Consider the following 143230-nt stretch of genomic DNA (forward strand, 5'->3'; position numbering starts at 1 on the left):
ACTGCAGCTCATAAAAGGGGAAAAAAAAGGGAAAAAAAAATAATAGAAAGTAGCATTTTCTGCTCCTGCCTGTTGAAATCCTGCTTGTGTCGAGCTGAAACTCCCAGAATGCCTCATAAAGAGATTTGATTTCAGTGTCATGGTTTTCTGTGAAGAACCAAGTTTTCCTCCACCTCACACATCCTCACTGCTTTCACCCCACTTCTCCTTCACTGCAACTTTCTCTATCTCCCTTTCTTCAGTCACCACTTTCTTCAGCCTTCTCTACGTTCCTGCAGCCATTTTTCCAGTCATGGAACAACCTTTCTTTGCTTGGCCACAGATGTTTTCTCCTGCTCTTTTTCCAAATCCACCTCTGAAAGTCCCTGTCATAGACTTCTTACATTACTCCACTTGTGCTGGGGACTTGAAAGACACATTCGTTTGGTGGTCGTTTGGTGAGTGGTTGGTTTCAGTTAGACCCTGAACCTGCAGTAGGCTACACAACATTGGAGAGGCCTCCTCATGCCAGGCAGCAGACATGGCATGCACCAAGCTTTGTACATCCTTTAATGCAGAGAGCGAAAATGTTTGTGGCACAGTTCATAAAGGCATTTGCTCCATACAGCTTATCAGAAATATCAGACTGGAAAATTCTGTGCCTTTGGTTACCCAGAAAACATCTCTTAAGCCTTTCTTCTTTTGGTATTCTTCCATTTCATGGCTAATGCACCTTTCCAGAGTCTCAGCATCACCCATATGTAACACTTATTGTGTTCTCACAGTGGCATTAGTATTCTTTTTTCCCTTTGAAATCAGGGATGTAACCATGGGCCAAATTCACAACAGATATGACATATATAAAGTCTTAACATGAGAGTTTTCCTTTAAAAGACAGAGAACTTCAGTATTTTTGAAGAACTACATACTGTATTCTGAATCAAAACCGGAGCTAGTGAGGCAGTTGAACAAATAAAGTTAAAGATTAGCAATATTGCCATCATGTGGCTACTATAAGCAAATGCTCAGGCACGATCCTGAATTTATTAAGTATCAGAAAGCAGAATGCATCCTCTGAATCCTGCTGTTAAAATTAAAAAAGCGATGTTTAATGTTGATATTTATTATTATAGATTACCAGTAGCTACTTTCCTACAAGGTAACTACCCTAGGGGGTACAATAGACAGTTACATTACTCCTTTCACTATCATCCCTATCCTCATGGATTTATAGCTAACACTTAAGAATTCACTCCAAAATCAATCTTGAGCTATTCTGCAAGAAATTAGAAAACTGAGAATCACCTCTTCCTGCAGAAAGCAGTAAGGAAGATCAAATAGTCATTTTACATCGTGGTTTTACATACCTTTCATATCTGTAATGATTTATAAGTGTTAAAGTTCAAATGCCATAATTAGTTTCTCTGACTACTGTTAGGAAGATCTGTTCTTTTCAATAATGTTATTTTCTCTCTTTTCCCATGCTGTTCTCTGCATAATCACAACAAGCAATTCTACACTGACCAAAAAAATGGACAAAAGATGTCCACATCACAACATGACCTGGGTTTTTGCAAATTTTGCATAAAGTAGAACGCGTGCATACGCATGATTTATAAGTTGTTGCAAACTTCCACTCCATTCTGAAAACTGCTTCCTTATTTCCAGGAATCTGATGAACAAAATAGAAAGAAAAGTGTATTTACTCACAGCAATTCTACAAAGAACTAATCCATACAGGCACTTGCAAGACACTCCAGTTTTCCTGGTTGAAGAACAGTCTAGGTATGCATACACACACTGTACCCACTACAGACCATTCTATGAGACACATTCCAATAACCAGTTGTTCGTCTTTGTTACTGTACTGTCTGCTCTCAAGCACACACACTTGAATCCAGACAAAATATTGCAGCAAGACTGGTTGTGTTATCACCGTATATGCATGTGAGACACACTGATTTAGCTTGTTGCTGGCTGCAGACATTGCCTTCTTGTAATAAATTATCATACAGCCAGAGATGCAGCTTTTTTGTAGAGTCAAAATACAAGTTTAAAATGCTGGAGCACAGAGCCAACATATTGTCTCTCTTCTGCTTGCAGACTAAATCCATACCTTATTTTATCCCCACTATGCATAAGTACATCCAGCTGGTGCAACCTTGCTGGTGCCAGGACAGGCAAAATAAAAACATCCAGAAAGGTCCCACAGTGCCCAGTATGTAGTAGGTGGCATTCATTTAGCCCAAAGTATGGTTTTAAACCAGTTCAATTAAACAGGCTAATATATACAAGTATCCATTTCCATTTCAATCTGGCCTGTTTCCCTTAGCAAACAAAATTTAAGAATGCCTATTTTAAGTTATTTCAAATAAATATGCCTGCATAGCTTATTTATTTATTTTTGCTGGTTAAGTGCACAGGAAAATTTTATACCTAGACAAAATCTGACATTATTTATAATCATTGCTGGTGTGCCTAAGAATCATACCATGCAAGTGTCAGAGAAATAAGGCCCTACAAAATGAGGGTTTTCTGGTTAATATAAGTCGTAGCAAGAAAAATGTTTGGAAATGTAAAATATGAAGGGAAAAAAAAAAGGATATAAACTTAGGCTAGAGTGCATGCAAGCACTTAAGCGCATAATGAATCTAACATCTCTGTAACTGCATGGCACAAGGAAACTTTTAGCACCAAAGCTTTGGAGATCTCAGACATTCATCAGGCCATGCTAAAAAGATACAAAAAGATCTTCTGCTTTCATGAGAACCAGGATCAGGTTTTCACAGTCCCTGGACAAGCCCAGATTTAAGAACAGTTTCCAGACAGAAAGAAATTTGTGAACCTTTTTAATTATTCATGCTCCCAGAAGCAAACCCTCTCAAGTTGCAGGCCAGGAGGCCTCCAGGCCGTGGTTTTTTGGGGTTTCAATAGAGGGAGTAAGCAGCCGCATTCTCAGCTTGGATGAAAGTGGCTGCCAGGCTCAAGAAAAACACTGTTGTATGTTTGGCACACATGAAAGGGAACTGGCAGGGGAAAAGCTTAGCTGCTCTCTGTTTGCAAATTCCAGTTCTTCTGCTGGTGCTAGAGCACCTGCAGCCCAGGACACTAAGTCAGAAAGGCAAGGTCAGGCCATACTGGTGGAAGGGAGGGCTCAGCACAGAGCCCTCAGAAATGAACAGAAATGAACTCATTTGTCCACAGCAGAGTACTTATTCCTTCTCTCGTGCCTCCTTTGAAAAGAGGACTAGAGAGAGTAGTGAATATGCAAAGGTCACACTCAGAGAAGGCTGGAGCTTAAAATTCAGGGGAACCTTGGCATCCATAGGTTGTTCTGCCAACTCTCTGAAAAAAAAAAAAAAAAAAAAAAAAAAAAAAAAAAAAAAAACAGCATAAAGAAAATGGCAGTGCCCCCAAAACCTCATGGGACGAAGAATAGACCTGCGTTATGGAGTTCCGAGCTGGTCAGAGAGAATAATAGGCACTAAATCTGGGGATTTTGCATTAGAACTACTGGCAGTGCTGCCAAAGAAGGCCCAATAGATCTCTAGATCTCCTATTCGTATCTGGAATGTGGTGGAAAAGGGACAGAAATACCTTGCACATTTAGTACTGTCTTGCATCCTGAGCGCTCTGTGCCTGGTAGGCTTCCCTCAGCATCCAAATTCACAATAGAGTTTCCATTAAAACTATCAGAACGTTTGGCTGACCGCTCCCCAGACCAGAAGCACGGCTGGATGTGTGAGCACCCAGCCTTCCACACTGCTGTAGCTTTGGCTGTCTGTTACCCCAACCCAGGATAGTGACTCATCAGAGGTCAACTGACTGGAAGATCTGCAGTGTCAGCTCCTGCTGGAGAAGCCTTCACATCTGCCTGAGACTGTTGATGAGTGGATTAGGAGAGGCTGTGCTCTGTTTCACAGCTGGCAGCATGGAGGAGACATTTTGATTGATGTCAATCTGTTGCATTTTCCTCCTGAGTGTATCTCTACGCTCCGCTCAAAAATCTTAATCCACACCACTGACTTTTACAGCCACCTCCGTTTTTACCTACATTCTTCTCAATAACTATGGGCCCTTCCTACTCCTTACACAGCAAAGAGAAAATCCAGAGGTATCACTAGGAAGGGATACTGTCTCACATTTGTCTGACTGAGATTTCCCATTTGGACTCAAGAGAGCACCGTGAGCACCTAAGAGATTTGGGCCTTTCTGCCTACTGCTGTAAGAGCTGTCCTCTTTGCAAGTAAATATAGAGGGATGAAAGTTCATGTGACAGCCTCAGCACCCCATGGTTATTTCCTGCTTGTGAGGCAGGAGCTTAAGCTACACAATACAAAGATTCCAATTTGAATCCATAAGGAAATACTAACCAAGTTTTGATAAAAAGCGATTAAATAAGGGGATGTATTTAATATAGGTAGCCAGATAGAGGAAAAAATAAAACTAGCACTGATAGCACAGAAAGCATTATGTCCAGCTGTCTAAAAATTAACTATTATTACACACCAAAAAGTCCTTCCAGCAGTAAAACAGCAGTGAAACCACTCAATCTAAAATGTTGCAAAGCCTGTTTGAAAACACTAGTGCAAGTTGCTATATTCCTGTATGAAACAAGGTATCAATAGTTCAGTGACTCACTGAATTATTTATTTTTAAGGAAGTAAATCTATACGTTTTTGTTGAGGAACAAGTATTCCTTGTGATGGTAACGACTAATAACTCAGCAGAGGAAAAGACCCTGACTGGGCAGCACCAGTTGACACAAGTTGGAAGCAGCAGAAAGTACATTTCCAGGCAAAAATAAATAAAAATGACACTAATTAAGGAGTTGTCCTTTTGCTCTTGCAGAGAGAACACAGTTTACATGAGAGGATTGCTTGCATACTGCCCTCACACCCTCCGTGGCCACTCTCTCGTGGATACACAGCTACTTGTGACTGCCCTCATCTTCTGCATTTCCTTTTAATAGGCTAGAAGATAAATAAAAAGGCAGTGCAACTTTTTAAGACAGATCAGAACAGACAAGCTGGTACTGTAATACGGACACACACAATTAACTTTTGACATAGGGGTGGGACATGAAAACATGCAGCAATATATGTATCACAATCTGGGAACTCCTGGAAAGACAATCCAAAACTGGTCCTGGAGTACACACCAACCAGATGGCCCATACGCATTTCAGATCCTTCCTATACCCTCTTCAAATAGCTTTGTGACAGAAATGATGCTTAAGAGATTCCTGGCAAGTTTAGGGCTGCATGTGGTATTTCAGGTCTCGCAACAAAGAAGGGATGTGGTGCTCAGGGACATGATTTAGCAGAGGGCTGTTGGAGTTAGGGTAGGATGGTTAGGTCGGGGTTGGACTGATGATCTTTAAGGTCTTTTCCAACGTGAGTGATTCTATGACTCTAAGGGATACGGTGATACGGACATAATAAACAAAAACCAAACACATCCTTTTAAAAGGAAGCTTGTCAAAATAATAAAATCAATTTATTTGTTGATAATTTATATTTGTTATATAGATTCAATTACAACATGTTACTAAAAACTGTTTTCTTGCTGCCTGGATCACTCTCCGCCATAACCGCAAGAGGAGGAATCCTGTTAGAACAGCGGCATCTAGTGGGCACTCTGCGCTTTGTTTTTACATCTCACTTCGAGCTGCAGCTAGGGCTTTTTAGAGCCAAGGGCTGAACTTCGTACAACTAAACAATAACTCATCAACAAAAGAAAAAAGGGCACATAGATCAAAATAGATCAAAAGAACAAAGAACTTTTTTTTTTCTTCTGACATTGGTAAACGATTACATAGACACATTTAAAATAAAATAACATGCAGAATTGAGACATAAATACGACCTTTTAAAAGGTCAGTGAAGTAAGGTACATGTAACTGAAAAAGGAAAACTTTGTTCCAGCTTGTGCCCCTTGTCTCTTACCCTTCACTGGCACCACTGAAGATTCTGGCTCCATCTTCTTAACAACCTCCTTCCAGGTATTTATAGGCACTGATGAGATCCCCACAACCCATCTCTTCTGTAGGTTGAACAGTCCTAGCTCTCTCAACTTTTCCTCATAGGGAGATGCTCCAGACTCCTTCATCATCTTAGTGGCCTTTCATGAGGGTTCCTCCAAGAGCTCCATATTTCTGGAGAGGCCAGAACTGGATGCAGCACTCCACTGTGGTCTCCACGGTGTCAAACAGGCTGAAAAATGTATGTGGTTAAATTTACTTGGAGAGAGAAGCTCTGAATCCTTCACATGGAAAGCAACTGTGGCACTGCTTCTACCGAGAATGGCAACAATTCTCATGCCTTTCCTGTAACGTAACATTTAAGAAATCTCTATGTGGTTGCTTGAGTAGCATCCAAAGGAAGATTACATTTCATCAGAAAAAAAAACTCCACTCAACACAGTTTTTGCTCCATCAGAAGTGGCTTCATCTTGGAAGTTTCAGGACATATTCTGTCAAGAGTTCATAACCTGCCTTTATAGCCTCTGAAGAAAGACGACCATTCCATTTGACATCAAGACCCAACACAGTTTGAAGGCTCTTATTATGGCCTTCCTCATTCTCAAAATGCATGGGATAGCTTAAGCCCCAGGGGTTAATGGGCAATTCCTCCATAGTGTGAAGGAGTTAATGATTGTACTGAAATGTGCATGCTAACAGTCCTAGTAAACTCTCATGGAGGGAACCCCCAGGAAGCACAAGCTGAAAGGACTGCAAGGCATCACAAACGACTGAGCCACCCAGAGTCCAAAAGCCTTATGTGACTAAATAGGAAGACCAGGGCCTGAGAGATGTCAGCCTTTACAGCAAGAAAAGCAGGAGAGGCAACAACAGAACTATATGGTTCATGATTGCTCCTACAGGGGTTTTGTCTGAAGAATATCTGAGGTGATTCCAAGGTTTGAAGGTTCTTTTTATCCACAGAATCTCTGCGCTCTCGGTAAGCAATCTGTCTGATAGAAGCCTGGGTGCCCAGTCCTTTCATTAAATAGATCAAAGTGTCTGCTAAGATTTCCTATGGTCTCAAGTGACCCTGAAGTCACAACATAAACAGAACGTGCATCTCCTGTAAGGTAGATATTTGCTATGGAAAAGTCCCTGACTGAGCTGGCAGAAGTTGGTGCTCCTGCTGCTGCCCACATGGTGTGGAGACTGGGCTTTGGAAAAAGAGCCATAACTTTTTGCTAGGAGTCCACAGAGAAACAGGCAAAAATTTGCTCTCTTGATGGATGATGACAATCTTGCAAGTAGCAGTAAAAAAAAAGATGATGGTTTCTTTCCTTGTGACAAGCAGCTCCTTGGAACGCCTCTGGAAGCTCATCACCCGACTGAAGCAGAAACAGTCTTACAGTAAAAAGGCAGATGAATCGGCGCCAAGAGATGGGGATGGTCATGAAGCAGGCACAGCAGCAACACCATTTCGAGTTGGAAGAGACCTTTCAAGGCTATCTGGTCCAACATCCCTGCAGTGAACAGGGACGCCTACATCTCCATCAGATTGTTCAGAGCCCCATCCAGCCCTACAGCGATTGTCTCCAGAGACAGGAAGACTCAGTAATCCCTGTGCATCGTGGCCCAACAGGTACAGAAGATGGTGCTACTTTCACCTCAGAGAACACAAATTGGTATCAAAATCCTGTTTATTTGGTCTTTCAGGGGATTTGCTGCGAGGATACTGATACATACAACTACAAAATATTTTTGACTGGGTGCAGGTTCTGGACACCCAGTGAAGAGTTCTGCAGTTCCCAAGTTTAAAACTGATTTGCTGCCTCTTAACAACAAAGTAGAACATAACTAATAGAGAATGAATAGAAAAGGGAAGTACGAAATTATAGTAGCAGAAGAAAAACTAAAACTAATGAAAGAAGTCCTTGTTAGGAAAGAAAAAATACCAGGTAACATTATGACAGAGATGATGATGTGGAAATAATCTCCAAATGGAAGCAGTGAAAGTGTCAATAAATCTACCAATCCAATTGCATTGCAAAGCAGTGAGAAAATAGGCTAGCAACTATATAAATAAATGTGGATGTTACCAGAACGTGTGTGGCATGAAATGAAGACTAATACTCTGGTAAGTAATTACATTCAAAGAGCACAAAGGCCTGTTATGTCATTAACACTAAAATAACATATTCAATCTTACAGCTTTCAACAGAAAGAAGCTCATGACAAAATGCATTTTGTAAGAAAACAAAAAGAAAAGAAAAGAAAAGAAAAGAAAAGAAAAGAAAAGAAAAGAAAAGAAAAGAAAAGAAAAGAAAAGAAAAGAAAAGAAAAGAAAAGAAAAGAAAAGAAAAGAAAAGAAAAGAAAAAGCAACCAATAGGATAGCTTTGCAATCAGCATTTAGAAATGTAAGTTTGAACTCAAAGGACCCTTTGCAGTGCACAAAATGAATCTCTGAAGTATTAAGTGGGTCGCTGTCCCACAGAAACATGAAATACTGCTGTTCTTATAACTCAAGCAAAAAAAAACCAAACCCAAACCACACACTGTTGTGTTAGCAACAGATATACAAACAAACAAACAAACAAAAAAACCTTCCACAAATGCATTACTGTATTAGTTACAAATATTTGCTTTTTAGCTAACAATTCAGATCTCTACGAATTTTATTTCTACAGATTTCAGGGAAAAAAACTGTTTCAGATGTAGCTTCACTTGGTAATAGACTTTTCACTCCTGTCTGTAAGAAATCCCAGGTTTGGCTAGGTCCAGTAAAGTTCTACCCTCATCTCAGTGGTTTAAAGAAAAATACAGTTAGTTCCTATTAACTCCTGTTGAAGTTTGATTGTAGTTAACATATTTCTATTTGCCTGAAACTTTCTGGGGGATAGGTATCTGTAAGCATTTCTTTGTGGAATTTTTATGAAACACTTTTGAAACATTTCTATTTCTGCATGTCTGATGCATTTATATACTTCGAGAATGACAGAAAACAAACACTAACTAGACACCTTAAAAACAATCAAATCCAGGGAAATTGAAGAGATTTAATACCCATTCTCGCTTTCCCCTCCCATGCATCTCAGAACTTCATGACAGAAAAGTATGGACTAAATCACAAGAGAATTTTTTGTCTACATGGTATCGTTAACTAGATATAACTATTTACTAGAATAACTATTTACATTTTAAGTATTATCTTCTCAAAAATAAATACCTGATATTAAACAAAACTAATGAAATGGATAGGCTTGGAATGCTGTGGCTGAGCACTCTACTTCTGGAGTCTTCACACACCAGATGAAATTCAGTGCAGTGGTTTCCAATTGTAGGTCATAGTTTAATTATAGGAAATATTAAATAAATCAGATTTTAAAAGTGTAACATACATTGGATTCAGGTTTTATTTTGTTGGCCAAAACAATTTGAGTTATAAAAAAAGAACTGGGGAAAGCTTTTTGTGCACTTTTAATGTACGAATTCAAATCTTGGTGCCTCAGGAAAATCTCATGTCTTCATTTTTGTCAATATAGACACTTCCTTGTTCAGTGAAGAAGCTTCTTCCACTGCTTAATGCTTATAACAGGTCTTCAGAAAATGTCTTCCTTCTGCTTTCTGTTTTTTTGCTGTTCTAGCTTCTGATTTCTATTTCAGTATCAGCCACACTGCATGCTGCACATTCAGAGCGTAAGAAGGTTTGCTTCCATTCCACAGGTACAGGAGAGCACCAATTATTCAGCACATTGCTACAATGTATAAGCCAACTGCCCCAGTGAAACAGCTTCAGGTATTTTGTTTCTTCCATTTTCCTTAAGCAACATCAAATCAGAATGAACCCAATTCCTGAGAAATTCTATTTACTTGCCAGACAGGTTGCTGGAGGACACGATACATTATAAACACCAACTCAGGAAATTCAGATGGAAACACTTAGGTTAGGGTATGGCTTTTTGATAGCCAAATTTGCATGATTTCCTTGAACTGCAGCATCGAAGAACGCAGTCTTCAAGAAATAGATCCACACTTTGAAGACACTTCAGAGTTATTTCCTCTCCCGTAAAGCTACGTTCCTGAAAACTGTCTACTGCTGCCAGACTACTCACAGCACTACGTCAAATACTCATACAGTACTTTAATCAGGAATTGAGGATTTATCATCTGCAGAAAGATACGGCCGCACTGTGTTCAGATTGAAGAATCTTCTAAGAAACCAGCTGTTATTTGTTTGGTTTGCAGCCGATCTGATCTTCAGCAGACACAGAAAGAGGCATTTCCTCAGTTCTAGGACGTTTAGATGCTGGGGAATTTTGAAGACTGTCATCAGATGGTAATGGCCTCTCTGAAACAAGCAAATGAAAGTCATTGGTCTGTTGATTCATGAACAAGTAAATACTCGAGAAACTGGTTTGGGAGTCCAGCACCTGAAACAAGCTTCAGGTGTCTTTAAAACCTACCTGTGTGACCTGCAGAACAAGTAAGTTTATTCTGCAGCATTTCAAATGTCAGTTAATGGCACCATTATTATTGAACTGCAGTAACATACTGTCACATGAGCAACTGAGACAACTGCAGTGAAAACAACACACTTCATGTAGTCAAAAGCACCTTTCAAACACACCTACATAATGAAGAAGCTTTACAATCTGCAACTACTTTTACATCTGTGCTTGATTTGAGATCTTTATGGCTTGTAATAGAAGTTTATAATGGAAAAAAAGACTGGCAAAAAATTTTGCTGGATATTAAGATGCAGCACAAAAACTTACCATGTTCCTGTTCTGAGGAAGGAGGCACAGGAACCGTGTCTGTATATACTGAGGCTGGTGTTTCTGGTTTCAGTGATACCAAGTTTATTCTCCTTTGAAAGAGAAGAAACAGTTCAATTACTTCATTTGAAGATTTATTTGACACACAGTAATTTAAATTTAGGTCTTGTTTGGAAATAAGTTACTAAACATTATCTTCTTTGATATGCCAAGTAGGACGTTTTCAGAAGTTCTTTGAATACAACTACACATCTTTTTATTTATCTTTTTCCACAACAAAATACTTTTTCATATGTTATATTTGAAATAATCCTACAGAGTATGTTATTTTGGTCAAATATTTTAAAGCAAAGACTGGCTGAAAAGGCAAAGAATTTAACCTGTTTCTTGACACTTGCTAAGGCTTCCAATTCCACTGCAACAGGTTACTATTCCTGGTCTAGCCCCATCCACAACATTAACACTTCTGACTGATAGAACTCTAGAGGATTCTTTTGATCATTGAAGTGTGTTTTTAAAAATAAACAAACCAAGCCAGAACAACAACAACAAAATAAAATATTTCTTTACATCACATCTTGTGGATGACACAAAATAAGAAAAGTGGCAGAGGATTAACTGATCTACTAAAAACCAGATCTTACAGGCAGCACCATGCACGCTACTACACGAAGACACTGTATAATTAGCTGATATGATAAAATACAGCTTATTTCTCAAGATTAACTAGCTCCTTCAGTCAGCTTGCCCTCCAGACAACAGTCACTTTCGACTCTCCAGTTAGCCCTTCATTTGTTAGAATCATAGAATCATAGAATCACCAAGGTTGGAAAAGACCTAAAAGATCATCCAGTCCAACCGTTCACCTATTCCCAATAGCTCCTACTAAACCATGTCCCTCAACACAACATCCAGTCTTTCCTTGAACACCCCCAGGGTCGGTGACTCCACCACCTCCCTGGGCATCCATTCCAGTGCCTGACCACCCTTTCCGAAAAGTCCTCGTGTACGTGTACTCGTGTACGATTTAGTCCTCGTACACGTGATCATTGATGTACAGAAAGCCATCATGCTGCAATCACCTTCTCTAAGAGAGAAGCTGCTCTTTGCAGCTGATGATGAAACCCAGAACCTGCTTTCTCAATGACCACCTTTTCTCTAGCTACCTAGTAATCGATTTATTCCTTCGAGAAATACCAATAGGCTCCTAAATCATAAATTCAGCCTTTCTTTGCTGACAATGTCTAGACTTCTAATTGTGTGTGTATCAGCTCAGGATCTTACACTGCAGGCTCTGTGACTATATTGCAGAACGTGTGACAGTCAATACTTGAATCACAGGCAATTTCTGAAAACATCTAAATCTTCACCCTATGGAATATCTTCATGCAGTGCTTTAAGACCCATTCATCTGGTTCTTTACTTCTCGAAATACTTCTTGTCAGAAGGGTTTCATAATATTCCCTGTCAGCTGAAGGCACCATCTTTCTAGAAAGTGGGACATAAAAACAGACAACTCTGTCTGCCATTTCAACAAGGCTTAAGAGCCAGGTTAACTTTGCTACTGCCTCACGTTTTAGACAGAAATATGAGAGTTACATTTAGGATTTTAAAGACATTTTGACCGTATAGTTGCAGTACAACTAGAACAAAAAGTTCCAGGTCAAGACCAGGAATTTATATCTAAACCTCAAACCTTTAAATGTAGTACAAGCACAGCTTGTCTTGGCCTTCATATTTATGACTGCAAATGGCAATATAAATCTCACCTTGGCGTCTTGCTCCACGCTTGTAAAGTGTTGAGAGTAATCCTCCTGGGCTGGTTTCCTTTAGTACTCTGGCTGGCTGGCTGGCTGATTTTCCTCTCCTCTGAAGATGAGACTGGAACATTTTTTGTGCCAACAGGTGTGAAAGGCAAGTCCTTAGCAGCAGCTACAGGCGTTTTAGGTTGGAGAGTGGGAGCGCTCAGAGGAGTTCCCTCTGTCAGCCTTGAGCCTGGGGAAATGACTTTGTGTGGTTGACTCTTCTTCACTTTCTTCTCTGTTGCACCAGAAGTCCTGACATTTATTTGAGGCTTTTCCTTCAGTGGTATTCCCAGTTCATCCTTCTCAAAGGTAACAAACGAACAGTATCCATCCGTAGAAGAAATAGCAAGAAAGGCTCCATCACTGGACCTATTTGGAAGTTTTTTTCCATTAAGGGGAAAGGTGAAAACTTCTTTCTTCAATCCCAACTCACCTCCATATATAACATACACTGTACTCATCCGTACTTCTTCCCCTCCCCCAGTACACACATACATCTAAGTAAAACTGCAGTCAAGTGAAAAAACATCCAATTCAAAAGAACAAAAGATCTTCACATTTTGCCTTTACACCTGATTTAATCTCTCTGGCCATGCCAATGATTAGTGGCAGTGTGCTGCTACCAGAAACTATGTACATCTGAGCTGGGACACAATATGGTCCATATCTTCAGCCACAGTTTCAGAAATATTGCTGAACTCTGCACATCCAGACCAGAAGAGCAATTTAAGCTCTCTAGTTATGACCCTCAGGCTAAGTAGAAGCCATGTTCAGAATCACTGTGGTGTTCACAAGGACAGGGGCTTGGTGCCCATTTTAATCAGTGATGTTGTGCTTGTACTTTCTTCCATCCCCCTTCTCGTCTTACACAATGATTTTCAGTTTCTGAGCATCAATTATAAATTCTAAAAAAAGAAGTGTCCACATGCTCTTCAGTTTAGAAATACGGGTCAGAAAAGCCTAACAAGCCCAATCCAGCAGAGGGATTATTCTGACTGCAGAGACTTGACTTCAGTTTCCAGCTCCGGTTCTGACTTCCTACATCAAGCCAGATTAGCTACTATGCATGAAGAGCCACCATGAAGAATTATACAGATAAAGCATTATTTGGCCACAATACAGACACCTAAACTCAAAGATGACCTTGGTAATCTCAAATAACATCATTGTTACCACTTACACCCCCTGGACAATGGGCTCTTTATTGTGCATATATCTGTACAAATGCCACCTGCTTGTCCTTTGGCTGCTGGCACCTTGGTTCCCAGCTGATCAAAGAACTGTAATTCTCCACTTTACAGAGCAAACAAGATGACCTACTGTCCAGATATTGCAATGACAGTGACCAAAGACACATCATGAATGAAACTCAAAAATCAAGCAGGACACCAGATGCAGTGCAAAGCTTCAACACAAAAACAGGACGTTCTCCCCAACACAACAAATCTTAAGAATCTAACAATGACCTACCATGAAATGTCACTGAGGGTGTGATAATGTATGTTAGAAACATAACCAAAAGGGAAAGACTGCTCAGTGTCATAAAAAAGCACAGAATCTTCTGAAGCAACAGCAAACACCAATCGATAGGGTAGATTCAATAGAGCGGGCGATGATTTCTGACTGATTTCATCTATAATGCAAACAAATGAAAACACTGAGAATTCTCTCTTGTATTCAGTGCAGGGTAGTAACTGCACTAGTTACTAGTGAACCAAACAGAGATTTAACTGTTCATCAAATAATGACTGAGAAAATAGCAAGGCTATAAAATGTAAAGTTTAATGGCAAGCATTAACATTTCCATTGTCCATAGGTTCTACCGTCTCAGAGAGAAGACAGAAGTTCAGTTCATTCAGGTTGCTCATATTTTGTTTTGTAAAGTCTGTTTTTTCCCAGTTTATGTTTTGCAACATAATTACACACCAAAGTTTAAAGAAACAACTCCTAGGATATACATTAAATCAAAGTCACCCCAAATTTATGCCTGCACATTACATTCTGTATGTCTCGTACAAAATATATCTTGGTTTCCAGCTTCTAGCTAGCCTTTTGCTTCCAGCATTGTCTCACTCTAAGGACAGATTATTCCGCTTTCCACTGGACTGCTAGCTAGCTACTTTCCAAAATTCCTAGAATATGGGTCTCCTGTTCACTTCTGTGATTATGGAAGCAATGCAGTGTAAGAGGCAGGCCATTAACATGTACTTGCACTTACAGATTTCTGGACTACCACATTTTCACTTCTCTAGGAGGGTGCTGCAGAAACTCACCACTGCATTTAGTGCTACAGAGCGTGACAGCTGACACTCACCTCCTTGCCACAGATTAGCACTGGATCTAAATATTATGATGGAAATGCAGAACACAACAGATTATCTCTAAGCCCTCTAAGGAATACTGCACACTAATCCTCTAAAGAAAGAGGTTTTATTTCACTCCTGCTTGAAATGAGCAAAACTCTGCCTTTTCAGCAGAACACAACTAGTCTGGTTAAAATATAAACACTCCTGCCCCACAGGGCTCATAAGAAGGCTAAAATTCAATCTCCAGGTAAGTTCTCATGCAACTTCATACCACTCTTCCCCTGCTCAGAATTCCCATTCTGATCAGAGATCAGCATTCCTTCAGGTTTGGCTTCCTTGAATAAACATCAAAGGGTGTTGCAAACTACACTCACTCTGTGGTGCTTCTGTGATGTGCATAGTTGAGACTAAAAGAAAATATTTCATTGCATTGCCCCTTTAGTGCGAAGCCAAGTTATTTACATTTCCCCCCCCCCCCCCAAGCAGAATGGTTAAAAGTTAAAGGAAAGTACTAAGAATTATTTTTGTAGCCTACGGTGCCAAGTAAGGCATTCATCTACTATTTCAAAAGCTACTCACAAGGTACTTGAGGTAAATTCAGGGTCTTAGAATCAGGAAACAACTTCTAAGATGCGGTACAACACTATCTTAATGGAATGTTAAAAGGTTGGGGCATAAAATTGTATGGCCTGAAAATAAACAGTCACATAGGCCTTTTCACATATTTGCTGTAAAAATCATACTCCCTGAAGGATTTGCAGTACCTTTATTAAGTGCTCGTCTCAACTCAAAGTAGACTGGGCAGCAGCGAACAGCAAGAGTTGCCTTTCCTGGACAGGGCAGATGACCCATGGGCCTTTAAGAATAAGTATTTCAGAAAACAGCATTTCATTAGTATTATTTTGTTTTTTAATAAAATAATATTGACACCTTATTGAACTCTACCTTTTAAGATTATTTCTGGAGAAAACATATGTGGTGTTTGTCACATTTTCTCCTGATTCAACACAGCCAGCTGCAAAAATAAAGGCAAAAGCATTACTCATCAAATCAAAAGGTACTGACTGTACACTTTATGTCTATAAACATTTTACTTCTCGAGAATTAAACTTGTCATTTAGTTGGGCAAGGGCTGTGCAACTTGAATACAACTTAAAAAGGCATCCTAAATATTTATTTAACGCTGTTTGTGTTCCCCTTATATAATTCCCACTCAAAGCTTCTTTTTTATGTTGCCAGACATCTATAAATGCTGTGCTTAACTGCAGGGCAAACTGATTCTCTCCCTGCAATGTTATTTTTACTATAACTGCATAATGTTTTTAAGAAAGAATACAAACAAAGCGAGACCTGACAGTCAAAAGAAAATAATAACCCCTCATTTCTATTTTAACAGAAAACGTTGCAATTTCCACGTTTCAGTTAAGAAAAATGCCATAAATATCATTTTTATCACAGAGAAAATTGAAGTTCTGAGCCACTAATGAAAACGTATTGTGGAGCCTCTACTTCCTTCAAGGGGAAGATGATAAATGAGGAATGGCATCATTGAGATAAATAACCCCCCCCACTAGACTGAAAAGCAATCTGTATGCACGCTTCAAGTATAAACAATGCACTTCATAGCATATGTTCTTCTCACATACCTGGAGTGAGCAGTAAGGAACCATCAGGAGTAAAACTGAGTCTGCGGAAAAATGATTTCATGCTGTCATCATGAAACATCCGATAGCTCCTAGCCTGTAACATTGAAATCTTGACTGTTACATGTGCCACGAACATGTCAGCAGGAATTCAAGTGAGAAAAAAATCACCTGGTTGTACAACCCATCCTCATGGAACTTTTAAAATAAAAGACAAATATTTTAAAAAAACACAGCTCCTTCAAACTCATTTTCTCTCTTTGCTATTAACTCTTTACAGCTAAGAAAAATAGGCCCTAATCCCTCTTCAACTAATCAAAACACTCTAAGAGTAGTCACATTAGACCAGTAATCAAGGACTCATAACCTGCAGAGCAACATTATGTACCAGTCAATGTAAAAGCTTGTTCCACAGGCATTTAATTTTAACTCTTTAAGTAGAGGTTTAAGTAGAACTTTTATAATGGCAAAGAGCCCTCTCTCAAACCTCTCCTTCTGTCACTATAGCAGTTGTTACAAATGTTTAAAAAAATATAAATAAAAGAAATTGAAAAACCAGCTTGGAATTGTTATTTTAGTATCACTTTGAACTAACTTGGGGAAAGAAAAAAAAACTTTTTGGGTTCTCTTCAACAAATCAGTAAAAATGTAGGAAATTCTAATCCCATTTTTCCTAAGAATTGGTTGAAAATTTCAGACTGCTGCACTGCAAGTATTAATGCCCTGTTGTATCCATCAATAAACGTACAGCCACTATCTGACAGACAAGTTTTCAGTCTGTTAAAATTCACATGCATACAACTTTTTTCCACACTACTTCTAACATTTACCAAATGTTAGTGTTATTACTGTGCACAAAATGCACAGTGTTATGACTTTACTCAGCTGAACTTGCTGAAAGATCAACAGCAGCAAGCAATGTTTTGTTAATTGCTTCTAAAATGGCACAGGAAAAAATATATAAACCACAAAGGTGAGACAGAGACAGAAATAGGTGACGTGTGGATTATCTGAATGGCAAATACTTGCTCCTCTGCAACAGAGGAACAGAGTAACTGATATAGAATAGCACCCAGCATGTTCTCCAGTACCATTAATAACAGAAACAACATACCTCTCCTTCAGCTCCTGACTCAGATGGCATCTTGGTAACATTGAATGCCACACGCTTGGTTTGTGTGTTGTATACCCGCAGAACCCTACATAGTAGAGCATACAATTAACTTTCAGTGTCCTTTCACCCCAGGTTTCACACAGTGTTACAACACTTCACTTTTTGGTCAGGACTACCAAATATAAGAAATCTAAGTGACAAACACAAAAGTTTTAACTCCATTCATGAGAGACCACTAGAAAAGTTATATTTTTTATGGCTATGCAACCAATTAGTCGCTGACAACTATTTGACTCAATCATGTTTCCAAAGTACCAGCACACGTGTTCATTAAGCAATTTAATGGATAGCAAACAGCCATGCCATTCCTACCTGTGCTGCAGTGGCCACTATGCTCCTGTGATGTGGGAACTCATCTCACCATTAGCTACATTTTGGGGCCTTCATTGAGTTTTCTTAGGAATAAATGAAAACTGGAGTGTAACACCACAGAGAATGTTGGAGCTCTGCTGATTTCATCTCCCTAAAACAGCAGGTAGCCAAAGCAAATCTAAGGGCTGGTCTAAAAGTCCTGTCTTTTCTGCCAGCTCTTACATCCACTGAAACCTCTGCTTGGTTACACTGGTTTGTTAGGCTAGTAGAGAACTAACCTAACAAAAGATCAATTTGATTTGCTGAGACAGCTCCATAGAGTTCTGACAGAGTAAGGAGGAGAAAATAGGTGATGTTGTGGCATCCAGCAGTCGGTTTGAGGCAGCTGTGGAACTACAAGCTTTGGGTGCCACACAGCTAAGCTGGCCTGGCAAAAGTGGAGGAAATCTCCTTACTCCAGGCTGCTGAACATCCAGTCCAAGCACCAGCTCTGGCTCCTGTTGGACTCTTGCTGAGCTAGATATTTGCCAACCTTGCAGAAGTGTCTGAAACCTGAGGATGTAGGAGACTTCCTCTATTCAGATTAGTTCATGCTCTAGCTTGTGACCTGACTCCAAGAAAAACTTGTGCATCACTCTATTACTCACATTTTGCTGCTGTTCGTTTTAGTAAAAGCAGACAAATTTCTCATAAGTGGTTATCAGAAGAGGCTCATAATGAACCAGTAGTCATTAACTCATCATTTCTCAGAGCCTATTGCAAATCTTAAATCAAAACTACTTCTGCACTATCACACCAATTTTCTCTGCAACGGGTGCCAGATGACACGCATTTATTAGCCAGCTGCAATCCCTTCAGAGCAGCACACATGCCCTCAACAGTTTAAGCTGAACTGCAAAGTTCTGACAAGCCCCAGCTTTTATGAAGTGTGCATTTGCTTTCCCAATGACTTCACTTACAAAACTCCTGGAGATGGGGAGGGAGCAAGAGGGCACAAGAAAGGTATCAGTGGAAAAACATTTTAACTGATTACTTAACCTGTTCATATCTTTCTGTAAACTGTATTGATAAGGATGGACTTACTAGATCACTGACAATCAGAGAATGCAGCAGTCTCTTTAAGATGCATCTGGTATCTCTAATGACTAATGGCATGAAAACTTATTGCCTAAAGACAATTTTCTTTGAAAGGTTACATAAGCTTATTTGCCACTTAGAAAAGACACTCATACCTCAGGAATCACTTACCACAGCCATAAAGCTAACTAACTTAGCACGTTGCTTCATCTCAGCTTTCTTACAGAACAATCTGAGCCCACGTAAAAGTCACATTTATAACATATCTGAGCATGAGTTAAAAGTATGTTTAAGAAAAAAACATCAAGGCAAAACACTTAGAGCAACAGCTCACCTATCACAACTCAGAGTTGCAATGTACTGGCCTAGAGGATCCCAGGTTATTCCTTGGACATAACTCTTGTGTTCATTTAATATTGAAACCTTCTGTCCTGAAATTACAAACAGTTCCCAAATTCTGAATTCAAATGTGCTTTAAAAACATTTCTTCATTTCAGAAATAAAGCAAAGTAGAATGTTTTAAAATGTAAACAAATAATCTTTTGAACATGCATATCTATCCTGGTGGTACCTGACAAGAATGCTGGAAACAGGTACATTCTAGAAATAAAACAGCTAGTTGCAGCCAATTGGCAATGCCAATTCAAGAGCTGTTCCCTGTGAACTAACTCAGATAAGCAGCTTGGTTCAGGCATCAAATGAGCACATCTCAAAACTAAAAAGCATATCAAAATTTTTCTGATGTAGACAAAAAACTTCTAACGGAATTCTAAAATACTTTTCAATAGTTAACTGATTTTGGGTGTATGAGAAGTCAGAAATTCCAGCATTAAAATGTAACATTCAGGTGGGGCTAGAGATAGCTAGGTTCCAGGCCTGTAGAAACTCACTTCCTCCACCAAGCAGGCACTGAAAAAAGGCACTGCACACTCACTGACTGATCATTTACTCACACAGCTTTCAGAAACGCTTCCACAGCAGTGCTAACTCATTCTTTCACAACTCACAACTCCATCATGAAAGCGTGAACTCTCCAACCCTTCTACAGTGGAGTGGCAGAAATCCAAAGTGCTAGGATGAGGTAAAGTTACTTGTAATTCTCATAAAATATTTCATTTTAACTGTCGGATACGGATTTCTAATAGCACGGTCTTGTTTTGTTTCAAAGACACAGCTCTTTGAAAAGATAACACAGGGTTGAGGCCAGGCTGCAAATTCCAGAAGTCCTTCTGGTCTGAAAGTCCCTGTTTTCGGTGCCCAACAACAGATGCCTAAGAGCATAAGAAGAAAGTGAGCACCTAACTGTACTTCTCCAGGATGTTCTGTGAGTTTCCAAGTTTGTACTTACACAATAAGCCAGTGACGTTGTCTTTGTTCTAAACAGCCCTGTGGGTTTTTAAATTAATTTTCATTCAGTCAGGTTTTTTTTTTGTTTGTTTTTTGTTTTTTCCTAAACTATGCAATCTTTTAGCCGGGGTCAAGCACTCCTTGAAACTCTTTACTTTTGCGTACCTACAACCTCAACCAGAAGTCCTACATTTTCCAGTACTGGCTTCTTACTTCTCACTTACTAGTTCTGACACTGCCTAGAAGACACAAATTCCCTCCACAGCAGTAATTTCATGCTAAAAGCAAGCAGTAAGAATGGAAGGACATTCAGCATTTTTATCAAAAATTAAGGTGGCATCTGGTAACAATACCCATGCATGAACTTGCCCTCTGAGCACACACACATCTAATTGAACATCCATTTAAGTTATACTTAAGGAAAGCCAACTATTTCCAGATGAAATCAGAAGTGAAACCAATGATCACATTGCTAATCAGAAAATATTAAACTCCTGTCAAGGAACCTAACCTAGCTGGTTATTGGCAGCTATATACACACAGCTGGGAACTGCAGTGTCCAAAATATTCTGCACTGGTCCAACCTCCAAAGGGCTTTTCTCGGAGAATATGAGCAATCCCACAGCAGTGGGATGAGCATGAACAAAAGTGTTTTGCTGAACAAAGCATAAAAAAGTGTCACACCTGGAAAAAAAGAAGCCTTCTGCATTCTTCTGTGTTTAGCTGAGGTAGTTACTTGATACCAGTCAAGTTTTGTTTGCTTGCTGGGAAGCGTGGGGTGAGTACAAGCTTGAGGGAGGTGGGAAGAAAGGATAACATTTGCTTTCCAAGTAATCTGAAGTGATTACTTGTGTGCAAACTTTGCTGACCTGAAGGTATCTTTATATGCTGGAGTATATGCCTCACAATTCCAGAAATCTACCAACTAAGTTGATTGCTCTCTCACTGAATAAAGATGTGCTTAATTACTTCGGTAAATACTTGGGGATACTTCCATCAAGGGTGGAGCCACAATGGCTAAAACACAGCACTTACCTTTAATGACATCCCACATGATAGCTGTGTTATCTACAGAGGCAGACGCCATGTAATTCCCATCTGAAGTCCAACAGATATCATACACATCTTCTAAGTGGCCTCTAGAAGCCAGCAAAGGAACTGATTATTAAGGCAAACAGGTACACGTAAATGTAACAGCTGTACATGTTTCGGGGTTAAAAAAAAATAACCAAAGAGAGAAATAAAGAGCTGTTGAAGAAAAGGAACAGCACTATTTTCAGCTTCTACAGAATTTCCATACTCAGAGGCATTAAAATGTTTTATAAAGCACATCCTCCTTCTACCCAAAGTAGGTTTCTTTAACATTTCTTTTTTCACATGCAATAAATGTCACTTTTCATGAAGACTTTCCTGCATACTTAGGGGTTTCAGAAAAACAGTAAACAAAGATGCATATGCAGTAGAAATACAGAAAACTAGGTTTGATTCGATGTAGTTGAACAAATGCTTAAAAATATTGAGAACCACCCAGAAAGGTTTCATCAAAAGCTATGCATATTGCTTGTAGTTTGAATGTTTATTATACAGGGTGGGAGCTTCGGTAATGAATATTTGCAACACTAAATTTAGGGGAGGGGGATTGGCTCTGTTTGCTTTAAGAAGTTAATGTTACTAAGGATCATGCTGGTGTTTTATGCAACCTCATGAGCACATGTGAAACTGTTCTCACAGAAATCTCAATAGTTGCAAGGAATGTATTGGTTATGGATAGCAATAGTTACTTATGGTTCGTAAACAAGTGTAAATTCTGAATGATTTTGGCAGTATAGACAGAAAGTAAAACTTTTAACAGATGCTACACAGAAAGCAAAACAAATATACATCTCATAAAAAACTACTGCAGATTGCAGATTTCTTGCAATCTTCTGCTGGGAGTGAGAACAGAACACCACAGGCAGTACTGCAACTGCAAACCAGCAGTGGTTTCATGCCTTAGCCACTGTCAGCAATACTTACACGGTCTCTGCAGGCAAAGTGTGTCCATCTTATTAGTTACAACATGGTTTGAAACAAAAGCTGTCCAGTGTAGAAGATTTTCAACTATTTAAAAGAACTAGTTGGAAAAGACTCCTCCAGCCTCACAGCTTCTATCTGGCAAATCTGCCCAAACTACTGATGAAAAGCTACTGACGTTTTTTATTTTAATAATGATCAAAATCTGCACTACGAAACTAACAAATAAAACTTTACATTTACTTATATACAGGCATTACAGTTCAAGTGATTGCAAATCTTAGGAACCAATTTCAGAGCACATCAGCTATGTCCTGCAAATTCTTTATGTCTCATAAATACTGTAACAGAAGATGCAGGTTGGCCCTGTATCAAAACAAAGAAATTAAAGACAATAAAAAGATGAACTCACAGTAAGCAAATTTTAGAGAGTGTTGGAAGTCCTAAAATCACTGAACAAAAGACTGTACTAAATGATAAAATTCACTGTGGAATCAAAAACACTGAAGAGAAAAATATCTCAAAAATATTAAAATACCTTAAAGTTTTAACAACTGTCCAGTTCTCCTTGTTAAGCTGCGCTTCATCTTCATCCTGAAAAGCCAGTGGTTCCAATTCTTTGCTATCATTCAGCTTCCATAATAAAATAACAGCATCTGGACAAGAAATAATACGAAGCTTCTTTTCCACTTGTTTGCTAACACATTATATTTAGTTCAATGTTACAATCATCTCACATATGATATATGAAGAACAGACCTTAACTTGCACTGGGGAAGAGATGTTCCTACACTGCCTTACCCTTTTACTTTTTTGCATAATACTTTAATTAAAAAAAGTAGATTCCCAAGAGTAAAATGAGAGTACAGTGCATAATCACAGAATGGCCTGGGTTGGAAGGAACCTCAAGGATCATGAATCTCCAGCCCATGCAGGGCTGCCAACATGCAGGGCCACCAACCTCCCCATTTAATACCAGACCAGGCTTCCCAGGGTCCCATCCAACCTGGCCTTGAACACTTCCAGGGATGTGGCATCCAGTGGCAGCCTCTCTGGCAGCCTGTTCCAGTACCTCACCACTCTCTCTGTAAAGAACTTCCCCCTGACATCCAACCTAAATCTTCCCTCCCTCAACTTAGAACCATTTCCCCTTGTCCTGCAATTATCAATTTAACTTTCAGTTTGCTTTGGATTAGAGCTGGCTATGGTTCTGTATGTCATGCTTCTTGAAAATCTTCTAGTGCAGAAGGTAACACTCAGCTCTGTCTCACAGGACATACGCCCACCTATTGCTGTCCTTACTGGGACTGAAGAAACTACATCACCCTGGAGAGACAGGAAGAAACGTAGAGATTCAGCCGCAGCTTCCCTGCGACTCTAGGCAATCCATTCAATCTCCCCTCCTTCTCAGACTCACAGCCAGCAGTAAATTACGTAAAAACTAACCGCATGACAGGCATTTACTGCTTACAGCCAGAGGGCACATAGGAATCCGAAACTGAAATCATGAGAAGGTATGAACAAGTCCATACGTTCACGTTTTCCCCTTCACTCACCAAACGCACAAACAGAGCTTCTTTTCATCAGCACCGCTGAGCACTGTTACTCACCATCTCCACCAGATGCAAGGACTTCACCACTGGGAGAGAAGCGCACGACATTTACTGCTTTGGTATGGCGGGCGAGATTGGACAAGAATTCCACAATAGCTTTTCCATCCGGTCCTTTTTCCACCTTCCAGATCTAGTTACAAAAGCACTGCGGGTAGTTTTTGGAAACAAGGTATAATCTACATGTCTCACAAGAATTCACAGTTTACTCCTTGGACCATCTTTCTGAACTTAACATCTGAAACTTCCGCAGGTAAAGCTGCAGCAGTACCACAAATTTTCCCTCTTTGAGCTACAGCTGCAACTGCACTGAAGCACAGAATCACAGAATCATAGAATCACAAGGTTGGAAAGGACCTACAAGACCATCCGGTCCAACCACCCTCCCATTACCACTGCTACCACAAGCTCTAAACCACATCTCGCAGCTCCTCATCCAGACGCCTCTTGAACACTGCCAGGGACGGCGACTCCACCACCTCCCTGGGCAGCCATTCCAGTGCCTGACCACTCTGAGAGAAAAAATTCTTCTTTATGTCCAACCTAAACCTCAATTTGCCTCTGAGGAAAAGTTTTGTTTGGACTACTGGAATTAACTCCTAATTTTTCATGACATGAATCCCACTTAGTACTTCCAAAAGAAAGAGGCAGTCCAGCCAGATACATATCATGAATTGTAACTGTGATAATTCGTTACAAAACACATAGGAAAGTACAATATTTCACAAAATATCACATTGAGGATCCTACAGAACATGCATGGATCCAATCAAAATGCACCCCACTGTAAAGACAGATTGGATCTTTGCACTGCAGATCCTCTGCTAAAACAGAACATTTACCTATTCAGAAGCAAACGCAGGAATAATAAAAAAAGAAAACCTTATCATTTCTGTTTTCCTGCTTATCACACATATAACAAGACTCTCTTGCAACATTCCTGATTTATTCACACATATCAAATGACAGAAGAATGACAGAATATAAACAGACCCAAAAGATAATTAAAATGTAAAATTAACACCAAAGATAGAGAAATAGACAGAAAGATACACACACATCGCAGAAAACCTGCATGAATTCATTGCCCTCCAGTCCATTCCCAAGGAGAACATGAAGACTCTTGGCTTGGAATCTGTCATCATACCAGAATGAGTTTGAGAGAAGAATTTTGATTAAACAAGCCTTCTGTTTTACTGCACATCACCAGGATGAAGAGACATAGAGGAACTCAAACATGAACTGAACAGCCCAGCACTGATGGGAAACCTAACTATATTGCAGTTTTGGATCCAATAAAAAGGGAGGCAAGCATTTCAGAAGTGCTCAAGCAGTACTCAGAAAAACTCTGAGCGCTGTACCTACCTTCCGTACTGAGAAGCTGTTAGAAAAGCAACAACACATTTGAGTCAATTATATTTGTCTGCAATGAAAACTCTGCCTTGCCAGCCATTAACTTTATTTAAGGAGTTGACTAACATGCAATAAAAAAATAATATGGCTCATTCAGTGCTCTTGATTTCCCACAGTTTTCCAATGAGCGCTAAGGCTATTAGAAAAAACATGTGATACTGAATGACTGGGACAGTCCTCATGTCCAATAAGAATTTATAAGAAAGAAAACAACTGCTTGATTTTGCAGGGGTGAATCTGATAGCCACTTATTTTGTGGCTCAGGCTACACAATCAATCATTAATTTCAGAAATGATTCTCAAAAAAGAACAGCTGATTAACACAGCTTGCTAACACCAATGGAAAACCATTTCTGAGAGCTGTACATGGAGAAGACTGAAAAGGCGTGTGGAAAGATCCCACAGTGCTGACAGCTTACAAAACAGGCAGATGAAGATCAACTGTGATGAACACAAAGGAACAAAAACCAGTTGTTTCTCATTAACCCATAAGATGATGCCATAAATTTGGGGTTACTACTCAATTGCAGAATCACAGGGCTTGGAAGGGAACTTTGAAGATCACCTAGCCCAACTTCTAAATAAACACAGATCATCTTCTAAAAGATTCAGTTTGACACTCGGCATTAGCCAAGAGCAGTAAGCATAGATACAGCCATTCTGTCTACAAGTGAACAACCTCATGCTTTTGCCCTCAACATCTATTCCACTCATAGAACCATTAAGGTTGAAAAAGACCTCTAAGATCACCTAGTCCAACTGTCAGCATAATAACCACGTCCCTCAGTGCCACATCCACACGGCTGCTGAACACCTCCAGGGATGGTGACTTCACTACTTCTCTGTGCAGCCTGTGCCTCTGCCTCACTGCTCTTGCTGAGAAGAAATTGCTCCTGACATCCAATCTGAACCTCCCTTGGTGCAACTTCAGGCCATTAGCTCTCATCCTATCACTTCTACCTGGGAGAAGAGGCCAACCCCATCTCACCACAACCTCCTCTCAGGTGGTTGTAGAGAGCGATGAGGTCTCTCCTGAGCCTCCTCTTCTCCAGACTGAACAACCCCAGCTCCCTCAGTTGCTCCCCGTCAGACTCATGCCCCAAACCCTCCATAACTCCAATATCCTTTTCTGGACACTGCCCATGGCCTCGATGTCCACATCAGTTCCTAAAATACCTCAGATAAGAGTACGTGTCATGCTTTACGCTATTTATGCCAGAAAGCAGAACAGAAGAGGTGTGAGACATACCCGGACAGCTGTGTCCACACCTGCGGAGGCCAGTCGGTTGATCTTCCCATCAGTTCCGTGCTGGAAGTCCAAGCTGTACACAGGCTCCTTGTTGTGCCACGCTATCTCGCAAGTGATGACCTTCATGTCTGCTAAGGAAAACAAAGCAAAACCCTGGCTAAATTCCTGCTCCCTATAACCACGATCCAAGTTAACGTGGACCTCACAAGCACTACAGGAACTGACAGGACGGTAGTTTCAGGAAGATCACTGTAGGTCGCCGCGATTACAGCGGCAGAGGTTGCTGTCCGACCGCTGCAGCACGCAGCACACTTCGGGCAGGAACTGCAGCTCTTCCCTCCTGGAGGAGACCGACCCGACCCCGCACCGCCAACAGAGGCCGCTCCCGCCCGCCGGCGGTGGGAACTGGCAGTTTAACCGCGTGGAAGAACATAAGCCGCCCGACCCCGCCGCTCCTCACCGCACGCCCACAGAGAGCATCTGGACCCCTGCCCCAGCCGCACCGCGCGCCTCTCCCCTCAGTCCCAACCACCGTAAAAGCCGCCCGCGACCCCAGCCTCTACCTGCGACCCGGCCCGGCCCAGCTCCAGCGCGGGAGCGCGTTTCCCGCCCCGCGCATGCGTGTGGGCTCTGGGCGGGCTCGAGCGGGGCGACAGCGGCCCCTGGTGGCACTGCTGAGGGCACGGGGCGGGGAATGGAAAGCGAGAGGCGTGGGGCACGGCCGTACCGCGCGGCTGGGCAGCGGCGTGCCCGGCTGCGCGGAAGCGCGGGAGGTTTCCACAGCTTCTCAAACCCACAACGAGGCGGCTTTCCCCTCGGCTTGAATCATAGAATCACAGAATGGCCTGGGTTGAAAAGGACCACAATGATCATCCAGTTTCAACCCCCTGCTGTGTGCAGGGTCACCAACCAGCAGACCAGGCTGCCCAGAGCCACATCCAGCCTGGCCTTGAATGCCTGCAGGGATGGGGCATCCACAGCCTCCTTGGGCAACCTGTTCCAGTGCCTCACCACCTCTGTGTGAAAAACTTCCTCCTAACATCTAACCTAAACCTCCTCTGTCTCAGTTTAAAGCCACTCCCCCTTGTCCCATCATTATCAACCCTCATAAGCGGTTGTTCCCCGTCCTTATCTGCTCCCTTCAAGCACTGGAAGGCCTCAAGGAGGTCTCCCCAGAGCCTTTTCTTTTACAAGCTAAACAAGCCCACATGCATCATACATAAGGAAAGCCGGTAACAGTCTTACTTGCTTATAAGGGAAACACAGCACCTGATGACAAGTTTTGATCCAGCAAATTCAGATTTATTTTTTCATTTTCATTTTTTACAAAAAATACATTTTGACAAATAAAAAGCATTTCCATTAGTCCACTGTTCTTCAAAGTGTAAACGTACACTGTAATTTTTCCATTTTTAATATAGACTTACGCTATATTTTATGTCATCTACAATAAACTCAACTACAGAATCTGATGAAACATAATAAATAATGATGAAGGAACGGAAAACTACACAGCAAAAAAAAAAAAAAAGAAAAACTTTTTAAAAGTTACATTACAGCCACCTCTCCAAAAATCAAACATTCAATTTAGCCATCATGAAGCAAAGCAGTATTGCATTATCCTTATTGGCATACTGGAACAGAAAGCATCCTGAAATCAAAGTACTGCCCACTGGAAAAAACTGAGCTACAACTAAACGGAACATAATCCAATTAAATATGGACAGCTAACAGTGCAAAAGCCACAATTCTTGGCTTTACAAAATCGACAATTCCTAGGAACAAACACTGAATGCAGTTTCGTGATTTTATTTTTTTAAAAGCAAAAACTGTTTTTTTTTGATCGCTGTTTGGATGATGAATGCCACCAGAGATAACAGGTAGATGGGCTCTTTGCCCACCCCTTATTCCTGATGACCTCAATGGAAAAAGCATGCAGTTGGCTGAAGAGAAGAATACTGTCACCACTGTAATAATAAAACTAGTGGCTTAATAATTACTGTGACTATATAAGAGGGAAAAAAGAGGAGTCACCTATCTTACCTGTAATAAAAGATGCCTAAACATTAAGATAGCATAAACAAATCGCATTTGAACATCTTCAGCTTTAGCTTACTCTGTCATTTGACACCACAGATAAGAAAACATGCCTCTCTTTCTCAAAATATTTCTACTTTGACTAGTTAAACAAGGATTGAGTAGCCTGACATTTATGTGCAGCATGGCCCATTGTGATTGAAAGGTAAGCCTCATACTGAGAGACTCAAGGGCAGACTGCTCGCTTAATGCTACAACACTTTTTCTTCAGAGATAAAATATGCAAATATTTGTATACATTACAGACCTCCAGGTCAATTATTTTCTGCATTGGGCTGCTCTAAAGTAAGGCTTTAAAGTCTCAAGAGGTGGTATTACAGCAGAGGTCCTCCAGGAATCCTACTCTAGTTTTGTTTACGTTCTCTCCAACAGATCACCAATTGCTTTTGACTTGGAAAATAGGCAGGCAAGAGCTGCATGTGAAAACTGACCACTTGAACTCACATACTGGAACATACTGGACTTATAAACTAGTACTGCTGTGTTTAACTGGGAACCATGGGGTAGAACCAATCATCAATCTGACTGCACTCCAATACAATCTGGTTCTTGGAACGAGGAAGTAACAATCAAGTAATACGGGCAGGACACAAACAGGCATGTGGTCTCCAAGACTGGTAAGGCTGAAATATCCCATGGATTTGTTTATGCTGCAAGATTATGTACAGAAAATGTCTTCTAGCAACACCAGAAAATCCAAAAGGCTGTCAAAGATCATCCATATTCAGGATAAAACCCCTAAGGAATTTTTCTTCTTTTGGTAGTAAGACAATAAATACTGCCAATATGGCCAAAATTTCCATCTATTAGTTAAATTTCTAAACCATTAATGCAACACACAACATTGTTGATAGCAATGAAAATACTGTAGTTTACAATAAAGTTACTGAGGTTTGTTCTGGGAAGAAAATCAACAAGGTTCCTTTTTTGCATTTTTAATATATTCCACTGCTAGGATTTTGGATGAGGAAAAAAATTGCAAGTATCAATGCATATATAAGACCAAAAATCAACCAAAACTTTTGTAGAAAAGTATTAACATTCTTAATCATAAAAATATTTGCAAATTTAATTACAAATACATTTTAAAAGCAAAATCTTTAAGTACATCGAGGTTGGTCGATATTGACAGTGTTCATTTAAGAGGACGTTAAGATACTACCCACTGCATCTGTGGTAACACCTGAACGTACAGAGTATATACATTTATTGATCAAACTGTGAAATATATAAAGCGAAGAAGAAGTATTTACACTTCAGAACTTATATAAAGGTTATACTGGAAGATCAAGTAGGGCTCTGTGAAAATTTTAGTATCTTAAGTGCTGCTGATTTCATGCATTTGTTCTACAACTTGTCCTAAAATCTCGTCCACTACGTCAATGTCGTAATTTACTTGTTGCAAGTCTAGATCAGGCATGATTGTAGCCAAAAGCTGTCCAACATTCACTCGAAGGGAGCGCAGTTTCAGGCTGTGAAGAAATAATTGGAGATGTTTAGAAGTGGATGAAGCTTCACATCCAAATACACAGAATGTTAATTAACAAAGTTTCAAATAACATTCAATAATAGAAAGGGTCGGTATGCGACTTCCGTAAACCAACAGAGAGCTTATGCAATTGAAACTGCAACAAGATAATTTCAAGATCTATCATTTTTTCAAAGCTTACTGTCTCGAGTTTTAACTTTGAAGGTGTGTATTTCCTTCATTTCAAACAAATACTAAGATTTCTGCCTTTCCCAGAATGGATGAAAGGTATTTTTGGATACTCCTACTGAAGTTAGCAAATAAACATTGGCATAACCCTTTATACTACAATAATTTTTTATTTCTCAAACCAGTATTTAAAAATATTTAATACATCTAGAATTGCCAACTACCACCATATATGGGAGCAAAGGAAGAGAAAACAAAGAGGAAAGAAAAAAAGAGAAGGTATGAAAAAGTGGTTTGTCCAAAGGTTTGAAAACATAAAGACAAAGTAGCAATTTTAATAATGGGAAAATACTATTTCTCCTCTTTTTGCTTTCTTTCACGATTCCACTGCCCTATCCTCTTCCTGGTCAAACTGCTTCTAAGTCATTCATCCCTTCTCTTGAGCATTTCCTTTACCATTATTTTCTTTATTATCTCCAGTAGCCATTCTTCATAGAGTCATTACATCCCAAAGGACCTGTAAGTACACCACAAGTAATGCATGCAATTTCTAATTCTTCTATGTAGAAGTAGTCAGATGCAGTAAACAGAAAGTAAAATGCTGCAGATGCAGGGGAGGCTGAATCCCAGAACAAAAACAAACAAAACCCAAACAAATTTAGCTTGAAAGGGGTCTCCAGAGGTCATCCATTCCCTTCCCCCCAACCCCTAACATTCAAAAAATGGTTATTTCAGATAAGGTTGCTTACAACCTTCTTGTGTTTTCAAAATCTCCACAGATGGAGATCCCACCACCTTCCCCGGACCCTTTATCCTGGGCCCTCACTATGAACATTATTTTTTTCCTCTGTCTCATCAGAATTTCCCTTCTTGCAGCTTGTTTCTATTGCCTCTCATGCCACCACTGTGCTAGTGAGGAGTCAGGCTTCACCTTTTTTACACCTTCATTCAGCTGCAGAAAGCATTAGGATATCAGATCTTAAGGCAGCCTTCTCTTGTTGCAGCTCCTTCCCTCAGCATCTTACAAGATGCCCCTAACCATCTGGGCAGCCTTCAGTGGATTTACTCATATATGCTAATGTCCTTCATATAGTGGGGAACCCCAAAGCAGACACAGTACTCTGCATTTGCCCAGCACAGGGAAAGAACCTCTGCCATACAACTGCTGGCAGAACACTGGGCACTCCTGCCACAAGAGGCACTGTTGATTTGCATTCATCTTCTAATCCACCCCCACCACAGCCCAGGACTTCGGCTTGTCCAGCTGCAGAGATGATTCCTAGCAAAAGTGTAGAACATCACTGCTGCCTCTACTGAGCTTCCACAACATTTCTCTCGGTCATTTTTTCCTACTTCTCAAGGTCCCACTATATTACTGCTACCATCCAGGGTATCAGTGATTCCCTCCAACTCAGCTCCGCTGTGAGTTCACCAAACTTAACTGCACTCTGTCACGTAGGCCATTAATGAAGGCATTAACAATTATTGGCCTTCATATTGATGCCCAGGCTTAGCAGATTGGCAGTCTGCTAAGCGGTTTTACAACCCACCAGCTACTCCACTAATCTAAATCATATCTCATAAAATTTGATTATGATATTATGGCAGTCTATTTTGAAAGCTTTCCTAAAATGAAGGCCCAATCTCCCATTATCCACCGAGCTGGTCATCTCAATGGAAAGGTTACCAAGTTGGAAAGGCAATCTTTGCCCTCAATAAATCTACGCTGATCGTTTCTAATCACCTTGACTATCATGAGCTTGCACGCAGCTTCCAGGCAGATTTGCTTCAGGGTCTTCCCAGGAACCGAGCTTGTACTGGCCAGTCTGTAATTCAGATCCTCATTTTTGCCTGCCCTAAATATGGGCATGACAACTTTCTTTTTTTTTTTTTTAATTATTATTTTTTATTTAAACCAGTTATCAGGGACCTGCCACAGACTTTTGGATATCATCACAAAGCCAACTCTCCATCATCTGGCCAGCTCTCTCTGACACATTTCATCTGATTCTATGGACTTGTGTGTGCCGTGCTTGCTTGCTTCCATCTTGTATGCGTACTTCTTTTATGTGTTTATTATTTTTTATTAACAGAGAGCAGCAAGATCCCTCCTTAGAGGTGTAAACTTCTGTTTAGTTCAAAGATACACCCTGGACACTGGCACAGTTCCAGAGGATTGGTCTGCAGCAAGTTCTTACATGAAAGGTCAAATCAGTTCCAAAACTGAAAACAAACTCTTTGCGGTATGGTACTACTGAGTCAAGAAATAAAAATAGCATGTAAAAGCAAAGATCATCTGCACAGCATAAACTAATGATCACCCCTCCCTCTTTCCTGCCTCTCCTTTCTTCTTCCGCCTGTTTTACAAGCTAGAATCTAGAAACTCTTCTAACATTTTCAGCATTTAAAGTGACAGTATGACATTCTATTGAGCAGTGGTCAAGTATTTGTTTAAGCAGCAATAAGTCAAAACTAAAACAAAATCAGCGGATGAAAAGGTGAAGTATAAGTGTTATCAACTTAGAAGTCACAAGAGGCAGCAAAAATAATTCCAAGAACCACTTTTTATTATATGATTGTCAGACATGATCTTTGTCAAGGTTTTTTTTTAGGTACAATCAGCCAACCAAAATCTTACTCGAAGTAGTCTAGGAAGAAGAAAATTGATACCTTTCTCCATCAGAAAAATTAACAGTGTCTTCTACATTACTGGCTGTAGAATCATTTGCACGCGCTACTGCTTGTGGGATTGAAGCTTTCAACTCTGCAATTTCTGATTTAAGTTCTTCGCATTGACAGGCAATTTTATTTTTCTCCGCTTCCAGTAGCTCCACCTGCAAATAAATAAATAATTTTATACATCAACGTGTTGTGTTTGTTTAAAATAAACATTCGTGGACTGCTTTTAATCAGCTTTTTGGTGACATGTTAATATCTGGTGACATTTTATGATGCTGCAACTACAGTATCATACAGACTGTTTCAAAGTAGCCAGTTGAACACACTGCACTCTTAGCCTGCAGTCAGACTCTCTGAATTTTGCTTACTGCTGTCAATGGAATCCAATAAAACAAAAGTTTCTAGGCTAGATTGTATGTATTCCCCACCCTCCTAAGTGGTTTGATTAATGAATGGACTGAATTTAACTATACAATACATTGTGAACTGGAATTCATCTAAGAAAATGGAAAGTTAAATTCTTTGCTTGAAATATGCCTCTGTTTTAACTAACATACCTGACTTTTGTATTCGTCTCTCTCAATGGTGCATTTGTCCAGTTGCCTGAAAACATCATCCAGCTGCACAGCAATTTCATCTACCTCACTCTTACTTTCACCGTCAGCACACCTGCTGCATTCAGTTTTTAAGTTCTGCAGAGTACTGCATTGCTCTTTCAGTTTTGCTATTTCTTCTAAGGCCTGTTCATAGAGAAGGGTTTTTTCCGCCAAACTTCTTTCATGAACGTTTTCTTCTGCAACTGAAGAAATTGTCTCAGTTGACTGATGGCACATTTCTTTTTTCACATACTTATTGTTCATTTCTAGTATCCTCTGTTCCAGTGTTTCTACTTGCTTAGTTAATGCTTCACATTTGCTTTGGTACATCTCCTTCTCTTTGTTTGCTAATTGCAGCTGATTTCTCAGTTCGTTTCCAAGATCTGCAGATGTCTCAGGAAGATTATTTACACTGTGCCGGTTAGTTTCCGTTTCCGCGTTGGGAACTGGAATATCGATGTCATCTTCCACCTCTTCCTTTTTAACAACCAAATTTGGGACCTCCGTCTGCGTTGCAGAGGTCAGCTGTTCACTTCTTGATTCTGAAGTACTTGCACTGCAGGGTTCTCTTACATCACTGTTTTTTTTCTGCTCCTCCTTGTCGACATTTATACATTCAGTTTTTACCACTGGAACATCAGAATCTGCTGAAGGCTTTGGAGTGCTGCTCTCCTCTAAAATAATGACATCGTCATCATCATCACGGCTTTTGAATGGCCTGTTATTTAAACGAGGTGTCTTTATAGTTAAAGGTGTCACACTGATGAGTATCTTCCGTTTCAGACTGAAGAAGAACGCATTAATCTGATTACTGTATTGCTCAAAGCAAAGGCATTTGTTTCAAACAATGTTTAAATGTGTCTAGACATGCAATTCAAAATTGCTACTCAATAACTAGAAAGGGATGTCTCCCTGAAGAGCATCTTAAGATTATTAGTCACAGTAAATACCTTTTCTGTAAAAACAATGGCTGAAATCCACACACTAGATTATTACTTTCATATACTATTTTGAGACAGACACAACATTTTTGAAGTGGGGAAGACCTGTAAGAGAGGTTAAGGAAAACATCCTGTAGAATGAGGTTAACACAATACAGTATTTTCCTACATTAAGGCAAGTCACTAAGCAATTTTCCTTGACATACAGTATTTTCTTTTTGTTGCTCTCTCTTTTGTTCTTCATGAGGTTTCTAGGCATCATTAATTAACATGGTTCTTCCTGTATTACCAAAAAGTGACACATGAACTTTGGCAGCTGTGAGCCAAAGATGGGATTACACCTGACAACATTCTTTCATTTAAAAATTACTAATTTTAGAAATAAATCTATTTTGTACAGGCTCACTAACCTGTTATCAGAATCAGAATGAGGTGAAGATACTGATCTATTTGAAACAAGCAGAGGTCTTTTGACAGAAGCATTTGATGTTTCTGGTAAAAGTGCTCTTGGAACAGCTTCCCTTCCACTCACAGGTGTGAACGTTCTAAAGTCTTTACTTGAGGAAACGGGTGTTTTTAAAAGCATTTCATTACTGATCTATAAGATAACGTTAAGAATGAAAAGCAATAGATGTTAGTAGAGTCTTCAGAATAAGTTTCAAGTAGTCCCACTAACTATCTGAAAACACTTGAAATTACGATAGACATTTCTTCTGTATTCTGCAAGGATTCTCCACAGAGCAATCTCTCCTTGAGCCCCAACTCAATATTTTGCAGTAAGGAAAGCGGACTATAACCCTTGTTAAAAACAAACAAACAAAAAGTTATCAGCTTAATGATCACATTCACAGAAAACAAACAAGACAGAACAGAAAACACAACTAAACTCTACTGATGTTAACTGTTTCCTTCATGTCTTTCCCATGCTGGTTTCAAGTCATGTATTAAAAAAAATAATAATCATAGCACAGTTGAGAGTAGCAAGGTTTCTTGGTTCTTTGTTTGTTTTTGTTTTGTTTTGTTTTCTTTTGTTCAATTTGCTTTTTAAGTCTGGATTACAGACTTCTGGTGGATTTCTCAGAAGACTACAGCTGCAAACTCCTTCCCATGCAGAGATTTGTTGTCTGATCTTAAAGCGTTTCCCAAGAAATACCTATTATAGGTACCGTGTAGAATCCTGGGGAGTACTTTTTTCCAGCCTGTTCTGTACCCATGTCTGAAGTCTGACCATCATACACAAAATATGGGACAGAAATTTTAGAATTTAAAAATCTAAAATTTTAAATAAAAATTAAAATAAAAATTTTAAATCTAAAATTTTCTTTACAAGGAGAGTGGTTAGGCCCTGGAACGGGCTGCCCAGGGAGGTTGTGGATGCCCCGTCCTTGGACGTGTTCAAGGCCAGGTTGGACGGGGTCCTGGGCAACCTGATCTGAATGTGTACGTTTGGTGGCCCTGCTAGGCAGGGGGGTTGGAACTACATGATCCTTGAGGTCCCTTCCAACCCGGGTGATTCTGTGTGATTCTGTGAAATCTCTCTTACAGCTGCCAATAATAAGTTCTGTTCGTAAAATATTTAAGTATTTTGTTCATTTTGGACTTTTAGAAATAACTTTTTTACTTGGATTAACCTAATTGCAGGAAAATTGATACAATCAAGTAGATAGGTTAGAACAGCATGTGGAAAATCTTTTATCCAAAAATTGATTGGTCTGAAGTTCAGTTACTTTGAAAGCTACGTCTCACTTCAGAGACCTGATTCTGAGTCCCAATCTGTATACTCCTGTCACTAAGCCATTTTTTATTTGCATCTCCATTTGAATTTGAGTGTCTCCTAGCAAAACAAACTCTCAAAAACACAGCTATTACAAATTCTACCCCTCCCCCACTCCTTTTTAAGGGCATCTTTACTTTTATATCCTTATCACATATCCCTCTACAAGAAAATCCATTTCCAACAATTAGATACTGTGCTATAAAAACAAGTAGCAGCAACTGACATTATTTTCTAGTACTGTTTTGTGAAGCAGCTTCATCCCCTTCAAACTCTTTCTTCAGTACAACATATAAAATGCACCGCTGACTTCTATCATTGGACAGAAGAGACGGGGGATTTCTGGTTTACCAAGAGTAAGCACAGCCTATACAGCTATCAAAAAGGTTGTTGACCTAATCAGCTGGCCACTATTTAAAGCAAACTAACTCAAAGCCTAGCCCACTGGATCAAACTGCATAGAAGTGGTGCCAGAAAGAATAACGGCTACCAAAGTTGGTTTGCCATCAAGTTCAAGGAGAGTTACCTGGTACTCCAGGCGCTTCTTCAATTTTTCCCTGTCTCTGCACAGGAGCAAGGGGGAAGAAAAAAAAAAAAAAAAAAAAGAGCTTAGATTCAAAATGTTAATTAATGGTGAAACCAAAGCAACCTCACTTAAATCTGAAACTAAACATCTTATTTTGAGCTATACACAGTGAATTTCAACATTCTACTTCACTGAATGAAAATTTTCTGCATGACCTTAGAAGCTACTAGTTGAGCTAAATCTAAGCTGAATTTAAACTTCAAACATCCCTCTCAGATTAAAATAAAAAAAAAAAGTTTGAAAAACAGTGAAGGCCCTTTTCAGAATGTAAACCAATAATTCATTAAGATTGCTCAAGTCATTTTTTCCCCCACGCATCTTAGCTAAGAACCCTCAAATTCTTTAAACAAATATTACTGAGGTTTTCAGCTGCTTGAAAATAGTAGTCACCCAGGCAAGGGCTCTTAACAACCATAATGACTTGTTTCTCTAATATACTGTACCTGAACACCAACTTTTTGCTTTATTCTCCTTGTTACTAAATGATAGAGGCCTCTTTACCTTCAATATCATGTCAACATGCCAATAACAGAGAAAAGAAAAACACTATTTATCTATTCACTGCTGTGATTAGGTTTTGACCTTAGGGTACTATTTTTTGAAAGGATGAATTCTTAGAAAGGCTGCATTTATACCACAGGTGAGAGAAAAGTGTGTTTAGCTTTTATGCTCCTTTTCTAGGAGCTTGAAAGTCTCCAGTACTCACTTTTTCTTATAAGTTTTCTCATATGTGGGATGTATTAAGTCATCATCTTCTGGTTCTTCTGGCACATGACAATCCCTGAGTTAAGGAAAAATAAAGAGCTTAACATATGTGCTTACATTAAGCAATAAAATAAAAAGTAAAAGCAGTGCTTAGATACTGGGCTCAATATAATTTTACCGGAACTGTGGGTCAGGGTTCAGTGAGCAGTACCACTTCTCTGGCAAATGCTCTATTCCATCTGGTAGCTTCCGCCACTTCAGACACGCATCACACTGCACCCATGTCTGATCAGGCTGCTTTCTGTAATGGAAAAAACATATCAGAACTTTCACGTGAACAATTTATTTGCGTGATCAAGAATAAAGCTGTAATAACAGTATGCAATATTCTTCTATTTGAAAGTGATACTCACTGTATCTCCTCAACTGGTAAAGCTAATGGATACTCCTCATTTTTCTTTGCTTTCATTTCATTCCAGTAGTCATTAAGCTTTTCTCCTAGCGCTGCTATTGTAAGCCTGAAAACAAAATTTCAGACAATACCTGAAATAGTAAAATCTTAGCACACAAAGAGTGCTTATAAAGAACAGTGAAATAGCAAGTATATGAACCACCCTAATACTTACATTTTCACAATAGTAAGCTTCTCACTTTTTGTAAACCCCAGAAGTTTGCAATTGTGGGAACAAATGTTTGTAGGATATGAAATTACAAGAAATTTGACTTGGGATGCAGACAGTTTTTAAACTGAAATAAAATGCTTGATTCAGAAGCACAGTGAAGTACAACGCAAAACCTGAAACCAATCCATTAACTTAATTTCAATCATAAAAAAGTACAAAATTGCCTCTCCTCTGTCAGTCCAGCACTGGGCTACGTATATCTGTTAACTGCAGGCTCACAATCATTCTAGGCTGGCATAAAGCAATACTTAACTGACATTGCAAATATACATTCATTTCAGTGTAGTACACAGTCTACATGGTGCTGAAAGAAGCAGGGTGGTTTTTTTTCCCATATTAATTTTCAGCTGGATTAGTTTTCTGATCAGGAATCCAACCATTTCGCAACTGTTATTAGAGCTGGCACACAGGAAAAAGTGATGTGGAAGAAGAATAAGGAACCTAGTCCATCCCAGAAAGTTTCCATCTAGAACACCTCTGAATTCAAGTCACGAATTTTGGTGCCTGAAGAAGGAATTAGCAAAGGGGCAGAAATGAACAGCAACACATGGATTGAATCACGTCTCTTCTGGTGAAGGGAGAGTGGCAAGTCAGCTCATGCTGATCACAACATTACAGCACCAGTACTACGTTTCTGTTTTGGGATGGAAATCTACATTTTAAAAATATGTAGAAGCAATCTTTTGTAAAGCAAAGAAATAATCAAAAAACCTTCACAATACATGGTACAAGTGCCAAACAACAACAAAAAAACCCCACAATCAGTGCTCACTGTGTCAACTTGCAGAAACCCAGTGTAGAATCAGCGTAAAACCTGATTAATAGCAGTGCCTATGCTGTGGCACATCCATTGCCAAAGGAACTTTTAGTGCTACCACAGAAGAAATGGTTCAAGGAACATCTGTACTGAAACAACAAGCACGAGAATGATTCCCTGGTCTATTTTAACTTTCGTTCTCATTAACAGCTCTGCTAGTTCAATAGTTGCAGCCACAGGAACTGCTTGAAGCTGGCATCACCACTGCAAAGAATACAGCGAGCTATTTAAAAATACAGGCAGAATGAACTGTAGTGGCTGCAGCAGTTACACTGCCAGCTACCGATCATGCTCCTCCTCCACTGAAAGTTGTGGTTTCAATGGCAGGAATGACCGGAGTTTTCCTGCCACAACTCCTCAACTACTACAATAAACAGTTTAGTTTATTACAGTACTCTGATACTGTTTCTGGGTTACTTGTATATGCAGAGCTGCATACAATCAGGCAATTAAGGAAAGGCTTTGTGAATTTTTCAGCTGTCCTTCTCAAGGGAACACCAATAACTGACTGAAGGGCAAAATGCACAGCCTGAAAAAGGTTATGATGTCTCCTGCCAAAGTCTACTACCACTTATGTTTGTGAGTCTACATCTCAAAATTTTTAAGTCCACAGTGAAACTAAGTCTGAGGATATAGAGGAAGAGATGTGCTCTTTTAAGCACATCCAATCAAAGGAGACTGGTCATAGACAAGTACAGAGACAAACCGGACTGACACATGATAAGGGAGACAGTGCCAAGAACAATCCTGGTCAGTCACGCTAAATGGTAAGGATACATAGAGTGTGAGAATGTTTATTTTTTCAGTTGGGAGGATAAGGAAAAGGAAGGAGACAAACACAGAGTCATAAAACCTGATTAACTAGTATTAACAAAGACAATGATCAGAAACAAAACTGGGTGTTATCAAGAAACAGATAAAGATGCAATTCTGAAGGCCCAAGATGTTGAAGAGAGGTCAGTGGAATCATGCTAACATGCAGGGCAAGAAGGATGAGACAGAAACAGTGCCAGGGGAGTGCTAGACAGAAAAGAGTATAAAAAAGTGCAAGTTGCATATAAAACATGGCAGGGCAGTATACTTGACCAACCATTCACTGTGCTTGATCCCTGCAGCCTACCCTATCTGCTTACTGAATTTTAACTCTCTCCATAATCTCACTCTATCACATGTATAAGCATTGCAAATACTAAGTGCCAGCTACTGGTAAGACGTGTGCGTATGAGTGGAAACAGGTGCCAGCTACTAGAGACAGACTAGGTCTGTCTGTGCTCATTTGTCCAGAAGCACCTACAAGTGTGCCTTGTGGGGACAGTATTTTATATTAGAAAGAGCAAACTCAGAAGAAATAGTCCTCACAGCAAGACTAAAGAGGCATTCCTCTCTCTGTACTCAGTACTGGTGAGGCCGCACCTCAAGTGCTGTGTTAAATCTTGGGCCCCTTGCTCCAGGTGAGGCCCAGGAGAGCATCCAGAGAAGGGCAACAAGCTGTGAGGGGTCTGGAGCACAAGTCTTATAAGGAACAGCTGAGGGAGCTGGGATTGTTCAGTCTGGAGAAGAAGAGGCTCAGAGGAGACCTCACTGCTCTCACCTGAAGGAGGCTGTGGCGAGGTGGGGGTTAGACTTTTCTAGGCAGCTAGCAATAGGATGAGAGGGAATTAAAAAGCTGTGCTAGAGGGAGGTTCAGGTTGTGTATTAAGATAAATTTATTCTCAGTAAGAGTGATGAGACAGTAGCACAGGCTGCCCAGGGAGGTGGTGCAGTCACCGTCCCTGGAGGTGTTCAGGAGCCATGTGGATGTGGCACTGAAGGACATGGGCATGGTGGGGGTGGGCTGGTGGTTGGACTGGGGGATCTTTGAGGCCTTTGCCAACCTTAATGATTCTATGCTTCTTTAAGAGTGCATGTTGCCTTGATTTGTACTGAGCAATAAGGTGGACCAGCCAGCACACAGTGAATCTTTGGACTGCGTTAGAAGACCCTAAAATTGGGCCAGGGGTATCAAGTGATCAGAGGGGCCGTGATGGTACTCAATATGCTTACAGATATAAAGTGTGTACTTTCACTAGTGACCTTCAATCTCTTATCTGTTGAGGAAAAAGAAGGGTACGTGACTGTCTACATCCATACTTTATGCACATCCCATACACAGGTGCTGCTGAAGGGAACACGCCAGCCACATCAGTGTTCTGTGTGTCTGCATCTCTGAGACACGTGCTCAACTTCACTGCTAGTTAAGCCTGCAAATGGGAAAGTGGCAGGGAAGACAGAGACTCTGGGCCCCAGAAACTCTGGGCCAGGGGGCATCCGGGACACAACTGCTGGGGGAGGGAGCTGCTCCTAACACTCCTTAGCAACAAGCAGCACCGAAGATAGAAAATAGCCTCATCATCTTGAAAGGAAAGAAAACACAGTGGAGTAATTCCCAATGTTTGCATCTTGGAGATTTTCCCTAGACATCTTTTCTGCTGAGGTAACTCACCCTCCCTAACCTTTCCTTCCATAATGGCAGTGCAGTCAATTCACAGAAGAACATTGTAAACACACCAGACAATTCATCTGGCTTAATTTATTTTTTTTTTTTTCCCCAAATCAGATTAGATTCTCAATGAGGTTTACAGTGCAGCTATAACAAGTAACACACTGGATATTGATTGATGGGATGTAGCTTCATTGCAGCTTCACTCCAATTCACAGCTGCCTTCAGGGTGTCCTGTATTTTCTAAATGCTCTGTCAGGTAGACTTAAGGACATTAAAGTCTACTTTTAAGAAAGAAACTACAAACAATAAATGAAAAACGTCCAAAAACAAAGACAAAAACAAACAACCCCTAGGAAATCGTGATGAATCTCCATGAATCATCAATCATGTGGGATTCATATCTCACACTTTTAGCCATCTGCTACAGAATATCCAAATCTAAGCTAGTTATTCTGGGCTCATCCCACAATAATTGAAGGGCAGAGTTGCAACCAACCGCTTTTAGGGCATTTGCTTAATAATGGTGAGCACTGTACCCTTGATTTCACTGATGGCAATGAACACGCTATGATCAGCATATATGCTCACATCCTACCCCTACTGTTTAAAACAGTCATGCAGTTTAATGATGGAACACAAGTATCCTTACCACTTAAAAGGGACAAAATCTTTTATGGTAAGTATCTCCCAGAGAACAACACTATGAGACAAGAAGTCTGTAAGAATACACATTTACCTGTATTCATTTGTGTAGTCAAAATCTTGTTTGTTGTGAGTTGGTTTTAGGAAGTTGCACTCGATAATCCCAACTACACCAACACCCATGTTGTTTGCCTGTAAAAAATTATGATCCATCAGGGAAAACAAAACAAATCCTACACTAAAACTCCAAGATCTTGACAGAAGTAATTATAATTTATATATCCACCAGGTCAAAATAACCTCCTGCTTTATGAATAGTCTCCAATAGAACTCTTGACACAAATCCACCAGACAAAAAGAACAAATGCCCTACAATCCATCTGTCTTTCTGTTCTGAAAGGCACACCAAATTCTATGTCTCACACATTAAGCTTAGTTTCAAAAATTAAAGAACTGTGTGCAACACAATGCAATTATTAACTGCTATGCCAAATGAAAAAGGTGTATTTACAAAAGCACACTAGTTTTCACCCGTATTCTTTTTTAAAAAGCATTTGAGTGACAGTGATTTCTAACAACATTGTTTTTCCGCTTAAATTCCTACCTTTAACTGACAGCCAACTCTTTCATAAGCTTTGATGAGTCTGTTTTTATGATACATCATTATTCCATAGTGATCTTTGTTTCTACAGTTAAATCCAAATGTAATTCTTACTGTTTTAGCCTTTTATTGGATATTAAGGAAAAGTCTGGTTAATGTCATGTGATAAAATATATATATACTTTGAGGGCTCATTCTTAACTGGGTCCTGGTATTTTCTTTTTTCTTTTTTTTCCCCTCTCCATCATTTAAGTATTGAGATCGTTCCTTTGGTACATCTTCACAGAAAAGATTTACAAAATAATTAAAGAACAGCCGTAAAGACAGCTGCAACATTCCCAGCAGAATCTACACAGCTTACGTACAAAAACTCATCATTAAATTTAGCATGCAATCATCACATTAACAAAGGATACATTCAAAAATTTTGGCCTATATATATCACGTTCAATGAAAGCAAGGCTCTTGGAAACCAGCTGTGTTTTCACTTTTTGTCCTCGCAGAATGATCTGCATTCTTGGCTTCAGATACAAAATACTGCAGTAAGCCTACAAAACATACAATAATTCCCATTATTCAAAACAACAGCAATGAGATCCTCGCTGCCACCACCTAAAAAAAACCCCACACACCTAAATAACCTCAAGAAATGGGTACTGTAAAAATTTACCATGCTTGGAAAGACAAATCCAGATTTTAATTGAGATGTTACGAAGAAATTTTTTAGCTCCTCCAACCTGACTCCACAAAATACAGGAAACTCAGATGCACATACATAATACAAATCACATTAAAAGTAACTGAAAGAGAACTTCTGTAAACAAGGCAGGTGTCTGAGGATACAGTTTTACTACTATAAGAGCTTTTAATCGTGTTCAGATATACAAGCCTATATTCTTATTCCCTATTTAGAACTCAAAAATTATATCACAGACTTAAAAAAAAAAAATAAAAAGCAGCTGTTAACTTTATTCCAAATGACTTACAGATTTATGACTTCAGTGAGCCTTAGACTAATTGAATGTTGTATTTGAGCTGGAACAGTACTTACAACACTATTCAGAAGCACTCAGAACACCCAGTAATTCCAGGTGCACTTTCTTATAAGAAACATATTCAGAGACTATGGGTCAGTAGTGTAACGGCTGCAATAGGCCTGCACTCAGGGCTAGGGCTTTTCTATACGTAGGTCTTGAAACAGCTGCTTTATAGTTCCTTGATCTCTTTTGGAACCTAAAGAGGACACTGCCAGCTGAAAACTAGCTACACCATATCTGCAGGACTATGTAAACAAACAGAAATTTTCTTCTGAAAGAAAAACAACACAAAAACAAAAAAGCAGATGTTTATAGAAGTCCACAAACACATTCTATGTTTTCCAAATATTGTTGGCTCATTGCCCTAACGTTTAAATTCTGACTTTGTCTTTTTTTCAATCAACACCTGCACAGTATGGCATATTGCATTAAAACAAAAGCATACATCACCTTGCTTCCACAGAACAATAAATGAGAAAAAAAAAAGTATACATACTCTTAGCGAGTAATCACTTTCTGGAACTATCTGGTCCAGTCTCTCTTGTTTTTTATATCCTCTTTTCCCTGTTTCATCTAAGTCTTCTGGAATCCTGATGTCATATTTATCTTTGTCAAAGTCAAATTCTGTTTTATCATTTTTATCTCTAAGAAATAAGAAAAGAAATCTAATTATGAGAGGAAAAAAAAGATTGAGGTGAAGCTGATATCTCATAACTAAATACCTGTCACTTCTGCCTAATTAATGTGTTTGCTCATGTGTTTATAGTTCCGCTCTACCTTCCGAATGGACTGCTTATCGATGATAAATATCCCTTCTGACCACACACCTTCTATCATAAGAGCAGCGTCCCTGAAATAGGAGCGCAAATCCAAAACAGCAGTCAGTCAGTAGAGACCAGATGAAAACTAGGTGTCCTCAGAAAACCTGGGCCCAAGCATGGACAAATTGAGCAGGGAGACACCTCCCCAGGCAACCACTGAAGGCTCCCACAGAAGTGCAGAAGACTCAATTACGTTTGCGTAGCCTTGTACTACCATCATCTTGTGAACACGCAGTAGGTTGGTGTGGCTTATTAGATAGGTGCATATTAAAAATTTTCAACTATAAATAGGAGAAAATGTGAAACCTAGGGTTGCATGATTTGTGGAGATGACCCATCTTGTACCCTGTGCAGAGAGACATGCCTGCCCTCTCAACACTTGTTTTTTCCCCCCAGAGTGTTTCAGGTTTTAAAAATGGACAACAGACCCAGGGGATATCACAGAGATACAAGAGGAAAGACACAAAAGAAACACAATTCCTCTGCATCATAATAACTTTCCTTGCAGACTTGCTAGAAATCAAAAACATTCAATAGCTTCTTTTAGAAACCCAAGGAATATAAGAGAAATGTTAGCAAAGAAAACTTGCATAAATTCTAACTTTATTCTAATTGCACTTCACTAATAAAAGCACTCAGTGTTACTGAGAACAATTGCCTAAGATTCCTACTGCTGTGAGAATGACAAACAACAACTCCCTAACTCAGTAATTTTTCATCACAATTTCTTACTGCTCACCAGAGGGTTTCTTTTATTTAATTGCACTAGCAGTAGTTTTGCACAACATTTAGATATAGATTTTGTTACCTCCAGCTTTCTTGCATAAAAATCTGCTAAGCTAAAAGTGATGCAAGTTCCTAAAATATAGAAGAAATTAATGAAATAGGAAAAGAAGAAAGCCTTTCATCAGCTTTGATTGAGGTTTTGTTTTGTTCTGTAACATTTAATCCATTGTATCCCAGAATGAGTTTTCTCTCCATCCTTTTTTTTTTTTCTGACAGACAAGAATAAACTATTTTCCTGCCAAATTTACTGGCCCATAAAACCACTTGAAATTGCTTCTTACAGATACCTTGCTATTTCAGGTTTTCAAAACTGCAGTAAACAAAGCACTCAGGAGCAGAAAACAAGGTAACATATTCCCAAACAACTAGCTCCATCACTGTTAAAAGCAAGCTAAATTATTCCAATGGATCATCATATGGGCTCCCTCTAAGTAAGGGAGCAGCAACCACATAAGAGGAGGAAAGGGAAAGGAGATGAGAAACGATAACATCCAGCTGCCACTGCTACAGCAGCTGTTTAAAGAAAGAAAACAGCAACTCCAAGCTACCAAGTCTGAAAATCCATTCTTCTGTGAATAATCCCGCATATATATATGTAGATAAATGTAATGAACTGCATCTATTTACTTGGACTTCTGTTTTTACTATGAAAAACATTTAAGAAGTTTAGAAAGGTTCAAGTCTTTCCCAATTGGTTTGAGATACCAGATTTATAAATACTCTATTTCAGTTTTTCTTCTGGAATAGTAAAAGATTGTATCAAAATGAAATATGGAATCCTTTATGTTCTCCTTTGGCCAAACAATTTGAGTCTAATTTCACCAACTGCAGCTAACTTTCCATCCAGTCTTCTAGAGTTACTCTGCAAAAAAATCCTTGTGTACTTGCAGACGCTGAAGAGATAATGCAAATGAAAGATATGAGAAACTGGGCCTCATCTTACCTTCTGAGATTCCAAATTATGATTCTTGTTCCTTTTTTCCCCATTATAGCATCTAGTTCGGCCACTAATTTCTCCTCAGTAGAAAATAAAGAATGTGTTAAGATGGCCTTCAAACTGTTTTTGGATTCTGCTGGATCACTTATCTGTCGTAAGCAAAACATTAAGGAAAGTAACCTTAAGTATTACTTAAAAAATAATAATTCAGAAGATTAGTAAACTTCTGCAATAGGATCCTGCACCACTCAGAGGCTCTCATTCCACATCTCAAATACAGAGCTCCAAAAAAATGTAAAAGTTCTTAAACACATTATAGCTTCAACAATCTTCTGCCCATCTTAGAATGCATCTCTAAAACACGACAAGGAGATTCCCTTTAATGATGTTACCAACCACATTTGACACACACACACAACTTTTTGTTAGGAAATTGTCAAAAGGATATGTTGGTTGTTGAATGTCACTATAGGAACCATGACATGTTCTGCTTTTGTGACTTCAAGGTAAGTCTGAGATAAGAGACCAACACTCATGGTTTCTCCATTCTTGGTGAAGACTATTGCATCTTTCCCCAGGCGCATCGACCCTGATTTAAACCCGTTTCCATACAGTCCCACTGGAACACGGCCATTCATCACAGATTTCTCACTGAAGCCGAAGCTGATACGAAAAAAACAGATATTAGAAGAATGTAAAAAGCCCCCCAGACAACTGAAAACCCAGAAGATGCATGCAAGGTGCATCACATTTGACTTAACCACATTGAGTCCATCTCTTGTTCTAGAGATCAGGGACTACCATGCAATTAAACAGCGCACAGCAACACAAACTGTGAGAACACCTGTATAATATTCCTAAAATCACGACACAAGAATTTGGAGAAAGTTAGATTCATCTTTTAATTATCTAAAAGACACCATGTGCCTGTAATCATACAAAGGTACATTCCCATATGTTTCTAATATTTATCCACTGGCTTTGCAATGAATACTGGAAAAAGTCCCTTATGTTATTTTCCTCTTTAGTCACTCCCCCCGTTTGCTTAAATATACACAATCCACATATATTCTACAGGTGAACTACACATTACACTTGAAGACAAATGTGTAACTGTATACAGAGCATGGAATTTGACAAATAAGCTATTAATTATGGTATATTGCAGAAAAACAGTCATTTGAATTCAAGGTTCCGCCAATTTATATCCAGAGGCTTATCTGGAATCAGACAAATATCTTTCATAACAGAAGAGAACCTGAACAGCAATCTGTTTGCTAACTGCAGAAAGTACACTTCAAATACTATAGGATATTAGAAGGTAAAAATTATAACAGCATCAATTTAATTCCCTTTAACATTTCCATAGTACATTTTCAACACTTCAAAGAATTGGACTGAACTGAACTTCCCTTGTCTCTCATTTACTAACTTAGTCTAAAGCATGCTCAAATGTGGAAAACATTCTCCTTCCACTGAAAGGCACTACAGAGTTTACACTGCACATGCCCTGCACAGAAAAGTAAATGGGAATGCTGATGGAAAGGATAAAAGGAAACTAGGAGATAAAACAAACAGCCAAAGCTATATGAAAGCTGTACTAGCATCTCTGTTCTAGAGCCTCACTTGGGTAATCACTCACCCTCAAAAGCGCTAAACAGAAAAATGAGCATAGATTACATGTGAGAAAAAGGAGTTAAGCTTAACAGTAACAAAAACAGAAATTGGAATTGTGACAAGAAAAAAATACACAAAAGAGGTTATCCACCTTAGCATTTTGTGCAGCTTCTCTGAGTTCATACCATTTCCATTATCAGTGAACGTCAAGCATATATTGTTGTTTATCACTGTTTTGTCTATCCATATCTGTTTAGCACTCACATCTGGATCATAAGCGTTATCTGAAGTGGGAGAAAAGTAAACAAGAACAGGATACTAAGAAAAAAAGGAATCATAGAAAAGTAAACACTTAAAACACGCTTGCACTGAAAGTGCTTAATTCCAGTGAACATGCCAAAAAGCAACTCTCAAAGTAATTTAAACGCTTATGTGACACATAACACAGCCTTATCTGGTAGTCATACATACACACACTATCTATCTGCCAAACATTAGTCTTGCAATGCTTTAACTATATGGAATTGCTGTCTCTAACTTTATTATGGTGCTGTGCTTCATCAAAAAATGTTTGTGCAATATGGCATTGTGGGCTCTCAATTTTGCACTTGTGGTAATCCAACGACCCTGCGGAGGTGCAGTGAACTAAAGGAGCTCTCCAATTGCAGCGGCTTTTCATCTCTGCAGTCAGATATGTGATCACAGAATCATAGAATAACAAGGTTGGAAAGGAGCTACAAAATCATCTAATCCAACCATCCTCCCATTACCACTGCTACCACAAGCACTAAACCATACCTCGCAGCTCCTCATCCAGATGCCTCTTGAACACTGCTAGGGATGGCAACTCCACCACCTCCCTGGGCAGCCATTCCAGTGCCTGACCACTCTGAGACAGAGAAAATTCTTCCTTATGTCTAACCTAAACCTCCTCTGGCACAACTTGTGGCCATTTCCTAGGGTCCTGTTTGCTGCCTGGGAGAAGAGGCCAAACCCCTCCTCATCACGACCTCCCTTCAGGAAGTTGCAGGATTTATGTGCTCACTCAGACTCCTCAGGAAAGTCATGGAAAGTTTCACTGAAATAAAAATCTTTTTTTATTAGAAGTTTTTAATAAAGGAAACTTGTGCTAAAAATGAAGTCTCCTACAATACTATCCTCTTTATAACTATAGTTATAAACAGTAGTGATTTGCAGAATCAAACTCTCTAAACGACATAAGGTTATAAGAGCAGATACATTTTTATTTCGTGCTGCGCCACACGCAGGGTACAAGGTGGATCACTCCTCCTAGCTTGCACACCAGAGGGTTGGGTCTCGATACATTTATAAGCCAAGCCCATACATATTCAGCAGTATTTCCCAAGACCTATTGACATATTCATTACTTTTCTGGGAATTCATTTACATACTGTCCCTCCCCTAATGCAGTAGCTTCCTCTGGTGCTCGTTGGATGAAGGCTCGACGTCTTCCTCCCCACCTGGTGGTCATCCCTGGATGAAGTCAGTAGTCTTCCTCACCAAGTCCTTCTGACCTCTGTCCCAATTTTGAGCTCTTCTCCCACCTTGCGTGCCTCTGCAATTTGTTATCCTGTTTGTTCCCCTTTCCATTGTTCTCCTGTTGGCCCCTTTCTGCTGACTTGAGAAGGCTTCCTTTTGGGAATGTGTTTGGGTTAGCAAAAGTTAAACTAAGCAATTCCTTCTGAATTAGCAAAAGTTAAACATCGCTTAGATGCTATCTGAATTCCTTTTGAGTGAGCAAAACTAAGCGGTGTTATGGACCCCTTACATCTTGTATTCTTCAGCTTACTATTTCAGTAGATCAAAACATTACCATCAAGAAGCTCCATCAAAAGCCAGCAAACCTTGCCTGAAAACAAGAAAAATTTTCCAGCTGCTACGAATGACAGCAATATACAGCCAAAAACTTTGGTTGAGATGAGTAGCTGAAACAGAGAACAGGAAACAAAAACCAGACAAGTTTCTACTTTTGCTTTCTGCATCCCAGGCAGCTGTTGCAAAATTCACTTCCAGCCACCTCGTCTGACTGGCTGGTGGCGAGGTTACTGTCCACACTCCAGATGATGGCACATATACATAGCTACAAAAATATCTTACATACTGTGGACGTTCTAAATGAGAAATCAGACATTAAAAAAAAAGCAAAAGCCTGAAGCCCAAGTACTGGAGGTCTAAGTGAAAAAAATTATTGCTGCTCCACTTCATTACCAGCAGAGCCGACAGCCACAAACACACATCTTGCTACTGCAAGCTGTTCAGATCTAAGGAGGCACCACTTCCACAGAAGTATAAAATGCTTTACCTTAAACTCCCTATTTGCAGGATTTGAAAGAGCTGTGAAAGAACTTGTGTCCCTGCCTCACTATTTGTTTCACAGGTTTAACTGAAAGGCAGAAATACACAGCTCAGGCCAACACAGCAGCCATAGAAAGCAATCATAGCTCACAGCTTGCTGTCTGTGAGCATACACTACACATTGCACCCACAGTGAAAAAGTTCATAAAAATAATTCAGCATCAATAAAACATTTCAAGTACAATTAGACTGAAAATATTTTAAGTCCATACTTTGTGCAAGCTTCCTGATTTGCTAGCTCACCAACTCTCTCTAGATGTCCCATTTAACTTCTCCCCTGGAAATAGCATCAATAGCTCACTTACATTTAAACTGACTGAGGTCTAGCAGAAATCAGCAACATAATTACCAAACACTGACACTAGGGACTAGAGTTTAAAAAGCAAACTTCAGCATATAGATCATTAACATCTTAACGAGTGGACAGAAGAAAACTCAGGCCTCCATAACACAGCCCAATAAATACTGCTTGACTTTTGGCATATGATGTAGCTGTGCACATAGCATGTGAAAGACAGTTCACAAAACCAAAATGACTCACTAGTCATGTCACTGCTGTGCCTTTGGATGCATGCTAACACATCACAGAGCTGCAGATGTGTTGGCACATGGTGTGTGCATGTCCCCTCCCCGGAGACAACCACTGAGGGACTCATTCTGCTTGAGCAACGTGCTGAGCACAACAGGGGGGTTGGTGTTTCTCACCCTCTGCCTGGCTGCCCAAGGCTCCTCAGCTTTCTTCATGGCACGCAGGGATGCATCGCACCCCCATGTGGGGAGCTTCCAGCCAGGAGGTGGCTGGAGATAGGATGTGCCCATCCTGCTCTTTTCCTCCCTTATCTCTTTCAGTTCGTCCCCATCTGCTCATCAGGTTGGATATTAGTAGGAACAATTTCTTCTCCAAAGGAAGGGCACAGCTGCCCAGGGAGTAGTGAGGTCATCATCCCTGGAGGTGTTCCAGAGCTGCAGGGATGTGGCCCTGAGGGACGTGGGCAGTGGGCACACTGGGTGTGACTTAGGGTTGGACTTAGGGATCTGAGAGGTCATTTTCCACCTGAATGATTTGGCCCTGCATATGGCAGGGGAGTTGAAGATTCATGATCCTTGAGGTCCCTTCCAACCCTGGCCATTCTGTGATTCTATGATTCTATGGTGCCTTTCCAGTCATAAACCATGCTTCTTTTCTCTGCACAAAAAAAGCTAAGGGAGAAGGAAGACAAAAAGCAATCCGAATCAACAGGTTTTTCCAATAACCTTCCCTAAAATCTCACCAGGTTACATTATACTCTAATAGACTTTAAGCCAATCTGCCTAATGCCATTGCAAAGGTCAATTAAATTCACCTTAAAAAATTTACTCTTGGCTCACTGTGCATTTGGAAAATGAATTAGAAGCACAAGCTGCCTGAGAAGTTTCTGGTATTTTCCTAATGAACACGCCAACTAATGGAAGAAAAGGAAAGAAAAGCACTGCCAAAAACAGCCTTTGAACAAAAGGGTTTGCTGGGCCTGGTGAGGAGCATGGAGCTGAGCTTTTGAGGACATGGTGAATGGGCACAATGGGGATGGGTTGGACTTGATGATCTCAGAGGTCTTTTCCAACCTGAACGATTCTGTGGTTCTGCAGATCTTTTTTAAAGCAAAGATATGACGAAACAGAGGCCAAAGGAAGGAAGAAGGCACGCTTCCATGCCTTACACTGCATATGTTTATTAATTCCAGCCAGGTATGGCATGACTAGATAAGACAGCTGAAGTGACTTAGCTTTTCAGCCATGACTCATCACCAAAACATCTAGTCCTCCCCATAGTCATACGGTTATGATTTCCATCTTTCTGGCAATTCTGGCCTTATCTAACAGAAAAGTTCTTATTTTGTTAGGTTACTCCTCTTCTGAATTAACAACCGACGAAACCAGTGCAGAAGGAGCAAAGGAATGTGTGGCCACAGGAGCAGCTCCCTTTGGCAGCAGACAACTGCTAGATTAACAGATCTTTTCATACCCCACCTTTACTGTAAGAAAACAGAGAAAGTACACTAACCATTCCCCAACTAAGGAAACAAGAGTATTTACTTACCAGTTACTCAAAATAAAAGACAAAAATGACAAACAGGCTCTAATAAGTCAAACCTATACTCAACCCCTAACGAACAGCAGATGATAAAAGCAATAACAGAACTCCTGGGACGCTGATGAATGCACTGTTAAAAGGAACTACTCGACCATAACCCAAAACAAAATAAGGATGTTTGAGGGGCATTGTGTCAACGTCCAGAAATTACTGGGAGATGTTTTGGAAGAAGCACTGAAGTGAAGAAAACGGAAAGGTCCAACGGGTAAAAAAAGCATAGGATAACAAGGGTGGAGGAATAAGGGGAATAACAAAAGCTGACAGTGTGCAAGCTGGTCAGTATGCTTTCACGGTTGGACCCTTTGTCACTCAGTTAGAAATAGAGATCAATAAGAATGCATAACAATTTCCTACATAAGCGTGCTCTCTCACATTAATGTGTGCCTGTATGTATTCGTCCTAACAAAATTCAAACCTGATTAACCACATCAAGCAGGAATAGAATAAGATCTTATTTGATGGAACAAAAAAATCACAGCTGGAGATAAAGTTTCATAAGTATTAGTGACCCACATACCTATAAGCTCAGCAACTGCACTGAAGGGCCAGGTGTGACTGGTAGAGTTGGTATGCAGGAACTTTGGGCAAAGCTGAAATACAACAGAAACAACAGCATCAGTTTGTGATCCAGGGTGAAGTTACAAAAACCCATTCATGCTTCCATCCAAAAGTAACAAACTTAACATAAGCTCTCAAATATTAAAAATGTACATTTTAAACCATGAGTATTAATCTGGAAAAAAACCCCACCTAATACATCCAGTGACTTGGTGTCTAATGTCACCGCTCCCTTTGCCCACATTGATCAAAACTGCCTGTTACTGGGACCTGTCAGATTCTTTCAAATGGTAGCTGTAAATGCTGGCAATTCAGGCTCGTGTATTTCAGCCTCATTTACTATCAGATGTAACCACAAGAATGTAGGCACTACTAGGACTAGATGGCAACGTGCACAGTAAAATATGTATTTATGTGACACATTTTATAGATGTCAGTGATAAAAGTATTCTCAAGTCATTTATGAAAGCCTAGGTTTGTATACATTCACTTAGATCAAAAGAACAGGAAAAGCAGAACTAGGAATCACATAACTTATGGATTTGTCAATGCAACGTTTGGGGAAGTTTAATTGTTGACCTTGGTATAGCTGTATTTGCAGAGAATATCTGTAATTATACTTTTACAAGCTCTTGAGCAGTGCACATATATGCTTATGCCTCATTGGTGCAGGTACACTGATGGCATAAAAAGCATCTAGGAATATCCAATGCTGGAAATAGCTCTCGTGAAGTACAGGTGCATGAGAAAACATAATTCATACCATATATAAAATAAGGAAAATATTTTAGAATAGCACGTATGTATCCACACAACCAATTTTATACAACTGCTACTGTGACAATCACTTTCACATAATTAGTAAGGACTAAATTAGAGGAAGCAACCACTTTGGGTCCCCAAGGTCATTTATCAGAGAAAAGAATAACGCTACAAACAAGTTCCAGAACCAGGTGCCACAGTGGGAGCAAAGCTGCAGCAGCCCTTGTTCAGATCAGCATCGACTGCCAAGAAATCTCACCTTGATTCAAAGGTCATTGAGAGACCAGACACACTTTTGGATTGCAAGTTAGCCCTGGTATTTCTCCACCAATTCAGACTGCAAGTATAGACAGACACTACACGCTTTACTGCCACGTGTTTTAAAATTACTGTTTTATAAACTGTGGTGAATTCAATCAGCCCAAGTCACTGTGCTTTTTAAAAAATTCCTAATGGATGCTTACAAATAATTTAGGATTTAAGACATTGAGCCCAATTACTGGAAACAGTATGTACACCACAGCTCCTGTTAAATGGAGCTTTCAATTTCTTCAGTCTACTATATGACAGCTCAGCAGATCTTAAGACCTGAAAAAAGGACCACAAGTAGTTTTGAAAGGCACAAATTTATAGTTGTGAACCTGCCCTGCTCAGACAGCACTGAGGAAAGAAAGAACTTCAGCATCTGTGAGACTGACATAATCAGAGCTGTGTCCTCTTTTCTGTGAGGCAAAGTGTGGATCAGTACAGCAAGAAAATCTCCTCATGCAGTGCCTTGATAACGCGATGCCTCTCCATTCCTCGTGTCACAGCTGCATACCAGTGACTAACTCTGAAAAGAAACATCTTTTATAAACAAACATAAAAATTCTGCCAGTCTCTCCTGGATTGCTGTTTCAGATGGTAAGGTTGTGAAAAAGGCTGAGATGTGGGACCCAACTGCAGGAACGTGAACAGTTATACAAAACTAGAAGATACGAGTTGGAACATGAGATCTTTAAGAAATTGGTTCTTGGCTCTAAAGCTCCCTCAGCTAAAGGTGAGCAGCCTGAAGGGCAGTTCACAGGAAAAGCTACAGAATGACAGAATGGCCAGGGATGGAAGAGACTTCAATGATCATGAATCTCCAACCTCTCTGCCACATGCAGGGCCACCAACCTCCACATTTAACACTAGACCAGGCTGCCCAGGTCTCCATCCAACCTGGCCTTGAACACCTCCAGGGATGGGGCAACCACAACCTTTCTGGGCAGCCTGTTCCAGCACCTCACCACTCTCTCTGTAAAGAACTTCCCCCGACATCCAACCTAAATCTTCCCTCCTTCAACTTAACACCATTTCCCCTTGTGTCCTGCTTTCAAAGAGTTGCAGCAGATAGCATCATTTACTAATGGGAGGCTGTGAAACAAGGATACACAAGAAAATCAGACTAAGAAGATGGAGAAGAATGGTTGAAGGGCACTCTCTAGCTTGCTTCAAAGCATATCCAGCTGCTAACACAACTGAGGTGGAACTCGGTAGGAAATATTTAAGCCTATTTAGCTTTATGAGTTATGCAGTACTAAGGATACAGTATGAGTGTTAATCCCCACGTGAATGCTCACTTTTGGCTTTGTCAGTATGGCTGTGGTTGAGATGATCCAGCTGCTTTGCACACTGACCAAAAATATTCTGTCACTGAGTGGGTTTTGGTTAGCTATTCCATTTGGCATCCTGAGAAGTGCAGCAAATTCCCTCTGAAAATCCAAGTAAATTTCAAACTGTATCTACAGTTCATATGACAGAAAAACCTCACTATACCAGGCAGAGCATCTCCTATAATTATGAGCAGTAAATATTTAACAATAAAACAGCAGCTATGGGAATTCCAGTTTCCCAAGAAAAACTGAACTATTCCATCCCTCACGGATCAATTCATGCACAAATCATAACTACTGAGCAAGCAGCCTTGTCCATCAGAGCTATTTTGCAGCTTTTGGATGAGCAACACCACTATCATTCTCCTCCTCCTGCTTTTCTTCCATCTGGCTGCTCGTCCCCTTTCCGCTACATTCTCCTTTCCTTCTCCCTTTCAGTTATGCTGATACACTCACACGACCACAACAACGAACTGCAGCACGGATCTGATGCAAATTACAACCCTTTTTTTAAATCGTATTTTTAACCTGGATCACTCTCACAATATGTCTCATGGTGCAAATGAGCAAACATTTTGCCAGAGCAACAGCAAGAGATAAACACCAGAATAAGAATGAATTGCCAGGCCTGCTTACACCACCTGTGTGGTTCCTGCATGCCTCTGAAACTAATGCACATGTTCTGTTGAAGCCCAACTTATTTCCACAGAGCAGTGGCTGGCAGAAGAGACCAAGAGCTGGTTCTGCATTGCTCTTCGCTGGAAAACATTGTCTGAAGGTATAGAAAGGTGTTATCTGCTACAACAACTGTTATCAGCTATTCCATCTCTGTACTGAAAACCTACCTAAATAAATAAATAAAGCTGCAATTAGAAATACACTGAATGAAAATCTTAAGTTATGACTACCGACAAAAAAAAAAAGAAAGAGCATCCTAAATACATATCAGAAAGTTACCAACTGCTGTTAGCTACACCAATTCTAGTTGAGACTTCTGACCTGTAAGTTTGCCAATGCGATTTCTAACCCAAGATAGATTTTAAATCATATCTCAAGTCGTGCTACCCACAACAGATGTTAACAGAGGCATGCTTTTCCCCTAAATTAAACTACTCACGCATTCAAATGCAAAGGCAGATTTTAATTATCATTATTTTTTTAAAGCATTATATTATCTAAAAAGCCAGGTGAGCCCTTCTCTAACAAAATCAGGAACTTAGATGCTGAAATGAAAGTGCAATTCCCAAACTTCAAACAGGTGACACTTACACGTAATCTCTGCAATCACGCCAATTAAATTAAGGTAATTTAAGCAGTGCTGAGGGCACACTGAAGCACCATAAACCACAGAATATCCCGAGTTGGAAGGGACCCATAAAGATGACCCAGTCCAATACGTGACGTATGCTTTACATTCCGACACCTGAGCAGTTATTCTCCTGTAAGGATCCAGCTTCCCCCCACCACTTAATTCCAGATTTCAAAGCAAGGCCCCAAGCTACGTGTTTGCGTTGCTAGCGTTGCTTAGAGGCGTACAACATACAAACGAGAAAGTCCCTCGAAAATAGCCAGTTTCAGCCACGGCGTATTGAGAAACTGAAAGAACAGAGGTAACCCCGCTCGCACAGACAGTAAATAAAGAAGAGATCGGCTGCAGGAGAAGGACGGCAGTGAACAACGGGAGGCAGAGCAGCACAGCACAGCAGCGGGTCTGGCAGCACCCACCCACCGGCCTCGGCTGTAAAAACGGCCCGGCCACCTCCTGCCGGGAGCAGCTGCAAGCCCGACTGGAGCTGCCTTCCTGCAAGGGCCCGGCCCCCGGGCACAGCGAGCCGCCCTGCAGCCTCCCGCTTCGGCTAAGGAACGGCGGCCGCCGTCCAATCGCCCGCTTCCTCCTCCCAGAGGCGTTCAGCGGGACCTTCCCTCAAGCCTCCGCGGCCCCGCGCAGCAACCTCGGTTCGCCCCTCCTCCTCCGTCTCCTCCTCCTTCTCCTCCGCCTCCTCCTCCCTCGGTAAGGGCCACCCGGCCTCTCAGAGACCCCTCCACCGCTACCGGGCCCCGCGCTGAGGCGCTCACCGCGCTGAGGCGAATGCCGCCCTGAGTTTTCGCCGCCATCTTTTGTGCCGCAGCGACAGCCGGGGCGGGAAGGAGCGGGGAATGGGGGCGTCGGGGAGCGCCCAGAGCGCGCACATCCGCCTCGCCCCCCTCCCGCCGCGCTTCCGCCGCCAGCCTCAACCTCTTCCGGGAGGGGGCGGGGCTTAGAGGCAAGGCCACGCCCTCTCAGCGCGCACAGATGAGTGCGCGGCGGCGGGCGGGGGAGAGGGCGACGCGCTGCCGCAGGTCGGCAGCCAGCGGGGAGGCGGGGCCATCGCCTGCGGCCGTCCAAAGGCTCGGAGAGCGGGTGGAGCGAGGCTGGCGTGCCGCGGAGGGGGCGGGTTTGTTGTGTTTTGCCTTCCCTCTCTTTTTTAGGTAAAAATGCGCGGGCTCACCGGCCACGCCTGGGGGTGGGGCTCGAGCGGGCTCTTGTCCCGGGCGGCCCCGCGGATCGGTGGGTGGAGAATTAGTTCGGCGGATGGTCGCAGCGGGGTTGCGGTGAATAGGTCTTCGTGCAGGTGGGGTCGGTCACAGGTCGTGTCCCTTAGGGGTCCGTCCCGGGACAGTGCTCTTCAGCATCTTTATCGGTGAGCTGGGTAGTGGGATAGAGTGCACCCTCAGCGAGTTTGCAAACGACGCCAAACTGAGTGGTGCAGCTCGTACAGTAGAACGGACACCGTCCAGAGGGCAGGCTTGAAAAGTGATCCCGTGGGAACGTAATGAGGTTCAACCAGGCCAAGTGCAAAGTGTTGTATTTGGGGCAGTCCCAGTTATGAATACAGACTGGGAGGAGAATGCACTGAGAGCAGCTCTGCAGAGAAAGACTCAGGTGTCCTGACGGATGAAAAGCTACACATGAGGCAGCAGTGTGCACACAGCCCAGAGAGCCAACAGTATCCTGGGCTGCATCACAAGAGGAGTGGGCAATGGGAAGAGGGTGGGGATCATTCCCCTCTGCTCTGCCCTCATGAGGCCCCATCTCAGAGTACTGCATCCAGGTCTGGGGCCCAGCATAAAAAAAAGAGGAACTGTTGGAGCAGCTCCAGAGGAGGGCAGGAAGATGTTCAGAGGGCTGGAGCACCTCTCCTGTGAAGACAAGATGAGGGAGCTAGGCTTGTTCAGCCTGGAGAAGGCTCCAGGGAGACCTCATTACAGGCTTTTTTTTTTTTTTTAAGTACTTAAAAGAAGCTTATAAGCAGGAGGGAAATTAACTTCTTCATGGTCTGGTAGTTGAGAGGTCAAGGGAGAATGGTTTAAAACTAAAAGACTGGAGATTTAGTTAGCAGGGGGGGAAAAGAAAAACACTGAAGAGGACGGTGAGGCACTGGCACAGCTGCCCAGAGAAGCTGTGGTGCCCCAGCCCTGGAGGTGTGCAAGGCCAGGTTGGATGGGGCCCTGGGCAGCTGAGCTGGTGGGGGGGCAGCCCTGCTCATGTCGGGTGTTGGGATGGATGGGCTTTGAGCTTCCTTCCATTCTGTGATTTTATGAAATGGAAGCAAAGAGATCTGTTTCTGACCCTTTCATTTTCAGTGTCAGTTTGTCCCTGAACGAGAAAGGAAATCCGCACACTTCAGAAGTAAAGGGCTCACGAAGCATTACCTTTATCAATCTTCCCAACTAAGAAATGCACAACAGCATGACCTGGGGAGCCTTTGAGTAATACAGGAATGAATTGTTTGTAAGATGTACTGTACTGTCGTCTCAAGCTTTCTTACCTGTCTGTGCAGATTCCTCCTTACATGAAGTAATCCAAATGTTATTGTTCTCTTTTACTATTTACTGTACTCCTACTTACCTGACAGTTCAGAGATGCACAACCAAAAGCTACATAAATGTGTAACTGCTCTACGTGGGCAGAGTTCCTAACAGCAGGGGCTGACGTTGCTTCTCTGTTTTCTTTCAGCTGTAGTAGTGGATTGCTTCTGTTGTGATCCAAGTGAAATTGTAATTCTGAGTATTTGGTAACATCATTTGTAGGAATAAAAAAAACCAAAACAAATCAACTTAGAGATTTGCAACTGTTTGCTCAGGTGCGAACCCCAGAACGCAAGGTAAGAACTTAAAGTTTAATCAAAGGGCTTTGACTCTTTTTGCTAACTGCAGCTGCCATGTCAGATACACTTGCACAATAAAGATTGCACAATTCCCTTTCTCTTTTTCCAGTGGATTTCTTATGTGTTTTTCAAAGACAGCACTGAGGTCAAATTCCAGTGCCATTATTAATGAGTTGGCAGTTTTCCCTGTATAAATCACACCACTAAGAAAAGAGACTGCAGGAGTTACTAGAGTCTCCCTCACTGAAGACTTAGTACCATGTTTTCCCAAGTTGACTAAGTAACATCTACAGCAAGGTGCATATTTCACAAAATTCATATTTCACATCCTGTTTACTCACAGAACAAAATCTGTCAACTGTTTCATTAAAGTTGTGTTTCAACTATCTGCAGGTATTTTGAGCAATGGACATTTACCTTGAGTCCAGACTATTTTCTTTGTGAAAGACCTGAGACAGTTGTGGGGTTTGATTATTTTCATATATGTATTTACAGCTGGGAAGCTCCCCGTTGTCTATTGTAACTACACTACATGTTCCTCTCTATCTCCTTTCTTATTCTTCCAATTTTTCAATCCTGTCATCTCAATTTTCTCCTACTAGAAAGCAGCTCTTATTTTGGTGGAGGTCAAAGAGAAAAAAGCAACCCAACAACCAAAGATACAGGTGTTGTAAAATAAAAAGTTTAAACTAAAAGCCTGAGGTACAGTAATTCATGCTGATCAAAACCTTACAAGCCTCTGCTCAAGAAGTTATGGAAAACATACATCAGCCCCTACCTGAAAGTACCATCAAGTTTTGATCAACTCTTTCTTTCCATCTCCTGCTCATACCATCCCTTTGCTCTGTTGGCAGAGATGAAATCAGAAGGCCTAGTCTGCTGGGCGCTCACCTCTGCCAAGGGCTCCTCCTGAAGCTCTGCTGCTGAGTGCCAGGAGACAACCAGCATTGAATAAGTAAGTCAGGGAGCTGCTTTGGGACAGTAATTGCAAATCATGGAGGTGTCTGTTACTGCCAAACCTGATGATCTTTATTTGACTAAGCAGGTACTCAACAGGCATTGACTACTTTAATGCTACTAAATTAATACTATTTGTACTATGCTACAATATTTCCCAGAATACATGCAACATATTGCAAGCATTTTCAAAATATAACTAAATATTACCTGCTTGTGAGGTGTGAGATACACTGCATAACCTTAAAAAGATGCACAAAGACTCAGGGGAAAGGGTGAAATATGAAAATAGCTTATTCATCAGGGTCACTGAAACCATACTTTTCTGGCATTTGAACTTCAAGCTGAATTGAATGAAGAGTTCTCTTCCCCCACAAATGAAAATGGCAGGACTATCAGGGCTTTTGCTCAGAACATACAAAAGCATCAGTATGAACTTCAAAAGTCTCTGATGAAGAGACTTCATGCAACAGGAAGGGTGGGAGATAAGACAGGGGAGATGGTGCAGCCTTGTCCGATGGGGATGTATGGGCAGGCACGCAGCCACAGCTGCAGGGACCCAGATAAGGTCTGGAGCTCTGCACAGAAGCCTTCATGCACTGAGATCGAATTTGAGAGCTTTTACAGAATCAGAGAAAAAGACAATCCATCAGCAGTAGTCTAAAAATGAGAATTGCAGCTGAAGAGGTATTTCAAAAATAACATTTAATATTATTATTAGAATTACATTCAAATGTAGCATTGAATACAATTAGCCATTATTTAATGCTCCATATTTAAAGTTCTGCTGTTCTTTGGCAGTTATCTTGGTTGCACCAACTGTATTTTTCTTCCCTTCAGGAAAAGGAAACCTCTGTGAATAATTAAATACTTCTCCTTCTACGTATCATGCACTGTTGCTATGCTGTCTCAAAGCTGAAGTATGAAAAAGAGAAAACTAAGCTTGAAAACAAGCAAAAACTACATCACACAGCAAAGGCATTTTCTCTCCAGCTCTTGCTGCTGAGTTTGAAGCAAAAGTTTATCAGATGTATCTACAGTGAGGTTATACTGCTTTGGTAGTACAACCATCTTCCTTCAGATGGATTTAAATGCAGTACTGTAAGAATTAAAGTAGCTAAAGTTAGTCCCGTGTGCAAAAGGAATGAAGTTAAGCTGTTAACGATACCTTTAAGCATATTCAGTGGCAAGCCATCCAAGTAAGACTAATTCAATTGAGCCCATTCTTTTTTGTTCAGAACCCTTTTTATAATGATAAAAGATGTGCAGGCCACTTAAAGCAGCAATCTGCAGAATCACAGAGCAAAGGCAAAAGCACACACAGAAGGCAAGAGAGAAGCAAGTGCTATTTTTGCAGAAGGTAAGATCATCTTAGAGTTCCAAGCAGCTCAGTCACAGATTCAATTTTTAATGCTTACCACCACATCCTGGGTGGTGGGATGGTGATGTTTGATCTCATGCACATCTGAAGCCCTGACAGATAGAATGGGACATTCCCTTCCAAGGGGAATGGGAAAGGGAACCATCTAAGTTAGTGCTTTATCACCTTTTGTTAGCGAGTAAACTAAGTGAAGACATAGGTTTAGACCTTAGAGGAGAATGTAAAGCAAAAAGTTTAGTAGCAGAAAGTTGTCCTAGATTGTTAACAGCAATTCAATAGCATCTCATGATTTTAAAAGTAGTCCCTAAGCATGGAATGCAGCCACTCACCAGAAAGCTAAAAGTCAAACTACCAGGTCATCCTGAGTATTAGCAATATTATTAATCCTTGAGCTTATGTAAGCAATTGACAAAATTATTTAAAAATATCCTGTTCCAATTTTCAAGTGATGCTTAAAAAGGATTTTTTTTTTCCATTTGTGCTTATTCCAACAGCATTAGATAGTTAATAAATTATATTAATACAAATAATTCACATCCCTAGTACTACGCAGTATCACATCTCATTCTATCGCTTTCCTTAACAGTCAAAATTCACAGAAACTTGAAATTTAGCACAAGTCTATCACATTACCTTCATACAGCATTACAGTATTACAGTTGTAAAGCATGTTGCTTAGCATTTCATTATTTTAGTTTATAATCCAAAGATGGATTCATACATCTGTAGGTAAAAAACACTGCCAAATAACTTTCCATATTTCTTGTGTGAGTTTTGAAAAAAAATAATTAAAAAAAATCCCTGATCTCACAACCTAACCTTAAACCATAATAAAGGACATGCCAAATGAATCTTTTTTTCTTTTTAATTAGGAAAAAAACACCAATAATGATGGAAGTCCAACACCAAGCACGTTTACCTCGGTTGAGATGTTTCAAATAACACAAGTACCAGTCTGCAGCTTTGTCTTGTAACTCCATTTCTGCGGAGGCAACATTGTTTAAATAAAGCAGCAGACAAAGCTTTTCATCATGAAAACTATGATAAACTTTCCCTTCCAAAGAAATCAGCATTGCAAATCCAGTCAGAAAACCCAATATCAAAACCTCAATGGAGTCCACCTCCTCATGGAAAAAACATTCATCTAAGCTTTTTGGTGTACGTGTGGCTATGGTGGTACTTATCCACTAACTGTCAGAAGTGGGCTTCAGACAAGCAGCTTCACTGTATGGTAGCACAACTAATCACTGTCTCTTCCAGGTCCTGAATGGTAGAAGTGGTGCAGATCCAAAAGAAGCTGCACCTTGAACACTATCGTAGTCATGGCACTATGAATGACATCCCTTCCTCCTATAATACGTAGGAACAGCCAAATACATTTATTTGAATAAAAAGTGTTTCTTAAAAAAATGAATTTTCCTTCAAATTAGGCTGGGGGTTTACAGTGATTTATATTTTTACAGGATTATCTTCATTTAACTGCATTTCCTAAGTTGCGAGACGATCTTAGCCACTGAAAGAACAAAGTTCTTTCATTTAAGAACTGGATTAGAATATTCTTTGATTAGTCAGCTAATTAAAATGAAAAGCCCTCAAGGTAGTGCAAATTATAAAATGTTACTGCATAGGTTGGTCGTTTGCGCATGTACATGTCTTTTATTTAGGAATCACTCATCCTGAAGAGCACTCTTATAATACAAAGCTGAAATTACAAACATGGTAAGTCTGCAGTTCTTTGCGTAGTAAGGCTTATAAAATAGATCTGTTTGAAACTTAAATTACCTGTTTACAAGATGCTAAGTTTTAGGATCAGTTAAAGGAAGAAGAAATAGAAGGGGGGTTTTAACTTCAAGACATGGCTTTTCTGCAAACTGATTGTATACACTGACATGCAAATTTACTTTCAGATCACGGTTCCAAAAGTAGTGTAAAATACTTACTTGAGAAATTACTGGATAAATGGTACAGTTGCTACTTTCACCAAGTTAAAAATCTTCTACCATTATTTACAAATCTCTTTAATCCTTCACAAGGAAAAGAAGTGAAAGAATACAGTAACAGTGGTAAATTACCACCAAGCTGTACATCCTCCTTCCTGCCTCCCCAGAACACAAAGAATCCTGCTTTTTATCACCACTGGGAAGCTTGAATTATTGAAGTACATCCTGTAAGATCTGGAAGAAAATCTAAAACGTAGTTTTAAAATGGAAAAAAAAAAAAAAAAAAAAAAAAAAAAAGAATTGCAGTAATGTTTTCTCTTTCTTTTTTGGCTGCTTAACCACATAAGTGTCTGATAGGCAGCCTAACTTTCCATGTTTTCAAGGAAGTCACATTCAACACTCTCTTCAAGCTGTTGCAAGATCCTTATGCCATTGCTGCCAACGTAGTCCGCAGAGAGAGATGCAGAAGAATGTGAATTGTGGGCCTCACTCCCTTTTGTTGTAAATGCACAACACAGTGTCTTGAAGAAGGGCATGAGCTGGGTAATGCTAGATATAGAGCGGAAGTTCAAAAGAGGAAATTTGTGCCTTTTGGAAATTCCCTCATCGGTGTTATTTCTTTCCTGTAAACATGCAAACCAAGATTTACTTACTGCATTACGACACAATATCCTACTAAATATGGCTCCTTTGAAGCCTGTATTATACACTTGGTTTTATACTGAGAGGTCCACAGCCTACAATTCCATCGCAATATGAATTGTATAGATGGTATAATGAGTTATTTCTATATTCAGATCTGAGCTTCTGTTAAATGAAAGTCCCACAATTTCAGAACACTGGAAATTTGGACAAGCCTTCAGAAGCAGCTATGAGAAAGCTGCAGAATGCAAAGGTACCTGATAAATACTAATGTATTCTTCTGTAAGTACTAATACTAATACTAAACCTTAATGGCAATTTTAAGTGGTCTTATGGTAAACTTCCTGACACTCCACATGCAAAAGAAAACTGGAATCTTCAAGATACGTTTGAGAAAGCAGGCAGATAGTTTTTAAAACCATATGGAATCTTAACATCTAAAAACCTCTTGCCCAACTTACAATCTTACCACTAATTTAGAAAAGTTAAAGGCTTACAAAAGAAAAATAAGTAAAGCACTTTCTTTACCCTGTATTTCATCTTTAGCAGATCCATTATTCGTATTATGTGTGGTCTACATTCCTGATGATTTTCTACCAGATGAGAAGTCACAGTAGAAGACTCTGTGTCCACCTCTGGGACAAATGCCCATTTATACCTAAAACAAAAGGATTACATTGCTGAGAAGACAGAAAAAAAATTCCCTGTTTGGATCAAACATAGTTAGCAAAGCACTGATTTGTTCACAGAAAGAGCTGTCATAATTACAAAGTTGTGCTATTACCAGAGCTAAACTTAGTGAACTAGGAAGTTACTACTTCAGTACTATATCAGTACTTAAATGCAACTGCCTCCAAAAGACTCCCAAGTGTGGCAAAGGGAAAACAAAGAACCGTCCTTCTTTTTCTTCTCCCTATTTTTCCATGTGAGATAGCCTTCAAATAAAGTGAAATCTTCCTACATTGACAAGACTGAATTGCCTTTCTAAATATCCCAAATTACTTTTGTTCTAGAATCAAAGTCTGCACTTGTGGAAAGAACAAACGGTGAAATTAATATTTGGAATTATATTAAAGGACAAGTACAGAAACAACCTGGAGAACAGTTAAGCAACTAGAGGACTTACATTTGGAACAGCTGCATCCTATCAGGTGGAAATGAAAGCGCTGTGTCTAAAAACTTGCAAGCAGATAAGTACAAAGACAGCTCATTCTGCTGGATGTCGGATCCACTGCCATCACCTGAGACTTTCTGTTTGCTTAACTTGCTGTTGCTTCTGTGGTAGTAAAAATTGAGAAGCACACGATTAAACATAAATCCACCAAGTGTTTTCCATTCAGCAAAAGGGAAATGTACACATTTACACAAATGTGCACTTGCACCTGTGCACAGAAGTCTTATTTTTATTCCGTGTTAGCACTGAGATTTATATAAAAGGCTGTACATGGAAAGATATCTAAAGTATTCAGAAAAAAGTCAATGTTAAAATATTCAATATTCAAACACTGACTTTCGTATTCTTGTATGCAACTGTTACATACCAGTTTTTTCTAACTATAACTATTTCTGCTGCTTAAAAAAATACTGATTTACCTGTGTCAGAAATACACAAGTGAACAACAACAAAAAAAAGGCAGATACAGAACAAGCACAGTTGCTAACAGTTTTCGCAGGTTTTACAAGCTTTCATCAGTTAAATGTTAATTCTTACTTTGATGGTTCATCTTCCTCAGTTAATTCTTCTTCCAGTTGTAGAAACGTCTGAATCTTGAAATAAATAAATTTATGGAAACACTGAATCATTTGAACAGCTCAATTATAAAAAGATACACTTCACATATTAGTGTAAATATTATAAGGAACCACAGACTCTTAGTTTACTCACAGAATCACATAGTGGCCCGGGTTGAAAGGGGCCTCAAAGATCATTAACCTCCAACCCCCTTACCACGTACAGAGCCACGAAACTCTTAAACAAGTTAAGAAATTGTGAAAGAAATTGCATTATCAACAACAGCAACATTGATCAGAAAGGCATCTCCTAATAACAATGTTGCTTCTTTTTCCAAATTATCAAACTAACGCAGACCTATGAAAACATTTCCTTCCATCCAGGGGTGGATCTGCGAGGAGGTGAAATGCAAAGAATGCGAGAAACTAATTTTAAAGTTATCACTCATTCCTTACCAATTCAGTTACCATAATTGGCCACAAGGAGGTTAGATGCTGAGGAGAAATCCTTAACAATAGAACTCTGAAGAGGAGGAACATCTGTGAGGCAACTAAAGAAGTCTGTCCAACACGGAGGTTCTCAGTCAGTCGTTCTGAAATAAATTAAGTAAGGAATGTTGTACTTCCTTTTTTTTTTTTCTTTATAATTTTAATGTTTACATATGTATCAGAGCTGAATGGAAAAGACCACAAATCTTACCTTGTATTAAGGGAAGATAGAGATGATACTGATCAATTTCTCCACTGAAGACAGCGAAAGCTTGCCGCTTTAACAACATTGCTTTTTGTTCAAAACTTGGGTAGAGCTTTAAGGCGCTGCTCTGCATATCTGTAACACATATAAGAATTACTTATTTTCTGACTAGTGACTTGAGATGACAATAATTTCTGTATCCTGAGATCTTTTAGAAATAACTACTACCTTTATACCTACAGGTTGGAGTAACATGTTGGTGTTGATCCTGATCTACTCAAACTAGCAGGAGAATTATATAAAACATACTCTGCAGCTGTCCAGAACTTTAAAGCCCTGCCTCTAACATGCACAAATCTCCTCGTTTCAGACTCTTAAAACCGTGGCTGAGGGATTTCAAGATTTTTAATTCTTACCGAGAAAAAGCTAAAATGGTAAATTTGAAAACATACAGTGTTAAAAAAAAAAAAAGCCTTAAAATTTGTATTGTAAGCCTTCAACTATTCTTTTAAAAGATTTCAACAAGAGACAAAAGCTGCTTTATCTTTCAAAGCTCCAAGCAAATGTTAGGGTCCTATCCCATCTCTTTTCCAATTACTTTTCTTCCATATTGTCCTCAAGCCTGAATTAGAGATCAAAGACTTGCTGTACTGGTGCACCATATTCCCATAGCTCTGTGCAAGTATACAGATGCATGCAAAGTTAACTGGAGTCTCATTGCTTTCTCACAGACAACAGTGCTACAGTCACCTTTCAGCAACTTAAAATAACGGCCAAATGTTCTTGCAGCAGTCCAGTGCTAACATTTCTGGAGTAAATACTTTTAAAATGTTAACATTACCAAAATACAGTCTGAACTTAGAACAGTTTTTAGTGGAGAATGAAGTTGGTCACATAATCAATTCTGCAGATGCAGCGTTGCCTGCATTTTATTGACACATTAGACACCAAACAGATCAAAACCAAATTTAAATATAATTAATTTAAAATTAATGCAGAAATAAGTTATCAGTAGCTCATACTTACTCATCAAGTCTTTAAACATAGTTTTCTCATGTGTTAGAAGGTGATCAATAATGGATCTCCAACTGGATAAGACATAGAAGGAACTGGATAAGTAAAAGTTCAACAATATAAAGGACATGACAGATAACCAGAGAAAGCCTTGGTGTAGAATTCACATAAAAAGATATTGGACAAACAATTCATACTAGGCAACAGTTTCCAACACGAATTCACTATGCAGAACCTTATCCAGTTTACACATACTGAATTCTATGTCCTTCAACTCCATTATATGCCATTTCCAAACACTAATGGCAGTTGTTAGCAAGAGAGAGGTTTATTCTTCTGTGCCATAAAGATAACTTAAATTTCTATAATTGAGTTGAGTTTGTTGAGATCTGTTTTTAACATTACTACATTCTGTGAGCAAGTACTACAGAGAACATTCAATATTAGTCTCTAAGTCTTTCTTTGCAATCATCAAATAAACTCTTGGAGTGCTACCATCTCACGTCTTACTGAGTGCATGAAGTGTCCATCTGGAAAAAAGCCGGATCCATATACAACTCCAGAACTTCTTTTTTCCATGCTCGCTTGGTATAGGCGTACCCACTCAATGAGCTGAGCAACTGAGAACCAGCACGGAAACTAGGAATGTTGTAGGTACTGAGGGAAGAGGAAAAGTAATGATAAATATCAATCTTTTTAAAAGTTACATTTGCGTATCTGGAAAATTAACTGTTTTCTGGAGAACTTCTAACCAAATTATCTCAGAAACAGAATAGGCTGTGTTTACATCAGCTCATTAATTCAGAGCAGTCGCAGATCAGTTGATCAAAGCATTTTCTGCAGAAATTCCTCACATTTTCAGAGTACCTTGTATGGGGTGGTATTTTCTGATTAGACATATCATGGCACTGCCCACCTCAACTACATGCGTGGTTCAAATCTTCCCCAAAAGAAAGTTCACAAACTAGTCAACAGGTTCTGCAAGGTACAGTAGGGAAGGAGTGCTGAGCTCAAGCCTAACGTGGTTGGAGCAAGGAGAAGAGACCCTTGATGAACCGATGCCTGTCAAATAGCTTCCTGGAAATCCTGGGTATGGCAGCTGTTCTGACACCTCCACGGACAGGGCATCCACAACCTCTCTGGGGAACTGTTCCAGCATCTCACCACTCTCTCAGTAAAAACTTCCCCAACATTTAAATTGAATTTCCCTTCCTTTAATTTAAAACCATCACTATCTACCATCATAAAAAAAATTATTTCCCTCATGTTTATAAAATCCACAAGGAATTCTCCCAGCCTTCTCTTTTCCAGGCTGAAAAAGCCCAGTTTCTTCAGTTTATCTTCATAGGAGAGGTGCTCCAGCCCTTGGATTATCTTCATGGCCCTCCTCTGGACCCTCTCCAAAAGCTCCACATCTTTCTGGTGTTAGGGGCCCCAGACTTGTACGCAGCATTCCAGCTGGGGACCCGTGAGGAAAGAGAGTAGAGAGAGACAATCACCTCCCTTGCCCTTGCAGAAGTTGTCATTAGCCCCTGCATTAGTTCACAAGGACATCCTAACAGCAGTGGAGCAGAGATGGAGTGCTTGGGTTATAGCAAGCTCAGCATGACGTTGTAATTTCCAGGAACAGTTTCCGTGGTGGCTATATACAGGATTTTCTTCAGGTATTGCAAATAGCAAAAGCACATGATCTACTTGTGCAGTAGTATATGCCTGGGGTCAACAAGGATGGCATGCATTTCATACATCAAGAATCTGAATGACTTGCTGATAGGTTAAGTAGATTGTAGTAAATACAGTAGAAAATGACAAATAAATTAATAGAGAAGAGCTTCCCAAAATTTCTGTGCTTCACTCTGATTCATTTCCCTGGAGCATGGAAAAATCTTCATACCCTGCTGCACTCTCAGGCTTGCTGGCTTCGCTTCCTCACTTCCTAGTAACACTCAACCCATCATCCCTTGTAGACATGCCTGGTTATTCTGGTTGTATCTTCCTGATCCTTCATACTCTTTTTTTGGCTCTGTACTGCATACTGCCTAGTGGTTTTGACTGCAACCTAAATAACACTTGAGACAACCTCCCCTGAACTGTGGCTGTGATCTCTCTCACACTTCAGTATATACTGGCCTACTTTGGAAAATGTAGAAGCCAAAAAGTAGCAGATAGGAGGAGGGGAAGCCTGAAGCCTGACAATAGCTACAGCAGTAACAGCTGTCCAGTGTTTGCTGGAGAAAAAGTAAGCAAGAGAAGGTTGCTTCTTGCCAGTTGGCAGAGAGCTGCTAGAAGAAGGAAGTTCATTTGATTTTTAAGAGATTTGTGAATAGCACTGAGAGTTTAGGGGAAAGGGAAGCATGAAGAAGACTGATGAAATAGGACTGACTTATGAGACTCTAGAACATGGGAAGTAAATCTCCCCACGAAGACAGTGTTCTCTTTTCCCTCCTTTTGCTCCTATGGGGACAAAAAAGTTACACTGGAATGTAACTTCTCTAGAATGGGAATAGGTGGGAGGACAAACAGTACCAGGCATCTTTCCCTGTGGGCAAACAAAGTCTACAGTGTCTATACATTTACAAATATTGGCTAACGCTGCCTAAATAGCACAACACCCTACGAGAACAGAGAGAACAGGAAAGGGCTTTAAAATCTCCTTGTCTCTTGCCCTACCTCACCCTTCTATAACCTTGCACACATAAATGGGCTCTGTTGTTTGACCAAGCATCAGCCATGAAAGAGTGCTGGGGATCAGCAGTTGGCAGCAAGCAAAGCCGCTACTTCCAGTCAGATGTGCAGCAGCTGCAGCCAGGGAACGTAGTTCACTGGCATTCCTGCAGAGGCTGTCATTTTCCCAGCTCTTAAGAGCCTCCTGCTTGCAAGCCTTTGCCAGTCTGGTATCATGCAAGCATCATGCAGATCCCTTTCCACTATTGCCTCTGGTATTTTCCTCCTTTGCAGTGCAGTCCTAGCCTCTGAGTGCTCCGAAATAATTCTCTGGAGTACATACTGCACCACAGCAACATGGGAACCAGATCTATTGCATCTCCCTCCTCAGAAGACACTGCAGACAAGAAAAGAGGAAACCTATCAGCCTGAGAGTCTGTGAAAGAAACACAATAGTCTATTATCTGTGGCCTCCCACCCCTGAACCTCCAGCTTTTCTCAAGGAGGCAAGGATAAGGCTTTTGAGCACAGAGAAGGACTTCTGTCAGCATGTGCTCTTAGTGTGCTCCAGGCCATACCCCAGACCATCCAGTATGAAAAATGATCTAGGCCTGCATCTTTCAGGGGATGTACACAACACTATGGCTGTTCTCTGCCCACAGCCAGTGCTCAGAATGCCTCCTGACACAGAATTTTACTGGATAAGGTTAGGAAGTGACAAGGGTTCAGAGCTCTGTTGCAGCAGTGACATGTCAGCATGTGTGACATTAGTGCCTCTGGATGCTACTTGCATGGTGACCCTCAGACTTGAAAAAGGCCACAAGCTTGACAGTGAGCTGTGACTTGAAGATTTCCTCTAGCTCTCTACAGCAAGTGCATGTCTGCTAGGCTGTTCCTTACCTCCAGTTGCTGTCCTGGTCCTCATTCAGACTACCAAAAGATGTTTAGACACTTCACAGAGAAGACTCACCAGTGGCAGATTGGTAGAAATTAAAAAGCAATGATAGTAAATGACAATAAAAGCAATAGTTTTCACCAACAGAAAAAAGCAACTGGGCAGACAAAGTAAGAAATGGTTACGTGTAAGAAGAACAAAAGGATAAGGAAACAACAGTAGCAAAACAAGTAGTTGCAGTGAAGATCTGAGGGATCATGGTGAATGGCAAATAAAAGAGTAGGATTATCTGACGGGCAAGAACTGCTTCAGGATGTCCCAAGTTTAACAGCCTTCCTCTGGTAAGCGTGGTACATATATGCTAGATCTCCTCCTGGCAGTGCAGTCAGGAATTAGTAAGCCCTATTGGGTCGCACTTGCAGAGGACTTTCTGCTAGTTTCCTCCAAAAGGAATTTAATTCACGCACCAAAACTGGTTTGAGAACTCTGCTTTTCACAAATGGAGACAAATCATGGGATTCACCTCAAAACTAAACTACTGCTGAAACCAATTTCTAATGTAAACACAGCCATCAAGTATTACCCTGAATTTTAATTCATTAGAGCAATAGTCAGAACAGCAGTCTCCGAGTACAGGAATTTTACAGGTCTTTTAACAGAAACATTCACTTGTTAGTGAGATTGAGAATTCTCTTGAGTAAAAGATCAACTTTATGATACTTTATCAACTATTAAGTACCCCTGAGAAGGAAAAAAAGCAAAAGTCTGTAATGAGGTCAAAATTAAACTTCAGAAAAATCAGATATACAGAGAGAGAAGTCACCTGTGGTTGCGTAGATAAGGAAATACATAATATAGCAAACGGGAAATCAATGGCACGGCTTTTTCTTTCTCATCACTTCGGTAAACCATGTCCAAAAGAGAAGCAAGAACCTTAAAAATAAAATTGATGTCTCATTAAACCTACAGCAGTTGTCTCTGACAAAGGGGAAAAGCACACTGTGTTTCAAGATAGGATGTGGATGTGTGTGGGATGCCTCATTAAGATCTAAACCCCCACACACTCTACCAGAAAAAACTGATGTATTCCTCTGCTCAATAATAAAAATACATAACTATAGATGAGAACAGCAATTGCAATGCAGGATCCTACTTACTTCTGCAAGGAGTGAAAGAGCTTGGACACTGTATATTGAAGGGGCAGAAGCAGAAACCATTGATGAGGGTGCCACTGAAGTATCTACAGGAGGCAAAATCATATAGTTTTCACTTCAGACGAGACATGTTTAAATTTTGCTGTTGATCCATTTTCTTCCCAAACAGAACTGTTATTTGCATGTTGGTATTACATAGAAATGCTTCTGGGTATCTCACCACAGTAGCATACTTCATGCTTTGTGTTATTCTGTCCCACGTATTGAATGCACCTAAAATAAGTTTTCCTCTGTATTACACACCATGTATAGTATTTACTAAACCCACTTAGGCTGGCATTGCTATTGGAAGACAATGAGTATGTTTACTTTTTAATCTGTATTACTTCCTTCTCAAGCAAACTACACACTAACACATTGTGCTCTTTATTGACTTAAGCAGAAGAGGAAAAGCAGTGGAAAATCAGACAAAACCACATTACCATTCACATCTTCAGTGTTGAACTCATCTGGCAAAATCTGAGGCTGAGCTTTCACTTCCAAGTTCCGGCTCAGCCAGCTAGTCTGTTCCAAAGAAGAACCAGCAACATTCCCTACAGCCTCCAAGATTTTTTGGGTCACTTCCTATAAAACAAGATGTTAATCTGGCGTTAGATAAAACTTACTATCACTTGTGAAATCCAATGAAGTCCTTTTCATATGGAATTAAAATCAATAGGAGGCACTTTTAACTCTTAGAAACATATATACTTCTATGATATATTTATCTGTGCTCTCAATATACACTACTGCTCACTTCAAATAAGACAAGAAGATGGGAAGCAAGAAGGAAACCTATAAGTTAGATTACCATGGAGATTTTAGTAATTAATTTCCACATAAATTACTAATACAGTATCTATCTGCTCAGTATCAGTCCTGACATGCTTTATATATCCCATGTCAACTGTCAGAAGACACTATCTGAATTGTTCAGTCCCTCAGGAATGACATAGCAGTGCCTGTGTTGAGACCTGGTAGTGTCTTCATTTCAAATTTGGAAAGCATTTAGTGAGCCTGAGTTCTATTTTATGGAAATTCATCTGTCCATATCAGTCTTTCTACTAGGGGTAAAGTAAGTATCAAACTATATACATATTTTAGCACATTTAATTCCAAGCAAAATGAAAAGTTGGTCACACTGTAAGGAAAGTAAATCTTAAGTATCCAAATTAAAACAGAGATCATTTGTGAAGAGACTGCAAGATGTCATTTTGCTAGTCAGTCTCTGAAGCAGATATACACAGAAGTGCTGGGACACAGAATAACCATAACCGCAATAGAGTCTCACCTCACAGGAAGTGTTAGGTTGGCTCAGAGCAAAAACTACACTTATGTGGGTAGTGCTTACGTTGTTCTAGTGAAATCACGATCAGCAGAGGAAGAGAATACTGCTCTGCTCCATCTCTTCTTTACATAAAAGGTGAAACGACAGTTATCAACATTGCAAAATTTAGTTATGTCCTTCAAGGACAATTATGCCACTAATTTTCTAGACAGCTTTGAGATTTTGATATTTTACACACGTGGTATGAACTCATGACAGTCAAATTTTTGTTATGATTTCAACTCTGAGAAAAATGATACAATTACCCAAGGAAACTAGCTTTGAATAGTCCATAGTTGCTACTGTGATTTCGTACTTTTTTTTGACAAAATTTGGTTAGGGACATTCTGTGCAATGTGTCTCATATTTCAGTCTCCTGTATTTAAGTAAATTTAAGTCAAAATGTGTAAATGTGCATTCATCCATTCCAAAAGGACAGGTGAATTTAGATCCAAAGTACAGATTAGGTCATCTCCACTTTTACTCAGATATACATGCCAAATAAACAAACTAGAAGAAAAAGTTATACATATATAGACTGTACCTGCAAATCTCTTTGGTCTTTTTTGTTTTCTAGAGTAGGTGTCCTGGTCACAAAGTCATTCAGGGTACTGTGGGAAAAATCAATTCGCTCCAAGTTAGAAATTGGATAGCTCTACTCAGTGCATCCATAAACCTTCTCTCTTAAGCAGTACCTGAGAAGCAGAAAGTGTCCAGGAGGAGCCAAGTTCAACTGCACAGATTCCTTCAGAAGTCCTAACAAGGACTGGAAGTTCTCCTGTAAAGCTGCAACAGGCAATCTGTCAAAAAAAAACCAAAAACAACCAACAATAACAAACACACGCAAGCCTGAAGTTAAGAGTTAAAGCAACAAACAAACAAACAAACAAACAGGTGTAATTTAGTGTTTTAGAAGCTTCTATCAATATTAGGAAAAAGCAGGATCTGAAGGACTATCTGACCCAACAACATGGAATAAGTATCTGGTGGCACAGCCTGTGTGCCTACATCAGTAAGGGCTAGCAGCATGTGCAGTATGCCAGCTCAGTACAAGGAATGGTTCATCAGGGGAAAGGAAAAGAGTAAAGCTTAACTGACCAATCCACTGCCTGCCAGCTCACTCAATCTCCATAGCTTATTGCATACAGTATCATGTGCAGTCTGATACATCCCAAAGCATCCATATGAGAAAAGCCAATGTGAGGAAACATTTTGATTCAAGAAACATTTCCAATCACCTCTCTGACCCACTACGTGTCCAGTACAGACTGCTTTCACAGCAATTGTATTGTGCTTTTCTCAAAATGAAGGAAAATGTAGAAGTTTGCTATCCAGTCATCTGGAAACACATACCAGATAAGGAGACAGATTGTAACACCTTATGTAAGTGTCTTGCTAATGAAATATCTGATCTGTATTGCTCTCTTCATATGCAATGAGATTCTCAAGTGACATTAGCAACATTTCATTGGAAAACAATCTAAGCCCAGTTATTTTGTGCCTATTACCAGTGAAGTGCCGATAACATTTCCCTACCTAAAGGTGTTCTGTAACTTTGCAACAAGAAGATCAAGGCTGAGCAAAAACAATAATGTTAACTGTTATATCCTGGTACTCTGAGTAATATTCAAACAGAAAGTTATCTTTTACAATGACTGAATTACCTTTGAATGAAAGCATAACTGAACTGCAACATTGGGATATCTACAAGAGAGGATTTCTGAAAAATAAAAGCAAAAAATTTCATTATTTATCCTCAGAAGAATAGAAAGCTCTAGCTGCTGGGTATCTGTATTCAATGGAAAACATCACTTCTAAGAAGCAGCTTGTACTCATACAACTGAGCAACTATGATACAACTGCCTATACAGGAGCACAAGAGATTTCAGAGTTTCAGAGGACTCTAGTTCAGAATCAGTGACATTACTTCTGAATATCCCCTACAGTTTTTCAGATCTGTAGGATCTCCTACAACGGTATACATGATAGCTTTCAAGGAAGCCAATATTACTAAGAGGAAAACAGCAGGGGCAGAATAAAAGTACTCCTAACTGCTCAGATAAGGGTAAAGAAGTAGAAATATCTCACTAAGCTGGATATCTATAGCTTTATATGTATCTTTATAATACTTGGAATCATCTTCAGTACCAGAGGACCCATAGCTACCACACCCACAGTAACTTTTCTGGCAAAATTTTCTAAAGAATCTACTTAAACTGATTGTTTAAAGAAAAGCTAATTCTGGAAAGCATAACTTGTTCAGGAAACTTTGCACTTTAAAAAAGTAACTTTTCTTCTAATAATATCTAAAGATGCATGCTGTTCTAGATCTACCTCAACACATTAAGATAATGAAATTATCTTCCTGGTTACCTCTTCACCCTTGATTTGAGATGGCTTCTTGACCACTTCTTTGACTAGATGTAATATAGTATCAGTTTTCAGTGTGTTAAGTGCACATATTAAGTCCACAAGAATGAGCTGGGATGCACTAGCCACCGGAAGTATCTGACCAAACAAAAAACACATCTGTCAGATCATGATACCAAGCAAATCTTCAGGCTGATGAGCAGCTTTCAGTTGGACTACTTATGTGTAAATACTACTTATGTGTAAATACTACTTATGTGTAAAATCAGATAAATTTCATCAACCATGCAACCATTTGCCACGTGCAGATTTCTTTCAAAACCTTCTTGAAAACAATTACGTGCAGGGTTCTGCAGTTGTGTCCTACGAATCAGATGCAGTGGTGTAGCCCTGGGGAAGAGGGGCTGGAAAGCTGCCTGGCAGAAAAGGACCTGGAGGTGCTGGTCGATGCTCAACTGAACAGGAGCCAGCAGTGTGCTCAGGTTGACCAAGAAGGCCAATGGTGTCCTAGCTTGCATCAGAAATAAGTGTGGTCAGCAGGACCAGTGACAGCACTAAGTCAGGTTGATGGTTAGACCTGATGATCTCAAAGGTCTTTTTCAACCTAGATGACTCTATGACAGTGTGTCCAAATGAAATCAGAAAAGGTCAGTCTTCTGCTCACAGTACATGCACAGTTCCAAAGAACTCTGTATCTCTAAACTTCCTCTGAAGATAGAGCAGATAAAGTAAAACTGGCAATATGTAATCACTAAGATTACAATCCAGAGCACCGTCAGATTTAACTTGCCACATGGTCCTCCTAATCTGATTACTTAATTAGGTTTAGTTGTAGCCCTGATGCTTTGTGGAATTGCATACAAACAAAAACATTTTAAATTTATCTTTGTCATATGTAAACAACAACAGAAAACAAAACAAAAAACAATAACAACAACAAAAACCAAACCAAACCAATCTATTAACAAGACCAGAACTAATCATATAAATGTAGCATTTGCCTTTACACTGGAAACCTAAGAATTCCTTTATTCAGTTTTACCTTTATTTTACTTTGATTCCTGTGAGGTTTCTTGCTATTCCATACTGCTGCAACTGCTGTCATCAACTGGATTCCAAGTTGTGCTGTCAATGGATTCAGGAAGTCCAGTATTTTAGTTCTTAATGTCTGTAGAGGGAGGAAAAAAACCCAGTATGCTAAACTTTGCAAGGTAAAGGCTAATTCTCAGTCTGTAAAATATTTGTCCTTTTCCAAAGATGTTAAAAAATACAACATGATAAGAAAATACTGTCTGTATATATTTGGCAGTCAGACTGGTTTTAATAAGTTAGTTGTGTCCTTCTTAGAGAAGGGAGGCAGATATTTTAGAAAACAGATGTTGAAATAGGAAAACTTCTTATAGTGCTGTATTCTTTTTTTCTCTTGATTTTTTTCACTACTACAGTTTATCAATAACTATAGAAAAAGGAAAAAGCCTAGCATTTTTATTTCCTCAGATGCATGCTCTACTGCCCGAGGAAACTGCAGACAATTCAGGCTCTACGGCAGTTAGTAATAGAAGCTCACAGAAAAAAAATAAACATTAAGCTGGTCAAGAATGAGTCCAGATGAGCAGGAGGAACAGAGAAAGACATATTTTTGCAGGAAAATACTGTGAAAGTTCATAGCTTTTAAGATTTCTTCAGAAACTCTTTATGTCCCAGTGTCATTCTGGAAATGGCAAAGCTATTTCTATGAACTCTATCTAAAAAGCACTGGTGAGAGATGAGATGATAAGAATGATGAGATATACGGTAGTTTAAAAAGAACTCCTACTTTGGTTGCTTTAAAGTAGACTGAGGAAGAGCCTTTAGTAGTTCCAAAGAAGTCGGTTGGTCGTTTTTGAGAGTCTTCCCTCTTTATAACATTCCAAAGAAGGGACATGGTATTAATAATACGAGGCAACTCTTCCAAAATGGCATTCCTAGCATTTCTCAAGTTTGCAGGTTCAGCTAGACAGGATGACTAGGAAAGCAAAAACATGAAGATTAAAATACATTGTCCCGTGCACTACAGTGCCTGCTTTCATGCTGTAATTAGGAGTCTTTTATAATGACAACCTCACAAATAATCAAACACTCCTAGTTCTGAAATACACTGCTGTTGTTAAGAGTATTTAATTGGCTGCTGAATGTTTTTGTGCACATTCATCTACGAAATTGTTAGAATTATATCCTTTTCAGCCTTACATCGCAGGAACAAAATTTTAGGGAACATATTGGAAAGCATTTTATCAACCATAAGGAAAATAGAAGACTTGGTTAATGACAGAGCAACTACAGACAAACTACAAAGGACTAGTATATGCATGACTAAGATTACACTCAGTTGATCACAATCGACTTCCCTTTCTTCAAATAAAAGAAAATCAAGTCCCTTCTTCCTTACACATTTACATGGTTCGCTTTTGTTGATGTATTATCAGGCTTCCCTGTCTTTTACAAGCTTGCCTTTACTACTTAAATTCACTTCAGAATGAAAAAGGGATGCATACTCCGACAAACTAATACAAAGGCGTCAAACAAGTGGTAGGAAATGGCAGGCATTAAGCAGTTACCTTTTTAGTTTGATTAGGGTGATCCAGGAGGCAAAAGTGACCAATAGTTGTCAGACCTTCCAAAAGGGTTAGTGGATAATCAGGTGTAACATTCTCTCTTTTAGAGGTTAAGCTTTTGGAGGGAAAAAAAAAGAAAAAGCAAAAAAAAAAAAAAAGCTCAACAGTCCAAGTGGTACTCCATGATGAAAAATTCCAACAGAGATCTATTACTGCTCAGTAAATGAACACTGCAAAAGAATATTGGAATGACCAGACAGACAGTAATTGTCAGAACACAGAACTCACAAACTATGCTTGGACAACCCATTTACCCGTCTAGACCTTTTAGATATTATTCCCCACCTCAACGTGAATCTTTAGTGTTCAGTTCTTTTTCCCTACTCTTTTTACTTACTGTCTGCTTTGAACAGTATCACAGTATCTTACTTCTGCAGGATCTGTGTCTCCAATTAATTCTCTAAAATCCTGAATCTTATCAGAACAGAGACCTTGCTTTGTACTTGGATAGTAAGCAGTATCACACATGCTGGTCATTCTTGCTGCTGGTCCCCTTTCCTCTCTTCAACTGCTGTAAGCCCTACGTCAATAGAACTGCATCCACCTCATCTAGGCTTGAGGGTCAGATGTCTGTATATGCAGCAGGGTTTAAGGATCAAAAGATCAAACTCTGTGAGTTACAATGCTAAGTAAGTAACCATGCACTAGTCTGTAGTGAAGGGGACTTGAAGAAAAAAAAAAAAAGTTTCAGCATAACAAAGCCCACACTGCAGATTCTTACCTTGCAGATGTTTTCACAGATATCTTCACAGCTTCATTTTCGTACTGTTTGACAAGCTCATCCAGGTTTTTACAAATCTGTACAACAAATGGTGCCACAGTCCAACCTAATGACTTCCCAAAATAAGGCAGGGAACACGTGACTAAGCTTACCCAAGTAGGATGCATCCCATAACCATACTCCGGTTGTAAACCTCTAACAACAGCAGAGACAAATAATCCCTGTGAAGTTATTGGGTGTGGATAGACATACTGCATTGCACCAATAGCCTGCTGGAAATTAAGAGCCTGCTGCCATTCCCTGGAGAGGTCTGGCTGATTCTCCTGCTCCTCTGGAGTCTGTCCAAGATGATGCTCCAAGACAATCAATACTTGCAAGAGCTTCAGCAACTCAATCTGGAGCGGGTGCTCGCTCCATATTTGATCATGTCCAAAATTGATTAGGCTCTCTTCAAAAAGATCTTCTTCTGGAATGTTATCAACGCCACCTACCATAAGCAGTTCATACCGTTTCTGACTTGTGTACATAGATGCAGACAAGGAAAGAAGAACAAACTCCTGAATTTTGCATCTTCCTAGCAAATTCCGTATGAATTCTACATTCTTATTCTCTGCTGCTTTTGCCATGGTAGCAAGTTGGGTCATCATTCTAATCAAGACTTCCACACTTTTTACCTGGACATCTCTGTTGCCAAGCACATCTCTGTGTGTAACCTTCAAGTAGCACGGATAATAGGAGCGCAGAAAACTGAGGCAGAGATAAGTGAGCAATTCTATTAGGAGAGAATGGGGACACATGGTTGGGGATTGAGTCTGAAGCTTGCCATAAAAACTCTGCCCTACAAGAGCTTCCTGGTGACGAGCTAGGAGATTGTAAATAAGATTCAAATGTGCAGTGGAGCTGGTATCCATGCTAGTACTAGCTACAGCTTCAACAAATTCTTTAGGGTTTGTTTTAAGCACTGCCTCCAGAACAGAAAAAGCATACAGTACCCTCTTGGAATCATAGGGTTGCAAATATAACAGCATATGTTTGAACAGAGCCTCAGCCATCTCTTGTTTTTCCTTCTGCTGCTTGAGCAACCTAGAGTTCGTAATTTCCTGGAGCTCCAGGTCCACCTCTTCATCACTTGACAGAGATTCTGACGCTTGAGTCCTTTCAGAGTCAGCACGCACAAGGTTTAGTGCTACACTGGATTTGGAGCTTTCAGGAAGGAATGCTCGGTTTGTGTTCTCTTTGCCATCAGCTGCAGCACTGTCATTATCCTCACTGCTCATTTCTTGCATCTCCAGAGAAGGAGAAAAAGAGGATGTATTTTCACTGTCATGGCCTGTGCTGGTGTCCACTGATTCTGTGTGTTCACTATTATCCTGGTCACCACCTGCCTCATGTGAAGTTACAGGGTTACAAGAGGCATCATTTTCAGACTGTTCCGTTTTTAACTCCAGCTTCTCTGGATCTTTTTCCACTTCTGCCCAAATTGCTTCTCTATCCACAGCAGTAAACTGACTCAATGGAAGGTTTTCCTCAGAATTGCTCTCAGAGACACTAGATTCTTTCCAGGAGACCTTTTTCTTGCAGAGCCAATCATGTATATCTTCTGAAAAAAAATTAAAAATTTTAAAAAATTAAAAAGAATGTATAATGGGGCATTACACACAACATTCTCTATACTGAGTAAATTATTGTAAGAAAAAAGAAAAGATTTTAAAAAGCTACTCCTCCATTAATTGTAATGAACTGAGCTAAAATAAAAAAGATCTTGCTTTTTGAAGCAATTTTTTTTTTTTTTAAGTGGTAGAGCAGTACCAAGCTACTCTAAGCATAAGACAAGAGGATCACAGCACTAAGCATGTGTTTTTCTTATGCTATGATGCCTGAGAAGTGGAAATATTTTTTATGCTTTCCGAGCATAAAATATTTGTTGAGATCAGGAAAGAAATGAGAACAAAGAGCTGAAGTTTTCCTTGATTACATGCTGTGAAACAAGGAAAGAATATATTAACTCGGTGTTTCTACAGCATCTTCTAAACAGGTCTCTTTGGATTCTACCAGTGTCTGTCATTTAATTATTTGCCAGTCAGGACAAAAATAATTATACAAACATAGCTAGACTAACAGAATGAGGGAGATAGGTGACACAGAAGTTTATTTAAAAAAAAAAAATACTGGACACTTCTACGCAGCATGCCTGATCTACTCCAGGGAAAAACCTTGTTACTTGGGCCAAATGATGCAGGGCATCTCATGGCCACACTGTTCCCACCAATCCCAAACCTAAATAGGCTGCCAGCCTTCACAGGATTCTGCAAATCTTTAGTTCATACCCAGATATACCTAAGTCTTCCACAGCTACTCCCTAAAGGTCTCTGTCACATGAGCTGTTTGTTCCATATCTGCCATGTGATCATGTGTGGTTCATAGTGTTTCTCACTATAGATCTTAAAATGATTGCCAAATTAAACTAAAAAACAAACAAACAAACAAACGACAAAAAAAAAAAAAAAAAAAAAACAACAAAAAACCATACTGATTGAAGAAAGAAATCTGATACTGAGGGTGCATGGTCTGCTGGTGGAAGACTTGGCAGAGAGAGTAAGATTTGCCTGTCCATCCCACTTACTGGAACAGCTCCTGGACTGACATAGTCACCAAACTGCTCCTGGATTTCATTTGGTTGCAAACCTAGTTTTGCTCATGAAGGGATCCTGTAAACAGTGAACACACGTGCAGTGTGGATCATTTAGGAATGGTGATGAGAAGTGTGGGACAAGATCCCAGAGCAAAGCAAGAAGCAATCCAAACCAACAGTGCAGGTGCAACTACTGTAACAGAAATTGCCATTAATCCTCGAATTAGCATGACTTACTCCTGAATTCTGCTTTAGGCATCACCAGAGGTATATGGATGAAGAAGAATCTATAGAACTGAGACAAGATAACCCAGTGCAACAGGATGCCATCACAGTCCAGACATCACCTTCAGCAGGTGTTCAGAAGTATGTTATGCTACGTCAGCACTTACAGTTTCAGTCCAAGAACAGTTTTACCTGTTGAATTTTTCTGTTTGATGTAGTGGATGGACGTGCGTTGTGTCTTTGGATGAAGCAACAGCAGCAGGACTGGTTCAAGAATCCGTGCAACATCATTAAGTGAAAGAGCACGGATCAGCCAGCCCTGTGCTGCAGCACCAATTGCACCATCTGAACAATTGAGACTGTCCAGTACCACAAACAGAGACCTGAATGGAGAGATCAAAACTAATAAGTACAACTGAAATACCTGAAAAAGTTAATGCAAACAACAAAGTTGTTGTGTGGAAGACTTTGCACAAGTTCATGTAAGCATCAGCCAATAGCTCATCTCTGCTAACAACAGGTTGATCATGCACATTTTCTTGAGCTGAGGTCAACTACACATGCATTTGTAGAAGCAAAGCCTAACATGCATTCACACTGTAGAAGAACAACATACTATAAAAAGTTTTCATACGTATATTTAGGAAAAACTCTTAATACTTTTCTCTCCATTTTCTACAAAAGCTGTTGTCGTCTCATAAATATTTAAGTCATTCTAAACAAAAGGGGTTTTTTTTGTGTGCACGCACGCACTAGTTCCATTTTCTCTGTGAAAACAAAAAATATAACCCACTCTAAGAGAAAAAGTGTCTGCTATGCAGAAATTTGTTGGCAAGTTATCTTTCATAGAAGCAGCTCCTACTATTTTTTACAAAAGCTTCCTTTACACCAGAACATAAAGTTGCTCTTCGGTGCACTATGGAATGAATGCAAGCAGGAGTGCAAGGAGTCTGAAGGCTTTTCATTTGCTTGTGAAGCTCTATAAAACTTTCTCCCATCCCAGACAAAAGGAGCAGAACAAAGCATAATATAAACATAAATATAAGCAAGTGGAAATGGAAAATACCTATCAAAGGACCGATTGTGAGAAGATACTCTGCTGCCTTGGATCTCTCTGGTCAGATGCCACATGACAGAGAATCTGAACAGTGCTTCCAGCCTTGTTCCCTTTGCAAGGAAACAAGACACAGACATTATTTTTTGCAGTATTTATCTCTGAGTAAAGTTTTAATGATTTTTAAACCTCAATCAGAGCAATAGTTCTGCTATAATTACACAGATGACTACTAATCCTTCTCAGGTATTTTGAGAGTACTTTTATGCAGTAGACTAAACCAAAATGCCAAATATCCATGAATGCACAACTAAACCTTGACAGCCACAAAGATGCACCAATACACCAAAAACATAGTTCAAAACTTAGGTGTATTATAAACATTTACTCTTGGTTTGCTGTTAGGGAGGTCTGAAAGTTGGATGACAAATGGGAAAGACACTGCTGTATCAGGTACTGTTTATTATTGGTGATTTTGTTTGAAAAGCATTAACATATTCCCAAACTTTTAAGTTTCAAAATTGCAAGCAGAAAAATACAAAAACATTGCTGGAGAATGAAGAAGGCTGTTGTAAGCTTTGTTGTGCAAGACTCATAAATAAACACTAAGTCACTACGGAACTGTTTTGTCATTAAACCAGGTAAGTAAAGTAATTAAGAACTGGCTTCATTTAAATACAGCTTACTTAATATGAGAACTAAATACTAAGGCAGACACGGGGTCAACATTTTGCTGGCATACTTTTTAAAAAGTAATAAAATGCTGTGTTGGACTAAGAGTCAATTGTGGGTCTTGGTCATTTTAGAAATAATGACAAACACTGCAAGTTTTGAGATGCTGAATTATTTGGGCCAAAACTAAAGATGTTCCAGCACTGACTTATACAGCTTGTATTCAGGGATTAAATCTAGCAGTAGTCCCAAGGAATTGCAGTGGAGTGGACAGAGAGTCTGTGGAAAGACAGAGGGACCACAGAAGCAAAGAACCTGGGATGGAAGGGAACTGGATGCAGTTTGGGAAACACCGGAAGAACTCTACAGTGACAAACGGGCTTCAGTGAACACAAGACCTACTTTATCATGATCCAAAAGTGCATGGCAAATAATGTCTTCACAGATATTTGCTGATGGTGCCAGGCAATGCAGCCTATAGAATAGTTCCACACAGGCAATATGATGTTCTCGCGTCTCTTTGTTCAGCTGATTCCAGAGCACGCAGGCTACTCTCTAGGGTACAGTAAAAACAATAAATAAAATAAAATGAATAGGCAATAACAATGTCATTTTCTTCACTGACTTCAAAGCTTTCTATTGCATAAAAGCACTCTGTTGCTGAAAGATATTTCCAAATCTTCCTAGGTTAGTAAAGAGCAAGAATTCAGGTCGTACACTTAAACCTAAAGGAATATACTTTCCAACTCTGATATTAGAGGGTAGGTAATTCAAGTAGATGTGCAGAGTTCAGGAAAGCACTTCTGCTTCTATTTTCTGGGTCAAAACAGATCACACATATCAGGCACAGAAGCTGGAAGCGGAGTAATAAACAATAAGAGGTTGGAATGAAGTCTCATACCAACAAATGGTTGAGATGAGAAAAGCATCTTTGAAGTAGATGCAATCAAAACAAGGAGGACAGAATGTTTGCATCATTATTTATCCTCTAGTACTGAGTCTTACTGAAAAATCTGAGTGGTATCTAAGTTCTCTGAAGTATAGCGCTTAGGCTAATGAAACTTAGCCCTTCAAACCTACCTCCGTCTCAAGAATTTGGACACAAACAACCAGCAATTTAAAAATAGCCTCTCACTTCTGAATATCTTATTGTGAAGTACACAAGTAAGAATGCAATTTCTTTCAAATGCTTGTGAAGGACAAAAACAAACAAACAAACAAAAAAAAACAACCACCAAAACCAGAAGAAAACTTATTATTCCAAAAATTCGTATGGATACTACTTCCTTTCCCACCCCACCTTGGATTTACAGCTGGGCAGTAATAACGAAAGAGAGGGCTGACACCTGGTAGAAATCAGTTTTCTCCGAGATGATCTTTAGAACTCCAGGAGCAATGGGAGGAAGAGTGACCATCTGCAGCTTCCCGAGGAAGGGGCTGTGGCCAGAGACTTTGTATCGCTTCATTCGGTCTTCTATCACAAGCGCTAGCGACTGGGAATGGTTGATCACCTCCAGCAGTGTGAAGATGGACACATTCTGAACATAGCAGTCATTTACACAGCAGCATATTGTCATTAAGGACTTCAGCCACAGAGGGAAGCCGGCATCACAACCTCCTCAGAAGACAAGTGAAAAAGATTAGGGTACTCTAAGGTTATACTCTTACCTTCAACTGTTCTTCAATCTAGCTCATAGGATCAAGAGACATTCAGCTGTGATGCTATCACAACGCCCCTTGCTTCAGATGAGCTCTCTTCAAAACAAAGTGTACATTTTCCCTACTTCTCCTAGCAGAGAGGACCTCAGTGACCCAACAGCAAGTGCACTCCTGCTTTCCGGATTGTTTAGGCACAATTAGTTTTTACAGCTGCCACTGTCAGAGATAACAGAGGACTGCTGATCAAAAGTGGCTCCCTGGAACTGCACTGAGGCGTATCATTTCAGTAGCCATAAAGCACACAAGGAACTGATACAACTAACAGCATGTCAAGCACTTTCAGCTCTGCTGCAAGAATAATCAGATAACATTTTATTAGGACTTGACTGGATACAGTCTGAAGTAAGAATTCACGTCTCTAGCTTCAAAGACAAATGTTTCAAGTACTTAACCACCAGAATAAAATGAATACTCTTCCTTCTCCTCATCAGACAACTTCTGTACTGCATTCTGCCTACACTTTCATTATTAGAGGGTCTCTACCCTTTTGCCTTTAAACCTTACTGTTTCTCCAAGCTGCGCAGTTGAAAATTATATCAAAAATAATCTTACATAATCCTCGGACAACGTTCCAAAGAAACACAAGTATGTAAGGAAGCCTTCTAAGTACACTCAGTACAGCTAAATTGCTTAATCAAGTGGAAGGCATTGCAAATATGCAAGCATCTACATCAAGGAGAGCTCACCTGTATAAATGATAAGCATATCACTGTTGCTTCAAGGAAGACACCAGAAATTTGTATTGAGGTGAAAGACAAATTTCAGTTTCCCACCTCATCATTCACCACAAAACAGTCTTGTCAACAAGCTTTCAAGCCAGTAACTGCTCCTAAAACTAAAGAAAATTCCTAGCACAGACAGGCCCTTCAATCATACAGGATTTTTTTTTTTTTAATATATGTTAGCTTTAATCAAATTCCTTTGAACTTTAAGGTTAGGAAAAATGGATATTTTGCTTCTATTATGGGCTCTGATTTTCCATTTAATCCATCAACCCCTAATGCTTCTTTTATTATGGATCTGTTGAAACTTCTGAAATCTGCCAAAAACACCCCAGGCCAGAAGATCTTCATCCCATCATCTACAAGTTTTGCCGTGAAAGTCTTCAAAAAAAAAAAAAAATCATTAAAAATGCTTGAGAAGAATTGTCCTCTATCCCCAAGACACAAAATACACCCTGATGTGGTAAATCTTGAATTCATAGGCAACTTGCCTTCAGATCAGTCAAAAGGCATTACCTACTGATTGCATCTCTTGCAAGTAACTGAGCTCACATTGTAATTTATATTCCCAAATGCACAAGTTGTCCATGAAAGGAATCTTTTCTTACCAGGAAACTGAAACAAAGAGATATACAACTGCTCCATTTCCTCCTCCGAAAGATAGACGGGGAATGTGGTACAATCCAACAGAAGGTGACAAGCCGCAGCAAAAGCTTCCTTGCAGTCAGCTCTAAGGGGTCCCAAGACAAGCATCACTTGTTCCAAGTCCCAGTCTTCCTCCTTTTCTTTCTTATTATCAGAGTTGCAATCAGAAGAAAGGTTAGAACTCTTGTTCTTGAATGGTGACCCTCGAACTGAGAACAATTCTGAAAGCATTTGTTTAAACTGAGGTACAGTGATTTGCTTTGCAATCTTTTTCTTGCTGGCACTCTCAGATAATCTGTAGCCATTCTCTTTCTTCTCTTTTCCACTCAGATTAATTGCTGAGATGCTTTCATTATTTGCTTCTTGAAATTGCATCCCAAAAATGTATTTACTGGAAAACTTGGCAACCAGCTCTTGGATGCAATGCAAAGTCTTCTGAATGCTCCCTCCTTTTTTCCAGACATCATCTCTCTCCAGTGTCACATTTGGCACTCCTAAGTGCTGAGAGAGCTCTGGGGAGGAAGCACTTAGACCAATGCCGCTGTCTTCTGACTTCAGGGGAGGGAATGGAGTCTCGTCCTCCTCCTGCAGCTCTGACTTAGTCTCCAAGGTTACATCCACATTTTCCTTTTTCACCGGGCTCTAGAACAGAAACATTAACATAATTAATGTGACAGTATTTAGTCAGTGATATTTAATTTGATTCAACTGCATTTGAAACATAACAAATATTTGTGTAGTCCTCACACTTTCACTCAAACATCAACAGATCCCTGTCTAGAGATGCTTAGCAAATGGAAATATTTCCTTAAATCCACTTTTCAACTGGAACAGTATTATTTATGCTTGATTATTTTCAGTCAAATGCATTTATTTATTCTACTGAAAAACATTCAGGCTGTGCTTGTGTGACAGCTTCACACCAACTGCTCCTTATTTGCCATAACAGTCTCCTGCACCCAAGTAATTCCACATCGTATTAAGCTAAAATATTAACAAAAAGCCTTATAGACCTAACCAGCTGTAATACTGAGCTTGATTTGTCAATTCATCTTTAAGAACTGCATGATGCTGTCTGTCTTTTCAATACTATTAAAAGCACATTTTTTTCTTAATGCATAGGATCATAGCCTCTGTTTCAGACAAGACTATTTCACCCTCACAAATAACTGAAATAAGTCAGAAATGGAACAGTAATTACAGGACACTGAATAATCTGGAAGGGGACAAAATAAGTTCTGAAAATCTGTATTGATTCTGTTCATCATCTACATTTAAAATTAAAGAACTAGTATTTAAAAACAAGACTTGTCACAATCAATTTTACATATCAATAACTTGAGAAATACTTACCCCATTTCTACTTCCTGTCTCAATGTCCAAATAGGAAGGAGGCATTTGCACTTTGCTAAGCACCTTAAAACATGTCTTTAAGGCATGAGTGAGTTCTGGCAAACTTAATACCTCCACATTTTCCAGGAGAGACTGCACCATATAACTGAGCATCTGGGGAAGATACTGAGTCTGCACTTCAGAGTAGAGTTCCTAAAATAAATAAGCATTGTTTAAAGTAGCTATCAGATGTTATTATTTAACTGTGTAGTAACACTGGTTAATTGCTGATAACATCAGTTCATGAATATGTAATCTGTACAAACGTGCTTCAGAGCTATTCTTCCCTCATTCTGTATGATAAAAAACAGATCATACCCTAAAAGAGTTACGACAGTCTGCCAGTTACTATGAGACAAAGAAGTCTCATTCCTTTCATTGGATTGCCATAATTTTGCTATTTTGCTAGTTATTTTGCTAGGCAATAGCAAGGATAACCATATAGAAGTCAGCACGTGAAACTATACTTTGCCAAACACGTCATAGATGCACATACACATACTTGCTTGCTTCTATTATACATCATCTACTAATTATTTGATGTCTTTAGATGCCTAAGAACAAAATAGTGAACTGCAGGTTGCCTTACCAAAGGAATCACGTCAAGAAGAAACACCAATAATGTGCAGAGCTCTGAAATTGTAGGAGGCATGCTAACATTTTCAAGATGATCTCTCGTCTGTGTGGACTTCTTTCTAGCATGGAAATAAGCACCATTTTAAAAAATTTTCCTGTCAAAATTCTTGTTACAATGGAATACTTTCAGCAGAACAGTTAGGCCTTCTAAAGTAAAGTAAAAAGAGATTTCTAATACAGCAGCAGAAAGCACACTGTCAAAAACCACCTAAACTGCTGCATGTATGAGAGGTGCTCAGTGTTTCCAATTTTCATATCTGTAGACTCTCTGACTAAGTGTAGCCTTCTGTCTTACATTTAAAAAGAAAAAAAAAAAAGGATACACTTGTTCTCCAAAAAAAGACAAAAGCATTTTCCCTATCCACCTCTCCTTTCAAGTCTTTCCCAGTCCTAGCTGCTATTAAGACATAATTTCTTTTTTTATTTTTTTATTTTTATTTTTTTTGTATGCAATTATTAGTTTGCATTACTTAATTATTTCAGGAAGCAACACATAGCTATCTGAATCTAACTTGTACTGAGGCCCTACCAGAATGTAAATGCTTTGATAAGCTTTATGTTCTTACATAGATAGCTGTTATGCATCTTTTTTGGGGAGGGAGGGTGCTTTGTTTTTAGATAACATAAATACCTGAAACAATCTTCAAAACATTTAGTCATGTAATCCCAAAGAAAGTCTGTGCTTAAGGAGGTAATCAACACATTGACTGTTTTGACAATTTCAGAAGCATTTTTGTTCTCTTTGATTGCACTGCATGGAAGGAAAAAGAAGAAAGAAAAAGAAAAAAAAAAAAAAAAAAGAGAAAAAGAGATATCAGCAAAGATTTTAAGAGCATGTATGTTACAGCATTAGCTGATGTGCTCTAAAAACTTATTTTTCCTCTGAGATACTGATTGCTTTAATCCAAGGACTAAGAGATTCTAGAATGGCTAAATTTTGAGCATCTTCCAAGATGAAAGAAATCAAACCTTACTGAACTTAATCACGGCCAACAATAAGCAGTGTTCTTCAATTTCTTCTCTTCTAACCAAAGAAATCAAGCAGGCGCATGGAAAATGTTAGGGAAGTCACAAGAAATCTAGTATTTTATATAGAAAGCTACTTAGCTTTTGAAACAAAAATTTGCTGTATTAGGTTAGTTTTTATTAACTTGGCTTAACGTATATATATATATATATATATGAGACCATTTCAGTTTGTAATTGAAAAGTTGTACCTTGCAAGTATGTTGCCACTTTGATTGTAGCTAAGTTTAAGATCAGAGCCAAGTGCATCCTTGCAGTAGGAATAAAAGGCTCTAATAACTTCCAGGAAGAGGTCCCCAACAACCTGTGGCCCTACAATTTAAGAAAAAAAAAAAAATCCTGCAATTGTATCAAAGTCATTGCTAGGTAATTCAGTTACAAGCTTGTATAAATTTGAATTAGGGGTAACTAGATTTAAATAAAACAACAACAACATGAGTTTTGAAGCATGAAGAAAATGATTATGTGGCTTTTTAAAACATCAGATTTTGGGAAACATCTCAGTCAAAATGAAATTAACTACTTACAGGGATTTTTTTAATTGTTATTATTATTTATTTTAGTCGAATACTCCCTGTGTTTCATTCTTAGGAACTTTTAAAGTGGTACTTGAAAAGTCACAGCACTGATTCTACATTACATCTAAGACACTTCAGTAAGGCACATCTACTGCAGTCATTGTAAGTGGGTATAAGCATACCACAGACCTGCAGTTCACATGCCAGAAATAATCACCATATCTATAACTGTGAGGAAAACAAGCAAATTTCCCAATACTCATTCAGCACAGTAGCCATGATTAAATTTTGAGGAACAAAATCTGGGAAAATAACTGTAATAGAGAAAGCTCAATTGGTCAAATAGAACCATAACATGCTTTTTTATACACAGTTTTAAGAAGAACCCAGAAGTCAGGTGTATGCTGTCATGTGCACCCAATTGTCATGGGTCAGCACACCTTCATTTTATGTAAAATTGCACATGAAGATGAACATTTTATATGTACAGTATTCTAAATATGGAACTATTAAAAAAGAGTATATAAAGCATTCCAGTGAGTGTTTCTACAGGAAAAAACAAAGTTACATCACTAAGTAGCAGAAAAGGTCAAAGATTCTGCTGTTTTGTTTTGCCTTTTTTTTTTTTTTTTTAAAGTTCATTTGAAAAGGAAGTGAAAGTTATACAGGTTTAAAGCTAAAGAAGTTATAATTTGTGTGCTGACTGAAACAGAAAGAGTAAAGCATATCATGCAGCTCAGCTAAATAATCCTTTCCTGTGGTTCAGATTAACAATGACTGTCAACAAAATAAAACATACAGTAGGCCATCCACTATCAGTCATCCACTTTCTAAATTAGCTTATAAAATATGTGAATTATCCAACAACCTCAGTCACCTGTTCTTCCTTCAACATAGTTTTCAGGAAATGAAAATGTTTTATAGAATATTCATTAATTACAACTGTTTTTCAGATATTCTTAAAAAACATTACAATTAATAGCTGAAGGAGACGTAAGCACCATTTGATAAACAGACTAACAACGGCCTCTATTAAAGTGGCATTCATTTAATAGGGAAGTAATACGGAATTCTCCTTTGTCCTGGTAATGTTTTGGTACTACTTTAATGGTCCATGTACTGAAGAGGACTTTTCAGACCCATGAAAAAGGATGATAATACACAGACGCCTACAAATAAAGAGTTTAGTCACAGTATACAAGTTTCATCTGTGATAAAGACTACAGGCTTAGTCAACACTAACATCTTTCTCCAGAATAACACCTAGAATGCTGAGGAATACATTCAATCAGTCATTGAGACTGCACTGGCTTCTAAAAACTACCTGTTAACCTCACATACCCATCAGATTCACATAATAGAGTTTCAAAGACTTATCTGTACGTGGTTCTTATAAGAATACTCTGAAAAACTAAATTCTGATAAGCCCCTTAGATTTTATTTATTTCTGACACAGAAAAAACTTGACCTTTGAAGGGCAAGCTGCCAGGGTCTCACCCTTGCAGAGCTGGGAAATTCACGCAGACAACAGCACAGATATGTGACCAAGGAAGTGGAGGAAACTCTTCACAGCCCAGTCACAGAGCCTCAGACTAAAGCTCCCACAGCAGTGGCAGGCCAGTGCAAGCACACAGTGCCACTGACAGAGGCACCTCCATCTCCTAAACCCAGAGGAGGTTATTGGCAGCTGGAGCAGCTGCAGGTAAATGGGAAAAACAGTGCAGTCTGACTGATGCAGGCCTACAAGAAGACCTGCGAGAAGCCAAACTATAAAAACAAATCCAGGAAAAAGTAGTATTGGCAGTTTTTCAGATAGAAACCTCCTTCCAAGACAGAAAATAGAGATGTCTGACATTAAACCTTAGAGATTAAGCTCCAAGGAGTGAATAGAGCAGAATACTGAAGCTAGGATAGTAGCTTCAGTCCTAGAACTGGACTCTGAGTGCAGTTCTGAGCACAGTGGAGGGTTCTCCTTCTGATAATTACAGGCTGTAGTGCACTGCATCCAGTGCAGTACTCTGCAGAAAAGCCAGAAATAACCTGGAGGGTGTTTGCTTTAAAGCACAGCTCTTAACCAGTTCTAAGGCAAGTAAACCAGTCCCCCTGCACAGCAAAGCACAAAACATATACAATCAGAATTCAGAAGAACTCTGCAGGGTGCTATCCTGAGTCCTATTTTCAAAGCTGATAAACAAGAAGTCTAACAGTTTTAACAGCCACAACAGAAGTGACAAGTAACATTACCTATTTCAGGTTTATCAAGGAGACTGATAAGGATGCGGAAAGGTTTCAGATAAGCTTGATGCTGTTCCTCTGTATCAGACTCAGAGAATTTCTGATGTAAGATTTCAGCCAAGCTCTAGTAAAAAGAAAGAATCAAAGTGTTATACCTAGAAGAGATTTCCATTCTATCAACAATTGGTCTTCCAAGGCCAGGCTGGATGGGGCTTGGAGCAACCTGATCTAGAGGGAGGTGTCCCTACTTAAAGTAGGGGTTGGAATTAGATGACCTTAAAAGTCTATTCCAACCCAAACCATTCAATGATTCTACAATTCCTAAGTTTAATTTTGTGTATCATCTACAACTGAACTCCAATTTCCCACATAGACAAATCGATGATATCATCTTATCATGCACACTCAAGAGCTGATCTTATTCAGGGAGGCATTTTTAATAATTTCAATTAGATTCCATTTGTATTTGTAAGCACATATAATGTTGGGACAAATACAGAAGGCATTCAGATTGAAGAATATAATAACACCAAGGGGATGCTATAGTTAGGGATAGAAAGCTCTGTAGGATATATGAAGTGATGCAGTGAACCACAGACGTAGTTTGTGCTAAAATTTAAAAGGATCATAAAAATATCTGTATAGAATGAATACCAACCTCAACTAAAAGATCTCTAGAGTATTTTCCAAAAAAATAAATAGCATGGTCTTCAGAAGTTGTTGACTCCGGAGCAAAAGTACCCCCTTTAATATCAGAACCTACAAGACAAACAGAGGCATAACAAGTACGGAGAAACACTACATTACCCACTACCTACACTACACAGAACTACACACACCTTGTTTATAGAGTATTGAAACTACGTTGCATTTTTTATCTTCATAATTTTAACACTTTACTTGAAACTAACTCATAAGGTGCCCAAGGACAAATTCTGCAACACAGTTAGAGACATCCAGGTGTCTTATAGTGAACTTCGAATGTAAATCAAAACCAAGGTCAGGTCTAGATATGGGGTAATCAGAGGCACCTTTCATGCAATTACACAGTAACTCTTTTACAATTGTAACTCTTGTCCTATCACTTTCAGTCTCTTCTGGCACTTAAAAAGAGGCAGACTGGGAGAAGCCACAGCTCATTTATAGCACCTTCTTTGACTATTAACCCTATGAAGGAATCTTTAATAGGCTATTATTTCCAAATGAGCAAGGTTAAAATGGCACTCAGTTCCTTTCAGATGATTCCGGGGTGAACTGTGAAGGGAACCACAAATAACTCATCAGATGCCCAGTGATTCAGGACAGTGAAATGAATTCAACCTCTGAAGAGAAAACCTGTTTAATAAAAATCAAGCATTCATTTGACAAACAGGTACTTTATAAATGCAAGCAGAACAACATTTTCTTTGAACATCATTCATTAACTACTGAAAAAGCATGTTATATTTTTAAGCACTGAAACAGTTTCCTCTTCGGTCCTTGGAATATTGAATATCGCTGGCTGTATATTGTACCATACCTAGCAGCCATGCATATAATCTTCTATTGAGTGACATGTCTCTCCTCAACAATGTTTGTGTAGCTGCTGACAGAACATAGACTAGATCAGTCCTGCGCAGTAGAATAGCATTTTCATTGTTGTCCTAGGACAAAAAAAGACAGCTTAGTTGTTTACAAACACTGAAACAAGTCAAACTGGTAATGAGGGTTTTGTATTTGTTTTAAAACTGGTAATATTTGTGTTTTGGGAGAGGGGAAAAAAAGAGGGATAATAAACCATCAAGGACAAAACATTTTGTTTACTAAAAATTTCAGAAAAGGGAGCCTGACACATTTGTGTGATTATTTTCCTATTTATAGTACAGAGCCACAGTTAAGCCAATAATACTGAAGACTTCATTGTGTTACATCTTAAGACTTGAAGTTATTTGGTACCTTCAAACTACTACACAACAAGGCAAGTTGGGAAATGATGGGGGACAGCTAATGTTTCAAGTATTATTTGTTTCTCTAGTTATTAACAGAAGCTATCTTAGTTTAGCACAAACAATTCCAAATGCTCTATATTTTTCTCTGTGCAGCTTCCCAAGCCTGAACATTGCAAACATATTCGAGATATCACAACACTTGAATCAAAGCACAGCTTCATTTGAAGCATTTTGATGATGTAGAACTGAGTTAGCTGTATGGAGTATGAACACATAGAGGAGAAACTGCAAAATCTGTTTTCATTGGTTTTCAAGGTACAAAGTTCAGACATTTAGTGATAACAGAGGTGGCACCTGGACTAGTTTCCCAGTAATTACCTCCCTGCACAAAGTGCACATATGACAATACTAAAATAGTCCTCTTACCAAAGCTGTATCAAATGGAAAGAAGAAAAGAATCACTTCGAGAGTGTTTCTTTGCACAAGGACATTTGAATCCAGGACTGATACACACAAAGACTTGATCTGTGAAACAACAAGAAAGCACAGTGGTGTTTTACTTCATGATCATAGCTAAAATACAATCATGAGGAAAAAGAAAAACCAAACTTGATTAAAGGTGAACAATATTATTTTACATGAGAGGATAATTATTCACCCATTTACTTCCTCTCCAAAAAGAGCCAAGCCAAAAGTTTTGCAGAATACTGTTAAAATATTGTTAAAACTTACAAAATACCTGGTTTTGTAACAATACAGGATGTCACAACATGGTACCACTATCAGACAGAAAGTGAAGTCTAACAAAATGCTGATGTTAAGTACTTAAGCTGACTTTACAGTAATTCCATCACCTCAACACCAATTACTACTGCCAACTACCAACTACCTACTGATGTTTTCTGTTTTACTGAAAAAACAAAACAGCATTAAATTTCAAAATTGTCTTCTAGGACTGTAAACATTTGAGAAATCTACATTAAAAATGGTATGTAAGGTATTCATAGTATATAAGGCATAATTCAGAACAAGCAGAGACAAGGTGTCGTGTTTATCTCAAGTCAGTCTTCTAAGGCTGTATACAATGCTATGGAAAAGTGCAGAAAATTCAGATTTGCATTTTGCAAACTGAACAAAGTATGCCTGGGAGATTCTCTGGTTACATTTCAGGTAAGATGTTCCCATGAAGTAATTGCCTAATAATGCAATTCTGAAGTACAGACCTTTCAGCCTCTCTTTTTCTCACTCTTAAGAGCATGATGTTCTAATCCAATACAGAGAAGATACAACTTGCTAGCATGCTGCCATTATGGTAGGTAAGACTCCACAAGAAACATAATGAACTTACTGTAAGGTTATAATCAGTGCCGAGCATGTACTTCTGCTGTTTTCCAGACTGCTCTCTGTTGATATGACTGACAACAAAAAGAGAAGCAGGCAGCCTAATGGACGGGCTGACCAGAACACTGCCCCAGAGTGCTCCATAGAAAACTTCTCGGCCCATTAACAAGGAGAGCTTCACAAGCAAAGCATCTGTTCTGTAAGAAAGAATATTTGACGTGAGAAAAGATTTCTGTTCCTATAGTTTTACATCAGAAAAAGGCAATTACACAGAGTACTGTAGGCCACAGATTTTTTTTCCCCTCTATTTTTGTATTATCAGCATTGTCCCTTTCCACGGAAAGATGGCCAGCATGTGATTGCACAAAGAACAAACAAAAGAAAAGCAATCAAGCAACAAAACCAGAACAAACAATGATAAATCAACAAAATTAACAAACAAACAACCTTCAGTCCTTTGTCACTGTGCACATGCATTGAAACAGTTTCTCTGCATGCTATGGAAGCTTCTCCTGTAATTATCTGCTGACACTAAGCTCCGACCAAACCTGCAGTAACTCTAATTGCAAAATATTGACTAAGAGATGTGCCTGATGCTGAGCTGGAAATATTTTAAGCTGATGGCAGGCTGTGAAAATTGATTTTGTCTGTCTGGGTATTGGAAGATATCCCATATATTCGTACTTAAAAAGCGACGGGCTCAATTTTTAAGTCTCGAACAAGCAAAAACGTGAGAGAAAATAACACAGTTACTGCACATAGAACTGGAACACTGACATTTGTTAAATGGCAATTACATTGGAGATCCTATGACTTCAGGCACATTCTCTGCTTTGGCAACTCTGACAGTATTGTGGTGCAGAAACCTCACATTAGGAATGCAGAAGTGAGTGAAAACAGAGAAGTCCAGTACAGAAGAGAGAAAAAAAAAAAGACTCCAAACCCAATGTTCTTTATCCATTTCCTCATAAAGTACCCTTCAAGACATTTTATTTAATGTTTGTGTGTGTGTTTAAGCATTACAGGGATACAGTATCTATGTCTCTCACAACGCTGAGTTAAAAATTAATCCAGCACAGCTTCCAACAAGAAATCTAGCCTATCTTTCTTGTACCCAAATCATTACCACAAGGAAACTAAAGAAAGATTTTTTTTGTGTTTTGTGTGTTTTGTAAAATGACATTAAATTTCAGCAGAAATCTTCCACACAGCGAAATATACGGCCAACTTCTGTCTGTGCAAGGTAAAAATAATGCAATCAAGAACAGGGAAAAAAAAAGGTATACAAACAGAAGCTGGATCTTGGAACTAATCTGCAGTTGCCAGTAACTCGCTAGATAGGCACTGGCTATAGGCAGTTTCAAAACAAGCTGAATCTCATTAAGTCTTGAGATGGATAGAATATTTAGTTTCAAAAGATTCCCTTACTTCCCAAATTCCCAGCAATTAATGCTGTTGGAAAGAGGAAAGCTACACATCACTGTGTCTTGTAAATCTGTCTGAAAACATAATAAAATCCATCCTTCTATAGCAGACTGTATGAGGTACACACGTGTCTAGAGATAAGATGCTCTGCAATTGTCAACTGAATACTACCAAGCTGCAAATACATGTGACCTATTCTTACATGCTTCAGTGACTGATAAGAATTTTCAATCTAACACTTGTTGTTGAGACATTAGATCTACAACTATTTTATCAACCATATTATATATAACTTAGCATTCAAAAAACAAACAAACAAAAAACAGTGGGAACAGCCAACATATCCAGACTGTAAATACAGATGGAAATAGACTATAAAGATTTAAGCAACATTTGTTTGCAATCTACGGTAGCTGAGTTCTTACAAAACACTTCTGGTAATTGAAGTAAAACCATTACACAAGTGGGTGCTCTTCTCACACACTCCCTGCTCCTGACTTTCATTGCCATTACTGTCTGGGAATGAGTAAAACAGCTCTTCCACAATAGATGCTGCAAGGGTTGCCTCTTGCTTCTGCTTTCAGAAACTGAGGCTAAGTATCTGACACAGAGAGATTGGAACAGAGAGAGAATGCAGCTGCTCTCTTCCATCACAATACATATTTAAATAGAATTTCCTTACAGAGCAGCAGATTGGGAAGACAGGTCAATTACTCAGGAATTTGGAAGAGCATTTAAAAATGCTTTTTCATTCTGTTCCTTCAATACATCGATTTTCATCCCTCCTTTTTCTCCTCTCCTTTCCTCCTCCTGAGATGAAAATAGACAGGGAAAGGTTTTTTCTACTTCAAAGCTGTTTATTGCAGCTTTCAGGGAGTCATCATTCTGCCCTTAGAAGCCCTTTAACTTTCTCTTTCCATAACCAGCCATCAGAAATTTTTTCAGAATTCCATAAGAAAGCAAAATACTGTGTATTACTTTTATATTAATTCTCACCTGTCATAGATTTCTGACCCTTCTTCCAATCCAGGCAGCAGTCCAATTACAAAGGCTTGAAGACCAGGTAGGAGGGACTTCTGGAGAGGAAGAAAGTATTTCTCATACAAACCAAGGAGAACTGGCCTCACTGACATCGCTGCATTTGCCAGCAGAGGAAACAAACCAGAGCTGAAAAAAAAATAAATAAAAAATTTAAAATTATTAATTAAAGTTAAAATTAAATAAAGACTGTGAAATGCATAAACTTTTAAAGAGAAGTTTACCTGTACAAGAACAAGTCCTTGGCAAGCCATTTTGTCCCAATTATTTTAAAGATTATTTCATAGGTTTCTAGTGCCTTTAAATGTACTCCACTAGGAAGTGCTGGATGCAAACACTGAGATAATCTTTTACTGATGATCAGACGTCTTGGCAATAGAGAATACTTCAGGTTACTCTGAAGAGCCTGTGGAAGAAAACAGGTCAGAATGAATATCTGTAAAGTAAAATATGGTTTATAATGACTGCATTTCAAAGGTTTCCTACTAGCAAACAGAACTAAATAACATTCAAGGCTTTTCTCTCATAAATGCAGATTGTTTCACTTCAACAGACTTTTGCAATTGAATTTTAGTACGAAATCAGTTATGAACAGCCTAGGAAAGTCTGGTCTTGCTTTCCATAGAGACTGGAAATCAAAATCAAGTGGACAAAGAGAGCACAGTCTCATCCTATCTCCAAGGGAAGTGGGAAGGCAAGAAGTGGAGTGTCTCAGCTTTTAAGGACAGGGGATAGTATAAGAATTAAATAACTGTCTTTCCTCATAAATTAACATTGCTCTTAGAGCTGAAATAAATAATCCTCCCACTAAAGTATGCATATAAAAAAATCTCTGAAGTTACTTGTAAACCTGCGTGGCTATGCTCAGTATGCTTTAGTAACTACAGCCATTGTATGGATGAATAAGTCAAAGATCTTCAGTATAGGAAACAACTAAGTATTGCACATAGGCTAAGGCTCAGGAAGACCAAACTGCATTGCCTTTCTTGAAAACATTACTCTTTTCATTAAAGCAAGTGAGTATGTAAATACAAATGAGTATGTTTCTAAAATTGAGAAAGCAACAATTAAAAGAAAGAGTTGCAAGTAAATGCCACTTCTGCCTTTAATCACCAACTATTAACACAAACAAGCGTTTTACTGCAGGTTGCTTTTTGGGATGTTTTCAGGATGAGGCAGATTCTTGACTCTCCCAAAGGCTAAGTCTTGATCTTGTCCCAGGTAATCCTTTAAAACTCTATGTTATTCTAGTATGCCTGAAAAAAAACCAAAAACCCCACTAGACAAAGGAACTAACTCATGCTTGTCCAGTTCCAAGGAAAACACAGTACATCAATGATCACAGCATTCACTTCAATGGAGAATCCTGACTATTCACATCAGCGTTCAGAAGAAAACACAAAACTCATCCTACTTCAAAGGTGTGTGCAGTGTATCATTTAAGACTTCACAGTAGGTGGGCAAGAGAAGTTAAACATCTTCCACACTGCATTATTCCTCCTTTTTGCTGCCCTGCCTAAGCTGAGACTAGCTCTTAGTGAAGAGTTTCTAGTAAAAGAAAAAAACTTCACTCAAGAAGAAAAAGGCTGTGAGCTCCTAGCAGCAGTAAGTAGAAAGAAATGTCACATTACTCTGAAATGCTTACACTACAAATGCCATTCGGAGCCATTATATTTCCTTCCTTCCCTCCCTCCCCTCTCACCCCCACCATGATGCAATTTGCATTTTAACTGGTACTAAAAGCCAGAATTGAAGAGTACAGCATAATCTCACACATGAAACTCTAACGGGCAAAAACTCTACTTGCAAAATTAGCTTTTATATTTGAGATAGGAAAAAAAAAAAAATCTTTAACATGTTGTTGTCTTGTACCAACTTTGACAGGCGGACTTTGAAACATTCTGCTTATATTGGTTGGATTATATTTGCCCACACCTTCTGTAAATATAAAAGAAGATGGACTAAAAAAAAAAAAAAAAATACACCAGTGGTAAATATTTTCTGAGTTTAGGATCAAAGATACCATCTTAATATACTATCTGCTAAAATCTTAATATTAACTACATAGAAAACAGCAGGTGGACAACTGTCCTCACAGGATTGGGAACTGACATTATTCCCTCTGCTTCTTTTCCTTTTTTAATTCTGTGAGCATAATTTGATGGTATTCAGTTACTTAAGGGCTGAAGCCCACCCTGATCTACATTTTCTCCTTTTCTCCAGCTTTCCTGCACATGAGCAATTATGATAGAAGAAGAGTTACGTTATACACATAGAACATCTTCTAATGCATAAGGATGCTTTTGCCTTCTTTGAACATGAGCCATAAAGCACAGAAGAGAAGACTATCTACTCGTTATAGCGTATACACATGGCTTTTTTAGTGCTGTGGCTGAAAACACAAAACAAACACAGGCACGCACACAGGAATATTTCTATTTCCACAGTTACTGGTTAAGGCCTACGCTGCTTTATAGCACCACAGTATCAATTTGCCTAGACATTAAGAAAAGCAAGCAAATCAAGTAAATATTTATATTCCCATAAACAAGATTCCAGAAAAAAAAAAAAAAAAGCATGTATATTCAACCAGGAAATCCTCTAACTCTTATTTAAGTCAACAGCAGTTGGGAGGAGTGAGGGAGAAGGCCAGCCTATAAGTCCATTTTCCACCAATTCATTTGCCAGATAAGTTTGAGAGAAATTCATAACAGAGCTCCAGCTTCCATAAAAACAGCAGCATGAAGTTCAAAGCCGGTAACGAGGAAACTGAGAACTGAAGTTATATCAAAAGAAGGAGACATCCCCAGTTCTGCACACTGCATTTGAGCACTGGGTGCAGTGAAGTACCATAAAGCCATTAGAAGGCAGGGCTTCCCTTCAACAGAAGGCAAACGGTGTTTGTAAGCCAGCAAACAGCTGTCATAAAGACACGGCAGTCACACTTCTCATACAAACTAACTGGCATCATTAAGGGCTCTGCTGACAAAAATCTCTGTTTCTGAAGAATCTTTCTCTCCCCTCAAGAACATAGTGTTGCATTAAATGTTACTGCTGAAATAAAGGTCAGCTGTGCAGCAGCAATGATTTTTGTTCTTTCCTTCCCCTTCTGATTTGTTTGAATTCTGAACAGACTGCTTCAAGAATTTTAAATGTGAAACAAGGCAAGCTTGCATATGCTGAACTATCACCTATTTCTAGGTTTAAAAATAAAATAGGGGTGGAGGAGGAGAACCTAAAAATTTCTTCTATCAGAGTGACTTTGCAGAGTTGCCTAAAGTTGTATCCTATTACGGCATTGGAACAAGCTGGCAAAATCTGCAGTAGCACCATCACTTTTTGGCACTCAGACAATCCCAGATGCAGCAATCTGTACCGAAGATTTGAAAACCTTAGGCACAAAACAGCGTTCTACGGACAGCAAACGTATGCAAGTTTCCAAAAATAATTAAAACACACTTCAAGGCTGTATCCATTAAGAGCAACGAGAAGATGGTAATCCTACTTCTTGAAGCACAGAGCAGCCCACGCTGCAGCTACTAAATGATTGGTTTATATAACTAGAGGTAGGATCCATCATCGTGATGTGCAACACACTGTAAAATGAAAAAACAAATATCTGATGTAGTGTAAGTTAGCAACCTCGCCAATGCCAGCTTTTGTTTTCACTCATACACCTGTACCTGCAGTTCTGGTCAGAACACCGCAGAGGATTTATCTTACCTAATCTTAGAAGTCCAGGTCATCTAAAAAAACATGGGCAAAATAGTAGTAACTCACTTCAGGCTTCCTAAAAAGCCAGTAGGAAACATAAGCAATTTTAGGACAGGATTCTTCTGATCTACTTTAAATAGCAAGAGGTGAGTCACATCTAACTAACTAAAACCTTTAACCTTATTTCTCTCCCTGCTTAAAAGCGATTCAAAGTAAAAATGTCCACACTGAAGACATCAAAAGTTAGATAAGCTTTGTCTCCCTTAAGTGACAAAACTGTCTTTTGAGATGTACAATCCAACTGTTTTAGCTGATCATTCAGACTGATGTCAGGCAGTTCCTCTGCTGCTCCTGTGGTTCCACAAGTTACCACAAAACAGAGAACCACAGAAGCAACAAAGAGATTGTGAAAAATAACATCCAGTGTAACCTTGGTAGGCATTTAATATTAGCAAGAAGTAGTAAAACTGCCTCTTTTTCACCAGCAATAAGAACAGCAAGAGCTCCAAGGCCATGTGTTTTAGCCATGGCTGAAAGCATTTGTATCAGCTTCCTCCACCCTTTTTCTCTCATCTTTAAATAGGAGGAGCCCCATGCCTATTCCTTCAGCCCTTGTATTGAAAGGGTAATTCCACTGAACTTTTATGGAAATAAGGGCGTGGGTATTAACCTGTGAGACTCAGTATCACAAGTACCACAAGACCCAGTACTCTACCTACAGGAGAAAAAGCCTCAGAAAATATTACAAGTATGTAAGCAAGAGCACTCACAATTCAAAGATCCTTTTGAAGCACGTGCTTAAGATCTCCCAAACAACACCAAAAACATGAAAAGTCCTTCCAAAATTCCTTGACTCCTTCTCTTTGCTCTCTCTTTCTCAGCATTTCCATGTTTGCTTAGTAATAGGCATCACTGTTACTAACACTCAGACTCCTGAATATAATCATGTGCTGTGTAAAATAATTTGTATTTTTACAGACGTTTCTGTCATTAAGATAATGTTCACCTCTTTCCTTCTACCCCCTCATTTCATTCTTGGATTATCAGAAACCGTCAGTAGAATAAATTAGGCTCCTTATGTTAGAATCACACCATGAAAAGAGCTCCCCAACAATATTTTTGCTTTATAGAAAAAACGAGATATCACAGGAGTTAAGCAAATAGCTACTGATATCTTATCTCACAATCTTCCTTTTTGTGGCACCCTCCCCTGACTTTTCTGTTATCAACCCTCTTTTCAGATAACAGGCAGAAGCAGATGAACACTAGGGATGAATACTCTTCTACCAATTCCTATGCTCCTAATACGATTAAGTCCACAAAATACCACAGCAGATGGACTGATGTAACAGCTGAAAGCCTTTCTGTTTGTTTCCCACTATGCTGTTATGCATTTTGGCAATCCTGTACCCTGCACAGGAGTTTCAGCTAGGTGTTAGTCAGTTACAGTGTATTCACCTAGATCCAGATAAAAGATCAAAGCCTACTTTCTGCCATAGGCATGTAATCTCATTTAAATTCTGATTTTTTCCTTTCAAGAGAAGCATTCTGAAGGCCTTTCATTCTCCTTATGACCGTCCTCAGCAAGAATACAGGGAGAAATACTGTAGGCAGAAACGTGCAACTCCTATTAACAAAGCAATATGCAGCCTCCTTCTGTTGATAAGGATAAAAGGTGTCTGCCCTTTAGAAAACCTTCCATTTAGATTCTCCTTCCCTTTGAAACCTCTGCGACATTATGATTTAGCAATAACAGCAAAGCCACATGACACACGTCTGCTAACAACATATTTCCTTATGAATTCTGCAAGAGCTGAGCTCCTCCCATTCCTATTTACTTGATGATGCAACTACTCACGCCCCATGTACACTCAGGAAGAGCACTATGTTAAAATAAACTGAATGGGACACAAATAACATTCTCCTTCTTTCCTGGGCAAGAGGAGAAAACATTTCCTAGGTGTTTTCCCATATGAGACTTTTTATTTTTTTATATTTTCCATGGTCACACAGAACAAACCACCAGCAGCAACAAATCAGTTATTTCCCCAAATATGAGGACGTGGTCAAGTAAATGTGTTCTTTAAATATAATTTTTTTACTTGGTAGCTATAGTAGAATCTGCAACTTCTTGGCCTACATAAAGCCTTATTCAACTATCCTAGGTTCAATTTAACCAGGACTGTGAGACTGTTTAAAACCAAAATCTAAATTAGACATACCTGTATATATGTATAAAGGAAACAAACACAATTTGAAGAAAATCTTTGCTGGTTTTATCAGGATTTCTCATATTTATACAAAAGATACTAATTTAGCTGTTTCCATTACCCCTTCTTTTATAAACTAGTATTTTCCAACTGATTTTTAATTTTTTTTTAAACACAGTGAGTTACAGTGAATAAAAAGATAACAAACAAATGAAAAAAAAAACAGTCCTGTGACACTGTACCTTGTTGAGTTTGCCAAGGGAAGATATAAGATCTGCCCATTCACTTGATGATTCGAAGTTTCTCAAAGCTTTCTCAATTGCTGAAGAATAATTCCTGTATCTGTAATCACCAAGTAGCTCCTGCTCCTCTGGGTCCATCTTCACTTCTCATAGCAGGGTGAAATTTCCTGGTAAACTAAAATATATACAGAGTTTAAAAGAGATAATTGACATTTAAGCTCTGGTAAACCTAAAATGTTATAACAATAGATACATAGAAACACTGACATCCCAGTAAACTTGTCAGATGATCCCGTTGCAAAATGAAGTTAAAAATAACTTTGCAAGCGTGACTCCAACTCTCCATCAACTGTTTTAGTGGCTTTGCAGTCAGTTTCCTGTTTATGAAATATATATTTTTTATTGTTGCTGTGTTTGTTTTAATTCCATGCACAAGGATCTGTCACACAGTAAGAAAGGAAACTATAAAGTCTCATTGCAAATAGGCAGAATGCTGACAAGCAGGGAGACACGAGTAGTTTTCGTCATCATGCAGTGTTCTGCATGCTTACATGTAGCAGTGGAATGTGAAACATTTCATATCAAAATACAACTCTTCAGAGGAGGCCCTTTAATAGAATTCCCAGCCCTTAGAAGAAGAATCCCTCAGAACTGAACATGTCTAATTGCCAGGAGGAAACAGTGACATAAAAGGCTCAAGGTGTTGCGCAAAGGTGACAAGCCATGCATCCAAGTCTTCCTTTACTTCATCACAATGTATTCATATATTTTTTGCAGAGTAGAAGAACAAGTTTTCCAGATGTGCTTTCCTCATGTTCAGATTAAACACAACCAAACCAAAGCTGGTTTAGAACAATAGGAAATGGGCTTGGGTGCACCGTGCATACAAGAAATTTTATCTGCACTCCTGTACCAGCTATGATAATAGTTCTGCTGGCTAATATCAAAATAAGCACCTGGACACATGCTTAGGTTTCAGAATGCCAGGCTTCGGTCAATCTGTGCTGTCTCACTGACACAAGAAAGTGAGTATAGTCCTGTAGTAACATTCTATCATGTTTCTGAAAGACGTCTGTGTTCAGTTTCCTGATTTTAAGTCACAAAAATAAGTCAAAGCAGTCTTCTGCATTCTTAAACAAACAAACAAACAAACAAAAAAAAAAAAACAAACACACCAGAAGAGAACCTGAACTGTGTATTATCCTTGAACAGGAAATAACAACTACATTGAGAAGGGGTAGGAAACTCAAACAGAAAAATGCAGAGGACCCAGAAGTGAGAAGTGATTTCAAAGGCACATTTAAGCCACTTTTGTGCTCCTTAATAGAAGGATCCAGCAGGGCTCAGCCACTGCTAACAAAATACCTGATGTTGTTCAGCCTAGGTACAATCTCTACGATAAAAACATACATAGATAAATGATGATCTACCTGTAGGTGTCCCTGTACATTGCAGAGGAGTTGGACCAGATGACCTTTAAGGGCCTCTTCCAACTCAAACGGCCCTATGATTCTGTGACTGATTCTAAGTTAATGGCAAGGCCATGTGTGTTTTTGCTTGCCTGTTCTTGTGGTATTTTTTAACCCACCACAATAAAGATGCGAAAAGCCCCGTTTCCCTCACTTCCTCCATGTGCCCGAATCACCGGACTGCTGGACCGCATTAGAAGCCGTTCCAAACCCCCTGCCGTGAGCAGAGCTGAGCATCCGTGTTGATTTAGACGAAAGCAAGCCCGCAACAACACCAAAATTTACACACGGCACCGAACAGCAACCTTTACGTGCTGTCAGGAAGCTCCACAGCGGCGGGAAGCACCGCGCCGCCCGTCGACAAACGCAGGTGACCGCGGCGGGAGCCCATCGCCGCTCCCTCCCGCCCCCGCGCACCACCGGTACCTGACAGCGCCCCGCACACCCGCCGTGCTGTGGCTGTGCTGACGGCGGCGACGTGTCCCGGTGTCGCGGCCCGGCCCGCAGTCACTATGGCAACGGGAAGGAGCGAAAAAACCGACCCAACCTGCCACCGAGCAGCAGCCCCTCCCGCTCCGGGCGGGCTGCGCTGCGGTCGGCAGCTGGGCGATACCATTGAACGCAGCACGAGGGGAGTAGAGATGAGGGGAGGGGGTGGAAGAGAGCGTTCAGGTGCAACCCAGCTCTGATCCAGCCTCCGGCTGACCTGCCCAGACACATCTCCTCGCGCCTTCACCCACACAGCAGGCTGCCCGGCCCTGCGGGAGGCACAGCGGCTCACCCACGAAGCCCCCCCGCAATTCCGCGGGAAGATGGCACGGCTCAGCGCCGCGGCCGGGCTACGCGCGCCCCCTGGCGGTAACAGGGCGGCCGCCGCCCTTGTGGCAGTTCGTCCCGTCCCGCAGTGAAGGGGTGCCAGCTCCTGGGGTGAGTGGGTGAGTTCTGTGGTGAGATGGCAAACCGGCAAGGTACTTACTGATGGTTCTGCGGTAACAGACTCTTATCTCAGTTCTGTACCGTCTTTCCAAAGCTGGACCAGGAATCACAAAGCGCTGCTGGCAGCTTTTCACCGCTCATTCTCTCTGTAGTCTTAGCAGTTACTCACAGGTTCCTATGCAACCCATGTGGCTGCTGCACATTCCATCCATTTGCGAAGCCAGCATCTGCTGACAATGTGAGGGTCAGCATGTGCACATGGAGCACATCAGTAACAGCTGATCAACATGTAACGTGCACATGACAAAGGCATGAAGCATTTTGCAATTATTTTTAACATTATTATATCTCTCTCTCTCTCTATATATATATGTCTTTAAGATCCTTACCAACAGCATAGATTATGGGACTAAGTGCAGCCTCTGCAAGTTTGCTGACGACACCAAACTGAGTGGGCTGGACTAGTACTAAATGAGCAGGTTGGTGGCCCTGCCTTGACAGGGGGATTGGAGATTTGTGATCCTTGACGTCCTTCCATCCCAGGCTGTTCTGTGACTTTGAGTGCTGTGGAGTTCCTCTCAGCCTGATGCTGGTGACATCAAGTTGGTACTGCAGAAGGCAGGGCTGCCATCTAGAGGGACCTGGGCAAGTTTGAGGAGTGGGCCCACAGGGACATAATGAGGTTCAGCAAGAACCAAGTGCAAGGTGCTGCACCTGGGTTGGGGCACAAGATACCCCACCTCATTTCAGATATCTTTTAAACTTATGACAGACCTGTAACAATAATAGATTGGCTTTGGTTAGAAGGCACCTCAAAGACCAATCTCCAACCTGCTGCCATGGGCAGGGCTGCCCCCCACCAGTTCAGGCTGCCCAGGGCCCCATCCAACCTGGCCTTGAGTGCCTTCAGGGTGTAAAGTCAGCTGTGGCAGAGTCTACTGAACAGAGAGGCCATGGAAGCATTCAGTCTGATGGCAAATGTGGATTGGAGCATGCACTGAAACCAGCCAGCCTTCAAGTCAGTCCACTTTCTTATTTATTTTCATCAGTAAATAATACTGATGAAAGTTTAACAAGTTGCTTGTTTTCTCCACATTACCTCCATAGAAGAATCTAAACCAACACACACAGAAATAAAACCAGAGTCACTTCTGTTGTACACCCTCTAAATACTACACAACTCCAATCAAACAAAACAGACACTGCTATGGGGTGTCTCAGAGTGCAGGTACGTATCTGAAGACACAAATGTAGGATTTTAAGAATGTAGAATAACCGTGACAACATGGTGAGTAGGGCCCAAGGACAAGAAGACAATCCTAGCTGGAAAATGAGATGTTAAGTATTACTCATTAAGATCTATGTGCTATGAATGGCTCACCTTGTGAAGTGATCTGCAGGCAATGACAACTGGCCTCCAAGCCCAGAACATTTTCCAGCTGATGTCTTCCTTTGTCAGCTCCAAAGTAGTAGAATTTGTAGAGTAAAAACAAAAACTGTAATTTTTCTGTTGTAAAACACCATTGTTCCTTTTTTTTTTTTTTAATTCCATTATTTGAGGGGAGAAAATAAACTACAAATATTTTTCTATGAATTCGAGACTGGCATTTCAGTTATGTTCTTCATTTAAACATTTTAAGTAATACTAAGTGGTTTATATAATTTTCTTGATGCATTTTTAGCCTGAAAGGAACTCCACAGCACTCAAAGCCGCAGAATGACCGGATTGGAAGGGACCTCAAGGATCATGAATCTCTAGCCCCCCTGCCACATGCAGGGCCACCAACCTCCCCATTTAATACTAGAGCAGGCTGCCCAGGGCCCCATCCAACCTGGCCTTGAACACCTCCAGGGACGGGGCATCCACATCCTCTCCAGGCAGCCTGTTCCAGCACCTCACCAATCTCATAGAAAAGAACTTCCCCCTGACATCCATCTTAAGTCTTCTCTCTCTCAACTTAAAGCCATTTCAAGATTGCCTGTATGTTGGATCATGCTACCACAAGAGTTGGGTTAAATTAAAGTTCACTATAGCCATAAACTAGTTCAAAAAGTTCTTTTTTTTCAAGTAGGAAAACACCACATTATTACTAGCACTGTCTATATCCAGAAGCCTGTACAGCTTCCACTCCAAAGTTTTGCCACTGCTGCCTGAACAGCTCCTGCACAAGCCATGGCATCACCAATGAAGTGCCTCCACTGAGCTCTCACAATTGTCAGTCCAGTTCCTTTGCTGTTCCATGTCACCACAGTCACTGCATTGCCAGCCATTTTCTTTAGCTAATAAATTGCAAAGTGAAAATGTTACTGACATGCTGTAAAACGAAAAGCAGTAATTCACATGTAAAGGTTTCATACAGTAGAACAGATCATTATTTCATTCTTTTCCCAACCCTTAAACTTTATACAATGACCACTCTGCAGGCATGCCAGAATCTGAATACAACAAAACACTTCAGACATAACAGACATGGGAGAGAAGCAGGGAAGCAGCCTTAAAAATAAATTATAGTTCAACAATGGAAGCCCTGTCCAAAGACTCAGCCTGCCAGGCATACTGTACAGCTTGTCCTCTCATTCTGCTCTTGGCAAACAGACCTCCTCTGGAAACCTGCCACGCACAGTCCCCGCTCTGTTCCCAATATGCAGTCCTCATCCCGCTGTCACAAGGATATGGGTGTGCATCTCTTGCAAAAGCTCCTCCCTGCCTCAGGCTGGTCCTGTGAGCAGCCATTTTTTGGCTTCTCCTTCCTCAAGTATGGCACCGCTGAACTGAAAGGCTGTAAAAGATGCATCCTCTGTTCTTTCGATATGTATCAGAAGAAACTGTATTATAATCAATCACTACAAAAACAGCATTTCTGATGGACTACTAAATAGTCTTCCACTTTTCTTCTTAAAAAGAGTAAGTGCTGCAAAAGGGCTTAGTGTAAGAAATTGAAACATCTGTAAGACTGTCAAACATCATTTGTTTGACTTAAATGTAGAAAAAACCCAACACAACAAAAACCACCAACAATAACCCAGATGCTGAGTTAGACTTAAGGAGGAGGTTTAAGGATTGCAGAAGAGACTCAGAAACTGATTTGCTCTTATGATAGATATAATTTAGCTGCATTAAACACACCAGGGATTCTTAGTCTGCTCTTTGTAGAAACCTTATGAAAATAAGTAGAAGTTTGGGTAAATGTTCATTTGTAAAGTTCATACACACAACCTAGAAGGGCACGCAACTTTTGAAACATAACAACTCAAGTGTCAAGAATCAAAGTACGTGTGACTCTCCACTGCTCAATTACATCTCTCAGCAGTTCTGCGCAATATATTACTAAATCAGAATAGCCAAGTTTTCCCCCCACCCCAAATACCAGTAAGATAGCCAAAGAACATAGGAAAACCACGGTCCTTTCTGTTGCACATTAGAATGTGAGTCATGGTACTAGCAGAAGGGCCACTGGAGCTATGATGCTGTAGGCAGCCTATAGTTGCTACACAGAATACATAAGCAACTTTTTCTTTTTTCTCCTTTTAACAAGCATATTGTCAGTGATCTGTTGGCATTAAGCACCAGGCCTCAGATGTTTTTCTTCATAGAGAATATATCAGCATAATAACTTCAGGAGGCAACACTCATCCTCTTTTATGAGATCTGGAGCTTAACTCATAGCAACACTTCCACATTAGTAAAAAAAACCCAAACCAATAACTACTGTATCTCTAAAAGATTAATACTCTCAGCTTTGTTCTGTGCTGTTAAGTGATTACCAAAACAACACATACTGTGCTCAGTGTATCATTACTTAAGACTTCCCTGAACACAAACTACCACAGAAAGCCAGTGTTGGCTAAGCCATTTTGCCATTGTCTTGCTGACTCCTGATTAAGATTTAACACGACTGTTACACGTTTTTCCGTGACTAAATGAGACCTCTAATTTTCCACAGCTCTCTCAGCATTGAAGAGGGAGGTATCCTCTTCCTGCATAGCAGTCCTGCCCTGCAGGAAACATGGAACAGGCAGGGTCTTTGAGAATAGCCATGGCTGTCATGCTATCTGAAACCAAGACATCATGGAGAAGGTTAAGAGGTTAGAGCCTGAGTGTGACTAAAACCCACCTCACTCCTACCAGCAGCAACCAGTTACCTCAACCTACCCATAGGCTGCCTCGTGGCTCTGCCTTTCAAAGTTAAGCATTTGAAACACAATGACTAACTATTAAAACAACAACATTCTCCATATTACTGCTTCCTCTACTTGCCATTTTACTTGAAGGACTTTTTTTTTTTTTTAAGAATAAAAGAAAACTGTGACAACTATATTCTTAGTTCATTTTTTTCCACTACACAGAGGGCATTTGTAGCAGAAATACAAAGTCACAGCCTAAACCAGTGATAGAGCACCTGGTGGGAAGACAGTGTCCACCCAGGGGATTTCAGGTGCATGCAGTGTACCTCAGTAACCAGAAGGGGTGAAGCCAGATCCATCCTTTCCCAGACCTCCTTTAAGCGTTGGTAGTGGAGACAAGAGGATCTCTCTGGAGATCCCTGCTTACCTGAGGCCTTCTCAAAGGTAAACAGCTCTTTTCTTTCATTTCTGTGTTAGCAGCTGCTGCAAGTGGGCTCATTCTCATTTGCTGTACTCAGAGACTTTGCTACCTCACTATTATTGTGGTACTTTCCATCCCATTACAGCATTTAGTGTGGATTCTTAGCATAAAAACTTCAGGTTGTGCAATAAATGAAACTGAAGTCCTGCAGAAGTTCGGATGTTTGCTACACCAGTTCTATAGTTTATTTTGTCTCTGCATATTCCAAACATCACATACTTGCATTAGACTTGGATACAAAAAATAGACTCAAACATAGATTTTTAGTATTCATACCAGAATAAGCCACTTGTATAAGTCTGTAAGTAATCACATTTCATACATATTAATAAAACCAACTAGGTAATTTTTCCCTATTAGTGGTACATCATCGCTGTTTTTGTTTCCACCAAATTCTGTTCTATAACAATAAGCAATCTCTATACAACAGTGATTCAGTTTGAATCTGATAAGCTTCTCCCAACGCAAACTAGTTAGACTACAGCACTGAAAAAAACCCCTCTCTCTGTTGAAGAAATCCCATACAATCTTAAGAAGCAACTATGGTCCCCCAGAAAGATCCACTGCACAGAGAAAGCACAAGGCATCTGTCTCCTCATATAAGCCCCATTTCACAGAGATATATAGGCTCTCTTACATGGGGAAAAAAAGAAGGGTTGGCAATGATTTCACTAAAACTGAACTCTCGTAAAACAAGGTCAGGCACATCTGTACTGGGGCAATACCAAATCAACTCATGTTAACTAGGTTGGAACACACCAGAAATCAGAAGTCAGGCTACCCAATCAATGCTGCAAGCAAGCCAACAGACACCGCTGAAAGTACCATAGTACAGACAAAAAGTAACTGCAGCCCTTGCTACAAAGACAAAAGACCCAGTGCTAAAGTGGCCAGGGCAAGACTGATCTAGATGTATATATCCCTACCAAGGCACATGTTAACTCACAGCCATGTTTACCACTTGCAAGGGTCCACAGATGTTAAGTTTACCAGGCTCGAACAGTTTTGTCACTAACAAACTGGCCGTGAGGACCATCAGCATCAGAAGGCAGAAGGGCCAAGTAAACAGGTGTCTCAGCTCCTTCCTCTGGTGATTTAGGGGCCTTTGGACCTGCCATGTCTGTTCTCACCCATCCAGGACAGCAGGCATTAAGAAGAATGTGGTCACCTTTTCTTTTCTCATTTAACATCCGGGCTTGAATCCTGGACAAGACTGTGACACCAATTTTGGATACCCCATAAGCAGTATTTGGCCAACCTTCTTTCTCATGCACACTTTTCTTAGTATCTTCCACAAACTTCGTCATGAGCTCCACTAACTCATCCTCAGTGATTGTGTCGCTGCGGAACTTCTTCTGCAATTCTTGGCTACAGCCTGCCAGAGCTGAGATACTTTGCATGCTAGAGACATTCACCACTCTACCTGTTAAAAAGAGAATAAAGACTGATTATATTTGTACATACTAAATAAACCCCAAATTCAAGTCTGTTTACAGCTGTGTGTTCACTGAAACAAACACCTGTAAAATATTTTATGTGAACACAACTGATCAGGGTTCACTTTATGTTCAGTGTTTGTAGTGAGTTTCATTACAAAAAAATAAAGCATGAATCTGCAAAAACTCAACACTGGATTTCAGGAATGCTTCCAGGAAACAGCCCATTACAATCTGTAGGCATATTCAGAATAGAATGTAATTTTATTAATAATGGCAGCCAGATGTTGAAGTGAAAAATATTCCTGGTTTTGCTACAGCTTTTAGAGTGCAGCCCAACTGCCAGAATAATGCAGAATTCAACAAAAGCAATCTAGTCACTAACACACTGGCACTATCAGCTTATTTCCAGAATACAAACCCCAGCATGCAAAACTGCAGCAAGCTTTTTCTCTCCTAGCATTTCAGTACACAGGAATGAGTCAGATGAATCAGCAATTCACTCATCTGTACCAAAGTTGCTCATTTCCTTCTTTTTTCTTGCTAGTTCATAACAATTCAGACAACAAATGTAGTTCCACGTTGGGCAGTGTGTTTCAAGACATTAAATAGCAAAATCCTGTCATAAGCACCAAGATTCATACAGAACTATTTCTCTACTTGTTATGTTATACTTACCATAGGGCTTCATAAGAGGCAACAATTCTGTGCAAATATTCCTGGTTCCAAAAAAGTTTGTCTTAAGTGTAACCTCTGCTTGGACTGCAAATGGAGTTCTGTCATTAACTTTTTTTTTAAAACGGTGGTAGCAAAGGAGGGGAGGAAAAAAACAGAAAGAATAAATCAGAATTATCCTACTGTTGAAAGGAAGTTACTACATGAACAGAAAACCCCAGAAGTTTTTCTTATGGCTGCCCAACCAGTCCATTGTTGTATGTGGGGAGGACACAGATTCAGGAAGATGCAGCAGTTTAACTACCACCCCTTAACAGCATTCAGATTCAAAAACTAGGGCAGACAACAGCTTCCACAGCCTAACTCATTTGTCATCATGTCTTTTGGGTTCTCACCCAGGACTTGGTCAGAACAGTGATGTGTCTTGTAACATAATGTGTCTTGACACATTATACAAGATTCTATAAGAACAGAAGGATAACATTTGGTGCAGTCCAAAAAAAAAAAAACAACCAAAAAAAACAAACCAACCAAGCAACCTTCTTCCGATAAATACAAGTGTCATAAATAATTCCCCTGAGCTAACAGATCTTTGCTGACAGAAGTAAAAGAATGGGAAATAACAGTTAGCAAAGAGCGTGAAACTGACATAAGTAGTCTTAAGCAGACCACAGAACTGCACTTAAGGCTGCAATTTCAGACAGAACAGACAGCCTCCACCAAAGGCAGGGTAGGACATACCATCAGCTGACAACCTGGCTTATCAGTAAGCTATATGCTATGCAACCTCTACTTCGCAGGGAAATATGCTAAAGTGTCAGTACTCCTCCTGATCTGCTACAGGCTCAATCTCAGCAATAATAAAGGCCACCTATACAGATGAAGTAGGTCTTCTCTTGCCTCCAGAGCCCAGACCTATGTAAATTTCAAAGGGAAGCAGCAGCAGGTCACTGCTTTCACAGAAGCTCACCCAGAATGCTGGTCATGAGTACATATTCATTTCATAAAGGGACATTTTTCAGTGGACTATGGACTTCACACTATGTGCAGCACAGAACAAAAGCAATTAAGTGATTAATCCTTAACTGCAATAACAGTACTACAATAAAGAAAGCATAAATTCTGGGATGTCAGCAAAAACCTAACAAGCCAAGCTTCAGTACAAATGCCAAAATATGAGATAGGCATCACAGCAATTACACAGTGTTAAACCCTCTATACTAGAACTTAACAGCAGTTATAAACAGCTCCTCTATCACAATTCTTAACCATATGACCTACTGTTGGCTCACTGTAAGTTGTAAGCATGAAGTCAAGGCAGAGCAACTGGAAACAACTTCTGAACAGAAAAATCTATGATGTTACAAGGAAAGCAACAGAAACTTCATTGCTCATGCCTTTTTTACCTACTTGTGGACATGGCACTTAGGGATATGGTTTAGTGGTGGCCTTGGTCATGGTTGATGGTTGGACTTCATGACCTCAAGGGCTTTTTTCCAACCTAAATAAGTCTATGATTTATCTGTTAAGTGAGTACACAACAATAATTTTAAGATACCCCACATGAGCTATAGCAAATCTTGCTACAGTGCTGTCAAGCGGGTGAAGGCCAAGTTGCTGTGAAATCAGCAACACCACACACTGCACTTAAGTTACAGCCCAGTCTAGTTCAAACCCACTAACACCAGCAGGCTGAGCTAAGGATCTCATTATGAGTTAAAGAAATGTTGTTCTGAGTACCTGTAAAGTTTTTGCATGATATGCTTGGATTGAGACTACTGCTGTAAGACTTTAGCACCTATTTGTCCACAGTTTGGGATGCACTCATTTATAGTAACAGCTGCCCTCTATTGGGCTGATGATTAATACAAACACGGGGAGAGTTAGATTAGATGTCAGGGGAAGTTTTCACCTGAGAGAGCAGAGAAGCACTGGCACATGCTGCCTGAAAAAGCCATGGATGCCCCATTCCTGGGCATGTTCAAGGCCAGGTTGAACAGGGCCCTGGTCAGCTGGAGCTGCTGGGAGGCAGTCCTGCCTTTGGCAGGGAGTTGAGTCTGGTTGAGCTTTGAGGTTCACTTCAAACCAAACCATTCTATTATCGTGCAGAGTACCAAACAAAATACGGCAGCTGACTGGACTACATGAGCAGCAAGTGAGGTTTTATCCACACTGACAGGCTGCATTAACTCACACTGTGAGCAGGTGAATGAACATTTATGCTGTGCTTGAATAGTGTAACATGTCTTAGCTAGAGATCAGGCAAAGAGTTTTTTTTAAAAAGTCCAGAAGACACAGAATGAGCAAGTTTGTACTGGCAGAGAATTGAACTAGTAGTCATGCTTATGACCTGTTCCATCTGGAGCTAACTTGATTTTCAATGATTTTTCATACTACAAATAGAATACACTCTGCTACCCTACAACTGCTGTGCCTTCCTCACTTCCACTACTTTTCTACCCCCCCAGGAGAAGAAAGGATTTAACTCCTGCTCAACACAGATAGATTTAGGTTAACCGTTCTACCAGTGATCAACTGACCTGAGAAAGTTAAATAATGAAAACAAAAACACCCAAAGGATCTCTTTAACCACTCTGAACCTTTGAGCAGGTAATGCACAGAGTAAAGTATGAAGCTTACAGAAGAGAGAAAACAATATCCCAGAAGAACATGGCTGACATTCATGCAGATAATGGGCTCCCATGAGTCTGATGGAACTCAAAAATCATTGCAGCAACAAACCCAACCATATACCTGAGTACTTTCATGTTTTGTATGTGATGCAAATAAAATACTCCAGGGAAGCACCCTTACACACAGTTAACACAATAAGTGCTAGATGAAGAGTCATTTCACACTACCTTCTTATCATGCCTGGGGTAATAGGCAGCTTACTCAGCCAAAAAACAGCCCAGAAGTTCCATATAAAATGGTTTTATGAAATCCTTGCTGCATACACTGTACTTTGCCACATAACTTTATACCACGCATGACTAACAACTACCCCAAACAGCCCAATTCCTACCTTTAAAAGCAATCCCTGCATTGTTAACTAACACATTCAGACCTCCATACTTCTCCTTTAGGAAGTCCCGCAAGGCTCTAATGCTTTGCAGATCATCAATATCCAGCTGGTGGAAGAGCGGATGCAGCCCTTCCTCCTGGAGCTTTGCCACTGCTTCCTGACCACGGCCAGGGTCTCGGGCAGTAAGGTACACATCCCCCTTGAACTGCTTGCACATATCTCGCACAATTGAGAATCCAATCCCTTTGTTGGAGCCGGTCACCACAGCCACGGGCACGCTGGACATTGTCTCCTCTGGATGGATGCCAAAGCAACAGCCACTGCAAATGGCAAGGAGGAAAATTTCAGGGAATCATTGAGTGGCTTGGGTTGGAACAGGCCTTAAAGACCATCTAATTTCACACCCTGTCATGAGCAGTCAGGCGAAGTTTTACACCTAGAAGGTTGAAATGTACATCTACAGATGAACCAGGTGGGTTTTTTTTTTTCCCCCTTAGAAATTCTATTCAGAATTCCTCTTTGAGTTATGCAAGTCCACATTGTAAACGTACACTAATTTACTGAAGTAGCACGAGGCTTTGGCAAAGAACTGCATTAGGTGGCAATGTTTTACAGAACACCCAACCAGCCTCATCACTGAGTAACTGCTCTGCAGCGTTATGTTAGCTGCTGATAGGAGGGACTTGAGCACATCCCCCTCACAGGAAAACTCTCTCTTTCTCGTGAGGTCAGGCAGCTGGTTCAGTGCAAGCACTGAGGCAATCCAAGCTGATAAACAAGGGCTCAGTAAAGGGTGAGGAACTGAGCCCGCTCACTTTAGGCTTAATAGTCATTTCCCTTCCAAACAGACTCGTAGCCAACCCTGAGCCAGCATTTCTTAGGGAAAAAACTTAAGCCAGCCCCCAAGACCAGCCGGACAACCGCCTGCTAGCCACCCCACAACCACCCCAGGGCAGCTACCCACCCCGCGGGCCAAAGGAACAGACCACACCGCTGCAAAACCCAGAGAACCCCGCTGGGGCGTGCCCGAGGGGCTACAGCCCTCCCCAACCCACCTCCAGTACCACGCACCTTCCCCCACGCCTCAGTTCAGCGCCGCTACGAGCCGACCAACAGCAACCACACACAACGTTGGGGAAGGCGGGCGCACTTAAAATGGCGGCGGGCGGCCCCGCCTCCCGCGGCGGCTAGGGCGGGTCGGGTAGGACTCGGCAGCGGCTGTGGAGGTTTCTTCCTTCTCTTTGCCGGGTGGGTATCGTGTGACCGTCTATGTTGTCTCTCTCTGGACGGAATCGGGAGCTGGAGGGAAATGGGATTCCGTAGTCCAAACAGGACGATGCAGTTCGGCTGTCGAACATGCGGTGTTGCTGCGCCCTGTGGTGCTGGGCTTCTTGGTGGTGCTCTCTGTGTGATCAGGTGCCACGATTCTGTTGATTTTATTACTTTCAGAGAAGCCACAGAGACGATTTATGCTGTCTTCTCTAACTGTAATACATTTGCTATGTGAAAACAGTTTTAGTTCTGTGTTTATAAGTCCCATTTCCTGCATACTGTTATGGATATGCCTTGGCCCAGATGATGCTGCAGATATGGGCTTCTCCTCTCCCCTCACCCCCATCACCCCATGTTCATTTATGGCTTTGCTTTAGACTTGTACGGATTGCTCCGTCTGAAGAAAAGGAGGTTCAGAGGAGACCTCATTGCTCTGTGCAGCCACTTGAAAGGAAGTTGTGGTGAGGTGGGGTTCAGCCTCTTCTCCCAGGTAACAGTGACAGGACGAGCAATATTGGTCTTGAGTTGTGCCGATGAGATTCAGGATAATATTAGGAACCATTTCTTCTGAGCAAGAGCGGTGCTGCAGTGGCACAGGCTGCCCAGGGAGGTGGTGCAGTCACCGTCCCTGAGGTGTTCAGGAGCCGTGTGGATGTGGCACTGAGGGACGTGGGCAGTGGGCGGGGGGGGGGGGGGGGGGGGGTGCTGGTGGTTGCACTAGGTGGTCTTAGCAGTCTTTTCCAACCTTAATGGTTCTTTGATTCTATGTAAGGAAACTGCAGTGCTTGAAAAGGTCATTACACATTCTTAATATATATATATTTTTAATTCAGACAGTCTAAATACGGAAAAAGCGGTTTTTTAGTATGAAGAAAAGCAGAGGCCGGACAAGTCGAAATAGAAGAAGAAAACACTTGCAGAGATTTATGTATGGAGGTACTATCCCAGGGAGAAATGCTAAATAATAACATAATCAGTTGTCTAAGTATCACCTTATGGTTTCACGAACACCTTTGTGCTTTGAAAATAACATTTGTAAACATTAGTTTTTGTGTGTAAGTTTATAGTTCCAGTCAGAGGATGGTGAATATTGTGAGCTTTGTTTTCTGAGTAGTGGAAAGGATAGCCACCTTCTCACATTGTTTGCCCCTTGAGTATGTTGAATATATCCTATAGTTCTGAGTGCTGCCAGTACCCAGAGGCCCAAAGCTTAGAAAACTAGTTCAAGGAGAGCCTTACTTGCTATTCTATTATACCACACTAAGAAGTCCAAAATACAGTTTTTTCTGAATGTACAGTCAATGTTTTTTGTTTTGTTTTAAAATGAGATATTATAGCACTTATCCCCTTTTCATTTTTAGTCAACTGCAGTCACAAACTGGAATACATTAAACTTAAGAAGTGGCTCAAAGACAGAGGATTTGGAGACAGTAGTTTAAGACCAGCGCAGTTCTGGGGTAATGTTTTAATGATTTACTGATGGTACTTACATCTGATTCTTATAGGAATATTGGGTTCTTACTTCTGTTTTGAATCTCACACATGGCTAGCACTGGGAAAAAGCCCCTTATCCTTAGTCCTCTGAAGGACTTTCTGCAAATGCATGTGAATGTCATTTAATATGAACTGTTTACTGTTTCTTGTATAAAGATACTCCTTAAGTGCTAAGAGAAAGTTTTCAAGAAGAGTACTATCTTTTAAATATAAGCAGTATTAGAACCCAACCTTGGTATCATTTCTTTATCTCTTCCTTTTCCCTGCAAATTCAACAGCTCTAGTGAAGCAGACAAGTAAATGATTTTAGAGGTTGGATTCACTTACTACTGTTTGCAGTAAATATATTTATTTGTATTTTTTCTCTTTAATTAGGTAGTGTTTCAAAAAGTTTTGCAATATTAAAGGGAGAGTAGAGAGGGTAGAATGAATCAGAGAAAAATATTGGGAATAGAAATTATAAAGTTTAGTTAAAGCTCTGAAAACAATAACAAGAACCAGTGATGAAAGATGTGTTTAAAGAAAAAAATGGGAAACAGAAAGCGAGAATGGCTAGAACTGGAGAGCAAGTGTTGCAGGGGTGCAGGGGAAGGGCTTTCACCAGGTCCTGAAAAATAGTAGAAAAGTAAAGAGAGCATCAGAGAAAAAAAAAATGAGATGTATATCTGGAACAATCTATTATTGCTTTTTTGTTATTTGTAAGGGATATGTATGATCTTTCAGAATTTTTCCTTGGAGGCTTGTTCATTTATTGCCGTTTGCCATTGTCTTCTGTATTTTACTCTAAGCATCCTGTTTGTTCCTACTTTAGGTACAGGAAGAGGACTAATGACAACAAGAGCTCTTCAGGTTAGTAATATTGATTCTAATGCAAGAGCTTCTCTAGAATCATTGATACGTAATGGCTTTTATAACAAAGAAACTCAAAATTGCAGACAAGATGTTTGCAGTCCTTGTTGTGAGTGCAATTTCTAACCTAATACCAGAAATTGTAGTTCCAGTTTATCTGTAAAATCATATTGCTGAGGACTTGTTGGCTGAAAACCTTATTGTACTCATTGACAGTGATTCAGTATGCAGCCTTTTGTTTCTGTTAAAGGCAATAAGTGGCTAACTGAAACCAGAAGGACCAGGCTCCTTTCCTGCTGTATGCCTTCTCCTTTAGCCACTGGCTTTCATGGCTTCTTTTGCGCTGGATGCAGTAGTCTTTCCTGCTCTTGGGATAAGATCACAATAACACTATTTGGTAAATTCTCAGCTACAAAATAGAGATATTTTTTCAACATGGTCACCACTTCGCATTTTCACTAGCAACAAACAAGAGCCTGTGTGCTGTGCTCCTTAAAATCTGCACCAGCAGAAGTGACCCACTCACACCACTGCAGAAACACGTTGCCCACTGCTTTACTGTGCTCACATGCACTGTTTGGTTTCTGTCAACATTCAGCAAACATTGATAAATGTCACTGGGTACAATTTTTTCCACATGGTGGAATTCATTGATATAGCTTTCCTTCAGATGCACTTCCATGTGAGACACCCTTGTGTCAGATTCCGCTCTGCTGCCTCTGTCACATGGTAACAAAATGTAACAATATTGGTGGGAAGATTCAAACCTCAGCTGCCCCACCACTGATGTCCACCTCTGAGATTGTGTGCCAACATAATAAAATTGGAGGAATTACTTTTGGAGCAGCCCTCACACATCTTAGTACAAAGCAAGTGGTGATGCTGAATAGCCAGGCACCAAACTCTTTGTGAACATCTGACTTTCTTCAGGTGAAAGTTCCTACTGATTCCAGTCATTCTCTTTCCCTTGACGACTTTGACCGTCATAAAACCATGCTGGTTTCCATTGAATTCAATACCACATCTGATTGGTTCCTGGAATTACTTTTCTGGGAAATATCTCTATCTTTCTTTATAAATCATATAGTAGATAAGCCATTTATACCTGACCTTTACTATTCTTTTCTTGTTTGTTTTTGTTGTCCTCAAAGGCAGGAGAGCTGGTTATTTCACTGCCCGAAAAATGCTTAGTCACCACCAGCACTGTCCTTAACAGCTCTTTAGGAGAATACATTGTGAAGTAAGTGAAAAGTGACCTTCTGTGGCAAGAAAGGAAAACAAGACTTTTCAGCTGTCCCTTCCTCTGGATTGTGAATTAGTAGACAAATTATCTTAAGCGGTGGTAGGACATAACTGCTTCCCCTAATTTGTGAGCACTTATTGTAAACTTTCATGCATTCAGAATGTTGCGGAAGTGAGATTTGAATACAGACTTGGAGAGATGGTATGGACTTGAATGCATCCTGCTTCTAGATCCAGTTCAGAGCTAAATATCAGTTATGAGTGACTTCTTGGAAATTTCAAAATACCCTTCAGTAAGAGAAGGAGAATAAAATGAGGCTGCAAAGCGATCACATGGATGTACCTTTTTAGAAAATGCAGAACCCGGCCTGTGCTGGACACTGAGTATTTGTTATGTGGCCAAAAAAAAAGCTGACAGAAAGAGAACCCAAGAGGTGAACCTGAAATTTGTACTACAAACCAGTTTTTATAGTTTCTCAGTAAAATTAAGTCAAAAGCCCCTTTGAAATCATCAAAAGGACATGGAGATTAACTACAAAGAAGTTTAAAATAGAAGCTGTTTATAACCTTTTAAAGAACTAAGAGAGAGATAAAATACTACTGCATCCATTTCCTGTCTCACCTCTGTATATCTGCTTTATTTTATGTTTTTAATAGATGGAAGCCTCCTGTATCTCCTTTGATAGCACTATGCACATTTTTAATAGCAGAGAAGCATGCTGGTGAGAAATCTCTGTGGAAGCCGTATCTTGATGTTTTACCCAAGACATACAGTTGCCCAGTTTGTTTGGAGCAAGATGTAGTACAACTTTTTCCTGAACCTTTAAGAAAGCAAGCTCAGGAGCAAAGAACAACGGTCCATGAATTGTACATGTCTTCCAAGGCTTTTTTCTCTTCTCTCCAATCTTTGTTTGCTGAGAACACGGCAACTATTTTTAATCACAGTGCCCTGGAGTGGGCTTGGTGCACTATTAATACCAGAACAATATACATGAAACATTCCCAGAGGGAATGCTTTTCTCTTGAGCCAGATGTTTATGCATTGGCACCATATTTAGATTTGCTAAACCACAGTCCAAATGTTCAGGTAAGAGACTGAAAATAGATCACTTAATATCTTGATATATATATATATGAGCGTGCTATCTCAATAAAGTATGCATTTATGTGATAGATTAGGAGTGTCTGGAGGCCAGTGAGAGATCTCATAGTGGAGAAATTGTCTATCTGGAGGACACCTGCAAGTCGAGTATGCATGATTCATATATACCCTGGAAGCTGTTATTCAGTAAAGGAGAGGTACAGGGAAAGCCCACAGTGACTGGATGCAATTTGCTTCAAGGGTAACAGTTAGGAAGAACCCATTCACAAATATAACCCTACCCTTCTCTTCCCATGCTTTCAACTCCTCAGATAACTGTTGTGTTACAACAATCCTTGTGTTACTTCACCTCTGTCTTAAAGCTTCTGGGTCATCTTAGGAAAGTGTATAGAGCAGTTCCACCTGATAACAGGGTTGGAACTCTGTGTGCCAGCATATTTCTGAGACTACAAGAGTAGTCTGGTTTTATTTGCAGATTTGGAGTTTCTGTAATAAGTCTTCCGAGTGGATGGCACATCCTAAGGTTTTGATTTTCATTCTTCATACTCATATTTTTTAGAGCGATTTTAGAGTGCAGTTGTCCATATATGTTGCCTTTTCAGATATCTAAAACACTTGTTTGTACCCTATTGTTGCAGTATTAGAGAAGTACTTAATTCTGTTGGGTTTTAATATTAAAATTCAGATTCCTGTTCTTGCTGTCTTCCTGCCAAGAGTAAAACCTTTTGTTTTTAATTAATCATAGGTAAAGGCTGCATTTAATGAACAGTCAAGAAGCTATGAAATTCAGACAAATTCACAGTGCAAGAAGTATGAAGAAGTATTTATCTGCTATGGGCCTCATGACAATCAGCGACTGCTGCTAGAATATGGATTTGTTGCCATTGATAACCCTCATAGCAGTGTTTATGTCTCATCAGGTTGGATTTATAGATTGTCTTAACATTGAAAGGTACAATAGTAGAGAGCAGAGTTTCTTCAGCAGGAGGTGTGGTTAGAAATGGACAGCTAAAGGACGGTGAAGGAGTTCACGTGCTTGTGTACACATTTATGCACAATGCATATTAAGGCATTGTGGTCTTTTTATCAAAACATTTATGTGTATTTCCAAGAACTGGAATAGAGCTCACTTTGATCTGCATAGGACTTAAAGATCAAAGTTTTTTAATTGGAGGTGTTTTCCATAAATTTTCCTTTTGTGAAATTGTGACTCTCATTGGCATTTATGTAGAGCTTCCCACAACTGGATGTCTTAGAGTTGTTGATAACTTTGATTTGAGTCATAATTTTCATTATAAGGATATAGTTGTGCAGGTTGCTGATTGCTTTTGAGAAATAGTGAGCCCAAATATATTTTGATTATATTAAAGTTTCCCCAAATTTAGCACTTTTCTCCTTTAGCTAATTGACAAATACAGATGAAATTCATTTCAGAATTGAGAATTGTCATTTCTTCTGCATATGATTTACATAAATGTTTAAATTTGTTTTTATGCAGATACTCTCCTAAAATATTTCCCACCACTGGACAAGCAGAAAAATGCAAAACTTTCCATTCTGAAGGATCATGATTTATTAGAGTAGGTATATGAAGTTTTTTGTTTCTATGTGAGCTTTCTTTTTTTACTATTCATTTTTTCTGGGAGTCAAATTTTGCTTCTGGTATCAAAATCCACCATCAAATCATTTTTATGTAGCAAACTGGCTTGCGTGCTGCTTGTGAGAGAACGTGCAATTGGTAAATACCAATATCAAAGCTTCAGATAGGCTTCAGTGTCCAGTCTGTCTTCCTTCTAACTGTGGATAGAAGCAGAATAAGGTTAGTCAATGAATCTTCTAGTTCTGAAGAGTAGGTGTTCTCTTGTTGACAATTGTCAGGAAGAAAGCTGTCAGGTTGTAGAACACACCCTGTACTTTCTGCATCTCAGCACTTCTTACTTTCTAGAAACTTGACCTTTGGATGGGATGGACCATCTTGGAGACTTCTTACAGCCCTCAAGGTGTTAAGTCTTGGAGAAGATGAATTGTAAGTTTCAGTACAATATTTTAAAAATGTGCACATGTCGTTTTCCTTTATTTGCTCTTTGCTGCCTGTGAGACACTGGGAGCAATTTTTCTGGGTTCCTGTATCTATCTTACTGACTCTGTGTGAGAAGGGAAAAGAAGAAAGTCAGATAAAAGAATATATTGTAAAGTCAATGCTTATTTGTTGCTTTGATCTTTGACTTTCTTGTATTAAACACTATGCACACCCCATTGTTTTCCCTTCCTATTTCAAGAACCAGATGTTTCTTTAAGATTCTGACAGCAGGCAATTTTTCTGTTGATTTGATGAAACTTGCTTGATTTCTTTGACATGTGCTCCACAGACTGCTTCTGCAATTTTAGGGCTAAGAAAGTTGTTGAAATTCATCTCCAGTGGCTGTCAGTGCAGTTTTGATCATTTGTTCCAATTGACAAATTTGCCTTAAGTAGGATTAATAGGAAAAAAAAAAAAAAAACAACAAAAAACCTTTTACTTTCTTGGTTTTGATTTTGATTTAACTCTTTGGTTTTGAGTTTGTCCTTCAGAGATTGATTGGTGAGTGGAAAAAGTTGGTTATAAGAATTTTTTTTTAAAATAAATCCCAGTGACACCAATTTTAAGTCCATAAAATATGTCAATATGTGAAGTGAAGCTTAACAGAAGCTGTGCTAATAAGCTCTAGGAGTACAGCTTGTTCTCCTAACTGGTTCTGCTGAAGTTGGTGGTAGCATGACAAAGCAGTAAAGCATTGGTCCAAGTGCAGACTGTTACTTTGTCTGAAAGGGTAAGGTTGGAGGACTGGAATTGCTGCTCTGGATTATTAAATCTTCTTTTTATCTTGCTTGTCTCTTCTCTGTGCCTTTTTCAGATATGTTAACCTACATTTCTTTATGCCAATGATGTTATTCTTAATATAACCATGTATTTATTATTCAGTAGTGAGATGCAGCAAGTGATTATGTGTTGTTTAAACATTATGCTTCTAGTACTTGCTGGAGGAGAGCACTACTTGGTGATGTAATTTCAGCCAGAAACGAACAGCAGGCTTTGAATATAACAACAAAGATATGCCATTTTTTAATAGAGGAGACACAGCATGTCCTTCTGCAGGTAATTTGGCTAGAAGAGCCAGGTAGCTGAGATATTTTCTATCCCTAACATAAATGTACAGCAGCATAATTTTCAGGGTTGAGAATGGAATGATCGGGGTAATTGACTTCACTGGGGTGGTGTAGGGTTTGTCACTAGGGTTACTGAACTGCTGTGAGTTCTGTTGTTTTTTTTTTTACATTAATTCATATGGTATGGAATACCTCTTTGGCCAGTTTAGGTCTGCTGTCCTGGTCCTTTTCCCCTCCCAGCTAATTGTGCTCCCCCCAGCTCCCTTACTGGCAGACAGGCAGGACAGTATGAGAAGCTAAAAATCTGAAACATTCTTGGCTCTGTATAGCACTACTCAGCAACAACTAAAACATCAGGACCTTACAAAGCACTGTAAACAAGTGAATCATGTTTAACGTTTCTCTACCTACAGCATTAATATATTTGAAGTTACCTCTTAAAAGAAAATGCAGACCTAAATACATTAGGCACATAAGGTGTTGCACACCTGCCTCGTTGCATTGCCCTTCCTCTCCTTCTTTTTGGTGTGCTTCCTATCCACACGATGATCGTTTCATTCTTTTTTCAAAATAACTTTTACATAAAGATAAAAAACACCCTGTATTTTGACATAGTTGCATGGGATCCCTATGGAAGGTGAGCTTTCCACAAAGTTTCTGTTCATGTGCTATATTAAATAATTGGAATTTTGAATAATTTCATTCCATTTGTGTAAACTCCAGATTTCCCAGATGAAGAGGGACAAAGAGAACCTCAAAAAGCAGCTGACTTTGGTAGAAGCGTTACGCTTAGAAGATCTAAAAATATTACAAAAATCAGCAGAGATTCTTTGCAGCTTGAACGTGACAACAGTTTGATCCACCTGGAGCTGTGATAACTGCAGCTGATCTCAAATGGATCTCATTTGCTATGGATATGCCTTGCTCAACTGTTTGAATGGACCTGGGCGACGAAGAATAACAAAAGTCATCGTAAAGTGCCCAGCTTAGTTTACAGGATCACATGGGCACCAAGGGCTTATTTTGTTCTTTGCTGATCTTCAGTAATACAAAAGGTTAGCCCAGAGGGTAGGGAGGAACATAGGCAGCTTTCATCACACTTCATCCAAATCATAATTGCTTTGAGCAAAACAGCTTATGGGGTAATTTGAGCAGCTCTAGGACTGGGGACTTCAGCAGTCAGACCCTCTGATCCACGCCTGTGGGGCAGAGGCATGGATCAGAGGGTCAGGAAGACATTCCTCAGCATATATTTTGAGTTCTGGCACTTGACAGTCGAGAGGGAAAGGAGGGAGCTACTTGTATATACCCAGAACTAATCCTTTATCTTTTCCCTGAGATATGTGCATGTGCCCAAGAATAAGTAGTTCACATGGTGTCAATTCATTATGGGAGCAATAAATGTGAACTAGAGCAGAGATTGCAATCAGCCCCTTTGTGACTGATGCCAAATTGTTCCCTGCACAGTATCAGTTCATGTTTCTTGAACTGAAGGAAGTGAGAACTTTTTCCTTTACTCTCAGAGCTTCCTCCAAACTCATTAGTTTGTGTTCTGACTCCTCCTGCTGGAAATGAGATCAGAAAGGATGTATCAGTTGGAAGCCCACCCAGACGTTTCATTTTATTTTCTGTCGTTTCTGGTGATGACACTGACAAACGTTTTAATCTTGCCCTCAAGGGGATATTCTCATGAGGTACCTTTCAGTATTAGTCCAACCTAAATAAGGAGCTCAAGGTCCCTGTGTGGTTTAGGAGAAGGAAGCTTCCTTCTAAGGGTGTTTCCGAGCAGGATCCATGTCTAAGCTTTATAAACTTCGTAATTGTTGTTGTGTTGTAATTATTTCCCATTGTATGGAGATTCATATTTTGTAATTTTTCATTAATACTTTTAGGCTTTTTAAAGAATTGTGCTTTTAAAGAATGTTTATTTTTGTAATTATTTGGATTAATTTTCTACAAGACTGTTATCTATTTTTTAAATAAATTATATATGGCAATAAAGGCATTCTAGCTAATATCATTTAAAGAAAAAAATGCAGCAAGTGAGAACTTCTAAGAAATAAGCTAGCATAAATTCACTTTCTGACTTTCTTTATGAACATTCCTTGTCAACAAGAGTGTTACTGTATAGACCTGGTTGGATTTGAGGAATCCAGGGGTCTTCTTTGCTGTTTCTTTTCTGCCTTGTTCTATTTAGGACACAAAATATTTATCATCTCCCAGAATTTTTGCATCTCACTTATGTCCCAGTGCTGTTGATGACATCTGTTTCTTTTTTTTTTTCCCCTACTCTCCTTTACCAAACTTTGGAGCTCTGAGAAAGGCTTTTCCTTATCTAGAAAAGTGTATTGGCTTAGATGTAAAAGAACCAGAGGAACAGTGAAGTAACCATTTGTTGTTATTTGGGTTCCATGTCACTGAAAAGAGAAGTTGTTCTTCGTTTTGAGGTGCCACCCTCTTAACTTATACCTAGGATTAGGAAATTCTGAAAAAAAGATATTTTTGCTCTTGTTTGCCTGCTGAGACTCCTGTACTCACACACTTTCTGGATCATTCATGTGGGGGTGCTGCCAGTGTGTGGTTTATTTGTATTTCACAGCAGAGAGCAAAGTGAATTGATTGGGAGAGGAACTGGAGTGCTTCCAGGAACTAGAAGAATGTATATTATATCCTTTATACCAACTTAATTTTGTATTTGCTTAAACTGTGATTTTAACTCATGTAAATCACTTGGCACCACAGTTAACACACTGGTCATGTACTGAAGTACCCCCTTGAGGAGATGACTTTCTGCTTTTCTGCTAATCCTGCTAAGTGCAATCTTCATCAGCTTGCCTAAGAGTCCTGTATCAATGAACATGGCTGCAGAAGAGATGGCAGAGCTGAGAACCTGATGCTGACAGTTACTAGCCCAGAAAGCAGTTCAGTCTTGGGTAGTTCCTGGATTGCAAAGCAGTTGAAGGGAGTATTGGTATGCTAGGTATTATATATGCTTAACCTGTTCTTACTCTTGTTGAGGTGGGAGAAAGAGGAGTACTAAACTAGAGAGAATCTTGCTGCGAATTCTACTGTTTTTATGATTAGCATTGAACTGGTTGCCTTCTTAGATTGTTTTCATAGCATGTTTTTTATTCTCTAAGAAAAGATGTAATTCCCAGATATGGTAAAGCTATACAGTCTCACTGCAGTCAGTAAGGCCTTACTATCTTAACTTAGCTGAGTATCCAGTTTTGTTTTTTTTTTCCCTTATGTTGGTGGTTTTGAGATAATTTTTTACTGAGCTCGTACTGTACTTAAGGAAGATAAGTGGCTTTTTTCTTATTCCTTTCAAAATGGATACTAGTTTGACAGAAGTTTATTGCAGTATAGGCCACACATTTGTACCAGCTGGTCTGAATACGGACTCTATCTACTTCTGTAACTCCTACACTCTCTGAGGGACTACAGGAAGGGGATCTGGCAGTGCGAGATAGTAGGCAGCCTGAATTGCTTGTCTGTCTCTTGGATGTAAACACAGCAGTAAGCCCCCGGCTTTACCTTAAGCACTCTAGCAAGTATTCTGAGTAGAACCATGTGTGTTTAATGTCAAAGACAAATTCCTGCCCAAATAAATTATGAAATCGGGACTAGCACTTTTGTAAAGCATCAATAGCAGTGCATTTTTAACATGAATAAACCGGCATAGCATAGGTAATGAATCAGCATTTATATGTACATCTACAGGTGTCAGCAAAAGCTTGGGTACTTCTTTTGAATCAAACCAGAGCTATATACCAAAGGGACATCCTAAGCTGATCTATGAGGTAGGGTGCCTGAGGAAGGAACTGCGCTGGGAATGTTCTCCAGCTGCTTTAGAGAACATTAAGTCGTTTTCAAAGAGTGAAGGTACTGTCAGCCTCCATTCAGAACTCCTTTGAGCTTCAAACATCTTGTGGCTTTAGTGACTTGCTGTTAACATTTGGCTTTGGCTATCTGTTAATCTAAAAAGAAATTTAACTGATTCTAGTGTGGAAAGATATGATTTATTTCCTTCTTGTTAAAATTTTTCTTTCAGATCCTATCTGCAAATCTCAGCAATAGTGGGAATAAATAGCTTTTCGCCATTGGCAGTACAAATGTAGTATAGACCATGGTGATGAGCTAGATTCTCTTCCAGCTTGTGCACTATTACTCAAAGAGAGCTGAAGTAGGACTGCATTGTGCGACTGCAGAGTAGACACTGAGTTTGAATTGGTGCAATGAGAGACGCTTCATATTCTGTGATAAAAATGTGAGAGAGAAATAGTACAACTTATTTTATTTTTACTTTTAGGGTAGGGGGAGTTGATCTACTGCAGCCTCAAGTCACTGAAAAATGATAAACATGAAACCCTTATGATAGTATCTTTCCTGTGTCAATTTATGTAAATACAGCATGGGTTTTCTTTGATCTTCTACAGAGAATGCCTTCTAGTTTATAGTTTTCTTCAGCTGTAATGTGTGGAGCTCATCCATCATTGCTAAGTGCCTTTAGACCTGTCTATTCAGGACAAGATAAGGGAGTATCAACTCTCATACTTTGATAATTAAAGCTTTTAGATGCTCTATGAAAACATTTCAAAGATGACATTTCCAAAGAAAGAGCTTTTAAAAGTGATGTCTCCCAGGGGATGTAGCCCCTCCCTTACTTAGAAGGTAAATAATACTCCTTTAAAAATGCCACACTTGGGCATAATTTGAAGTGACTGTTTGCACTTGGTGCATCTGTGACTACAGATAAGGTGAACGCTAAGACTGAAGGAAATTTTCCCATCAAAATAATAAGTTTGATTAGACAGTAAATATGAAGTAAAGTTGTTATGAGATTTACAAGGATTACCTCATTTTCTTGGGGAGCTTGGCACAGCAATTGGTTTTGAGCCGTGTGAGAGTCATGATTTTTATCATTTCAGTGCAAAGGGAAATCACAGCTCAGTGACTGGAATTAGCTAAAAGGACTCAATTGTATTCCTGTTGTAACAAAATTTAGGCAGTGTTACCCTGTTGAAGATTGGAGTAGAAAGTAAAGCAAAAAATATTTTTCTTGAGTGTTTTAGAGTATACTTTTAATTCTGGAATTAGTTTTTAGAAATCACTGTGATGATCTATATTAAGTGGAGAAGGAAGGATATTTAATGAACCCCAAACTATACTGGGTAAAACTGGTGCAATTTCTGCATTGTCCACTAGATGATGCAGCTGTACTACAGAGAAATAGAATTTACAGCATAGCTACAGGCAACTGTAATTCTATATTATATTTTAGCAGTAGAGAATATAGTTTTCAATGGGTACGCCGTAGTCAGTATTACATAAATAATGAAAAGATGTGGTTTTCTTTCTGATGACTTCAGTTGAAACTTGAGGATGCATAGACTTACGTCTTCTTTCACTTTTATTGTATTTTAACTTTGTCGGAGTTGCTTCTTCCTCAAGTTAAATCAGGTTGCTCTTCCATGAAACTATCACCTGAGCCATAACTAATGACTCACATCACCTATATTATCATAATCCTAATGCTTTAGTTAGTGCGGTTGCAATGTCTACTCGTGTGTCTTGTTTGTTAGAGTTTAGTTGCCATATGCAATCTTTTGCACAAGTCTCCTCCAAAAATGACCTTTGATGTAGCTGAATGAACTCTGATTGAAATATCTCGTCTGGGCACAGTGTTTCTGTGGACTCTACCTAGTGTCTGTTCTCTATTGTATAATAGTAATAAGCTGATGTTTGACCACTAATTTCCTTCCCTGGAAATTTCTTCCCTGCCCATTTTCATAAAATCACAGTGGCATAGTTTGGAAGGGAGCTCACAGCCCATGCCACCTCAACCCCTGCCATGGGCAGGGCTGCCCCCCACCAGCTCAGGTTGCCCAGGGCCCCATCCAACCTGGCCTTGAGCGCCTCTAGGGATGGGGCACCACAGCTTCTCTGGGCAGCTGTGCCAGCACATCACTGCCCTCTGAGTGAAAACTTAGTCCTCACATCTAACCTAAATCTCCCCTCTTTTAGTTTAAATCATTTCCTCTTTTTCTACCACTGTCAGACTGTAAGAAGCCAGTCCCTCTCCTGTTTACAAGCTTCCCTCAAGTACTGGAATGCTGCAATGGGTCTCCCTGGAGCCTTCTCCAGGCTAAACCTCAGCTCCTCATCATATCTTCACAGGAGAGGTGCTCCACCCTCTGAGCTCCTTTGTGTCCTCCTCTGGACCTGTTCTGACAGTTCCACATCTTTTTTGTGCTGGGGACCCAGGTCTGGATGCAGTACTCCAGATGGGGCCTCACAAGGGCAGAGCAGAGGAGGACAATCACCTCTCTCTTCCTGTGGAACACCCCTCTTGTGGTGCAGCTCCGGATACTGTCATCTTTCTGGGCTGTGAGCACACATTGCCAAGTCTTTCTCCACAAGGCTGCTCTCAATGAGTTCTTCTCCCAGTCTGTACTCATAAATGGGATTGCCAGGACCCAAGCGTAGCACCTTGCACTTGGCCTTGTTGAACCTCATTATGATCCCATGGCACCACTTTTCAAGCCTACACAGGTCCCCCTGGATGGTGTGTGTCACTTCTGTTGTAGCAACTGCACCACTCAGCTTGGTGTCACCTGCAAACTTACTGAGGGTACACTCAGTCCCAGGGAGTATGTAATTGATGAAGATGTTAAAGAATGCCAGTTCCAAGATAGGCCCCTTGGGATGCCACTTGTCACCAGCCTCCACCTGGACGTAGAGCCAATGACTGCAACCCTCTGATTGTGAGCATCCAAGCAAGTCCTTAGCCATCGAATAGTCCACCCTCCAAATCCATATCTCTCCAATTTAGAGATAAGGATGTGGTATGGGACCATGTCAAAGGCCTTGCACAAGTCCAAGTAGATGACATCAGTTGCCCTGTCTTTGTGCACCGATGCTGTTACTCCATCTTAGAAGGACTTCAGATTGGTCAGGCAAGAAACTGCTTATTACTGTTGATGTATATTTGTTTCACAGGGATTTCTGAAACACTCAGTTTGTGTCTACACTGTACATCTTTGGGGCTCTTTTGGATTGTCCCTGTTGTCCTGTAAATAAAAGAGTGAAGATAAATGCTGCTTGCAAAGCTATTGTTTGCTTCTGAAATCCTCTCTCCTGTTCCTTATTTATTTTCCTCTGTCTCCAGTGCTGTGTCATACTACAATGCGCCAATCTTGAAAGCACTGAAGTGGATTGAGATCTGTTACCATCATGAGTATGGCAGGAGGAAGATTAGTTTTCCTTTTTATGTACACCTGGACATTTCCAGAGTCTTACCTCTCCACTAGATGCTAGAGTTGGGCAGGAGAAATTGGTAGATAAGCACCATGTCCTTTGCAGATACATCCAGATGCACAGCTGTGCTATTTTAGTTTTTCCTTCCTGCTGGGGACTGCTCTGGAAGGAGCTGGCAGTGGCATTTTGGCTCTTTTGACCTTTGGCAGACAATGATGACCATGGACAGGACAGAGAGACATTCTCAGCGTGAGGCTGGTGCCATGCCTGTCTGTACCACCCAGCCTGGGCCAGCTTCCAGAGTCTGTATCTCTATCCTTAAGAAGCCAGCTCTCTTTACAAGAAAGATCCAGTGCATTTGTGTATCCTTCCCATGACATGGACTTCGTATGGACAAAGATGCTTGGGTGTGGGTGGACTGGTCTGTAAAGGATGTTGGCAAGGGATCATAAGGAACTCTGCCATCCCAAGATGACTCACACTGCTCTGAAATGTTTCTAAGTATCACTTAGATCCTGAGCCCCTGGTTCAGGAATGGGAAAACTCTGTGTGGGTCATGGGAGGCTCCTAAAGGATTGCTGGCAGTGCAGTGTGGGCTTGGCTGTGGAGGTGGAAGGGAAAGGGTGAGCAAGAACAGGAGGAACAGCATGGTCCCACTGGACAGGGGATGTTTTGTACCCTCATAAAGCACACCATATAGTGTGGTGGCCAGGATCACAAATTCTGTACAGATTGGAAGTGGGTAGGAAAGTGAGGGAGATAAACACACAGTTGGAACAGCAACCATTAGAAAATTATACAACTTAAAGCAAGTGTGTATGAGTGTCTGTGAGTGCCATGCTTTGGCTAGCCAGTGCTATCTAAGCTCCACGAGAGCAGGGTTCATTTATGCAAGGGAGAAACAGTACGAGCCAGAACTACAGTGATAGAAGAAGCCCTGTGGTGGTACTGGTCCATCAGGATGCCCCTCTTCTCTATGCTGTCGTTTACAAGGAGATGGGGATGGATCCCTCCATGTTTCCAGGTGAGAAATTCATCTTGTCATGTCAGTCATGCTGCTGCTGGTATGGAAGTAACATCAGCCTGTCTGTGATATGCAGCGCATTCCACCATTGTTCACTGGTGAGGCTGTCCTGCTCTATGGGATAGGATTTGGGGGAACATGAGTTGCTCAGGCTAGGATGACTAGTGTGGAGCTATTTGGTGAAGTAGAGAGTACGTATTGGAAAGAAATAAGCAGTCCTCTTTGCCAAGTTTGCTCAGGCATTTCCAATGGGGTGCACTCATGATCAGTCCTTTGAGCATGATGCAAGGTTAAGACAGGATAGTCAGAGAGCTGGGCTTTGAGGGTACAGCCAACAGCACTCAAAGGGACAGCATGGGTGTGACTGCTGCTTTGAGACTACTATTTTTATGCCACATTGGTACAAACTGGCTAATGTATTCAGAAAATAAACGAGAGAAAGAGAGGATAGGATAGTCAGATTTGCTTCCTTGTGACTCCAGGCTAAATTCACATCAGAAAATCAGAAAGTTATACCTAATATGCTTTGAAGCCAATCTTAAGCATAACTCCATTGGAGATTATTGCAATGATAGGTGATTGTACATCTCTGAAGAGGTCCCTGCCCTTGGGGAATGGCCATTCTGCTTCTAGATACAGCTAGAAAAGCATGTACAGTTGGTACAAGCACAGATCAGTCTTATCTGAACCACGGGAGACCTAATATTGTCTCTCCCTGACTGCTTCTGGCTAAAACTGGAAAATCAGTTCATCCTGTGTCAGTTTAATTTCACTAGCTTGAATGGAGCTACATCTCACCTTTGATATTTGGCCTCAGGGCTTCACTAGGCATAGCTGTGGTCCAAATCTTCCTGACAGAAATCAATTGTTTGTTTGGGGTCAAAGCGTAATGTTCATTTTAACAAGAAAATAACAAAATAGTTTGCAATTACATGGGAATTATTGCAGCCTCCCGGAAGTATCAGAGAGCATGACTCCTCTATCAACCCACTGTTTGAACTGGAAGTGCCTGGGTGTAGCCTGAACTAATGTACATAGGGAATCTTGAATGCACTGAGCTCCAATTCCCTTTTGTGCACTGTGGCTGGATTGGCTAAGAGGTAGCTCTGGCTATCCTAAAGTGTGTTATGCTTGTGTTGAGATGGGACTAACGTCCTCCATTGCAGGTGTAACTCTCACAGTAACAAGGTTTGCATGGCTTCCATCTACCCGTTGTTGAGCTTGCTCTTACTCTCCTCCAGTAACAGCCCAGGGATAAAGCTAGAGAGGAACAGCTGATGCAGCTGAAGTGCTGAGGGTAGGCTGCCTAGGTGTCTGTGTTTTTCCCAAAAGGAGTGTTGTTCACGTGGAAAAAGCAGAAAGTGGTTCTTTCTCTGGGACTTCCAAAAGACAGTGGCACATGGCAGCTGACCAGCCACATGCACACAGCCAAGCAGCATCTCTATGTCCAATGAGACCTGTGCATGTTGGTTGTCATGACTGTGTGTCAGGCAATAGCTCTGCACCTGTGCACAGCCTGATTCATGTCATCTGTACATGCTCTGGCCACTTGACATTGCATGCACAATAAATGCACCACAATGTTCATGCTTGCGGGACTGGCTGGCAAGTGAGTCCCTGGGTTGTGCCTCCATGAGAATAATCATGGAGCCTGAGCTGGGAGTCCTTTCCTGAGATCTGAAGGAAAATCCTTCCTGAAGTTTTCAACTATAGCATCAAAAATAGTGGAAACTCATATCAAAACAATGACTGTTTTTATTAATATGTTTTTCAAAATTATTGGAAGAATCCCCTGATGATCACTCCACCACCTAAAAGAAAGAAGCAGTGCGAGAAAAATGATGGATTGAGCACTTCTAAGCTTTTTTTTTTTTTTTTTTTTTTTTTGGTTAGAGGAAATGTGCAAAGAATTGTGAAACAAAGAAACCCCAGGCCATAGCAAAATGAAACAGCATGAAAAATGTTCTTAATGTACCCACATTCTCTGGATTTTTCCCCATTTTCCCCACTGTTTCAAGATGAAAGTAAGATTTGAATCTGAGTCAATAACAAGATGCAACTGTTGAATGTCAGATAGGGGGGAAAATATGAGCATTACTTGGATAACTCAGAAAACAGCTGCTGCAGCGACGTATCTTTGTACAAGTTAGAAAAAGATGCTGCTCCCCTTGGGAGGAAGAGACAGAATTCTGGTAACTTGGTGTCCTGGAGCCAACAGCAACACTGCTGTGATGCTGTGTGTGCCCCGGCCAGGCAAAGATCGGGAGGATATCTCTGGGGTCTGGGCTTTGGGGTCTCTGTGCCTTCCTCATAAACACTTGCCTGACTCCTGTGGGGCTGCAGAGTTGGAGAATGTGAGGAAAGCAGATACCATGATACAAGGACCTGTGAGAAATGCTTCTGACAATCTCAGGTAGTAAATGTAGAGCTAAATGGACTGTTATTCTGTGTTTAAAAGGAGAAAAGGTCAAAAGAGTACTAATAGTCAGTTTTTTAAATCATTCTTTAAACACCTCTTCCAGTTGTATGGCTTGAGCAATTTTTTCTCATCTCAAAGCTCTCCAGGGACAATAAATATTTTAAAAATATGCTATATGCTAGTTGTTACTGGCTGCAGGTTGCAGTTTATATGTAAATCAAGTGCTCCTGACAGCAAGATCCACTATATACCTTCTTTGCACTCTGAGCACTTTAATATTAGAGAATCATTCTCTCCATTAGTGCACTTCTATTATGAAGAATGATGTGGAACAGAGGTATTAGCAACTCTTCCTTTGTTTATAGCTAAAAAATATCTGACTGCTTAAAAGAACATGAAAACGAGTTTTGTCTTCCTTTCCTATTACTGTCAAACAAACTTCACCTCCGCGCTCAACATCACATGGAATTTGTCATTGGCAGGAAGCGTAAACCCTACCTTGTGAATATATAACTTACAGTCACTTCAGAGGGAGAAAAAAATCCTTTCATCATGTTCAGTTTTCTTCGCTGTTTTATTTCACTTAAAACATCACTCACTACCAAATGGTATTTGTCAGTAGTAATTGGCAAATGCTGGAGGCGGTTTTCAAGGCTGTCTGAATGGAAAATCTCAAAGCAGTTGTCTGCACTGAAAGAAAATATTACATTTGATCTTTTTATGATTCTCACAGACATGATGTATGTCTGCATTCCTCAGCCCAAAGAATTCTTGGTGTTTGGGTTTCTTTTCCTTTAAATGACAGGAAGTAACACTTCAATGTTATTTTGCAGTATTGTCTGAGAATTAACCACAACATAATGGTAATGTACATTTTTTTAATGCTTTACAGGGATTCATTTTTATTAGCCATTTATTGTGGTTTTGCTCGCTGGCAAGGTTCAGATCCTCTCGATGATAACTGTGGCTCTTGCGTTTCATCTGCATTTCTATTTAGACACGTATTTCTCCTGATGTGTTCTTTCTAAATAGTGTCTCCCTCAAAGATTGCCATGCAATAAATCACTTTTCCTTAATGCAATTGGACAAATGTATTGTTGCTCTGGTCACCTCTGCCCCTGCACTTTTTGGTCACTGAGAGCAGGGATGGATAGCATATTACATTAACGCTGTGATTCAAGCCCACAGAGCTGAGGTTTCTGTTGTGCCAGGTAAAGCCCAGCACAAAGGAGTGGAGGACACAGTAGTGGATGAGTACTGACTCTGAGGGCTCCGGCACTGCTCAAAGTACCTCTCCTTTGCTCCCCAGAATTTTAGAAACCCAACGCCATGTACAGTGTGTGATAAAGCCAATTCCCATCTTGCAATCACTTAAACTTTCAAAATTATTTCTATTTATTTATTTTTTGCATCTGTAGAAGTCTTGAAAGCCTTGGCCTAGCAATTCCCAAGCATCTATGAACTGCAAACGCAGCTGCTTTGACGCTGCAGCAAAGCCCTGAAAGCAGTGGCTGCTCTGCAATAAATGTGACCTCTTCCAGCCAGGGAGCACAATGACTTGGTGATGGCACTATAGTGACCAGAATGATTCTTGTTTCAGCTCAGGCGCCCTCCGTGTGCTCAGCGCAGAGCAGAGGAGCTGAGGGGAGGCCTGGTGGCAGCTGCAGCTCCTCACAGGGAGCGGAGGGGCAGCGCTGAGCTCTGCTCTGTGTGACAGCGACAGGGCCCGAGGGAACGGCATGGAGCTGCGTCAGGGGAGGGCAGCTGGGGGTCAGGGAAAGGGGCTGCACCACAGGGCAGTGGGTGGCTGCACGGGGCTGTGGGCACGGCCACCAGTGATGGAGTTCGAGGAGCGTTTGGACAGTGCTCTCAGACACGTGATCTGATTTTTTGGTGGTGCTGTGTGAAGCCTGGAGTTGGGTGAGATGATCCTGATGGGTCCCTTCTAACTTAGGATGTTCTATGATTCTATGATTCTTCCCCTGGCATCTCTGGGCTGGCCTCATCTCCCTTTGCTTGTGAGACAATCAGCGCCCATGTAAGGTGTTCCTAGTGATGGCAATGAGCACTTGTTCAGAGAGTACCTCTATAGTTACCCAAGGGCTTCACATCTGCCTTTCATCACAAGGCATGATTATATGCTGCTGATTTTTGGTGTTGTTTCACTTGTCTTCTGGTTTCCAGCTGTACTAAAGTTGAATTCTCTTTACAATTATCAGATTTAGAAGGAAAAAAAAAAAAAAAAGTGATTGTTCTATGCAAACTAAAAGCCTAAGTTCACTCACTGAGGCTTTAATTTCTGTGTTAAAGAATGTGGGCAGCTCTGATGTGCTCTGTATCTATACCTTGGCTGTATGACCAACAATTAATGACATACTAAAATGACGGTTATCTGCAAGAAAACCTCAGCAACACAGCTTGGTTTACTGCGGTTAAACAAGATGCTGCCATGCCTATAGACACACTGAGTGCTCATAGTGAGATGGCTGTGTGTGTACGAAATATTCACAAGTGTATATATGTACAATTTCTTTTTACATATGAACATTCCCTTTTACCTTTAAAATCACAATATAACCTCACGAGAGGGAAAAGGATAACTTATTTACAGGCAATGCTGTGTTTACATTGTACCAATGTAAACCAGAGTTATCTTCCCTCCACACAGAACTGTGTGTTTTGCACTGATTCATTCTGGGATTACTGGCTAAGGGAGGTCAGATAAAGCTCATATGATTGCAACTAGAGACTTGGTCAGATAAAAGCAGGTCTTTGGGTGCCACCAGGGCCCCTCTCGGTGTGCTTGTGTGAGTGCAATGGGCTGAGTCCTCATAAGCTGCTCTTTGAAGCATTAGGAGGGCTGGCTAAGGTCTAGGGTGGAATGCCACCTCAGGGGACCCAATGGACACAGCTTGTGTTCACCACCCTGCTTCATCCATGCCACAAACTCAAAGGAAATGGAATTTTGTTCATTTTGCCACCTATGGAATAATTTGGTTTTGGTGTGGTCTGTTGGTGCTTTCTCACTTGTCCGCAATGAGAGCTCATTCTTTCCTGCCTCTAGGGATGCTCACCCACTCTTGCTGGGCAGAGTTCAGTAATACCACTCTTTCTGCAGTCTGTTACTTGAGCTATTTAGCCACATCTGCTGCAGATCCGACTGTCACTTTTTCACAGTTCCCGAATTAACAGCACATCGGAGATTTTGAAGTCAATAGCACTATTATTCAACAGAACTATGTGAGCTCATGAGCAAAATTAAAGACAAACTGCAACAGTCTTCTAGCCCCAACAGTTTTGTGGGCCTCATTTACTTATTATCCACAGGTGGTTACTGTTTTCTTGTAAATCTTGTGTTCAGAAATGCTTTGCTTTATTTTTGTCACCAATCAAAAGAACAATAAATGCACAAAAAACGCATTTGTCTCACATGGAGCTAATGGCTCAGGGATGTGCATTAGAGATGATCACAGGCTTTTACAAAAAAGTTCTGGTCAAGTCTTTTGGCCGAAAGGCCTTTGGTCTGGAAGGTGATGCCAGACCTGGCAAAAGAGGTCTGGCACAGAGAGGTTATGGCATCCTTCAGAAGTAGGAGAGAACTGTGATAGATCCAAATGAGAGTCCTGGGTCTAAAAACCTGCAAGTTTAGGGGAGTTTCAAGTCAGTCTGGATTCGGTAGTATGGATCAATCTCCTGACAATGGCTCAGGAACAACCCCATACAAATGAACCTGGTAGTGCTGGAAGATTCATCTTGGCATGTCAGAAACTGGAGGAACAGGGAAAGGAAGAATGGACTGATCAGTCATGGCACTGGAAACAGGCTGTGCAGGAGAATAGGCTGGTTCTCTTACTGAGGAAGATAAAGAGATAGTTGCAAGGCATACAAAAAGAGAATAGTGTGTGCAGTACTCACAGGGTTTTCATCAGCATTAGTTGTGGTTTTCACATGAATAACTGTTTCTTAGTATGTAATGGACTTTTCAACAGCAGAAGTATTCTGCAAAAGTTATGGGCTGCTTTTGCGTAACCTGTATCACAGTTTACTATGCAGCTTTCCCTAGGTGCCAGACAATCAAATATCTTTATAAACAACATTTTAAATAAATGTTCTGATCTGCCATCAGGAACAAAAAATTGTAGAGGTAGGGAGTCATCCCTCCTTTTCCAAAACTGTTTGTTAATGGTCAAAACAAGCAACAAGCCACTGTAACTGCCAAGTGGGCATTGTTTTTGACATTTTAATATTAAATAAATGAATCAGAGTCTTTCTTGATGAGTTCATGCTAACTAGAACTGGCTGTCAGTTCAAACTAATTGAAGTTAAAAGCGATTCTATGCAAAATGTCCATACTTCCACTACTGTCTAACGTGAGGTATTTGAATAGGAGCTAAGAGGCACATAGGCTGTATTTTGGCCCTGTTTTCAGGAACAGATCCACTCCATTGCACTCCATTTGTTCTTTGGCTGAGGCACTTTGAAGTCAATGTGGTATCTATATTGCGGATTCGGCTGCCTTCAGGATATTGCTATGACCTTGTGACAGTGAGATTGTGGTGTATGATAATTCTCGTTCAGGTCTCAGCAGCAGTCAAAAAAGCCCAGCAGTCAAAAAGGCAAATAGGAGATTGCTGGGAAAGGGATAAGGATTTAACAAAGTACTTTTAGTCACTGTACAACTCATGAGTATACCACCTTTTAGATAGGAATTATAGAAACACGGAATCGTTAAGTTTGGAAAAGAGCTCTAAAATCACCTAGTCCAACCATCAGTACATCTCCAAATATCCAACATGAAACCTTTTCTGAATACTAGAGTATGATACAGCATACTATAATATAATGCAATATAGTTTAAATAATTTAACAGTCCCCTCTTTGGTTACCACTTACTGAATGCTACAAAACTAGAAAAGGTAAAGAGAAGAGCAGAGACTGAAATGATCCCTGCAGAAAGTGAATTTAAATGTACCAGTTTTCATAAGTCTGGGAAAATAGACAAAAGGAATGGTAAAAAGTAGTGGTAAGAGACCATAAAATCAGGAATAGTATGGACAGTGCAGATAGGAAAAGATTACTTATTCTTTCTGAAAATACAAACAGTAGGGGGTCCCTATTGGGATTTTAAAGGAAAAAAGAACAACAAAAACAAAAGGGAAAACTTTTTCACAGTGGTGTGTAATAGGTTTATTGAGCTTATTGTCTCAAGATGTCCTGGAGGCCAAAAGGATTTCCAAAAGGGACGAGACAAGGACAGAGACAATGGTCTGGATGCAAACTGCAACAGGACCACCATGCTTATGCTGTGTCTTATGCTTTTCCCTTGAGACACTGCTGCTCTCAGAGACTGGACACTGGGACAAATGTTCTTAGTTCTCATACAGAATTGCCATTTCTTGTCAATGTTTCTATATTCAGAAAGCACCAGATGGTTGTTTCTAACTATCACCTCACTTGGGTATCTGTGTATGTTTTACAGTTCCAGAACCACAGTAGGTGTATTATATGCCTATAAAGCACAAATCGACACAGGAGTTGATTTTTGCTTCCTGAATGGATAACTTGTGTGATAAACTCATACCCAAAACAGCTAAAAATATTAGCATTTGGTTATATTTTCCAGTAGTATAGTTCACAGCAGAACTAGTTCATCACAGTAGTTTCTGAAAGGTGTCCATGGCACTAGCACAGCACTCAAGGCGTGTGCTGATGGAGAGCTTCTTTCTGATTTTGCAAAAGATGAACTTGAGAGACAACTCCGAGCAACAAACTGAATTATTCATGGCAGAGTGAAAGGAAATCATGATATAACTTCCCAGAATACCAAATAATACTGTTGTACAGCAATACGTGAGAAAGTCAAAACAAAAGAACAGATTGGCACAGGGCTGCCAATGTTTCCAAAGGACGGAAAATGCAGTACAGAGTCCATAGGTTAGCAGCCGATAGGGTTGCACTTTGGAAACTTGCAGTGCCTGCCC

At 40.1% G+C, this 143230-nt stretch overlaps 5 protein-coding genes and 2 long non-coding RNA genes across 21 annotated transcripts; 3 read left to right on the forward strand and 4 right to left on the reverse strand.

Moving 5' to 3' along the window:
- Window positions 1-5442: 5442 nt before the first annotated feature.
- CHAF1B (chromatin assembly factor 1 subunit B) lies at window positions 5443-27337 on the reverse strand. 3 transcript variants are annotated; one of them, XM_052674107.1, is made up of 14 exons: window positions 27230-27337; window positions 26667-26797; window positions 24005-24137; window positions 22933-23050; window positions 21417-21520; window positions 19369-19465; window positions 17586-17670; window positions 16475-16568; window positions 15774-15843; window positions 15593-15684; window positions 13993-14155; window positions 12487-12891; window positions 10718-10809; window positions 5443-10290 (listed from the first exon to the last, which is right to left on the reverse strand). In XM_052674107.1, the coding sequence occupies exons 2-14, from the start codon at window positions 26790-26792 to the stop codon at window positions 10169-10171; spliced, it is 1701 nt and encodes a 566-aa protein (XP_052530067.1). In that variant the 5' UTR covers window positions 26793-26797; window positions 27230-27337; the 3' UTR covers window positions 5443-10168. The 3 variants fall into 3 exon arrangements, with proteins under 3 accessions (XP_052530067.1, XP_052530068.1, XP_052530069.1); XM_052674108.1 differs by having other exon boundaries at window positions 26667-26794; window positions 27230-27335; XM_052674109.1 differs by lacking the exon at window positions 27230-27337 and adding an exon at window positions 26892-27134 and having other exon boundaries at window positions 26667-26794.
- Window positions 27338-27946: 609 nt separating this feature from the next.
- MORC3 (MORC family CW-type zinc finger 3) lies at window positions 27947-57825 on the reverse strand. Of its 3 annotated transcripts, XM_052673892.1 has the most exons (18): window positions 57665-57825; window positions 53149-53221; window positions 48276-48408; window positions 46956-47170; window positions 46514-46661; window positions 44460-44607; window positions 43343-43474; window positions 42930-43049; window positions 42420-42517; window positions 38115-38219; window positions 37880-38002; window positions 37703-37777; window positions 36937-36973; window positions 35047-35234; window positions 33657-34479; window positions 33091-33254; window positions 30877-30937; window positions 30123-30235 (listed from the first exon to the last, which is right to left on the reverse strand). In XM_052673892.1, the coding sequence occupies exons 1-17, from the start codon at window positions 57701-57703 to the stop codon at window positions 30922-30924; spliced, it is 2637 nt and encodes an 878-aa protein (XP_052529852.1). In that variant the 5' UTR covers window positions 57704-57825; the 3' UTR covers window positions 30123-30235; window positions 30877-30921. The 3 variants fall into 3 exon arrangements, with proteins under 3 accessions (XP_052529850.1, XP_052529853.1, XP_052529852.1); XM_052673890.1 differs by lacking the exon at window positions 30877-30937 and having other exon boundaries at window positions 27947-30235; window positions 57665-57824; XM_052673893.1 differs by lacking the exons at window positions 30877-30937; window positions 48276-48408; window positions 57665-57825 and having other exon boundaries at window positions 27947-30235.
- Window positions 57826-57983: 158 nt separating this feature from the next.
- LOC128076369 (uncharacterized) lies at window positions 57984-65763 on the forward strand. 3 transcript variants are annotated; one of them, XR_008204365.1, is made up of 5 exons: window positions 58081-58269; window positions 59586-59733; window positions 60591-60691; window positions 64812-64909; window positions 65670-65763. It is a non-coding gene; the product is annotated as an uncharacterized LOC128076369 (long non-coding RNA). The 3 variants fall into 3 exon arrangements; XR_008204366.1 differs by lacking the exons at window positions 58081-58269; window positions 65670-65763 and adding an exon at window positions 57984-58057 and having other exon boundaries at window positions 64812-65192; XR_008204364.1 differs by lacking the exon at window positions 65670-65763 and having other exon boundaries at window positions 58083-58269; window positions 64812-65192.
- Window positions 63479-107353, reverse strand: DOP1B (DOP1 leucine zipper like protein B). 3 transcript variants are annotated; one of them, XM_052673895.1, is made up of 37 exons: window positions 107189-107353; window positions 105294-105468; window positions 99352-99533; window positions 99086-99256; window positions 96672-96861; window positions 95750-95848; window positions 94915-95038; window positions 94054-94154; window positions 93405-93519; window positions 90834-90954; window positions 90248-90367; window positions 89570-89675; window positions 88942-89133; window positions 87552-88230; window positions 85849-86117; window positions 84905-85057; window positions 83843-83943; window positions 82969-83159; window positions 79920-81519; window positions 79142-79253; window positions 78361-78549; window positions 77587-77712; window positions 76548-76682; window positions 75839-75894; window positions 74870-74974; window positions 74719-74785; window positions 73291-73432; window positions 72812-72894; window positions 72478-72587; window positions 68606-68752; window positions 68108-68169; window positions 67088-67216; window positions 66844-66980; window positions 66368-66423; window positions 65783-65932; window positions 65185-65314; window positions 63479-64637 (listed from the first exon to the last, which is right to left on the reverse strand). In XM_052673895.1, the coding sequence occupies exons 2-37, from the start codon at window positions 105429-105431 to the stop codon at window positions 64377-64379; spliced, it is 6849 nt and encodes a 2282-aa protein (XP_052529855.1). In that variant the 5' UTR covers window positions 105432-105468; window positions 107189-107353; the 3' UTR covers window positions 63479-64376. The 3 variants fall into 3 exon arrangements, with proteins under 3 accessions (XP_052529855.1, XP_052529857.1, XP_052529854.1); XM_052673897.1 differs by having other exon boundaries at window positions 79920-81516; window positions 85849-86120; XM_052673894.1 differs by having other exon boundaries at window positions 85849-86120.
- Window positions 66912-68592, forward strand: LOC128076370 (uncharacterized). The gene is made up of 2 exons (XR_008204367.1): window positions 66912-66994; window positions 67324-68592. It is a non-coding gene; the product is annotated as an uncharacterized LOC128076370 (long non-coding RNA).
- Window positions 107354-112454: 5101 nt separating the features above from the next.
- Window positions 112455-118615, reverse strand: CBR1 (carbonyl reductase 1). Of its 2 annotated transcripts, none has more exons than XM_052673961.1 (4): window positions 118512-118615; window positions 117441-117760; window positions 114419-114526; window positions 112455-113727 (listed from the first exon to the last, which is right to left on the reverse strand). In XM_052673961.1, exons 2-4 carry the CDS (start codon window positions 117724-117726, stop codon window positions 113291-113293), a joined length of 831 nt encoding a protein of 276 aa, XP_052529921.1. In that variant the 5' UTR covers window positions 117727-117760; window positions 118512-118615; the 3' UTR covers window positions 112455-113290. The 2 variants fall into 2 exon arrangements, with proteins under 2 accessions (XP_052529921.1, XP_052529922.1); XM_052673962.1 differs by having other exon boundaries at window positions 118496-118602.
- SETD4 (SET domain containing 4) lies at window positions 118583-128547 on the forward strand. Of its 6 annotated transcripts, XM_052673954.1 has the most exons (12): window positions 118583-118688; window positions 119090-119202; window positions 119546-119648; window positions 120074-120169; window positions 121018-121055; window positions 122207-122295; window positions 122955-123384; window positions 124145-124319; window positions 124898-124979; window positions 125345-125425; window positions 126412-126535; window positions 127270-128547. In XM_052673954.1, exons 3-12 carry the CDS (start codon window positions 119579-119581, stop codon window positions 127402-127404), a joined length of 1320 nt encoding a protein of 439 aa, XP_052529914.1. In that variant the 5' UTR covers window positions 118583-118688; window positions 119090-119202; window positions 119546-119578; the 3' UTR covers window positions 127405-128547. The 6 variants fall into 6 exon arrangements, with proteins under 6 accessions (XP_052529914.1, XP_052529915.1, XP_052529916.1 ...); XM_052673955.1 differs by lacking the exon at window positions 119090-119202 and having other exon boundaries at window positions 118625-118688; XM_052673956.1 differs by lacking the exon at window positions 119090-119202 and having other exon boundaries at window positions 118634-118688; window positions 119550-119648.
- Window positions 128548-143230: the final 14683 nt, after the last annotated feature.

Source organism: Tympanuchus pallidicinctus, unplaced genomic scaffold, assembly GCF_026119805.1.
Source record: "Tympanuchus pallidicinctus isolate F22 unplaced genomic scaffold, pur_lepc_1.0 scaffold14, whole genome shotgun sequence".
Lineage (NCBI taxonomy): Eukaryota > Metazoa > Chordata > Aves > Galliformes > Phasianidae > Tympanuchus > Tympanuchus pallidicinctus.

Bases quoted from the DNA above. Each gene is read 5' to 3' on its own strand.
- CHAF1B (XM_052674107.1), bottom strand. From the start codon at position 26,792: ATGAAGGTCATCACTTGCGAGATAGCGTGGCACAACAAGGAGCCTGTG. The intron at 24,138-26,666 runs GTATGTCTCACA...TTTTGTAACTAG, and splicing joins GTGTGGACACAGCTGTCCGG to ATCTGGAAGGTGGAAAAAGG. The intron at 16,569-17,585 runs GTATGTTGTTTC...TCAATGTTACAG, and splicing joins AGTCAGGAGCTGAAGGAGAG to GCTAGGAGCTATCGGATGTT.
- MORC3 (XM_052673890.1), bottom strand. From the start codon at position 57,703: ATGGCGGCGAAAACTCAGGGCGGCATTCGCCTCAGCGCG. The intron at 47,171-48,275 runs GTGGATAACCTC...TTTTCGTATCAG, and splicing joins AAGCTGCACAAAATGCTAAG to CTTCGGCTTCAGTGAGAAAT. The intron at 42,518-42,929 runs GTAGGAATTTAA...AATTTTTTACAG, and splicing joins GAGTTGGCTGTCAGTTAAAG to GCAAACAACATGGGTGTTGG.
- DOP1B (XM_052673894.1), bottom strand. From the start codon at position 105,431: ATGGACCCAGAGGAGCAGGAGCTACTTGGTGATTACAGATACAGGAAT. The intron at 89,134-89,569 runs GTAAGGCAACCT...TATTTATTTTAG, and splicing joins TTCTTGACGTGATTCCTTTG to GAACTCTACTCTGAAGTGCA. The intron at 83,160-83,842 runs GTATTTTCCATT...CTCTCCATTCAG, and splicing joins CACAATCGGTCCTTTGATAG to GTCTCTGTTTGTGGTACTGG.
- CBR1 (XM_052673961.1), bottom strand. From the start codon at position 117,726: ATGTCCAGCGTGCCCGTGGCTGTGGTGACCGGCTCCAACAAAGGGATT. The intron at 114,527-117,440 runs GTAGGAATTGGG...TTAAAAAAAAAG, and splicing joins TGCAGGGATTGCTTTTAAAG to TTAATGACAGAACTCCATTT. The intron at 113,728-114,418 runs GTAAGTATAACA...TCTTTTTAACAG, and splicing joins GCCTCTTATGAAGCCCTATG to GTAGAGTGGTGAATGTCTCT.
- SETD4 (XM_052673954.1), top strand. From the start codon at position 119,579: ATGAAGAAAAGCAGAGGCCGGACAAGTCGAAATAGAAGAAGAAAACAC. The intron at 119,649-120,073 runs GTACTATCCCAG...TTTCATTTTTAG, and splicing joins GCAGAGATTTATGTATGGAG to TCAACTGCAGTCACAAACTG. The intron at 124,980-125,344 runs GTAGGTATATGA...CTTACTTTCTAG, and splicing joins AAGGATCATGATTTATTAGA to AAACTTGACCTTTGGATGGG.